This window comes from Culex quinquefasciatus, chromosome 2 (genome assembly GCF_015732765.1).
Source record: "Culex quinquefasciatus strain JHB chromosome 2, VPISU_Cqui_1.0_pri_paternal, whole genome shotgun sequence".
Lineage (NCBI taxonomy): Eukaryota > Metazoa > Arthropoda > Insecta > Diptera > Culicidae > Culex > Culex quinquefasciatus.
Genome location: NC_051862.1, coordinates 135619874 through 135728760, shown reverse-complemented (window position 1 = coordinate 135728760; position 108887 = coordinate 135619874). Strand labels below are relative to the sequence as shown.

General features: G+C 36.0%; 2 protein-coding genes across 2 annotated transcripts; one reads left to right on the top strand and one right to left on the bottom strand.

Moving 5' to 3' along the window:
• Positions 1 to 6503: 6503 nt before the first annotated feature.
• LOC6038613 (breast cancer anti-estrogen resistance protein 3 homolog) lies at positions 6504 to 105149 on the top strand. Its single transcript, XM_038251444.1, has 15 exons — positions 6504 to 6674; positions 11629 to 11907; positions 21951 to 22088; positions 33271 to 33411; positions 39911 to 40010; positions 80635 to 80698; positions 84390 to 84638; positions 93073 to 93175; positions 93256 to 93424; positions 98636 to 99624; positions 99688 to 99771; positions 99832 to 100100; positions 100166 to 100358; positions 100416 to 100626; positions 104996 to 105149. Exons 2-15 carry the CDS (start codon positions 11865 to 11867, stop codon positions 105147 to 105149), a joined length of 2907 nt encoding a protein of 968 aa, XP_038107372.1. The 5' UTR covers positions 6504 to 6674; positions 11629 to 11864.
• LOC119766592 lies at positions 32622 to 33275 on the bottom strand. Its single transcript, XM_038251449.1, has 2 exons — positions 32824 to 33275; positions 32622 to 32759 (listed from the first exon to the last, which is right to left on the bottom strand). Exons 1-2 carry the CDS (start codon positions 33145 to 33147, stop codon positions 32643 to 32645), a joined length of 441 nt encoding a protein of 146 aa, XP_038107377.1. The 5' UTR covers positions 33148 to 33275; the 3' UTR covers positions 32622 to 32642.
• Positions 105150 to 108887: the final 3738 nt, after the last annotated feature.

Genomic DNA, 108887 nt, shown 5'->3' with positions numbered 1-108887 from the left:
TTATCAGCGATTTAAAAATGTCATTTTTGTATGAAAAACATTTTTTTCATCAACTGCAGGCTCGGATATCAAAAGGTTAATCTCAGCAAATTTTGCTAAAAATTGGCACAGATAATTAAAAACCCAAAAAACTGTTTTATGCTTGAGGAGCAGGACGTCATTTTTCCTGGGCACCCTACTGCGCAGGCTCAATTCAAGGGGAAGCATACATTTCGGGGTCCCTAGAAACACGCGCACTATGAATTTTTCAAAAGACAGGGCCAAATGGTTTTTCGCCAAAGTTTGTATGGACAACTAGGGCGGTTCGTCGCTGTTGCATACAATCCAAAAAATGCATGCAATTTGTAGGAGAAGTGAACCGCACTAAGTCTCTATAAATTTTTTTTAGAAAGGCATTGTCTAAATATTTTTGTAAGAAAAATCAAATTGCACGTATTCCTGCACAGCAAAAAAAAAGGAGTTATCCTCCTGCGTGTTAAAGGCCTAGCTGTAAAATAAATATTGCATTGTAATATAAAATGTCATGTAATGTTACACCCAGAAATATGTAGTTCATCAGTATGGGAAATCTACTTGACCGAAATGTCAAGCGGCGTTCTTCCATGTTTTTTTTTAAATATTCGATTTTTTGTAAGCCAGCATCCTGATTAATCATTATCATTCTCTTCAAATCGCAAATCGGGCCCTAAATGATTCAAAATAGATTGCATTCGACTATGTTTTAACAACTGATTGAATTGCTTAAAATCAATGTGATCAAAGACACAATTATGCAACTGCAACCTGCACACCATGCAAAATTCAAATTGACGACTAACTGCATTAGTTAGCTTTTCTTCTTTCTGATCATATTCGTTTCGTGTGTGACTACGAGCGGTCAAGAAATTCAGCGATTGGACCAATCGATGGCTGCTTGTGAATCGTTTTAGCTCACGATTGCACAGTAGGGTGGTCCAAATCCGGGCTTTCTCGGGGATACCCCCTAACATCAAAGATTGACCCATCACTAGGCTAAATTCCAAATTTGATCTCATTCCGACCACGGCAACCCCTCCCTCTAATCGCTTGAAGTTTGTATGAAAAAAATCGTCAAAATGTATGGAGAAAAACAACTGTTTCAGTTTTTACCAGTGGAGGGCGCAAAAGTCGTCCAATCTTTATCACAGAGGCGACTCGTGCCCGAATGAAGTACCTGTTCAATGTTATTTTTTTTTATTCTTTATTATAGAGTTTTTCAGCCGGAGGCTGGTTCAACTCTTTTGGATGATTTGACTTCGTGCTTGAAGTCGACCCGGTTACAATGTTGTTTTTAATAAATATTGATTATAGATTGTACTAAATTTTTGAATCTTAATGTTAAAAAATGTTTTTGAAGCTTTTTTCTTTCCAATGGCTTTTATTTTTACGTTTTATTATTTTTATACTATTATGATTTTCTGTTTATGCAAATAATTAATAACACTTATGATTAAGACTTTTTTATCTCGTTAAAATGTATTTTTAAGACTTAATCATTAACGTGGCGAATGTGGAAAAATAGAGCAATCGCTCTGCCAACCTTATCGAAATTCAAGGGAAGTTATTGAATATTGTACTAAATTTCAAAACTATTCATCAGGATGTTCAGAAAAAATACCACATCCTTCACAAAGGAAAACTGTTTGTTGGGCTTTTTTAGGCCCAACTAATATTGAGCTAACTTGGTTACTATTTAAAAATTAAATTGACATTTTACTTTATACTTTTAAGAACTAGGTCGTATCCTTGTAAAATTTTTAGAGAATTGAATTTAATCACTGTTATGTCCTCATGGTTTTGGAATTCAATTTCTGAATAAAAAGAAGGGCTTCTGATGTTAAAAACAAAACTATACTGACATGAATCCGAGATAATGAAAATATTTGTTTTTAGTATCAGTGAAAAAAAAGTTTTCAGAACAAATTCATGCTACAATACATGATAATAATATATTCAACTAAAGTGAACCGGCCCAACAGTCTGAATAAACACAGTCGTTTTTAGAGCATTTAATGGCATCAAATCTGAGTAATTCTCGCTGAAAGTGGACCACTATTTACACAAGGTGCTCAAAAATCAAAAGCAATGTACTTTTCCAATAGCCCCCACCAAGTTATGAAAGAAACCATGTTTGGTTGGTTGAATTTGTCCTCACCTCGGCGCCACGAAGCTAAAACATTTTTTTTAATTGGTAATTTTTTGACTTAGGCGCGTCTACAAAATTGCTAATAACTTTGCAAAACTTCAACGAACCCTTGATGTTTAGGGGTGTTTTGGAAAGGAAATGAGCAGAGCTTTCGAATGCACTTGTCAGAAAAATACCGTTCCATACATTTTTTAGCCATAAAACACCAATGTATTTTTAAAAGTCATTTTTGAAGGCCGGCGCCCCGCTTTATCGAAAAACTGACAAATCCATTCGAAAGCTGAGACGATTTCACATAAAGGACCAATAAATCTAAGGTGTATGTTCCTCCTATCTTTTTTAATCTAATTTTGATTCTGAGAGCGCAGCGCTCCGTTCGTATTACGGGCGCCCAAAATGTTGCATTAGCTTGCCCCAATTTAAGGTTTTGTCAAAAAATATAGGTGCTCACTTTTTAAATGATAGTTTATTATCCAAGGATCAAGATCAGGGGTGCTCAAAGTTTTTGGAGGCCGGGCCAAATTTGAAGCTCAAATGAGCTTTCGGGCCAAATTTACAAAAAAAGGTTTTTGAAAAAAATTACATTATTTTAATTTAAAAGATTTGATTTGTTATTTAAAAAAATCAATTCAAAACAATAGAAAGCACAAAATAACGGTTTTCAATCGGTATCGTTGATTTTATTGTTTCAGGTATTTGAAAAAAAGTTTTTAGCTGAATGTACTTGTGTTTTCAAAAAAAAAACAATGTTTTGTTTTTATATTTCGAAAATGGTGACATTACATGTTGAACAATTCATCTAAAGGCGAAATTTTATCTATAAATTAAGTGTGGCTAATGAAAAATCGTCGAGAGCCAGAATTTCAACATTTCAATGAAAAAAATGTTAGAAAATGTTTTAAGCTTCCGTTAAACTGCAATCATTATTTAAAAAAAAAAAAGATTTGACAAAAAACATGTTAGCGAAAGAACATTTATTTATTTAATCGAAAATTCACTAAATTCATTTTTTTAAACCCAAGCATGCTCAAATGATTTTAAATGCAAAGGAATGCATATTTAATAAATTTCAGCTGGTTGCACCTAAATGTCATTTTTTTTGAAGTTTTGAAATTTTTTGAAAATATATTCTTGCTCCTGGTTTTTGAGCCAATTTTTTAATAGTGGTGGAGGGGTGGGTTGACCGACGGAAGCTTTGTAAAATATTTGCAACAAACTTGATCCTCCGATTTCCACATTTTGTCTGCCTGAATCAGTTGGTAGTCAATCAGATTCTTTATCTAACTGTAATGAGTTCGAATCCCGAAGGAAGTGCAATGTATGTTTGAGGGTCAGTTCATAAAAGTGTCATTATGACTTGCAAATTAATAAAGAAAACTAACATTTTTGCAACTATTACAGAATTCTTCCTAAGTCAAACTTGAACGTTTTTTTAATATTTCTAAAAATGTTTGATGAAAATGTTGACGATATTTACTAGTTTCACTCACATTGAAACGTGTGAAATTGTTTTAATTATAAAATATTTTGAACAAATTATTTGTATCCTAAAGTGGGGATCAAAATCTTGATAAATCAAAAGTTTTTTTTAGTATCAAAAAATAACAAAAGATTAGCATATAAAAGTTAAAAATAAACCTTAATTTTGAAAAAGTATAAAATCACTTTACAAGTGGTCAACGGGCCATTTAACATGATCATTCAAAATGGGTCCGCGGGCCACAAAATATCACCTCGCGGGCCACGTTTGGCCCGCGGGCCATACTTTGGTCACCCCTGATCAAGATGCACTATCGATAATTGACCAATATTTAAGGTTAACCTTAAATTGGGGCAAGCTAATGCAACATTTTGGGCGCCCGTAATACGAACGGAGCGCTGCGCTCTCAGAATCAAAATTAGATTAAAAAAGATAGGAGGAACATACACCTTAGATTTATTGGTCCTTTATGTGAAATCGTCTCAGCTTTCGAATGGATTTGTCAGTTTTTCGATAAAGCGGGGCGCCGGCCTTCAAAAATGACTTTTAAAAATACATTGGTGTTTTATGGCTAAAAAATGTATGGAACGGTATTTTTCTGACAAGTGCATTCGAAAGCTCTGCTCATTTCCTTTCCAAAACACCCCTAAACATCAAGGGTTCGTTGAAGTTTTGCAAAGTTATTAGCAATTTTGTAGACGCGCCTAAGTCAAAAAATTACCAATTAAAAAAAAATGTTTTAGCTTCGTGGCGCCGAGGTGAGGACAAATTCAACCAACCAAACATGGTTTCTTTCATAACTTGGTGGGGGCTATTGGAAAAGTACATTGCTTTTGATTTTTGAGCACCTTGTGTAAATAGTGGTCCACTTTCAGCGAGAATTACTCATCTTAAACATTTAAGGACTGCATCTGCTTTAAATACAACCATCCTGAAAATAAAATAACGATCATGGTTTAATCTACTGTCATAATTCTTCTCATGTGTCCCGAGTCTTGGAAAAACACAGTACTTTTTTGTTTCAATTGTTTCAATTCAATCTATCAATCACACTATCTAAACTTAACATTACATCACTTTCCAGTAGAGCAAGAATCCACTAGTAACCAAGAAGATCGAATAGGTTCAACGCGCGCAGTTGAACATTCCAGTTTTAAAACAAGCCATCACCAGCCTGATGCCTACACGGAGAAAAAGGAGTTCCCAAAATCGTGAACAAGCGTTCATGAAAATGGGAACCACGAACAAAGTGTTCAAATTTCATGGTACGTTTATCAAAATCGTACCATAGGATTTGAACACTTTGTTCGAGGTTGCTATTTTCATGAACGCTTGTTCACGATTTTGCGAACTTTTTTTTTCTCCGTGTAAAAGTGCGCCAAATATAGAGCAATATCTGTGGTGCTCTCGCGCTCTCTTATTTATTCATGCTCTCAACCTTTTGCAAGCCTCTCCCTGCAGAGCTGAGCGAGCTAAGTCAGCTGGGGCCTGTGGGTGGCATTTTGCTCTCTCCCAAAAATGCTGTCAGTTCACGCTCTCAGATTGAACCAGATTTACCAACACATCGATACCGCCGCTGCGTATGAATAGGAAGCTCTTTACATGTGTTGAATTTTTTCCGTATGGAGATTTTTTCCCCGACGTTCAGAGGGTCGAAGTGAACGCGACGAGCATTTGCGCGTGGCTCGCCAGGCTGGCTCGCTTTAGTATTGGTGGGTTGTAAAGAGAGGTAAAGAGTAAAGGGTGGCGGGCCAATGCTTTTTTGGTGCATGCAGCGCTGCTGAACATAGGGCGTCGATTTTGTTAACGTATATTAAAAAAAAATGTAATTGTATGTTGCTGGTTGAAAAAGCACCGCGGTACTTAAATAAAAAAATTATCCACTTGAAATAGGCTACCTGTTCAATGAACAGGTTGAACAGGTGGACGAGTCGCCTTAATTCTCAGATTTAGGACCTTCATTAAATTCAGAATAACTTTCCCCAAGACACCATATTTTAAAGATTTTTTGCTAAAAAGTTATTAGCTTCCGTATGTTTCCGTAGTCAAAATGAGCTCAAATTTGGAATTAAGCTAGTGATGGGTCAATCTTTGATATCAGGGGGTAGGCCCGAGAAAGCCCGGATTTGGATTATCCTATTGCACAGTAGTTCAGATCGCAAGTTTATGTGGAAAATAGATTTTCCGAAAAATTGTGCAGTTCTGGAGCTTTGGTGTCTTGAGAAGAGTTGTTGCAAATAAGAAGGGGCAATTTTTTACTTTGTTGGAAATTAGGGTGGTTCACGATTAGGGTGTTTTCGAAAATCTTTCTTTTCAGGAATATTGTTGTCTTCTAGAAAGTTGTTAGGCTTGCCAACCCAAACAACTTTGTCGAAGACACCAAGATTAAATTCGAAAGAAAAGATCTACAACAAACGCTGACAGAGGTGTTTATCTTTTAACTTGAGATATCTTCATATGAAAATGTCTAATTTTCAAGGGAAAAGTGTATAGGACCACCCTAACGAAATTTAAAAATTGTTAAACTATATGTTTTTCACTTAATTTTACATGTAATCTGCCCTCAGAATTGAGCCAAAATGTTGATTTTTGGTCATCTTTTGGGTTTCTATGTAAAATTATCAATTAGTAATTTTAAATAATCACAAATTTGCAACAGTCAACAATCTTTTCTTCGCCTAGCTACGCGGGCACTTTGTGCGCTGGTGTGTATTTTACGTTACAGAACATTCGACTGCAGCGTCGCCGACAAACACACACACAGCTAAGTCATCAACGTCGGCGTCGTCGGAAGAAGACGACGCACACGCGACTCGCGACGACGCCGCATCGCGCGCTCAGCTCAGTTCTCAACCGGCACTCGGCAAAGTCCCAACCACAAAAGTTGATTGTTTGGAAGAATTCGCGACGGCGGCGGTTCGGGTTTCGCGTGTGTGTTTAAATTCGCGTTAGAGACGTCTCGTTGAACGACGTGGTTAACAACAAAGTGGCTTCGTCAGCAGTTTATTTGATGTGGAAATAATAGAATCAGTAATTTCAATTCAATTTTCGATTTTTTACTTGAATTTGAGGATTACAAAAAATAAAAATAAAACTGATCAAAAAAATTAAACTGACTGTGTTAAATTAATACTGATTCATTGAAGTGTCTGCAAAACGCATCCTGACGTAGTGATAGCCACCAAGTGACGCCATACTAACCATAAAGCAGATTCAACATAATTTGTATGCGCAGTGCAAAATAGTTGGTGTTTACCTCTGCACAAATTAATTAATTGCTCCCTCCAGGGTGGTCTTGCGAGGTCTTGCACCACGATGTATGGAAGTACTTGGCGCCAGGCTGCAGTGTGTGATTGCACGTTGTTATTCCGGGAATGACCACCGCGAGTGTCGAATTGTGTCAACAAATTGGGAACATGGAAGCGAAAATGATCGAGGTCTGGCGAGTTGTGCGTGGGTGCTAAACAAGTGGCTTTTAGTGGTCAGTGGACGAAGAAGGAACAGGAAAATCGTTTTAGAGGAATAATTTAGCATCAGTGTATTGATTCGTCAAGCTTTGTAGGTGTTGCCATAATGGAGGATGCTATAAAAGAGACGTTTGAGTTATGATCGCCATTATGGCAATTGAGTTAGTGTTAAGATTGTAGCAGCTTCCCAAAATTCTTACACTTCCACCCAACACGATTGTATTAGGCGTCTGACGAAGGTCTGGAATCTTATCGTGGGTGACGCCATCGACCACGGCCTCTTCCAATTTACGCCCCTTACATTCCCTAAAGGCCGCTGGCGTTTGGCGCGTCACGCGGCCAATGTGTGTGGCGTTGAGGCGTGCATCGCGAAGAAAACTATAGGGGATAGCTTCGCATTTTGAATCAAAGTGTTGAAAGGGTTTTGTAGAGAAATGTAAATAGATTTATCACAAAAGAAATTTTCATAGAATGAAAATAATGAATTAGAAAATTGGTAATAATTACAACAGTATATTTAAATTGCTGACTAAGTTTAGGAAAATTGGCCATAATAGGCAATTTTCTCCTACATGTAATATCATGAGTATGCTTTACTGTTTACCTAGTCTGTTCTGCGGTTAGCTTCAAATATTTGGCGACGCGTGTTCAAACTACTGTTTCATAGCACCGTCACTGGCAATGGAATGTTGCGATATCTGATGGTGATAAGTTATCATCTACTGGGGCACATTTTTGCAGGCATGTAGATTGTGATATTTTGGATTTAAAGATAGACCAATATTTTTATTATTATCAAAAAAATATATATATATATTAATTATATATTTTTGAAAATATCGACCTTATAATGAAACATTATTTTCAAACGCAAATAATCATTTTTATCTAAAAGGCCATAATTCGTAGTGAAATTACACAGTGAAAACAATCTTGATAATATTCACCACTATTCTAGTGTTTTGCCACTTTATCAGTGTTAACTGAGGTACGCCCTACTATTCATTGCCAAAAATAACGGTTCTAAAAAGTACTTTTTGCAATTCCGTCGTGAAACTACAAACTTTTACTGTTATTTTTGTACGATGATTTGGCATACCTTTCTCTGCTAAAAATAACAGAATCGTAAAGTAATACTTGTCGAAACAAGTGCCAAAAAATCTACTTTTTATCACTGCGGTTGAACTTTTCAGCACTTGTGTCAAAAAGTGATATTAGATTTAGTTTATTTCAATATGTTGCATAAACTACTATTTCAACATTCATTAGTGTGCCGAAAAGTTCTACTTCTTACAAATGAACAACAATTAAAAGGATGTTTGCCAGAATCGCAAAAAAAAAACATTTTGCACTCGTTGCAAAATTTGATTATAAATCATATACCGAAAAAAATCATTTCGGATCTTTTTGCATTAATTGCTATTAAATTTTTCATATTTTTTATCGCTAAATGTCATGACATATTTTTCGTAAAATACGTGAAAATTTTCTTTAAAATTGGTTGAAAACACTAATGTGGGTTTTAATTAAATGTCAGCTTTGAGCTTAACATATTTTAGCACGAGATTTCAGATTTTTTTTTAAATTTGAAACTAAGACTAGCGCAAATGGACTGGTCACAAATTACGGTAACAATCATGTTTTGAAATTTTTTGATCGTTTTCAAAAATTGCAAAATTTTTTAATGTTAATCATGATTTTTTGTCCAAATTTGTCTTGGTTATTGTTCAACTGCTTTGAAATAAACCTTCTGTTACCAAGTTGTAAATGGAAAAGAAACAGTTGCAAAGAACACTAAATCTCTATTGAAGATTGGCTTGTCCAGAAAATTGAAAATTGTAATTTTGGCATTTAATATGAGTTGAATTTATGTGAATTGAATATGTTGCTCAAAATGATTTTCTTAACATGGCAGAAGAAATCCTCGAAAAGTAACACAGGGATTGATGATCACAATATGAGTACGATCAAATCATGCATATAAAACTTAAATAATATAATTCATAACTGATTTATTTTCAAACATTTGATATTTTCATAAAATTATGATTTTTTTGAAAAATCTGCAAGCACAGTAAGCAAAACTAAACTGAAAGTATTTCCCTTAATTAAGGATAAAGTCTAAAGAGAAATTTAAAAATAAAAAATAATATTGTGTTTTATTAGAGTGGCATCTCTGAGACTTCGGACAATTATTATTTTTTGTAAACAGAAACACGAATTTTCGCTCTCGTCGAATGCTATGATTGATTTGATAATATTTTTAATCGAAAGATCAGACAATTTCACGATAGTTTAACTTTTTGACAATTGAACGCATAGTTGCTGAATTATCAACACTCAAAAATTTGACGCTTTTTTGGTGATGTAGAGAAAACCTTTTTTTCTGTTTGCCTTCTTAACGTCATGATTCGAATTCCCAGATGCTTCGAAACCCGGACATCTCATCTTGTTTTATCAATTATTTGGATATAAGTTCGCATTATAAATGTCAAAAATGTTACAGAGGCTGTTTCTCAGCAACGATTGATCCAAACTTTAATGTCTTTGAAGCAATTACCCATATGAAAAATTTACTGATCTTTTTGAAAAAAATTTTTTAGTTATGGTCCAGCTTGTACAGGTAAAAACACACGTTTAAAAACAGTTTATAGTGGCTTTTAGGCCGTTGCAAATATTTTTCAAAGATTATGTCAAAATTTGTCCGAAAAATCAGGGGGCAAAAAAATATTTTTTTCAAAAAACTTCAAAATTTCCTTGAAAATAGAAGTCTCATCAACTGAAAACAATTTAAAATGCATTTTTCTGCTTTGATAATCATAATTAGCATGTTTGGCTCGATTAAACATGTTTTGGATTTTTTTTATGAAATTTCGATGTACAGCACCGCAAAAACTTTTTTTTTTCGCAAAAAAAAATCGTCAATGCATTTATATTTTAGAAACTAATAATTGTAAAACAACTGAGCTGATGTATAATGCATTTCAAAACACGTTTTTCATTCAATTGTTGAAACCATGGCTCGTTATTCCAATTTTGGTACTTTTTTTTATTTTTTTTAACCAGCCAGTCAATTCCTAAGCACAACTTTGCATTTCTTTATTGAGAGCTTATAATTTTATGAAAACTTGTAAGGACAAAGGTGTGATGCAAAATGTAATCTTTTGTTCGCAGATAGTTTCATCCAATAAAAAAATAATTAAACTTCTGATAAATTTGGTAATTTATCCATTTGTATTGCAACTCAAAAGTTATTGGTTTAATTGTATGGTCACATGATTAAACAAACAAAAATGTATCGAAATGTCAATAATCGTTTCATCAAATGTTCAGTGATTCTGGAGTTCAAAAGTGATTTCAGTTTAAGTGGAATGACTCGTGTATTTTCAATCACAATAATATGGCATGTCAGTTATTTGGATTTGAGACATACAAAGCCATTATTCGATGAGTTCATCAACCACAATCGTTTGAAAGTTTTGCAATTGCAGTCGTAGTTCTAGACTGCACCTTCCATAACCCGTATTGTGTTGCAACTTTGGCATCGTTTAAAATTCCAAGTTGAATAGGTCAGCTCACCCAGGTAGAATGACATTCCCGTCCCGCGGCAGAGGCAATCCCCCCTCTAATGTATGCCATTCATTCGCACAGGTACGACCCAAATGACATCATTTGCATCCGCGAGTTCATCGTCGTCTAGCTCAAACCGCAAACAGAAGAGTTCCTCATTAAAAATTCCAAATTCACATCTGCTGTGAGCTTTGTCTTGTTTGCGTCGCCAGAAGGAGATGCAAAACATCTAAATCCTCAAAACTACCACCACAAACGTCGTGGGTAGTGATTATATTTTTTGTTTTATTTTTTTTCCTGGTTTCTTGAATGAAACTCGGTCTCTGTCGTGACGCGGTCATCCCACAACTTTGCGTGCGAGCTTTTGTGTAAGCTCCTTTGAACGACTCCTTGCTGTCGTGGTCCATTTTGCACGCAGATGATGCTGGGTGGCATTAAATTAATCGCATTACTGGTTTTTGGCAGAGATTTAGTGTTCTGGTCAGGTTTCGTTGTACAGGTTCTCCAGGCAGAAAGATTAGAGCTGCATTTGAGAAGGAAAAAAAGAGACACTGCCAAGATTTCGTTTGTGACTTGGGCAAGAGCGGGTCCCTTCTTTGATATCAACCTCTGCTCTTAAAGTCTCTGCCAGGCGGCATGCAAGTGAAGGAATCTACCTTATCTTAATTCCTTTCCTAATGTTTAGTCTCACGATGTGTTTTATCTGGGCTGCGTGTAAAGTGGTCTCGTTCTGAGGAATAAACATGGCCAAGGTAGATAAAGTATTGTTCAACGGGGGAAAATTTATACAAATATTGCAGAATTTAATTTAAATACTGAATACAAAACCAATTTTGAAAAAAATGAGTTCACAACAAAATTCACATTGCAAAAGTTTCTTAATTTATTTCGTTGTTTTGTACATTTAGCAATACAAAAAATTTAAACTAACTCACTCCTAACTACAGTACCCCATGCAACGAACAGTATTCACCAGTTCCTTAAGTAAGTGTGTTGCTAAACTCCAGTTCCAAAGCAAACGAATTTCCTGCTGCAGAAGCAAACTGTGTGTGCAGTGTGTTTGTGTGTGTTTCAGTGTCTCAAACATTATGGCGTGAAATAGGTGTCACTGCAGTTAATTCGACCAAGTGTGAATTCCTGAACTGGACTGCGTGACCGGTGACCGGCACCGGCAAACTTCAACATGGGCAAAACTACGAGTAAATTAGATAAACGCCGATCACAAAGTAAGTAGAAATGTGCACGCTGCATTAACATACACTCAAAATCAGAAGTACCCTTCAAAAAGGGTTTTATCTACCCTTTATCTGTCATCCCAAAAAAAAAAAGGGTTACTACCGGTAAACTTGAAAAAAGGGTGGAAGTAACCCTCAAAACGGGTTTTTTTTTTCTATGGGATGACAGATAAAGGGTAGATAAAACCCTTTTTGAAGGGTACTTCTGATTTTGAGTGTATATATCGATCTACCATGAGGTTTCGAATGTGGACTTGGCGAGGCGTTGGCGAGTTGGGTCACACGGGGTAATTAGGTGCCGTTAACGCGTAAATAGTCGACACTACCGAGCTGGCTGTGGGGTTCAATCAACGTTACTTGGCTGGAATCAGTTCGAGTTAAGGTGCAGCTGCAGTTTGATCAGCAGTTTTTCTTCCCTCACGTGCACCGCCATTCGTAAGGTCGTTTGATTTTATTACTTTTTGCATTTATTTGCATATCATTTGGAGCTCAGCTGGAGGTTTTACTTAATCTCATTTTTTCACGATCCTTCAATGTTTTATTTCTCAATGAACTGAGCTAAATTGATCATTTTTTTTAATTCTACCTACTTGAAATAAGGTAGGATTCTAGTATGAACTAATCAATGATTTTTAATTATTTATTTATCAAATGTTCCGTCAGTCCAAGAGTAGGAGTCGTCTCCCTGGTATCCTGAGCAGGAATAAAGAACTTGGAAAATGCGTAGAAATACTTTTCTTTTGATAAATTATACAGTTTTGTATTTGTGAACCCGTTAAAAAAATCACGGAAGTGCGTGATCAGACAAATCTCACCGTTTTGAAAAAGATGATCATTGACGTTCATGCCCACGACAGACTCGAACGACGAAACAAAGAGAAACAAAAAAGTAACTTTTTCAAAACTATTGTTCGTAAAAACGCAATAACTCTTGAAAACAAAAATAACAGGATTTTTTAACTCTACCCACTCTGTTTTCAATAAAACTTTGTAGACTTGTTGTTTTTTGTTTTTTGTTTTTTTTATTTTTTGTTTTTTTGTTTTTTGTTTTTTGTTTTTTGTTTTTTGTTTTTTGTTTTTTGTTTTTTGTTTTTTGTTTTTTGTTTTTTGTTTTTTGTTTTTTGTTTTTTGTTTTTTGTTTTTTGTTTTTTGTTTTTGTTTTTGTTTTTTGTTTTTGTTTTTGTTTTTGTTTTGTTTTTGTTTTTTGTTTTTGTTTTTGTTTTTGTTTTTTGTTTTTTGTTTTTTGTTTTTGTTTTTGTTTTTGTTTTTTGTTTTTTGTTTTTGTTTTGTTTTTGTTTTTGTTTTTGTTTTTGTTTTTTGTTTTTGTTTTTGTTTTTGTTTTTGTTTTTGTTTTTGTTTTTGTTTTTGTTTTTTGTTTTTTGTTTTTGTTTTTTGTTTTTGTTTTTGTTTTTGTTTTTGTTTTTGTTTTTTGTTTTTGTTTTTTGTTTTTGTTTTTGTTTTTTGTTTTTTGTTTTTTGTTTTTTGTTTTTTGTTTTTTGTTTTTTGTTTTTTGTTTTTTGTTTTTTGTTTTTTGTTTTTTGTTTTTTGTTTTTTGTTTTTTGTTTTTTGTTTTTTGTTTTTTGTTTTTTTTTTGTTTTTTTTTTGTTCATAAATTCAATACATGGGTCTTTCTCCGCCAACTCGCACAGCAATTGCCCTGACTTTCTTTGATTTGCGTGAAACTTTGTCTTCTAAGTGAACTTGAGTCCTGGCTGAAATTCTTGACAAAAAATACTTTCTAAAGCACACGATTATGTTTTAAGGGTGAAAACTTCGAAAAACTGGTCAAAAATGGTCCAAATTACACGAAAAAAATATGTTATAACGTAAATGTTAAAATTTGAGCGATGACTCATTTTCCTAGGTACCGAAATTTCCGTAATTGAAAGACGCAACTTTCGGTACCCAAAAAAGTACAGGTCATCCCTGAAATTTTAAAATTATATCAGTTTCAGTGAAAAAAGTTGATTTGTTAAATTTTCCGAGAAATCCGATAACAATATTTTCAGACATAGGCTCTTTAGTCCCGAAACCTTAGAATCAGCGTTTTATATTTTCATGTTACCTTTTCAAATGTCAGGCTACATTTGAAATGGTGCAGAGTCATGATGTTTTGAAAAAAAAAAATGTTTTTGCGAAAATCAATTTTCGATTTGTTTTTTTTTGGCCCCTGGTCATTGGGGAGGTTTTACAAGAGGGTTGGTAAAACTTGAAAGTCTGTTTGCAAAGGCCTTAGTAATTTCTCAATAATTTCGCGGAAATTGTCTTTTTGTAATTAAAACTAACCCTGATAAACTTGCTTTGCACTTACTGAAACCTCTTCCATGAAAAATTTCAAATGATTTTCTTCTTAGTTGGTTCTTTGAACCTCATCGGTAATTAAAACACCACAACATTTTAGTGCATTATCAAGATTCGATTGTACTTCAATCATACACATTGTAAAACAAACAACCGTTGACGCCAGCCGACCTTGTGATATCGATAGCTTCTTGACTGTTGCTGGCAGCTCCGGTGAGTGCACCTCTGCATTCTCCCCGCCCCGTCTGCAGCCGTGTCAATGACTAATCAACGTTTGTCGTGAAATTTTATGAATGAAAAATCAGACGCGTCCGGACATTGAAGTTGAATAAATTTCTTCATTTAATGACCCTCCGCCAGTATTCACCTTCTGTGGCACAATTCACGAGCTGAGTTTTTTTCACTCTCCCATCCTCCTCCTTTTTATATTTATTTTTTGCTCATTTCAATTCGACAAACAACTCAACCAAAATGGAATTGTGAAGTCATTAATTTAAATTGATCTCTGATTAACTCTCATCAGAGAAATATACACGATGCGAACTCTCGTTGTCTCTTCGACCGGCCTCCGCTCTCTTTTTCTTCCGCCACTCGGACTTCCCCTAAATAAGCCGACCGGGTTCGATGAGATGGCGATGATTCGCGTTTGATGAGCCCTGATGTGTTATGATTGCAGTTCGTGCGCTGAAAATCGGGACCAGGCCAGAGCAGCAGAGCGCGCGGTCAGCTGGCAGTAAATTTTCCACTTTAATCGATATGCACACTGGCAATGCGTGTATGTGCGTGCACGTGGTATTCGCGTGGAAATGAATTAATAATAATCATAAAATAAATTGCTTATATATATAGCATATGGAAGTAGAATAGGGAGGATCAAAAAAGTGATGCAGAGTCAATAATGCTTAAAATATTGTATGTTTTAAATTAAAATTAAAATATCAAAAATCATTGAATTTTTAGGTACCTATAAAATTTAAAAAAAATGGAAAAAAGAAAAAAAAACTCTAAGTTTAGTCAAATCAAATGATTATTCGATTTCATGAGGCACCACCATCGTGGCATAAAATGCAACGCAAAATTGCATCATCCAAGCTGGCTGGTTCTAAAAACACGAATTTGTGTGGCTCGAGTAATGAGCTTTACTTTAAATGTATGGTTTTTAGTTGATGTGTAATGTTTTGGGAGAGGTTTGAAGTTTGAGAACGAGTCGAGTTTAACTTGAGTATGGCTATTACAAATTGTCTTCAAAGATTTGGTCCGAACTCTACTATATGTCAAATTTCAAACTTAATTTTCCAAATTTCAAAACATACATTACACCGACCAACAAAATTTCCGCAAATTTTCAATTCTTTGCACTTTCGACGTGTACTTTGAATTTTCCAAAAATATTTGGTCTGGGAGAAATGGTTTTTATCCACCATGGTCGTCATAAAATTTTGGAAAACGTCACTAAAAAAAATAATCAATTTACGTTTTACATCAGAAATCAATCAGGCCCACTGGCCAACCAATTTGTCGTTGATGATTATAATGGACAATTTTATATTTACTCTTTATTTTTTTCTAAGCCAAACCATTTTTTGCTAATCATCAAACAATTTTGCAAGGAAATTATGTTCTTAAAAGTTTAATAACATCCAAAAAAGAGTAGACATGCAGATGATTTTCAAAATAATTTATTTATTTATCATCTTAACAGACTCCAGGTCGTTTACTAAAATTTTAGTCCAAATTTGAGCGATTCATAAGTTTATCACGAGTACTAGAATCGAACTCTCGACCTTTGGATTGGAAAATCCAGTACGCTGCTAGTCAAAACCCATCCCCTACCGGTCATGATTCCCGATGAGCAGATTTACTCTTTGAAGGGACCTGGCTTTACCGAACTAGACAGCAGGGATGGAATAATCGCAAACAAATCATTTTCGCTTGCGAGCATTCTTCACCCGCGAAAGAGAGAGAAGGCATATCACGCAAAAGAAAATCGCTCCCGAACTTCTCCAAGAAAATCTATCTGTTGATGATTTTTGTGATTTTCCTTGTTAGAACCCCTTAAAATTATTTATTTCTCTTTGTTTACACACATTGTCCATCTACAAATAGTGACAGGTCATTTTTCGTCGTGTGACGTTACACTTGCAAGTGTAGTAGTGAAAAAGATGTTCCGCCTGTTCCGCTAAATAATCAAGATGAGGATTTTTTTAGACTCATTTCACCGATCTTTCGTGCGCGAGAGAGGAGAGCCATGTTCCTTTCGGATTTTTTCTCTTGATGAACGTTCAAAGATTTTCTATTGATGATGATTCTTCCATCGCTGCTAGACAGGAATTGAATCCATCACCTTCCGATTGCAAGGTGAAACCCATAACCTCTCGACCACGGTAGCTCGGCCATGTTATAAAGAGTGTCCAGATTTCGAAACAGTCTTTATAAGAGTCCGGGTTTCGAAGCACAACAAGTCATTTCAACTTTAAAATACTGATAAAAAAATGTTAGAAAATTCAAGGGGGGCACCCCCGGGAAAAAATGTTGTAGCGGTAAAATTTTACGGAAAAAAAATCATAGAAATTGGAAGCTTAACATTGCAAAACAATGCTGATAATAAAAATTATATGCTAAAGCAAAGTAAAAAGCAAAAGTAATCCACTTTAACGACCCCCGGGTCTTTTGTGGTCTCTGTTGCAAGTTTCTGCTCATTTCTAGGCGTCCGAAGATTATGTGTGGTGAGTCACCCATAACCTCTTTTACGCAAATGGACCGACGTTTTACTTCCCCATCCGATAGAAGGCGTGGTCAGGCAAATTTCGTCTCGAAAAATGCCACCGGGTCCGTCTGAGATTGAACCCAGGCCATACTGGGATTCAGAGGCTACCACGCTAACCACTAAACCACCGGACCCGGCTACGAATTTCGAATCATGACGTTATAAATTTGCGGTCGTAATCATTCAAATTTGAAGACCTCATTCTCCTAGAAACCCTTAGATATTTCTTCACGATGTCTATCACCATCGTGCGAAACTGTCACATCACACCTTCCATTAGATCACCCCGATCCAGTGACCTAATTTGATAAGCTTTCCTCAGACTTGGATCGATTAAGTCACCTACCACCAGTTCATTGACTATGCCAACGCAATGTGGGCGATCTCCGCCCGATATCTTTATAGCCCTGCTCGACCCAGTCGTAGCCGTTTCGCTACCGTTTGAAGTCCGGGGCCCCGCGTTACAGCGCATTGCACTTATCTGATCTGCACGTAAATCAACGGCTTTCGTAAGTGCACCAATTTGCATAAATACCGACCGTACGTCCGAACTATAAAGGGGTGGAGTCACCCAACTAGTTTTTTTATACCGCGTGGTTATTTTGGGAAATTATCAAAGCAAATAAAATTCTTTAAACGGTTTTGATTTTACGGGTTTTTTTCCCTTTTTTGCATAAGTTGTCCCCCCTCAGGTAATGATAAAATTACACGGTGCCCGGTAGGTGACAATCTGTTAAATGCCACCGGCCGAGGTTCCTCCGCCAGACCCGGGCGCGGTGATGGGACGCGCGTAATAACCGATGCAGTTATAAAACGTTATTATCATCGACCAGAACTGTCACGGGCGCTTATCGATATTTATGATAGGACAACAGAGGGACGAGTGTTGGGGCGGCTTTCATGTGTTTCGTAGCAGCCACAGACTGCACAATAAAAATGAGGAAAAATATGAAATATTAAAAAAAAAACATCATTATCATATCACTTTTGAAACGAGCTTCAAATATTGTTGGTTTTTTGATTAATATTAAATTTGAGAGGCAAAAACTTAGAATCAAATTTGTAAAAATCAAATTTTTAAAGGGTTTAAAGATGAAAATAAACATTTGTATGCATGTTTCTATTGTGAAATTGTCTCAGGAACGAGAATATGGTAAAATTATCACCGGAAAATTTGATCTAAGGGGTCCCCCGAGCATACATTTACAACTATCAAAATCACTATAAGAAAAAGTATCTATTTATTATGTTAAACTGCCTTACCCAAATCGTTCTCAGTCTCAGATGGTAGTCCCAGATGTCCCCTACAAGCTGCAGGTTGAATTGAGTTGATATCTGGATGGTACACTTTTTTATTTGAGTTTGAAAATTGTGCTTTTTTTTAAACTAAAATGCCAATAACTCCCTTTAGATTCAACTAATTGGGATGCTCTACCCTGCATTTTGTTGCATTTTCAAGTTCTTACAGATGCATTTTGAATTTTGAAATTAAATTGTTTTTTGCCTAAGTAACAGCATTTTTAAGATTTTTGATGTTTTTGAACATTCAAACTTTTTGTCCCGATTTGCCCCACTTCCCGTTTACCTAGAGTGCTCATATTCTGGCCAGATGCTAGTTTTATATGTACAAACAAACCCTGAAAATTTCAGGCAGATTGGTAAGGTCAATGCGAGATGAGTATGGTTTGCTCACAGAGTAATCCAGAGAGAACAGTCCGAACAGTTTTCAACTAATTTGGTGGCTCCGTTCCGACATTACCCTTTGGAAAGGTAGCGGCTTTGGGCGTTATGTTTCGAGCGTTACGGGTTTGATGAAGCAACATTTTCATCAAAGTAAACTCAGGATTTTTCAGATTTGTTTGTTTTGACAACTGTCAGGTTTTGATGACTTTGCTGTTGAAATTTTTTGCTGTTCAAGTTCTCTGATTTATTTGAATTTAAAAGGCATTGATGATGCAGTAAAACGTTCAAATTCAGTCTAATCCTGCAGTGTTCCTCAGAACCATCCAAATACTTTAATTTGGCGGTGGGGCAATATCATCTATCCTGGTCTATTCTTTCCGGGTTTTGTTTTGGTATCTCAAGTTGATAATGAATATGCAGCTGAGTCGTAATTGCCGCTCGTGGATTAGGCAAAATCTTATTGCCTAACCAGAGCAGTTTGCCCAATAGCAATGGGATCAATGAGCGCTATCTGACGAAGTTGGTCCTGTTAAGGTTTTATGAGATGCTGGCGATTGTCCACGCCCCATACAAACAAATTTGTATGTGAACTTAAGTTAACAAGGAAAAAGGGAGGGTTGGGGGGGGGGGGCGTCTGAACCTTTCAGCAGTCTCCAAAGGATTTCTCACTTACAAACACATGCCATGCATTCTTTGCAGATTCAAAAGAGGAAAATCTTACGCAGCGACATTTTTTTTTATTTAGGAAATAATACTTGAGGTTAACCGTCCTTCCTAAAACGACTAAAAATGTGTCTAGTCCCAAAAACAAGAGAAGTCTTTGCACCAAGTCAGATACCACACTGAGGAATATAAATGAAAATTAAACATAAAAACAAAATGATTCTTCTAACAACACAATTTTTTCTAGTGGTATGTTCCGTCATTGCCCAAAAACTGGTTAGAGATATTGTCTAGCCACGGAAAGTCTCTCAAACAAATTCGCACTATTTTCCATTTTAAAGAAAGTTTAGTTTTCTGAAAATTTCACTGAAATTCTTTTGATTCCTTTGGATTGCCATCAGAAAATTCACATGATTGAATTGTTGTGATTGAGAAATTTTTTGACAACTTACAACCACCTGGTTGCTGCGAAAAAAAGTAACGCCTTAAACGTCAGTTTACTTCGAGGCCAAGAAAGTTTTGCTGAAGGGGGGATGTACCACGATGTACCGCGTAACGCAACCATAAATTAAATGCCAGTGCTCCCTCTGGGTTACTCTGTGGTTTGCTCGTGGACTCGCTCTTAAGTTTTTGCGAAATATGGATTTCCTCCTGATTTCTAGAACAAAGTTTTGGAAGTTGTAAGCTGCATCAATAATTCAAAAGCGATGAAAATGCATATGGGACATTTATGCGATCAAGGTCAGTTAAGGGTGATTTGGTAAATTTGAATCCAAGATGGCGGCCAAAATGGCGATTATAAAACATTAAAAAAATATATTTAATTTGAAAATTTAAGTGGTGTGATTTATAAGCAAATTATAATTTCTTGAGTTTTTTTTAATAGGTTTTATAAACATATGAATAACAATAGTTTATAGGACTTTTTCAAAAAAAGAATTCTAGAATTGGAAATTGAAAAAAAAATAAGTTTGATCTCTTACATCACATAAAATGAAATGGAATAATAATGATTTGTCTGTATAATACTTGAAATGTTTTTCTCTATCAATTCAATAAAAAATAATTGTATACTTTTATATTGAGTTTATATTAGGGTGCCCTAAAAAATGACCCCCTGCTCTACAAGTGAAAAACTGTTTTTTGGGTTATTTTAAGCAACTGTGCCAATTTTGAGGGAAATTTGTTGAGATTAACCCATTGATACCCAAGCCTGAAGTAGGTGAAAAAAATGTTTTTCATTGAAAAATTGCATTTTTAAATCTCATATAACTTTTCAGGATCAAGTTTAACAGCTTTGTTATGTTCTACAAAGTTGTAGATCATTAAATTTACAATAAGAATCTCACTTTTGGGAATATTTGGAAGGAAGTAGCAGGTCGTGTAGATCAAACCGTAAGAAAATTGTGTTTTTCATACATTTATTCGATTTTTCCCAAACAAACTTCACCTTCGATTATCAATAGGTAAATGTCGACCAATTTTGCTCATATTTGGCCCAAAGTCCTAAAATTGCTGAAGGAAAAATATTCAGCTTGTGAAGCGAGGTCTAAAAAAAAATTCCCATATTCTGGGCCCCCTTATGTATATTCATCAATGAATAAAAAATCATGAACAAATTTAAATTGTTTTATTAAATTCAACAATCGTTTGCAACATTTAAAAAAAATCGCCTTTTTGCAAATTTTGTTAATATTTTCACAGTGTGAGTTAAGAGATACCTGAATTAATATGTTTGTATTCAAAACGACTTGAACGATCCACCCAGTAAACCAATCGAGGGTCAACGAAATCAATTAAACCCAAAACGGGCCTCCAGCTTGGCAAATGGCTCGGGTAATTGTTTTACGAGAACCACTAAAAAAAACCCCCGCCAAATGAAAGTACTATTTCTCCACACAAGTCGTGACTACTGTCCACTCTTGGTTGAAAATCGCATATCGCGAAACCTTATCACCTGTATCTTTATTTTGATAGCAGTACGCATCGTAAAAATGCTTGACGAAGCAAAACAGAAAAAAGTGGTGCAAAAACGCTTAACGCGAAAGAGAGAAGGTACGAAGCAAATGAGAGAGCGAGAGCGCCGGGAACACCTCGGAGGTACCTGCAGCAGTCAGGTCTTCGAGGTAGTGTGCCGTGGCCATTACCGTTGCTCCTCGTGATCGCAAAAGTTCGCGCCTCGCTCGGAGCTCCAAGAGTCTGCAGTGGTGGCCAGAAGTGCGCTTGTCGCCGTTTTTTTTGCTGATTATGCACTCTGGCCTGAAAGTGCCAGAAGTGCCTGAAAGGTTCGCCAGTACGAATCGGTGCGGGGTTAATTACGGATCGTGCCTTGTAGCTTCAACGCCAAGTTCTGGTGGAGTTTTTTGAGGAAGAGACCGCTTCAAAGTGACCTTCGAGCGTTATAATTAGCACTGTGTGAAAATAGCCTAAATAAGCGATAACCAAATGAATGCCATACTCAAGTGATAACAAGTTCCAAAACAAAAACGTTAAATCACCGTTTGAAAAATGACCCAACCGTCTCCAAAGCCATCACCGTCCTCGTCGAAACCATGGTCCTCGGGGGCGATATTTCGGTCCCAAAGTGTGCTCGCCTCATCGTCGCTGTCTCTCTTTGAAGGTATCTCCTGGAGTCACAAGTTTGGATCGCTGAACCGGCGCCGGAAGAATGCCGGCGGCCCTTCGATGGTCATAACATCGTGCCCCCACCTGGAGGTGCCCGGATGGCTGACTCGGCTGGATCTGGACGAGTATCAAGGTAAGAAGAATTGACATTTTTTCTGTAATTTAGAGAAAGTGTTCTTGTTTGTAGTTCGTTCCAAGAGGGATTGTATCCCAGCTCAACTACGACATTCATAAACTATACCTGATTATAAATCCGGGCCCGCTGAAACCATCAACGTGACAACCCATAGGTCTGTTTTAGGAATTTTCTCGGCCCTCACACTAAAAAAATATGATTTTTACATCAAACGGAATTCAAAACCAGACGTAAAAACTCATCATGTAATCGAAAATCAAACGTAATATTATGTTTGGTTTGATGCTGAACAACCAAATTCACCGTCACAAAATATAGAACAAAATTGTATCCGATAAAATGTAACATTAAATCATTTTTAACTGAACATTACATCTAAGATGATGCACATGACTGGAGCGTGTTTTGTCGTGTAATATTCTGTGCGATGATTTATTTTTACATTAGAATACCCCAATTATACGCTGATTTGCTGTCTTTCCACTTCACAGTGCAGCGTGGTGCTGCAAACGTCAGACATGTTTGAGATTCAAGAAAATCGGTCGAGGTCGCGAATAAGTTTTTTCGGTAGATTTTTGAGAAATGTTCAGGATTTTCATTTCGATTGAGCTGAAAAGCGTTATTAAATTAATTACTAAGGTAGGTTTAATGATTTTTTGTTTACATTTGTCCTGTCATTTTAATTCTGAATTCTTAATTTCAGTCAGAAAAAAATTCCTCCCATTTTTCCGGACGATGACGAAAAAGGAACACCTTTTTCAAGCACCGGTCCGTCTCATGTTCAAGCTGCTGGTCAAGGTTATCCAGCAAACGACCACAAGGAGACAGCTGTGCCCCAGCAACGACGCACGGTTGATAGTGCCGCGGAGGTTTGCGATTGATGCAGACGGCGGCATTTAGCCAAGGAGGCCGCTTTCCGGTACTTAACTGTTCCGGTGCGCACAACAGTTTGGCGGTCCGGGTGTGGAGCGGTGTCAAATCGACGAAGCTATCCTGAACGGCGCATCTTTAGGACAGGTGGGACAAAAACGGACGGAAGCCGTTGGCTGGGGCCTTGCTAGACAACCGCAACAAGCTGATAGACGCGTACGACGATCTGAGACGAGCTCGTTGTGCAGAACGCGATGAAAGTGTCTTCTATAGTTGGACAGTTCCTGGCACAGCCGGGCGTTCCGGTAGTGACAGAAGAAGGAAAATCGTAGGACACTTCGCTCATCGCGACCACCGTGAGTTGGATCATACTTTATCCGGAAGCCGGAAGTGCGATGAGGTTGATTATTCGTTCCGCCACGGCAAAAACACTCGTGCTTTGTTATACCCTTTTTATGATAATAAATTCAAATTAAATGTTTTTTTCAGTAATAATGTGTTTTTCTTTCTCTGCCCAAAAAAATCCAATCCAATAAAAGTAGATTCTAAAAGGAATGCTTTCCAATTCATTGCGTTGACTGTAATTTTACACGACCATACCAGTCGGTGGTTTGGTCGTGTAATTTTCAAATCAGATGTAATTTTCCGTCTTATGTGACGCTCCAGTTATGTGCATCATATAAGACAGAAAATTACAAGATTTTTTCGAAGTGTGTAGGTTACCGAAGCCTTGTGGGAGAGTACTTAAACTTATGTAGTATGGCTGATAGAAACCGAGAGTTAAACTCTGTTGTTTCGTATGAAAGACAATTTAACCACACTCATTTTTTGGAATATTGTCTAAAAAGTAAGCGTGAGTCAAAATCCACACAAATTCTTCATTCAAATATTGAAAAAAAAAACCATTCGGTCCTTTTTAAATATTTTTGAAAAAATCAAAGTGCACTTGTTTCTGAGGACCCCAAAGTTCATGTTCTTTGAATTGGAAATGGGCATAAATTTTGTAGGTCGTCGTTATTCTTCATAATTTTTAATTTGTTTCAGCGGGCAAAAAATCATCTTTTGAGCTCTAGTGTATAAATATGAAGGTGAACTTTAAAAAGCTTGGTTTAAAACCATCGATTTTAAAACTTCATTTGAAGTTGAAGCATGAGCATGAGCATGAGCATGAGAGATCACCCATGGTTGTCCTTCTCCGTTGCTGAACAGAACCGTAATATCCTTTCAGCACTACTGATCATAGGCTTCGACTATCAAGTGGTATTTCCCTTATCAACAGCATGTATGAATGCTCTGAAAAGATAAAACACCATAATTGCCAAAACAAGATCAGTTGCGAATAGGTAACAGTCATTGGCCACCAACGGCGCCCGCCATGTCAGTTTGTAGACCTCGATTTTAAGGGACGGGAATGTTAGTTAGCGCAGGTTGCTACTAGGGCAGCTGATTTACTCTGTGCTTACACCCCACAAGCGCCAGGAACCTGAAAACTTGTTAGTAGGATAGGGTGTTTGGTCAGGATTCATCATTGAAGATGATGATGCGACCCAAAATCATAGTGTTTGTTGAAAGGTATTATATATTATTTTCGAGGCATACAATCGGATGCTGCGGATGAGACATTTCCCGTTTAACTGTTGTTAAATTTTTAATGAAATGGTTTAATCTTAGACAGCCGGCTGTGGAAAGATAAAGCCAAATAATGTTTATTTATAGAATGAGGTGTTAAACGCAATGCTGCAATGATAGCGTAGTCTGATTTTTAATCATATAATCATTTAATTCATAAATTTGTTACGGAATAGACGATACGAACTCAACCATCAAGTGCCTTCCGATCTTCTTTCTGTTAACTAGATGAGGTATTGATTTTCGTTGCCTCTCGAGCTACGATGCTATGGAGAGGGCTTAACACACAAACAACCGACGTCGAGCCCTCCGAGCTACGGAGCTATGGGAAGGTCTTTTCAACACAAAAAATACTCGCGCACCACACAACGTTCTTGATGAACCAAAATATTCTTTTACGCGATAAACCTAACGAGCTCAACCGTCAAATTGCCTTCCGACCACCGATGAAGAAGAAAGGGCTTTAAGCACACCAATTAATATATATAAATTCCAAGATCGATCTTGTTTTATAGCTACAGCGCAACTCACTCCTGATTTTCACAATCGCGAATACAACACAAAAAGAACACCACAAAAATCCATCTCACAATCCTGATTTGTTTTTTTTTACACTTTGCACACAAACACAACCATCCGCTTGCACTGGTGGAACATATCTTCTCCTCGCAGCACACAATTCACGACAAAAATGCGAAACAAAAGGCACAAAAAAAAATCACTTTTCACTCCGAATATTTTTTACGACCACGCGCTCCCTTTGCCAATTATGCACTCTTTAAAACTTCATTAGAAGTTGAAGTGGTAAATACTGAAATTATAGAAAGTACAAAAATGATCGTCTGTGAGTTTATCAAAAACAATTTTAAAAACAAATAAAGGGAATAAAACTGGAATAATGGATTTCGTTTTAAAATTTAATAGATCGCGAGAAACATTACTTTTGTTTATTTCATAACTTCAAATTTCGCAAACTAATTTTAGGAAAAACGTTTTACGCAAATCGACTTTCCATTGTTTTCTTGTATTTGGATGACACGTTCTCCATTCTATTTTTTTATGTCTAAGTTAGCCATTTTGCATATAACAGATTTGATTGACTGATAAAAAGTGCTATGAAATCGTTTGAAAACCCATATGTTGAGAAAGGATTTTCTTATCGATTTTAAAAGGTTTAAAAAATACACGGTTTGCGGAAAACAATGTCCTGAATTTTTAATATCAATTTTTATCACAGAAACTTTATTTTTACAAATTTCATCAGGCCCTCGGATATTTTTTTCATTTTTGTATAGGTTTAAGTGGTCCAAAGTGCCACATTTTTATGATTAAAAAGTGATTTTTGGAAAGTTTAGAAAAAAATATATTAAACATATTTTGGGTGTTAAGTAGAATTGACAATGAGTAATTCTCTACCAACTCACACGAAATCGGGAAAAGTTGCCCCGGCCCTCTTCGATTTGCGAATCGCGAATCCGATTTTTGATATCTCGTGACGGAGGGGTGGTACGACCCCTTCCATTTTTGAACAAGTTGAAGTGTCCGAGTTTCGAAGCGTCCGGGAATTCGAATCATGACGTTATCAAGCCTCCTGTGCAGGCCCGTATCCAGGATTCATCAATGGGGGGTGTTTCCCCCCATAAGACGTTAGGGGTGTGTGTGTGTGTTATAGGAAGGGCGTATACAGTCACAGCTAAAAAAGTAGTAATCCAGCTGCATGTAAAAGGCGTGGTTGTAAAATAAATATTGCATTATTTTATGCAATTTTATGTGATTTTACACCCTGAAATATGTAGCCCATCAGTATGGGAAACCTACTTGACCGAAATGTCAAGCTCATATATGCGTTTATCCTTACAGCTTTTTATCGGTCTGATGGCCGAGTGGGCTAAGGCGCCAGTTCTTACTGTTGGTGCTGAATTTGAATCTCGTCGGTTACAACTTTTTTTTGTGTTTGCAAAAATTGTACATGCAGTGTGTAATATTAAGTGTTTATTTTAACGAAGGTGATGTGCATGCTTTTGCATGCGATTTTACCATCGGATTTTTTGCTGTGGTCAACAAATGCGTACCAAATGAAAACGTGAAATTTGCTTTATATATTGTAGCAGTAATGCTAAAAAAATATCTAAACATCAATAAGTTCATGAAAATATTGTTATTCTTGCATATATTATTGATGTGATATACACAGCAAAAAATCCGATGGTAAAATCGCATGTGAAAGCATGCACATCAACTTCGTCAAAAAAGACACTTAATATTACACACACAGCAAAAATTGTAGTAATCCAGCTGCGTGTAAAAGGCCTGGGTGTAAAATAAATGTTGCATTATTTAATGAAATTATATGTAATATTACACCCAGAAATATGTAGCCCATCAGTATGAGAAACCTACTTGACCGAAATGTCAAGCTCATATATGCGTTTATCCTTTCCATTCTTCATCGGTCTGATGGCTGAGCGGACTAAGGCGCCAGTCCGTACTGTTGGTGCTGGGTTTGAATCCCGTCGGTTGCAACTTTTTTTTCGTGTTTGCAATAATTGTACATGCAGTGTGTAATATTAAGTGTTTATTTTGACGAAGGTGATGTGCATGCTTTTGCATGCGATTTTACCATCGGATTTTTTGCTGTGCACTGCATGTACAATTTTTGTTAACTCAAGAAAAAAAGTTGCAACCGACGGGATTCAAACCCAGCACCAACAGTAAGGACTGGCGCCTTAGCCCGCTCGGCCATCAGACCGATGAAGAATGGATAGCATAAACGCATATATGAACTTGACATTTCGGTTAAGTAGGTTTCCCATACTGATGAGCTACATATTTCAGGGTGTAATATAACATAGAATTTCACAAAATATTGCAAAATTTTTTTTACACCCAGGCCTTTTACACGCAGCTGGATTACTACTTTATTTGCTGTGTATGTGATAGAAAATATTGAAATAACGTTATTGAATCCTTGATAGTTTAGATTGTTTTGTTTTCAATTAATTTTTTTCTCTTCAGTAATTTGTTTTGCCCCTAAATTTTCGGAGGCATTTTTTATCTTTACACAGCTTAAGCCAGATTGGTAACGAACTCGAGCATCTCAAGCCAAATCAATTCAAAATGGAAATCAACTCGTTTTATCTATGCGTTTTGGTTTTCGCCGTTTTTTTTTTATTCTTCAAACATATCATGCTTATAGCTTATAGTTTGTGTTTTAAGGAACAAGTTTGCCGAAGACATCAGCGAGATTTGCTTTGGCACAAACGATAATCCCTTAGTTTGATTTTAGTTTGAAAAAAAAAAAATTAAGGCGATGTGGACGTGTCTCTTCGATGTTTTCAGCAAAGTTGTTCTTTAAAACCCAAACTATAAGCTCATAAAGTTTTTGGAAAATCAAAATCAACAAAAAGTTTTCGCAACAAACTTACCAGATTTCTAGCTTTCTTTGATCGAACACAAACCACTAATTTAACAACTACTTTTGGTACTCCGATTCCTGAAAACAATATTTTGAGTTTTACTTACCAGTTTATTGGGCAGTCTTTTTCAACAGCATTTTTAAAATATTAATATCTTCTTTTGTATATCTTTTATAAATTTTACTTTTTAGACATTTCCCATCATCGAATTTTTATTTTGATATCATGTGTACGCATTTTCATGTATTTTATGGTTGATGATTCTGAAAAAATAATGGTTCATTAAAATTGTATCCATCTTAAGCACGAATGTTTTTTATGATTTAGTTTTCTAATTAAAATCACAATAGATAAATTGTTGTGTAAAAATAAACCCATACTTACTTAGATTAACCAACATTTTGTTAAATTTGCCCGTGCAAGTATTGTCGTGCAAGAGTTGGCCCGCCTCTTCCTTCCACTGCCCCTCTCTTTCCTCCAAACATTATCATAAAGTCCCCTCGCATCAGAAGTCCCCATTGCGAATGCTCTTCATAATTTATCACCTGCAAAGAAATCATCAACAAACATACTCACCAATTGCACTTCCACAGTTGCAGCAGTGTACACTTCGATTTGCCACGTCAACTTACCCAAATAGTGTGATTTTCACCTTTCACATCCTCTTACTTCACAATTAACAACACAAACTCAACAAATCGACCGCTCTCGTTCGAATCCTGAATTCAAATGACAGACGTAAACAAACCCAAGTTCATCTTTTAAATATTCAACCAATTGTTAATTATATTCAACCAATTTTTTTTTTATTTTCCTAAAACCAAAGCTAACAGTCGAGCACGTTCATTCGAGTTCGGGAAATCTGTTAGCTTTTACGAAAGTTTTACGAAATTAAAACCAACAATCTTAATTGTTAAAATTTCTGGGCACAGTCTAACCGTGTAGTTTTCAAATGGCCATGTCGTGGATACAAAAAAAGCAAAAATCGACTGCTTTTTTAAAAAAACGCTGAGTTATATGGCGTCATCAAATTGTTTATTCGAATCGAACTTTACTTGTTAGGGCAAGTTGAAATCTCTTGAGAATTTCAAATTTATAAGCTTAAAGTAGCAGAATTTACCTACATCCATCCCTGCATCATTTATTCTAATTGCTCAAAATGCTGCCATGTTTGATATTAATCAAAATGATGACGCTGAATTGAATCAGCGTCAACTTTCTTTTAAAAATTGCAGTCGAATATTCGTTGTCGAATATATCATTTTTTTCCAAAATATTTGACAATGTTTTTTTTAACTGGCGAAAATCGTAAAACTTTGGGACAGTGCCAAAAAATAGAAGATTTGTTCATGTTTCGATATGATAAACAGTTTCGCCAAATTTCGAATTTGTACTTTTTTGTTTCCAGTTGGGGAGAAATGACCCTATATAAAAAAAACTTTGGCGTACATAGTCAAAGTTGGATTTGGATCTGGCTGATAAAGATCTAGGTATTTTACTAACAAAATCAAGGAGGGCCTATCCAGTTCGTCAAAGGCTTTATAATAAAAATGAGGCCTTATTAAGCTAAACTTCAGTTTCTTTTTTTCAAGGCGTCAACGATCAAAGTTTTTATTTTTTAAATAATTCTTATGAAGGCGTACTAAGCGAGAGTTTAGTTTTTTTTTTCAAGGCGTCAGCGATCAAAGCTTTTTTTATATTTTCTTGTTGGCGTATTTAGTGAATTTTTTTTTTTGCGAGGTGTCAACGATCAAAGTTTTTTAAATTATTTTAATAAAGCCAGAGTTTAGTTTTTTTCAAGGCGTCAACGATCAAAGCTTTTTTTATATATTTTATTGAGGGCTTATTTAGTGACAATTGAATTTTTTTCAAGCCGTCAACGATCAAAGTTTTTTTTAAATATTTTCTTGGGGGCCTATTTAGTGAAAGTTTTTTTTTTCAAGGCGTCAACAATCAAAGTCAAAGAGGGCGTATTTAGTGACAGTTGAATTTTTTCAAGCCGTCAACGATCAAAGTTTTTATTTAATATTTTCTTGATGGCCTATTGAGTGAAAGTTTTTTTTTCAAGGCGTCAACAATCAAAGTTTTTTTTTAATTATTTTATGTGGGTAAATACGCCTTTATAAAATAATTAAGAGTATAGTTTTGTTTCAAGGCGTCAATGATAAAAGTTTTTTCAAAATATATTCTTGAGGGCGTATCTAGTGCAAGATGAGTTTTTTTTTTCAAGGCGTCAAAGATAAAAGATTTTTTTAAATATTTTATTGAGGGCGTATTTAGTGAAAGTTGAGTTTTTACAAGGGGTCAACGATCAAGGCTGTTTTTTTAAATTATTTTTATAAAGGCGTATTAAGCGAGACTTTTGTTTTTCTCAAGGCGTCAACGATCAAAGCTTTTTTAAATTATTTTAATGAAGGTGTATTAAGCGAGTTTAGTTTTTTTGAAGGCGTCAGCGATCAAAGCTTTTTTTATATATTTTCTTGAGGGCGTATTTAGTGAAAGTTGAATTTTTTTCAAGCCGTCAACGATCAAAGTTTTTTTTTTAATATTTTCTTGAGGGCGTATTTAGTGAAAGATTTTTTTATTATTTTATGTAGGTAAATACGCCTTTATAAAATAATTAAGAGTATAATTTTGTTTGAAGGCGTCAACGATACAAGTTTTTTCAAAGTTTATTCTTGAGGGCGTATTTAGTGCAAGTTGAATTTTTTTTCAAGGCGTCAATGATAAAAGATTTTTTTTAATTATTTTTATGAAGGCGTATTAAGCGAGACTTAAGTTTTTCTCAAGGCGTCAACGATCAAAGTTTTTTTTTAAATTTTATTGAGGGCGTATTTAGTGAAAGTTGGGTTTTTTTTGCAAATATTTTCATGAGGGCGTATTTAGTAAGAGTTTAGTTTTTCTCTTGGCGTCAACGAACATAGTTATTTTAAATATTTTTAGAAGGGCGTGTTTTGTGAAAGTGGAGTTTTTTCTTAGCGTCAAATGTTTTTATGAGGGCGTATATACTGAGAGTTGAGTATTCACTTGATGGCGTATCTAGTGAGAGTGAAGTTTTTCCCTGGTTTTCAAACTTTGATAGTCATAAAAAATGGCGGCCCTTCGGGCCGTGTTTTAGTCGGGGCGTTAGGGGTTTAAGCCATTTTTTTCCATGGGGGGTGTTGAACACCCATAACACCCCCCTTAGATACGGCCCTGCTCCTGTGATCAAAATAATATACGTAACTTTCTCCATACAATTTGCCGATGCTCCAGAATCGGTTCCAGAGTGGCCAAAGTGTCAATTAGTTAGCGTAAGAACCTTCCTTGGGCTAATACGAACCCAACGCAACAAAAAGCACCTCGATCCCACGCTCCGTTTTGAACTGATTTGCGTTCGATGGAAGGGGTCGTACCGCCCCTCCGTCACGAGATATCAAAAAACGGACCTCGGATTCGTGATCAGGGCCAAAAGTTGTCCCTAGGGGTACAAAGTTTCACGAAAATCGAATAGGGGTTGGGGCAACTTTTTCCGATTTCGTGTGAGTTGTACAATCGAATGAAAGTTCACTAATGAAAAAGATTTTTTTTAAATGGTTTCCCATTCGAGCTTTTTTTGTTCATATTTAGAAGTTTAGAGATAATTATAAATTATAAATATTTCGTTTACGTCACATTGTGAGAAAACAATATTCCTTCCCGTTTCTAAACAAAGCAGCCATTGTTTTATACTAAAAACGCTAATATACCAAGAATTTTGAAAATTCGTCACTTTTTGTTTACTAAAATGCAAATATCTCGGCTTTACGTGGACATAAATCAAATAATATAAAAAAAGAAAAATGTTCTCCGTGGAACTTTCTACAAGCTGCATGCATTAGTTTTGGTTGCAAAAATGTTTGGCTTGTTTTGTGGATTGATCATTGAAAAATTTTCACACAAAAAAAAACAATTTTACCTCTGAAACGCCCTGCTATACTATGCAAGGTTTAATAGACTATGTCTGTGAAGGAATTTGTTAAGGGAACATTAAACTATAACATGAAGCCCCAGACGATCAAATTTGAATGACTTTAGTATGTTTGTTACATGCATTTCTAAAAAAATACTCGAAAAATGCACATTTCATTCAAGCTCAGCACGCGAGCTGTAAACCATTTTTAGAAAAAAAAATTGTATGGAAACATTGTTCCTGACATCCTAATCTATCTTTCAAGGGGAGAGCCCCAAGGTTTTGATTACTTTTAATTTTTTTTGGGACGCCCTAGTGCATTCTCAATAACACAAAAAAATCTTTACAATTTCCTTTTTTATCATTGTTGATCCGTTCTTTGGTTGATGAGATTGTAGTTTCATTCAAATAAAAAAATACGAAATTAAAAATCGCGAAAAGCTTTTAGAAAAGCGAAAGAATTGCTCAGATGTAAATAATCAGTCTATCCAATGGTCGTTGGCGCTATGTGTGAGCAGGATACGCTGAACGTTCTGTTGTCCTGTTTATTTTTTTCCATATTTTTTTATCACGCTAACGCTTGCAATAAACTTAAAAAATTCTTCCATTTAAGGGATGAATGAAGCTATTGTCTTTAATAAAGCACTATAAAATAAGCACATATTAAACTGATAATAACATGTTATAAGACTTGGCTGGAGATTTTTATCCTGTAACTTCCGAATGCTCCATAATAGCAAGACCATGTGATAACTTTCGATTCTGTAATCCGACTGAGGCTCTGGACATTACTGGCTGTTCAGCACCTCCAGTAGCGTGTGTCTTGAAAATAAATAAAATAAATTTTACTTTAACTTTACATTGCAACTTCATTATATGCAACTACCTTCACCGCCACACTGATCTCCTGCAAGTGCTGCCGATTTTCATCTAACAATTTAACCACATCCAAGGCCAGCCGCAGCTGCTGCTGCTGCTCCGATTCCAGCGTAGTAATTTCGGTAAACTTTCTCCTGGCACAGTTGACCAGCACCGCCAGCAGAAGCACTCCGACGGCGGTCGCCACCACCACGAGTGCATTGGCGATGGCCCAAAACTGCTGATCGTGGGCGTAATAGTAGCTCGCCTTCCGGTAGAGATGCGTCCAAGGGGTTAACTCGGTTCCGTCCTGCACGGTTAAGTAGTTCCAGTGGAAGTCCATGATTCCCATGTCTTGGGAGAGGGGGTTGATTTCTGACAGTTGATTATTTTAAAGGGCGAAGGGTTACTGCGTTCTTGTTTAATTTCGGTGACTTTTGTTTTATTTATTGTTAATTTTTTTTTTCACTTTCAGACAAATTCAAACAGTTCAACGGCGTCGAAGACTTCCTGTATTACAGCGAGGCGGACATCAAGAAGCTGGGTATTCGCAACAATGCTCACCGAGCGCGGATCATCAGCAGCCTGGTAGCACTGCGGGAGAACCCATCAACAGGTGAGTTGCAAAAAAAAAAACGGCCCCTTTAATGCGCCACTACCATAGATGGACGCGAAACAAGGTTCGGCCCCTCCAAAACAAAGCAAAAAATGGGGGACTCGCGAATCATTGGCCACAAATAGGTTGCAAATTGGATTTACTCTCGGTGGCCAAAACCAATTTCTCCCGCGTGAATAGAGTGGATTGTGGTCGTCCATAAGCTACGCAACAAACACTACAATACAATTTGTCACGTCTTTTCCGGTCTGACCCCCCCCCCCTTCCCCATCGGGAATGAGAAGTAAAAAGTTCGCTGGCCTGTCCACTAATTTAATTGCCGGGTGTGCTCAGCACGAGTGCCATTTCTGGATGGGGCGATGTCGAAACCATGATTCCACACACCCCGGGAGAACGGACTCGGTTGTGCGAGATGAACAAGCCAGATGCGGACACGGAGCGCGCGCGTGAAGGCCCGCTGTGATAACGAGCCCCGGACGGAACCGAAATCAAGATCGGTCCGGGCTGATAGTGGAGCGGCCAGAGGAAACTCTCCCGAGTTCTCACTTCTTTTCCAATTACAAAGTTGGGATGATGATGGTCGGTAGGGGAGATTTGGGAAGGTTTATTTTTTATTTATTTCATATGGTTAAAATGCAAAAATTGAAGAAGATTGAATACAACATTTATGTTTTTAGGATTTTAACAACCCGAACAATTAAATATTGCTGATTTGCATTAATTTATATTTAATGGGGTTCCTTGGTCGAAATAATTAGACCCGTATTTTTTAGTTTGGCCATAAGAGTGACCCGCGCCGTGTTAGGGTGATCGGAAAAATCGCCATTTTCGTCGATTTTCGCAAAACCACATTTTTTCAAAAAATCATAACTGCGCACCATTTCAACCGATTTTAGCTAAACATACGAATTTAGCTAAACAAACGACACAAACGAAAGGGGTTTTAGATAGGCTTTCAAGGAAAAATAGTTGAAAGTTTCTATATCTATATCTAGCCTAACATTTGAAAAGGTCGAATGAAACTTTAACATGTTGTTTTGAAGGTCTCGGGAGCACAGAGCCTATGTCTAAAAATATTTGTATCGTATGCTTAGAAAATTTTACAAATTATATCAAAAAAAGCATATGAGTAATTCTCGCTGAAAGTGGACCACTATTTACACAAGGTGCTCAAAAATCAAAAGCAATGTACTTTTCCAATAGCCCCCACCAAGTTATGAATGAAACCATGTTTGGTTGGTTAAATTTGTCCTCACCTCGGCGCCACGAAGCTAAAACTTTTTTTTTAATTGGTAATTTTTTGACTTAGGCGCGTCTACAAAATTGCTAATAACTTTGCAAAACTTGGACGAACCCTTGATGTTTAGGGGTGTTTTGGAAAGGAAATGAGCAGAGCTTTCGAATGCACTTGTCAGAAAAATACCGTTCCATACATTTTATAGCCACAAAACACCAATGTATTTTTAAAAGTCATTTTTGAAGGCCGGCGCCCCGCTTTATCGAAAAACTGACAAATCCATTCGAAAGCTGAGACGATTTCACAAAAAGGACCAATAAATCTAAGGTGTATGTTCCTCCTATCTTTTTTAATCTAATTTTGATTCTGCGAGCGCAGCGCTCCGTTCGCATTTCGGGCGCCCAAAATGTTGCAATTTGCTTGCCCATTTTAAGGTTTTGTAAAAAAATATGGTTGCTCACTTTTTGAATGATAGTTTATTGTCCAAGGATCAAGATGCACTTTCGATAATTGACCAAAATTTATGTTTTTGGGTTCTTCCAGGCAATTTAATGTCGAAAAATTGTTTTTTTACTTTTTTTTTTGTTAAATGCTCACTTACAATCGGGTGGACGTTTTTTAGTAAAACTAATGAATTTAGCATGTAGGAAATTTCACCACGAACATTTCTCTCTAAAAGAAAACGTAATTTCGATGCACCAGTGCCAAGATATTTGAGTTTTAGTGAGAAAAAAAGTGCCAATTTTACAAATTTCTCAGAATTAACAAGCACGGCCTATTATTTACATGCGGCATATGCTTTGGAGGCCAGAATATGGTTTCTTATAGTTATTTTAGTTTATTAATGACTGTCAACTGAGACGTAAACAATCGTACCACAAAACCATATAATTTTTTTTCCTAAAAATTCTAAAGTTTTGATTTATTTTTAAATTAAAATTGAAACCAGCCAAATCAAAAAACAACATTCTGACATTCTCAAAACAATCAGAACATGAAAACAAAATTCTTCCTAAAAAATTCTGTGAGTAAAATATCAGTTAAAGGTGAGCGAAAGATGAAACATGACCGAATTCACTAGCGATTACAATTACAGCATATTACTGTAAATAACATTAGGGCGTCGCTCCAAATCTTCACTGTTTATCTGAAATTTGATTCCAGTTCCGATTTCAGCGACCAAAATAACTATAAGAAACCATATTCTGGCCTCCAAAGCATATGCCGCATGTAAATAATAGGCCGTGCTTGTTAATTCTGAGAAATTTGTAAAATTGGCACTTTTTTTCTCACTAAAACTCAAATATCTTGGCACTGCAGCATCGAAATTACGTTTTCTTTTAGAGAAAAATGTTCGTGGTGAAATTTCCTACATGCTACATTCATTAGTTTTACTAAAAAACGTCCACCCGATTGTAAGTGAGCATTTAACAAAAAAAAAAAAGTAAAAAAACAATTTTTCGACATTAAATTGCCTGGAAGAACTAAAAAACATAAATTTTGGTCAATTATCGATAGTGCATCTTGATCCTTGGACAATAAACTATCATTCAAAAAGTGAGCAACCATATTTTTTTACAAAACCTTAAAATGGGCAAGCAAATTGCAACATTTTGGGCGCCCGAAATGCGAACGGAGCGCTGCGCTCGCAGAATCAAAATTAGATTAAAAAAGATAGGAGGAACATACACCTTAGATTTATTGGTCCTTTATGTAAAATCGTCTCAGCTTTCGAATGGATTTGTCAGTTTTTCGATAAAGCGGGCGCCGGCCTTCAAAAATGACTTTTAAAAATACATTGGTGTTTTGTGGCTATAAAATGTATGGAACGGTATTTTTCTGACAAGTGCATTCGAAAGCTCTGCTCATTTCCTTTCCAAAACACCCCTAAACATCAAGGGTTCGTCCAAGTTTTGCAAAGTTATTAGCAATTTTGTAGACGCGCCTAAGTCAAAAAATTACCAATTAAAAAAAAAGTTTTAGCTTCGTGGCGCCGAGGTGAGGACAAATTTAACCAACCAAACATGGTTTCATTCATAACTTGGTGGGGGCTATTGGAAAAGTACATTGCTTTTGATTTTTGAGCACCTTGTGTAAATAGTGGTCCACTTTCAGCGAGAATTACTCAACAATCAATTTTTTATACAAAAAGCTTTGATTGGAAGCATTGATATTGGTTAAATTATAATAAAATCAGGTTAAATTATAATAAATTATAATAAAATCAGAAAATCCAATAAAATAGCAACACAAATATTATTCTTTTCCTTTTCATTGAAATTAATACAGTATTTTTGAATGAATACAATCGATATTCCACAAATATAATGAAAATTAAAAAGTTTAGTTAAATGCACTTGTCTTCTGATTATTATTTTTAATTATTTTTTTAAAATATTTTATAAGGGGTTGCACAAACTTTGTAAAAGTGCGTTATTTTATTTTTAAATAATGTGTAACTTTATACACTTTACTTTAATAATAAATCGTGTAATAAGGATTTTTTCAAAAAATATTCCTCAAATTTCAATAAAATTTCAGTAAATTTCATTCTACCCTAATCAGATGTTAGGTACTCTGATTCATAACCCACACATCTTGAGTTTAAATCGGGATTCGAAGTGCAAAATAAGTTTGAAGCAAAGATAATAAAAATCGCATTAATTATTTTGAATTATTATGTACCTGTTAAGCTTTCTTAACAGCTAAATCATATTCGAAGGTTCTATACTGCCCATATTCGCATAAATGTCCCATATGCAAAAACAGCAAGCTGAAGTTTGTCTCACACATAAGGCTACGTATTAAGTTTTCACGAAAAAACTGAACTTCCTCAAGATTTCTAGAACAAAGTGCTGGATGTTATAGGCTTTTCTGAAAGATCACACGATTTTGAACCAAACTGCATCAATAGCTCAAAGACGATGAAAATGCATATGGGACATTTATGCGATCAGGGGCAGTATATCTCATTTCCAAAAATATTTGATGAACATTTTGATTAAATTTACTCAACCACATTTAACGTGTTACCTACAGTGTTTCAGTAAGATACATTTTTCAACACAATTTTTGTTTCATATAATCGGGATCAAAATATGCAAAAAGAAAATGAAATGGATTCGGGTAAAAAAAAATCATTTCACGGGCCATACTTTGGTCACCCCTTATCAATATTTATAGAAAAAAAATAGTTTAATGAGTAGAAAAGTTAAAGCTGTATGCAGTAGATAAAAAATATAATCAATGCCAAAAAATATTTGATTAAGGATACATACAAATAACATTAATTACAACATAAGGAGCAAATGAAAAAATATTTAAAGTAGAAGAGAAACCCCATGTTGCGATGTTCCAGGTACATCCACCACACTTAGTTCAACATGCTGCGAATCAAAACAATACCTTCTACAATAAAAAAAATACTTCTAATTCCCAAATTAGTGCTCGCTTATGGCTAGAAAGCCATAACAATCTTATTGACTAGGCTCTGCAAAGAAAACGATGTTAGTTAAAACCATTTCTAAACAACTTAAATTAAAGACTAATATTTTCAATTATTTACATACCACTTTTATAAGGATGGCTACCAAATTATAACAAAGACTTCTATGGACGAACCAATGATGCAAAAAAATCACAGGTAAAAACCAGTTCCGTTTAACAGGGACACATTTAAAGGTCTCTAGCCAAAGCATTTTTATTATTTATTTCTATACTTTTAAAGAATCCAACTTTGGAACTATGTTTCTATCAGAGATTTTTCTTACTTTAAACCCATCTCAACTAAAATGAATCTCAAAGCCCGCTCTCTCCTATCGTTAAAAGAGAGAACTTTCAAATCTACGTGATGTACTATCTTGTCGTAAGTCGGTTTTTGGCGTTTCGAGAAAAACGCGTTTATTTAATGTTTGATAATAAAATAATCAAAAACTCACGTGTGACAAAACGTTCTCTGCCTAAATTCCTTTTAGCCAGTTGTCGCACTTGGGGATCTGTGAAGGTCAGGAAATTGAACCTGCAAAATGGCGTCCTTATCTCAATTTGGCCCAAAACCAACGTGCAACAAGATAGCACAATCACGACGAAAGCACGGTCACCGAGGTCGTGCGACAGCATCAGCACACCAGCTTCTCAACGACGACGAGATTTGATGTATCGTCGTCGCTTTTCGTGGGCCGTATCTTTTTCTCGGTGGTCCAATTTGCAAACTGTCATGTAAAGTGATCTATTCTGCGCTCTTTTGATGGCGGTTGCCTCGAGGCTATTTTTTCACTTTGTCAGAAACAGATGACGGTATGGAGTTCATTATCACTGTTCGGCCACAGATAAACAAACAATTATGTCGTAGATTTTAATGTTTCTCAAAACTTTAATTTTAATTCCTTCATTTCGAAATTCACAATGTGACAGATACACGCTAACAAGAAACAGCACAAAATATGACTAAACTTTGCCTCTTGGGACAACGTTTTATCCACAAAGTGATTCAAGCTTTCATATTTGTTTGTCTGTGAACCACCGTTGACTGTTAAGCACGTGCCACGAAGCTCGATGGCAAGGCAAATTGATGAGATAATGTGGATCGGACCGATATGATAACATTTGCATACGCCACCGACCCGGCATCAGGCGCAATAAACTGTTTGTTTGCTGTGAGGGTATCGAAATGAGATAACGAATGAAATAATTGTTTGGTCATGAAATGGGAGCCTTCTGTTCCGTTGAACTTATAAGTATGCATTTGAAAACTGAGCACTAAGAATAATATATGAATAGTTTCACTTATATATATTTTCAGTATTTAAATTTTATTGATTTTTGGTAACGACTCTACGATGTTAAAACAAACTATGCAGTTTATCGCTAATTCATCGGCTCATCGAAATTTAATTTAAATAATGAAACAATTCAGTTGAGCAAGGGTTATTCTAGTAAATATGTTATTTCCCATCTAATTAGTACTAATACGGCAAGCCAACCACTCATCACCACAGGCCAGTTCAATTGACCAGCTACTTCATCTTCACTCAGTCTGTTTACAACATCCAATCAGTTCTGTAGAATCGCCTCAATTGACCGCGCATCCATCAATTTACACCAGCCCTTAATCAAAAATGAAACGAAGCATCAGGAGACAACAGCAGTGCATTCTGAATGCCTTCTGCTGCATCCCTTCAGCCGGTATCTCAACGCTCTTATTGAACCTTATTTTATAGTGATTTTCTAAAGTGATTTCTATCTTCTTCGTCTCTTTCACAGGAAGTTTAAAACGCGCAGAAACGCTACGAAAAGTGGTCCGGCACAGTGTGGCGGTTGATTCCAGTCGACAAGTGGAACAGAATGAATCTCAGGATGCTGTGTGAGTACAATTTGATATAAAAGCTTTCACATGTTTATGGGTAAGCTGTTCCCAGCAAGCTTTATGCTATAACGTATGTCCTCAAGTTGTTGCATGCAAGTTGAATTGAAATTTTCAATTAGTTTCTTATTGATGACAATTACAAATTAACAATTTTCATTTATTTTGAATCACTTTTTTTAATAACGAAATAATTTTATTTTAATTACAAAAAAGCTAAAATTACAAATTCAACTGCTTGCATACAAGTCAAGTGTTTCTGAAGGGATGATTCTGCTCATGCGCAATAAGAATCCTAGTTTCAACCCGGTAAAACCTTCTATTATGATTCCGGGAGGTAGCATAAGAATCTCCCTGTCATCATGGTTCAACACATATGCAGTGCCTTTGGCTTTGAATGATTCCCGAATCGTGGTAGCTAGCAACTAATCAATTACCAAAATGAGGAGGGATTACAACATCATATGGAATGCGTAAAGCATACGCCGTTCTATATTCATGTCGTTTTTCGGGTTCTTCTGTCGGTCGGGTGGTTTGTATTGTAACCTGGCCGTGGAGTGAGGGATTAATGGTTTTGGAGTGAGGGTTTTTTTGGCGGCATCAGGATGTTCTGTTGTTTGTCGTGGGGCTTTGTTGTTGGATTTCATTTGTCGTTGATTGTATAGGTGGTTGATGAATTGGATGATAGCAAAGGAGGATCTGTGAGGATTTTATAGGTAATTGTTATGTTTTGGATGTGGGATAAATGTTTTGGAAATTTCTAGGTTATTAGCAAGTGTTATTTTTATTAGGGGTTGAACTTCTTGGTAAGAAATAAGTTTCTCTAAGTATTTATCAGTTTTGTATAAATTACTCAATATAAGTATTTGAAGCTTCCCAAAACTTTGTTAATTCAAATACTAAAAATATAAAATATCAATTTTTCCAACATGCTTAAATTTCACGTTATCACAATATTACAAATATTAATTACTATTTGAGAATATAATTTTATTCAAATAGTAATGAATATGTTTAGTATTGTGTTAACGCACTATTTAAGCATGTTTGAAAAAATTTCGCATCATATTCATAAACATGTGCAAACTAATTATCGTTTGATTGTCATTGCTGTATTGAATATAGAAAATATTGTTAAAACGGTTTTTATTTTTGCTTAATACAATAACCAGGGTTGTAAAAATATCGTACTTTTAGTTCTCAGTGACTACAATAATCATGCCCGGAATCTTATTTCCAAACTTTCACAGCCCTTCTTTCCGTCGCGAAATCATCAGCCAAAATGATGGCTTGTCTCTATCTCGTGTAAACACAATCCAGTGTGACATTCTTTTTTTCTCTCTCATTACCGCATTCACAATAATTCGCTCTGTTAAGTTCTGTTAGCCACAATAACCGACACAAGACAAAATTTGCATTTTTACGGGACGTAATGCGTGGTCGGTGCCCAATTCCCCTCTCGCGTTCTTTTATTGCGGTTTTCTGAGCAAACAAAATAATCTTCGGCGAGTGTGCGTGAGCGAGGAGAAGAGATAGAAGTGATAGAAAGAAAATGCTCTTGCTGTCAATCAAGCCATAGTGACTGTCGCTTTGCCCTCTGATATTTTAGTGCAGGAATCTTTAAATGATAGTTTTTTTTATCACTCATTTACAACACTGCAAATAACCATTTTTGTAAACATTTATAACTTGATAGTTTGATAAAAACTTCTATATGAACCCATACATAAACAAAAAAAAAACCTATTTAAAAAAATCAAAATCTGTGCAATATCTTTTTCTAATTTTAAGCCAGTAAAATTATTTGTTGATAATGAATCGTATAAATCCAATTATACTTATTTCATGTGAAATCCAATTATCATTCCTTTTGGTACAAATCGGATTTACAGATTGCATAGAAAAAAGACGTCGACATGAAATTTGCCCTCTTCAGAATCAAAACGGCACACATTTCAAGAAGGCGCGTCGTTACTGTATGCTTCTGAATGAATCAAGCCCATATTCACAGTTGAGTGTGTTCTCATGATACGATTCAAAGTGCTAGCAGGTTGATCCTTTTTATGACTTTACTAGATAAGTGTAACTTTTGATTTCTCTCTTGAGTTTTTACATGATCATTAAGCTTAAAAGAGATAATTTGATAAAAAGACCAAATATTGGATCACTTACCTTATTTCATATCCTTCCAAAATTCTTCATTCAGCAACAATAACACCATGTGTGCTGGGCCACAATGCCTCCTTCAGTACAGAAGAAAGCCATGCTGTGTTTGTGTGTTGTAACGCAAATTCTACGAAACGAGCATAAAGAGCTCGTATTTTCTGCATTTCGGACCAACCTTTCCGGCGAGCTTGACTTTTGCTCCCGACAAGCACCCCTCCTCGAAAGGACGCACCCCTGTGCATGGTTGTGCAAGACGCCACTCACTGTACACACTCAGTAATACAAGTGTAACTGCTGCTGCAGGAGCAAAGGCGGACCTACCGTGTACCGTACTCGTAGTACTACGCGGACGTGCTCATGAATCATACACAGCTACCGTGCGAAATGTGTGATAACCAGGCCGGACCAGAGTTGGAGGGATGGGGTAAAATTAAAACTTTCAAATAGATTAAAAATCGTACCGAAATTAAAAATTCTAAATCATCGAAATAGTAGTTTATGCAACAAGTTGCAAAAAGTGGATTTTTCAGCACGAGTCGAACATTTATCCAACGAGGTTCACCAAGTACTTAAGAGGGGTAATATTTGAGCTCAACGACCCAAATCAATTTTTCCGAGGACTTCGGATAATCGAATCTTGACTGTATCCTAAAAAAAACAACGTCGTCACCAGATCTTAGTCGCAAAAAATAATTTATCTATTTTAACAAATTCTCAGGATATTTCAATTTGTATTCTCTAAAACATGAAAAATTTAAAAAAGAACCTAAGAGTTTGTCAAAATCCTATTTTTAAAAGAAAAGAATAAGCTTTTTTTAAATAAGATGGACCCATTTTTATTTCGAATAAAATATTGCTTTGTAAAAATATAAGAGAAGGGAACATGTTTTTCGTTGTCTTATTTTTGATTGTCGTACTTAACTACTGTAAAGTGATTCAGATTTTTTCAATCCAAAATGGCAAGAACAAGCATTTGGTGATTCAACAGGCAGTCAACTATTCAAATATGATAAAAATTGAGGCGAACTCGAATTTGATCTTTGGTTTTTGCTTGTTTTTCAATTTCAAAAGCAACCTTTTTAGAGCGAATTCACGAACAAGGCTTTGATATAGACGTCGTTTGAAGCTCACCATCAAAAATCTGCCTTGCATATTCAGGGGTTGTTTGGACATATATCACTAGAATTTGGGCCAAATATGAGCACTCTAGGTCAAGGGAAAGTAGGGCAAATCGGGAAGTTCAAGGCCTAAACATGTAAAAAATCTTCAAACAATTGTAACTAAGGCAAAATTAAATAAAATTTCAAAAAACATGGAACATTTTTATTGGTTCAAATTAAAGTGAGCATTTAAGCATTTTAGGCATTTTAGTGAAAAATAATACTTAATCCACCTTTAGGTGGATGGCGCCTTCCTCATATTTATACTCATAGTAAATTCATCTTAAATCTCTCAATAATCTGTCTCATTTACTTTATTACTGCTCATAACTTTTGATAAGGTTGCCAGATCTTCAAATTTTCAGGCTCATCAGAAAGGTTTTTAATGGCCCATGATAGTTTTGCGTGAATTATTTTATTTTAAATCATAAAATAAGTATTTTATATCAAACCCCAACTGCCCCTAAGCCCTCCCACGCAGCAATCCTTCTTCAGCGGCACATCGTCGCGTCCTACGTCCTTCGCGTATACGTTCTTATCAGCCGGACCCTTATCAAACCGCAGTCAGCCCGCAGGCAGTCGTTGTCGTCGTCGTCACTGATGTGTAGCGTAAAAATCGCAACCACCCACCACCCCCTGTAAGGACACTCAGCACACCCCATAACTCAACTCCCACTCGTACTGGTATTGGTGAGTTCTACCATGGGCGGAACTCCTCGCAGCGAGTGCCGCCAGGACATGCTCTCTCTTGGGCAAATTGCCTCGCCAGAGCCAGTCCAGCAGTGTGTTTTCTCGCGTTCGGTTGTGTTCTGGGGTTTTCCCTCTCGGGCGGTGTGTGAAAAATTTTCCTCCTTTTTCCAGTTTTTTGGTTATGAGCCATTTTCTCCTTGTTGGAAAAACAGGCTTATTGGAAATTGATTTCGCTTCCCGATTAGAATAGTGCGTCTGAGTGAGTGAGAAATTGAAGAAAAGTTGCCGTAAAAGTGGTTCTGCAAGTTGGTAGTGATTTTCCCCAAGTGAAGGAAAAAGTGGGTGGGAAAATTTATGCAAGCATCCTGCAGAGATTAGCTCGCCCCAGAAAGGGGTCCTCTTCCGGACGGAGTGTGTTTTGGTGTTGGAAATTGTCACCACAACAGGATTCGTTCAATATTTAATGCAAAAGAAAGGCTGGTTTGGGAAAATTTCCTGTAAAGAAAAAAGTTTTCCCCGAGCAGGTGCACCTCCCTGCTTTGCCCAAGGATTAAACGCCACCCCTCGAATGCGCACACCCTCGATTCAGTTGTAGGTTGCTGCTTCATTCACACATCGACTGTCCCTGCATACAACAGAAAAAAAACACGAAAAGGATCTTTTCCACCCAGACGCCCACACAAACAGGAATCGGCAAACAACCAGCCAGCCCTAGGACTAATTAAAGTAGCGCGACCCTTTTTCGTCGGCCAGGAAAAAAAAAACAAGCAAAGTGTGTGGAACGGTTCCATGATTTAAGGTGTGTATAAATCCTTGTTCTTCAAGTTTATCTTTCCTTTTTTTTTGCTGCTGCTGCCACTCATCGTATTTGGTTTTTCTCAATGGGAGACACTCACCGGTGCAAAAAGGAAAAGAACTCAAACGGAGAGCGACACGACTCACCGAGTGCTCGTGCACCCATTCGGAGCAGAGATGCACCTCTCAAATACTACTGAAAACATTGTTTTGCGATTCTGAATGAAGAAAACGTTGTACTAGCATGCTTTTTTTTTAATAATTTCTCTTGTATTAATAATTATCAGCAACTTTTTCACAATTTCAATTTTCTTAACCTTTAAATTATTAAAAAAAAAACAAAATAAATGACTATTTGATTAATATTATATTTAACATTCAATTAGCTGTTGCACATTTTCAAAAAGACGAAAAAAAAATATTTTATGAAATAAATCAATCAGTAAATTTTTTAACTAATACATTTTGACTTGAACGGTGAATTAAAAAAAAAAACAACAAATTTCAAATCAATAAATTTCAAAATACATTGCAGACACGATTATCCTAAGGCCTCGGATGAATTTTACTAAATAATGTATTTTGTAATTTTATAGGCAATCAACAGTTCAAATTAGACTAAAATGAGGTCTATGAATCGAAGTTGCTGTCTAAAATAAGAAAATTAAAAAAAAACAAGATTTTTTATTTATGTGGTTCGATTATTTGAAGCGCGGTACAAACCTTCGGATAATCGAATCAGGACTGACTGAGTTCCTCCCAAAGATGTTTACGTGGTTTCAAAGATCGTCATCTGTGAGTTCTCTTCACTTTTTCTTAACTTTAACATAGACATTTCATAAAAAAAATATCAGAATGGAAAAAAAAATAAAATACGATTAGGTATCTATCAAATCACATGATTTATGGTCGAATATTATTATCTGAAAAACCATCCGATCAGTTAATTTTTTATTCTTAAATTTATTTGTGGTTCCTCAAATATTTGTATCCAAATAATGTTCAGTTCTGATACAATTTTCGTACATCTCTTTTGATTTGGGTTGATTGAAAAGATGAAATCTGTTTTAAATAGAAAAAAATGTAAATTATCCGGATATCCGAAAAATGCATCTCCGGTTTTGAAACCGAAAAGCCTTAGGAGATTTGTCAATTCGCGAATGGTAAACTTATTGATTTATTCGTGTTGCTTATCTCTACTCACATCTCTCAACTCTTAATTAATTTTGAAATCAGTCACCGGGAAGCACGTGATAGATATGGATGTAAATTAATTGGCCCTTTTAAAATGTAAGTTATAATTAATAATATCTGAAAATACCTTTTTTATTGATTGGCTTGAATCGAATTAATTTGCCCTTTTGAAGTGTAAGTGTTTAAAAAAAAATCTGAAAATTATGTTTATGGATGTTTGAGGAAATAACACGAGTTTCACTTTTTAACATTAAAACAATTTAAGATAACGTCATGATTTGAAATCCGGACACTTAGTAGCATAACATTTTTGTTACAGCTGGCACACATTATGTAATAAGTTGGAAATGTAGAAATATCATCAGGATGTAGTATAAACAGTTAGTTTTAAGAGTATGCATGCAAAATATGTCTTTTATAACAATTTTTCATCAGAATTAGAAAATTAAAATGACTTGTACTTCGAATTCCAGACACTCGATTTTGCTTATGAATCGCACAAATTTGGACTGAAATGTTCGTAAATGGCATTCTTTAGATCTGAAATAAGCTGTTGACATCAAAACAATCGATATTTTTTATAAAAATTTGCTTTTAGGAAATTTTAGGAAATCAAAACCTTTACTTTCTGCTTTGCCTTCCCGGTACATCGGTCGCCTATGAAATATTTCAGTGAAATGTTTCGCAGTTTTGGTAAACTTATAATTTTATTTTATTGTTTTGGCATTAACTACATTGAATGCTGACTTGAACGCAAGCTTCAAATTAAAGTTGATGTTAGAATTCATCAAATAACACAGTTTTTATATTCATAATGCAAACTTATATCCAAGGCAGTATCTCAGCAAATTGTGGTCTGATCAACGATGTCGGTAAAAGAAAGTTGTAGAGAGTTTTTCAGCTTTTCAAAAAAAAATTTTTTAAAACGTTTACCTTCCGAAAACAGTGCGGTTTGTTCAAAAAAATCACAAAAATACTTTAGTTTTCCAAATTAATTGATTTTCAGAAGGTTTTCAGGAAGATTTTGAAAAAAAATCAACGGGAGTATAATTTGTTAAAATCGAATGTGTAAATCTGTTCTCCGTCTTCCATTTTTCCCAAACACAGTCCAGACGCCAATATCCGAAGCCTCGATTATCTAATATTTCGATTTTTCGGAGCCTCGATTATCCGAAGGTTATTTTTAAATTTAATAACATTTAACATACAACTCGAATTCTTCGACCAACATTTGAATGATTGATTACCTTAAAAATTCCTAAACTCATTTATTTAAATATTTCATCTCCGCCATTTCGGCCGCCAACTTTAAATCACTTTACAGTAAATAGTTTAGGGGACAAACTTAAGCTCCACAATCAACAATAACAAAACGGAAAACCCCTAAATAACCTTCAACTTCGACAACTGATCAGAAAATCCCTTCTAAAGATAAAAATTTTCGAATATTTTCATAGAACTTTTCTATGGACAACACCCCAATTTGTATGGAGACTTATTGTTTCATCCAAATAAAAAAAACTGGAAAAAGCGAAAAGTCGATATGCAAAAACGTTACTTAATCAAATGAATGTGAGGATGTTGGCACCAACATCCTCACATTCATAAAGTCAATACATTCAGTAAAAATAGCAACATGTTTAACAAATCAACTTTATTACTCATTTCTTTTGATAGGGTTCACAGACTTTAAATATTTCTGGCTCATCGGTAAAGTCTGATAAAAAACCTATCCAACGATAGTTCGCATGGATGATTCAGGCAATATTCACAATATCTGAAATCCGGCATCCAAAAAGTGTATAAATAACACTTAAGTGCTAATAACTTTTGATAGGGTTGTCAATTCTTTGATGTTTTAGGCTCATTTGGAAGGTCTTTCCATTATCTAACTAACAGGTCGCATGAAGGACCCGGACATCATTTTCATTGAAATATCTGAGATGCGGCCTCCAAAAAGTGTATAAATAACACTTAAGTGCTAATAACTTTTGATAGGGTTGTCAGATCTTCAATGTTTTGGACTCATTGGAAAGGTCTTTTTAATACCTTCCTGAAAATGTATAACATGATAGGTTTTCTTGCAAAAACCACCCTTTTTACAATCTTCCGGACATTCGCCAAAATCGTTTTTTTGCATAACTTTTGAAGTACTTAACTAAACTTGCTGATTTTAAATAGAGACCTATGGGACCCAAAGACGGATCGAATGAGACTAATACGGTCAAAATCCGTTTATGCAGTCTCGAGATAATTGAGTGACAATTTTTTGTCCACCCACCTACACACATCCACACAGACATTTGCTCAGAACATAATTCTGGGTCGATATGTATACGTAAAGGTGGGTCTACGAGGTCAAACTAATAAGTTTATTTTTTGAGTGATTTTATAGCCTTTCCTTAGTAAGGTGAGCAAGGCAAAACGTAGAGAATTGCTCAATTGCTAAAATATATTTAAACATTCGATTTACGATGTAAAATGTTCTTATGTGTTATTTACACAATACAAAATAACAATGAAACAAGAGAGCCTTTGAAAAAGCCGCGAGAATGTTGAAAGAACTCAACAGCCCTTGTTTTGTGTTGATCGAACAACTCACACTCAGACTCTCGTTCTCTTTGTCCTCATCTCACATTTTTCACTCACTCTCGCTCTCGCTCTCGTCTCTCTTTTTCGTTCACGCTCCCCCGCTCTCTCCCGTGTCAAATTTATGTTGTGCTTGTGGAAACTCGTGGTTTGATTTCTGTTTATTTTCATGCCCCACTGGGTGGTTCGAGGGGGGAAGGGGGCAGTGGATTTTCCATACACAAGCCACCCCCAGCCCGAGCCGAGTGCAGTCACAGTCAGTGTGGTGCGGTTGGTTTCCTGTGTTGATACAAAAACAGAGGCACGGTGGAAGTCAGTGTCTTGCGAACCTTCGTGGTGAACGGACACTAGAGCTGCGGTATTTTTTACTACCTAAGCTCAGAGTTATTTCAAACAAAATTCACAGTCTTTTTAAAGACTACCTGAGTTACTTTCCAAAATTCTAAACAGTCTTTTCAAGACTAACCCCACCTGAAATTTTGTTGTATTTTACAAACGAAGCCATCTTTTAAAGAGAACTTTGCTTGCAAAATGCGTCAAAACAAAGGTAAACGCAAATCTTCTGAAGATTTGGTCGTTACGTCGGTGAAGCGTTTGAACGCTAAATCGGCTAACGGAAGCAGAAAAAGAAAACAGCCTCATCCGAGGTCTGATTCTGATTCTGAAAGTGAGGTCAATCCTCCAATTCCATTGGCAAATAGTTTCGGTGTTTTATCCGAAACTGTTGACAAGGATCCTTCTCCTCGTACTGAGCCTTCTGCCGTCGAGAAACGAGTAAAGGCTCCGCCAATTGTAGTGACTTCCGTCTCCGATTTGGCCAGCTTTCGAACGCAACTGAAGAATTGCAAGGAAACTTGCAATTTGAAGGTTTCGTTCCAGCTTGGTCGAAGAGGAGAATGTCGCTTGTTGACGGAATCTTTACAAGATCACCAAACTTTTGTTGGTTATTTGAAAAACCACAAACACAATTTCTACACGTATGAGACCAAGAATGCTCGTCCATTCAAGGCGGTCCTAAAGGTCTCTCCAACGACTTGTCGGTGGATGAGATCAAAAACGAACTTAAGGTGTTGCTTGGCTTTGCCCCATCCCAAGTAATACCAATGAAGAAAAAATCAAACGGGAATATTTCTCGCTTTGGTTTGACTTCACAATTTTATCTGATTCATTTCAACAGAAATGAAATCAACAATTTGAAACTTTTGGACAAAGTACAGTTTTTGTTCCATGTACGGGTAAAGTGGGAGCATTTTAAGAAACATGGCGGTAATGGCCAGAATCTGACCCAGTGCCGGCGTTGCCAGGCATTCGGTCACGGTACTGATCATTGCGCCATGATTCCAAAATGCATGGTTTGCGGGGATTCTTCTCACGACAAGGACAATTGTCCCGTGAAAGAAGTCACCCAATTTAAATGTGCAAATTGTGGTGGAAATCACAAATCAAATTTCTGGGATTGCCCCATCAGAAAAAAGGTTTTGGATTCTCGTGCTAAGCATCAGCCGAAAACCAAACCGAAATTTTCTCAAAGTCAGGTTGTACCTGCATCTTTAAATCAAACGTTCGTGCTGTCTCACTCGAACAATACCCCTACCATGGAAAAGTTAGGTAACACTAATGGTATTTCTTATGCCAACGTCGTTTCGGGTTCGGGTTCATCCACGAATTTTAAATCCTCTACCAATTTTCAAATTGGGCAGGTACCTCAAATTTCATTTGAAAATTTTTCTGCTGGCAACGCTTTGGGATCTTCTGATCTCGGCGATGTTACGTTTGAAAAAATGACTTTTTTGCAAAACTCACTGTTTGGTTTGATTCAAACAATGAGTAATGCTACATCCATGATGGAAGCTATCCAGATTGGATTAAAATTTGCGAATGATGTTGTTCTTACCTTGAAGTTTAATCATGGATCTAAGTAATTCCATCAATATTATGAATTTTAATGCTCGCTCTTTAAAAGCGAAAGAAAATGAATTTTTCAACTTTTTACGAGTTCATAACGTGCATGTTGCTGTTATAACCGAAACATTTTTAAAAACTGGCACTTATTTGAAAAGTGATCCAGATTATAAAGTTATAACCAATAACAGAATGAATCGAAATGGCGGTGGAGTTGCAATAGTTATCCACCGTAGTATGACTTATAGCACGTTACGTGACTTTAAGTTAAAAGTTATTGAAAGTTTGGGCATTGAACTTGAAACTTCTTTTGGGAAAATTATGATTGCAGCTGCATATTTGCCTTTCCAATGCACTGGGGAAAATAAAAATTATTTCAAAGGGGATTTGAATAAACTTACTCGGCATAGATCTCGATTTTTGATCATCGGTGATTTTAATGCCAAACACCAATCTTGGAATAATTCAAAAGTAAATTCCAATGGTAAAATTCTATTCAGAGATTGCACTTCTGGTCTTTATTCGGTTTTATACCCGAATGGGCCAACTTGCTTTTCTTCTGTTAGAAATCCATCAACAATTGATTTGGTTTTGACAAATCAAAGTCAGTATTGTGGTCCTTTAGTGACTCATGCTGATTTTGATTCTGATCATCTTCCAGTAACTTTTTCACTTTCTCATGAAGCAGTTACCAGACCCAATAGTTCTGTGTTTAATTACCACAAAGCTAATTGGGACAGGTATCAGCATCATATTGAGAATAATTTAAATCATGATTTTGTTTTAGAAACCAAAGCTGATATTGATTCAGCCTTGGAATCTTTAACTAATGCAATTTTGGATGCTAGGAATATTGCTATTCCTAAAGTCCAAGTCAAATTTGATTCTCCCATTATTGATGACGATCTTCAGCTTCTGATTCGTCTGAAAATGTTCGCCGAAGACAGTATCAACGTTCTCGTGATCCTGCACTGAAGCGAATTCAAAAGATTTGCAAAAGGTTATTGACCACAGATTCACTCTCCTGCGAAATGAAAAGTTCGCAAGAGATGTCGAACAAATTAAACCTTATTCCAAACCTTTTTGGAAACTTTCAAAGGTTCTTAAGAAACCTCAAAACCAATCCCTTCTTTAAAAGATGGTGATAATATTCTATTAACTAATGGGGAGAAAGCTCAAAAACTTGCTCAGCAGTTTGAGAGTGCTCATAATTTCAACTTAAATGTTTTGAGTCCTATTGAAAATCAAATTTCAATAGAATTTCAGAATATTGTTGAACAAGAATTTTCATCAGATGAAGTTTTTAATACGGATCTGAATGAAATAAAATCTATTATCAAAAAATTTAAAAATATGAAAGCCCCTGGTGAGGATGGCATTTTTTACATTTTAATTAAAAAATTACCTGAAGCAACTTTAAGTAGCTTGGTCAAAATTTGCAACAAATGTTTTGATTTGGCATATTTTCCCAGTAGTTGGAAAAATGCCAAAGTAGTTCCGATTTTGAAACCGGATAAAAATCCTGCCGAAGCTTCAAGCTATCGGCCCATTAGTTTGCTTTCATCTATTAGTAAATTATTCGAAAGAATAATTCTTAATAGAATGATGACGCACATTAATGAAAATTCAATTTTCGCTGATGAGCAGTTTGGATTTCGCCTTGGGCATTCAACTACTCATCAGTTGTTGAGAGTTTCAAATTTAATTCGAAGCAACAAATCTGAGGGCTATTCTACTGGCGCTGCTCTTCTAGACATAGAAAAAGCATTTGACAGTGTTTGGCATAAAGGTTTGATTGCGAAATTAAAAAGGTTTAATTTTCCGATTTATATCGTGAAAATTATTCAAAATTATTTGACGGATCGTACTCTGCAGGTATGTTATCAGAACAGCAAATCTGATCAACTACCTGTACGTGCCGGCGTCCCTCAAGGAAGCATTTTGGGTCCAATTTTATACAATATTTTTACTTCTGACTTGCCTGATTTGCCCCAGGATGTCAGAAATCACTTTTTGCTGATGATACAAGCATCTCCGCCAAAGGTAGAAGCCTTCGTGTCATCACAAGAAGATTACAAAAAAGCTTGGATATTTTCAATTCTTATTTGAAAGAATGGAAAATTACTCCAAATGCTGCAAAAACTCAACTTATTATTTTCCCTCACAAACCAAGGGCTGATTTTCTGAAACCAAAAAGTCATCACATTATAAAGATGAATGAGGTAAATTTAAAGTGGGAGGATCAAGTGAAATATCTTGGACTTGCTTTTGACAAAACCTTACTTACAAGGATCACATTGAAAGTATCCAGGTTAAATGTAACAAATATATTAAATGTTTGTATCCACTTATAAACAGGAATTCTAGACTTTGTCTCAAGAATAAACTGTTAATTTATAAACAAATTTTCAGACCTGCCATGCTTTATGCTGTGCCGATCTGGACAAGCTGTTGCTTAACCAGGAAGAAAAAACTTCAGAGGATTCAGAACAAAATTCTGAAAATGATTCTGAAACTTCCTCCCTGGTTCAGCACCAGTGAACTTCATCAATTAGCCGAAGTTGACACTTTGGATGTTATGTCCAATAAGATAATTGATGCATTTCGACAAAAATCATTGCAGTCTTCAGCTGCATTGATCCGCTCTTTATATAGTTTATAAGTTAGTTTTAAGGTATCCCTTTTCCCTTTTGTACATGTAGGACCTCCTACATTTGAAATCACTGAATAGCGAAAGCTACAATATTTCATGAATAAATGAAAGTTGCTAGTATTTAAAATTGAGGTGAAAAGTCATCGATTGTGATTGGACACTCAATAATATTTTAACTGAATGAATGTACATGGAAAAGAAAAACTGAATAAATATAAATTTAAAAAAAAAAAAAAAAAAGAGGCACGGTGGAAACTTTAAGCTTTACGACACGGACGGAAATTGAAAATCTACTGGCTGCCCTGGACGGGGGTCTTGGGGGTGAATCAAGTGGAAATGAAACTTTTGTTTGTAACTGCGGAAGGAATTCGGCACGTTTTGGTGATAAAAGTGCACCTTTTTTGGTACCTCTCAGCAGCAACAGGGGATTTTAAGTTGTAATTGTTGGCAGACTTTGTAAATTATTATGTTTGTGAAGGGACCTTATGAAATTGATTTAAAAATTGTTTACAGTATTTTCATCGTAGATCATGAAAATCTATGTCAAGATAACACGAGATTTCAATATTGTAAACAAATTTGGAACATCTAAGAATAGTTTGTTTATAAATCACTAATGAAATTCAATGTAAAATTTGAAATTGAAATACCAGGAGCAAATAAAGGAATTTTATTATAGTAACAAAATTATTCAACTCCAGGTAACTAACCTGAAATAAAAAAGAAGTACAAAATTCCTTTATTCTAGGAATTTTGCCTCCTTTCCTTATTTCGTAGAAAGAAGCTTAAAAACACTTTATGGCATGCACTTTTGCACCTGCTCATGGTCAAGTCCGTGAAAGCAAACTTTTTCTGTACTGGCTATAATCGGATTAAATAACTTTCTCTGAGCTCAAATTTGCATCATTCAAAGTTATTAGTTATACTTTTCTCGATCCATAGAACAACAAACTAAAAAAAATCGCCCATAATCCTTTTCCCGTTCTCCCAAGTGGCAATCAGTGCCCAAATCCCATTAGGTTCTACACTGCCCGGGCCAGTCTGCGATATGGTCACATCAAAATTCCAGCCATGAATGAGACCCGGCCACCATTCTACACTGTAAACAGCAATCAGTGAGAAAGTGCATCTCCTTTTTCTTTTTTCGTCTTCTGAAAAAAAAACAGCAGGATACGGAAGTGGAACTTGCGCTGAAATTTAAATTTATCTTGCATCGTGCCTTGGCTTGCACCAAGGATCAAGGATACTTTCTTTAACGAGATTCGGTGGGGTGAAGCTTCTGTAGACTGCTTTTTATGTTGCATTTCTTTATTCTATGTTGTTTCTTTTATTATTCCTCCGGATTGTCCAGTGTTTGCTACATGCTTGCATCCAAATTTACTTCTGTTTGCAATGGAAATTTATTTAGTTATGGAGAACATATTTCGCTTAACAAACTGTAACCCGAAACGTTTACGACCCTAACGTTTACCCCCGTCTGGACCATTTTATAAAAAAAAATCAACTCTCGCACTACTAAATGAGCAATTTAGCTCAAATCGTCCCTTAAGCCACCCCCACGAAACCGAATACTTATGAAACATGATTCATGCGCCCCCTCAAGTGGCCAACAATTAATTGTTTTATGAAGCCAGAAAGCCAGAAACCCCTCCGTGGAACCGGTTCCACTGGGGTCACATCGGGGGATCTGTTGTTGAACAGAATCCCTTCTGAAGCGAGAGAGAAAAAAATAAAACATTATTTCCCGGCAGGACACGGCAATAACAGAAAACGTTCCTCATCCCTCGAGAGGGTGGCGTCCCTAAACTTTACTCATATCGAACGGGGGAATGCCAGTTGAGAGAGTTTTGAAAAATAGAAAATTAAAAAAAAAAAAGAGGAAACAACTGTACAAAATGATTGCATTTCTCCCCCGGTTTTTAAAATTAATAGCTTTCTGCCCAGCGGGAGGCGAGTTCAAGCGGGGAGGTAATTTTGGTCTAGTTTTCAATGTGGAAATTCTTTTCAATTGAATTGCCTTTCTTAAAATTTGCTGCGTTGAATCAACAATTTATCAACCCGCTTATATTCAATGCTTGCTTTCCTCATATTTAGAACTTGTGAACAAAGTTGGAAATCTAGTATTCGGGTAATTCTCCGCCAACTCACACGAAGTCGGAAAAAAGTTGCATCGACAAAACTTCGATTTCCGTGAAACCTTGCTCGAAGGGGTAATTTTGGTCCCTGATAACGAATCCGAGGTCCAGGTTACTTTACTACACTGAAAAATATGATGTTATGAGCGAATTACGCTTATATCTGTAAGCCCATACAATCCAATTGAGCCCATACATCCAATTGAAATGTGGTCAAAGACAATCTTATGGGAAATTGGACGAGCTTTCCGGTAAAAATATTTACGACTGAAAAATCAAGTCTGTCATATAGAAATTGCCAAAAAACATCAAAAAACATATTTTTTCAACATTTTTATTTTTAAAACCGCTGTAACTTCACAAGGATTGGACTTAGAACAATGCACAATGGTCCAGATCGCAAAATTAAGTGGAAAATGGATTTTCCGGAAAATTGTTAAGTTTTGGAGTTTTGGTGTCTTCAGAAGACTTGTTGCATATGGAAAGGAGCAGCTTTTGGTTTGGTTGAAAATTAGGGTGGTTCACGATTAGGGGGATTTTGAAAATCTAACTTTACAGGAATATTTTTGGGAATTTTTTCGTCTTCTAGAAAGTTGATGGGCTTGCCAATCCAAGCAACTTTGTCGAAGACACCAAAATTTTATCTCGTAATCTACGCCTTCTACGACCAAATTTATAGAAAGCATCTGAGCAAACCTTAAAAAGTCAGTTTTTTTAACGTGGCAGGGGTTAGTTTTAGAGAAAAGTGGTATTCGGGGCGCTTTTAGAGCTCTAAAAAACAAACATTTTTATTATCTGACAAGTCAATTTGGACTTAAGGGTCAAAAGTTACAGCGATTTTAAGGTAAAAAAGATGCAAATTTAAAACTTAAATATCTCGAAAAGGCGCAAGCCAAATTTTAAGCACCAGGTTGCATTTGAAAGAGGATATCCAGCACTACAAACGCTGAAAAAATCTCAGGGGTGTTTTTCTTTAAACTCGAGATATCTTCATTTGAAAAAGTCTAATTTTCAAGGGAAAACCTTATGGGACCACCCTAACGAATTTCGAAAATTGTCCGATTATATGTTTTTCCATGTAATTTTGCCCACTGAATCTGAATCTGCCCTCCGAATTGACCCAAAGTGTCGAAAAATCGATTTTTGGTCATATTTTGGGTTTCTATGTAAAATTATCATTTAAACCCAAAATAACAATTTTTTGACACTTTGGGTCAATTCTGAGGGCAGATTCAGATTCAGCAGGCAAAATTACATGGAAAAACATATATTTGGACAATTTTCGAAATTCGTTAGGGTGATCCCATAAGGTTTTCCCTTGAAAATTAGACTTTTTCAAATGAAGATATCTCGAGTTTGAAGAAAAACACCCCTGAGATTTTTTCAGCGTTTGTAGTGCTGGATATCCTCTTTCAAATGCAACCTGGTGCTTAAAATTTGGCTTGCGCCTTTTCGAGATATTTAAGTTTTAAATTTGCATCTTTTTTACCTTAAAATTGCTGTAACTTTTGACCCTTAAGTCCAAATTGACTTGTCAGATAATAAAAATGTTTATTTTTAGAGCTCTAAAAGCGCCCCGAATACAATTTTTCTCTAAAACTTAACGAAAAAATTCTCAAAAATATTCCTGTGAAGTTAGATTTTCAAAATCACCCTAATCGTGATCCACCCTAATTTTCAACCAAACCAAAAGCTGCCCCTTTCCATATGCAACAACTCTTCTGAAGACACCAAAGCTCCAAAACGTAACAATATTTCGGAAAATCCATTTTCCACTTAATTTTGAGATCTGGACCACTGTGCAATGGTCAATATGGAGACTTTTATGTAAAACAAGCCTTACCCGCTAAACTTCGTCTTGTCTTTTTTTTTATTTCTCGATGTTTTTAACTTGCTTGCTTATTCAGCCTCCTGTGATCAAAATTTTATTTCACGTAACATTTCCCATACAATCTACCGATGCTCCGGAATCGTTTCCAGAGTGGCCAAAGTGTCAATTAGTTAACGTATAAACCTTCCTTGGGCTTATACGAACCCAACGCAACAAATAGCACCTCGATCCGACGCTCCGTATTGAACTGATTCGCGTTCGAACAAAACCGTCGAAATTTTTTATATATATAGATTGTCTGGAGAATCGACTCTCGTGTTCGATATTTGAAAATTTTGACGTTTAGAGCACTTTTGAAAAAAACAGTTTCAGTAAATGATTTTTGTATTTTTTTAGATGAGTTGCTCCATCCTGCATTTTTCGTGAGTCTTTTTGTAACATCTTAGGCTATTTTCACAAAAATGTTGAGCGAAAAAAAAACGTGGGCTCACCTTTAAATTTCACTTTTAAAATTAAAAATCAAAAAATCTCATAAAAGTGGAGTGTTTTTTTCTTTCAGTGTATTTTTTTCGGAAAGCCTGTCAAATTTCCTACAAGTTTGTCTTTGACCACTTTTTGATACGATGCAACGGCTTCGAGATACAGCAATATTTAAATTACGAAAAACAAAAATATTGAAAACACTTACGCCCTTCTCAAATGTCATTATCGAGTGTAACTGGCTCCATAGGATAACATGTCTACAAAGTTTCATTGAAATCTGAGAGGGTTGATAAAAAAGTACCTAAAAAATTCCTGTTTTGGGCTGGAATTGCTTTTAGACAAAAACAGAACAAACAATTAATACACTGATTTCCAAATTTGTTGTTTGAGTAGTAGTAGTAGATTTCCAAATTTGTTGCTCTAAAATCTCTTGTACCTATTCAGACTGTAGTTCCGATTTCTCCCCAGATGCCGGAAGTAACCTAAAGATAATTTGTTAAATATGTTTTATATGAAACATGAAATTCTAAATCTTTCTAAAATTTTAAATTGACTGGTACATATTATTTGTTGTCGCTTCTTTTTTCTACCAGGCATTCAAGCTTTTCAACTCATGTCATACAAATAAATAAAATAAATATATTTATAAAAGACTTATTTAATTTGAATCACATTGAATAAAAAATTGGGGTTTATTTCAAATCCAAAGAACAACAAAGAATAAAAAATAATATTTTCTTTTAAGGTTGGTACAAATATTTTAAAATGTTTTTGCAACCAAAAAAAACAAAAAATAATCACATAACTTCAAAATTTCAATGGAAGTTCACGTGCAATAGCTGTCAATTTTAAATGCATTCCCCTGCGTTTAGAATCATTTTTAGCATGTATGTAACTGTTTATTTTTTTTTATTCGCTTTTTAATTTTCGATGTACAATACCGCATAAAGCTTTTTTTTCGCTGAAATTTTTAGTTTCGTCAAATCTTACATTTTGAAAACTAATTATTTGAAAACAACTATAGCTATGGCTTGTTATTTTATTTTTTATATATTTTTATTTTTTTGACTCTTCCCCTTGATCCCGGCCAGAGCCGAAAGACAAAAACTTTTAGAAATATTTGCATCGCCCTAAGCTATCTTAAAACTGCTATCTTTGTTCAAATTGAAGTGTAGTTTATCACCAATTAACAGTATTGAGCTAATTCTATGAATTCAAGAGTTTTTGTAAATATTGCTCGGTTTGTTCTAGAGGTCGTATCGAGGTGCTCCGATTTGGATGAAACTTCCAGCGTTTGTTTGTCTATAACGTGAAATTTTCCGAGGATTCCAAATATGTCAAAATTGAGACCAAAATATACCGCTATGGAATCCTACAAGGCAAAAACTAACGTTGTAAAATGTTTGTTATAGAAAAATCAAAAAACTATGAGAAAAACTGCGATTGGCCAAAAAGTTAATACCGTGAAATTCCCTAACTTTTGACCTATAATAGTATGGGTGTTGGAGGCTGTTGCTGAAAGATATTAAGGTTTAAAAAAACAAATTTTAACGGTAATTTGTAAAAGCTATGAGAAAAAGTCAAACCAATCCTGGATGTCTATTGCTCATTTTGAAGTGCTTCAAAAGACCTTTCGAATGCATCTAAGAGTTGGAATTGATTAAGTTTTACTCAAACGCGAGCAATTTTAAGATTTTTTAGGTTTTTTGGACCTTAAACTTCAAAGCCCGTTTTACCCCACTTCCCTTTGTCGTAGAGGGCTCATATTTGGCATGAGTTCATCTCATGTATAGTCAAACAAACGGAAAATTTCCGGGATTCTAAAAATATTTTTGCCGCTTTGTAAATGAGGGCCCGATACTCTTCATGGGTTATGGGAAAAATTTACTTAACTTTACATCTAATTTTTGGGTAAAAATTGAGTTAAACGAATTTGGATCACAACAATGTCCGCGGATCATCAAATGTTTTTTTTGCGTTTATGTGATTCATTTTTCATACCTTATTTTTTCTCAAATCCACCCATTACGTTTCAGAACACTGACAAAGTGATGAACCTTTCGACCGGCACAACATAAATTTCCGCACCATTCAATGCCATAAATCCTTCCCCCGAAACCTCCATACTTCTGGAATCATCCTCCTTTTGCAACTCATCTCAACACTTGCCAGAGAGAGAGCGCCTCGGAACTGACACTGCCTCATATCATCGTCGTCGGCACCAGTTCGGCGTCTTGGCCTATCAGTTTCATTTTCATCATCGCATCTTTAAGCCCTTGCCGGGGAGGTTTTCCCTCGATATCTGCTGCCAGACACGTGCCTCTGTTGCGCCCAAGGGGCCGTTTTTGGCCCCGACACTGATGGCCGTGACTACGCTGAGACGTTCGGGATAGCGGACGCATTACGGATCAAACGGGGATTCTTTTAATGGTTTCAACCCTTGAAGATATTGGAATGAAATGATTACAAAAATATTCAAAGTGATGGGCATTCCAGGGTTAAGGACGTCCAGTGATGCACGAAAATGGGGATGCGGGGGTGAAAATCTGTGACAAACGAATAATGGGCGATATGTTTAGGGTTCGTTTGGAAGGGTTATTTCGATACTCTGCTGCGTAGGTTTCCACCCTCTTTTTGATAAGCAAATCCGTAGCAGAAGAGGAAAACTGTTAAAGTTGGATATGTTATTAGATGTATTACCACATCTGCAACATATGCTGCGTGAACTTTCAGTAAAAGGGGTTGCAAAAAGTATCAACTTGGGGACAATTTAGCAAATTTTAAAATTTACTCTTTAAATCGTCACCCTTGCTGAAAGTTAGCGTCAATCCTTAATTACCACATTTTTAAAATTCGTCATTTTTCAAAACATCCCCTCCATTAAATCCACTCGCAAAACTCTTCACAAGAATTAATTTGAACATCAAGTGCTGGCGCAAACACGCTGACGCTTTCCCCCCCATTTTGGTTCGAGTTGTTTGCACGTAGAATCCTTGCCTCATTTTCCACCCTCGCGATTTTGCGCCACAAGGATCCCTCACCTCTTCCGAAAGAACAACTCATTGTTCCGAGTCGAGAGCCGTTGTTTGCCGAGTGCGTAGCGCAATTGTTGTAGATATTCTTCCACCACCACTGCTGCTGTTGAATGCTGTTGGATTTTCATCTGATGTTTGATTTATAGCCAGCGAAAAGGTTGTCATCGTGACAACCAGACTGAAAGCCAACAGGACAAGCAAAGAGCAGGACTTTAGAGCGTGGTTTAACGGGGAAGTCCCCTTCAAAACTGGCATAAGCCAGACAATGCGATGTTGCATTTTCCACCAGTTGGATGGACGGACGATGTTGTTTGGGTTGTTTTGCTTGTAGAACTGTCTGGGAGTCAGTTGAAGTGGGTCCTTGAGTTTTTAGCTTTTTTTACTTCTAGAATAAACTAAATATATTTTTATTAAAATTTTAGCTGTTAGCTCAACTGTACAAACTTCTAGAAACTATGCACATTTTGAATGGTCCCTCTTTAAAATTGTTGTTCATTTCAACCCTTCCACGTTCGAACGAAAATTAATTCCACCCTTAACCAATGCAGTGCTAATGCCATTTCCTGGGCCATTAAAAGAGTACTTGTTCCGGATTCACAACCCAGACTAACTGTGCCCACAACAGCAGCAGCATCAGGTCTGCACCTAATATGATAAGCCACAGACAGACAATTTTATAACCGCACATATTCGCTTATACGGGAACCCCGTTCGGACAGTGCCCAAAAATTACTCCCCCACATATTTTTGGCCGGACTTCGACTTGGTAAATGTCCATTACGCCACTCGAGATAATTCCGTTCCTATTTTGGAAGCCTGCATGAGTGGTTCCTTAATGATTTCCCGCATTTTAGGAAAATCCTTTTTTTTGGAACATAAAATTGCTTTTTGTAACACAGATAGCCGTAACTGGGAAACAATATCTCGTAAATAATTGATCGTGACTTCTTCTGATAATCATAAAGCATCAAATTAGATTTCAAAAAACACTCCATCCGTTATGCACCCTCGGCTTTTTTCCGCTACCAGCACCGATTCTCTGATGTACGATTCCGATAGCGCTCTAATAAGCATGGCTGAATGTGTGTTGAAATTCATCAGAGGCTTGAATAATTCATAAACTTGGTTGGATATCTAGATCCAGCAACAACAAAGTAGGGCCGGGACTTGGGAGCTACCACACTCACACACGCGCGCGCGGAAGGGCTTTCCGAATTCATTATAAAAGTGACATCAACGACAACATTATGCGAAGCCGGCTTAAGGGGGAAGAGGAGAAGGAGTTGGTGGAACACATCATAAGACATTTAATCACCGGTAGGGCACATATGCTGAGGGGCGAAATGAGGAGCAGACAGCATCCTTGAGCCATGGAAGATATGGAATAGATTATTACACTGGCTTACAAAAAAAAAAACAATTTTCTTTGAGCGAGTTTTTTTTCTGTAAAAGATCAAATAACAGCAATTTTTCAAACAATGATTAATATTGGTCATTCTATTTCGAGTGTAATCCCTTCATGAAAAACTAACTTAATCCATCTATGTGGTGTGGACCACACAACTCTATCGAAAGGACATCAATATTACCTAACTGGTCATAACTTGAGATATGAGTCGATTTCTGGTCACTTGTTACAATTCGAATATGACACATTTTTATGCATAATTTTTAAACTACTTATTGAGACTTCAAACCATTTTTAAACACGATCTATGGAACCCAAAACCAGATCGAATGCTACCGATTTGGGTCAGCTAGTGCCGAGAAACTTGAGCTTAGCTTAGCTTGGTTGACCGTACTCTAGCCGAGCATAAAGCTCGCAAAAGATAGGTTGGTGCCGATAAAGAAAATAAATGCGCCAGGAAGCTAGTGCCGAGAAACTTGAGCTAGTCATAAAAACACACACATGCGCAAAAACAATTATTCAGTTTTCGATTCTGAGACGATATTCTTTACTTTTAAAAGAGATCACACATGTTAAAATTGACCCGGGAAATTTATTGTAAAACAAAATAATAACCGAAAAAAATCTTGAAGAAATTCAGTGAAACATTGTTTGCATACATTTGAAATACGCACAGTGCTCCCGAAGGTAAACAAAAAAATATTTAAGGCGTAAAGGATTTTTGTCGAAAGCTTCGATCCATCGTCTTTTTCAATAAATATGATTCTTAAAATATGGCATTCGTAAAATTTTGTTTTTTGAGTTTTAGTATTTTAGATTTTTTATTAAGTTTGTTTTAAATGTAACAATTGTTTAGAAAAATCCTACCATTTAAAACATGTATTTTTTTTTAATCTGCTCTGTTAGTTTAAAGGTATTCCATTTTTAATACGAGCAAAATTTTTTTGAGGTTTATATCCCAAAGTAGAGAAGGTGGGCAAAATAATAAAAAAAAAATTATAAAATTTAAATGGCAAGCAATGGTCCGATTTTAAGGGGGGCAGCATCTCAGTATTTATAGGGTGTTAAAAATTGTTTTTATTTTCAAGAATTTCAGTTTTCATAATATTGGTAATTTCTTTTAACCAATGCATTTTTAAAAGAACTTAAATTTGTTGAAAAAATTCAATAAATGAATATTTTGATATATTTTGGTATACCCCGTCTAGAATTTTTTCTCGAAGTTTTTTGTATTTTTTTTATTCAGCTCAAGTTTTGTAGGACCAAAGTATCCATTTTATGAAATTGATTCACCCATTAACGGCTCCATACAATTGTTGCAGCTGTCCATTAGAGTGACAATAAAAAATCGACCTCAGGGATACCCTCCGATTTGATTCCGGCAAAAAAGTAACAACGAAAGTTTTGAGCGAAATTAGTTAAGGTTTAAGGATCGCGATAGATCGTTAAAGTTGATGAAAAAAATCATTTCTTATAAAACGTCTTCTTTAAATCGCTAATACCTCGTTGGGTTTAATTCGGATCGTTTTGCGGTCTTAAACAAAGTTTTTTGTCATATAATTTTACATAAGAATCTCACACAAGAGAATCAGCTTTGCGATTTTCAAAAAGAAGTAATAAAGTAAACTTCTGAAAAAAATTCGAAAGGTTCAGAAAATTTCCAACCTTTAATCTCAGACAAAATCATAGCAAATTTTCTGAACCTTTCGAATAAAAAGAAAGGTTTAGAATTGGACAAATACTGGTGGAAAAATTGAAAAACTGTCAAAATCATACTTTATGTAGCCACACCTTGCAACGGTGCACTTTGTAAATTTTTTAGTATGTTCTTTTGGGTTGCCAAATTGATTTTTCATTTAAAAGTGACACGAAATATAATTTATTAAGATTTCTATTTTTCTAAAAATACAATTAAAAAAATCATAGTTTTGCGGCAAAATTGTTGACAGTATGAAAAATCATTTTTCTTTGCGAAAAAAATATTTCAAAATCGAAAAAAGCGTTTACCAATATTTTCCCAAATGGCGAAAAAAATATTTCAAAATCGAAAAAAAGCGTTTACCAATATTTTCCCAAATGGTCCTCATCGATACCTACAATTTGCCGAAGATATCAAAATATCGGAAAATTCCAAAAGATACAGATATTCGAAAATTTACGTACTATTTTATATGAACAGCTGTCAAAATGGTATGGTACCTTCTATGGACGAACCAATAACAAACAATGGCCTTTTTAGTCATAGGTAAGACCCCGAAAGTTTTAGCCAAATCAAAATATTCAAAAAAAAATAAAAATATTACATCTAGGAAGTGGTACATATTTTATGTCAGAAAAAATGTGTAATTTTACCACTATTCTGATGTAGTGTCACTTTTTTAGACTAAATTGAGGTAAAATTACATCATAAAAGAAGTAATATCCAACCTTCCAAATTTACACAATTTTTTTACTGTGTAGAGAATTGCTCCGCTAAGGGTTCGGGTCTGAGGTTTGTGACAGCTCATGTTAAAGATATAGGAAAAGTGCGTGACAGGGGGATGGAGGAGGGGGGTCTGAAATCCCCTTAAATCTCTGGACGTAATATTGGAACAAACCCTAACAAAATACCAGCGCGCTTACTAACTAAACAGGTTGAGTGGAATACCAACAGAGTGAATAGGGGAAGGTGGGGCAAGACGACCATATGGGGCAAGAGGAACAATTGCTCGTAAGGCCGTAATTTTTACAATTTTTATTATTTCCAGTATGAGGAATTGTTGCTAGCAATGCAATTAGCTGATTCTACTACCACATAACCGCCAAAACGACGTAAACGCCACGGGGCATAAGATTGAATGAAGTTTTTTTCAAAACCTTTGTTTCCTTATAATATTTGGAAAGTACAAAATAAGGCTTAGGGTTCGTTTTAAGGCTCATTTTTTCAAAATGCTATTTTTCCTAGATCAGTAGTGTCCCTACCAATGACTTGCACGTATTATAAAGTATGATTTATGTTTTGGTTATTTTTGTAGAGAGCTTTTAAAAAATCATGTTTAGGTGGGGCAAGTGTACCATATGGATTTTTAGTATGGAAAAAAATACGAATTGCTGCAGCAACATATTTTATTGTGAAAAAAATACATAAAAGTTCTTAAAAACTGATAAACAACTGTTTAAAAAATAGTCCATACACGATATAATAATATCATGAAAATTTACTATTTTATCATCTAAGTAATATTTTTTTTTCGTAAAAAAGGTAAAATTTCTAGTAAAATATTATTTTTTAATCTAAAAATGAAAGAAACGTTTCAAATACATCCTAATCTGATGTATCTAAGTGATAATAGTTCAAATGTCAGTAAATTTGTATGTTTTTTCATGCATTGTTCCTCTTGCCCCAGCGGGTTGTTCGTCTTGCCCCACTAGTTGAGTAGAACGTACGAAAAATCAAAAATTTCAAAATCAATTTTTTACATTAAAAAACAGATTTTTTTTAAAACTTGTTCTATCAAAGTCTCAGTCAAGACCTGGAATAAGATGATTTTAAAAAATCCGACAGATTTTTTAACGTTTTTAATGGGTTATAACGAGCATTTCCTTAACTTGTTACACTTGCCCCACTTTCCCCTATTCAGAATCGACAAACGGTAGAACTAAAACAATGCAGATCAGTTTTGCTTTTTTAATAATGACTTTTTGCTCAGATACATTTATTTTAGTGAACTATAAATGGCTGATTTTCGAAATTTATAAGGCGTCATCCATAAATTACGTACGCTCTTAGGGGAAGGGGGGTACCGTAGGTGTGACAAGATGTGACGAAGGGGCGAGGGGGGGGGGTGTGAAACTGTGACGTCACGCTAGGTTTTATTATGATTGCATAATATTAATTCGAAATGTACACAATTAAATTAAATTCTCTTTTCTAAAATTGTTTGCTTACCACTCTTTAGAAGTATCACATTATAATTGATTATATAGCAGCATTTTTTTTATTCAGCTTCAACTTCAACATTTTGCAAATTCTTGCTTGATAAAAATAAATGATTTATAAGCAGGGTGTTCATGAGAAAACTGCTATTAATGGTTTGATCCAATAAGTTGCTCTAATAAAAGCTTTGAAAAACAGTTTTCAAGATTTTTTAATACTTGAATGTTATACAAGGTCTTCTAGTTTTTAAAAGATACCAAACTGTATTTTCATATCGCAATGTTTATTCTAAAAAATTAATAATTTGGCAGCTAATTATTTTTTTCATATTAAAATTGGCAAAAATACCAAAATTATGCGAGTTTAAAGAAAACAAAACTATAAAAATCCCATCAAAACCAGGAGGGGTCTGGCAAAATGTGACGTACTTTTTTAAGGAGGGGATGGGGGGGGGGTCAAACTTGCGTGACAAAGTGTGACATACCCAAGTAACATTTTCCAGGAGTACTACAAGAGCTCTTCAAGATAGCTACAGCATAGCAGTTTGGACCGCGGTAGGATAAAATTCTCTTCGAAACTTCTTCAGGAGTTTGGAAGAGTACATGAAGAGAGTTTTATCCTACCGCGGTCCAAACTGCTATGTTGTAGCTTTCTTGAAGAGCTCTTGTAGAACTCCTGAAAAAAAAATTACTTGGTTAGGGGGGAGGGGGGTTAATTTTGGCCGATTTTTGCGTGACATACTTTATGGATGACGCCTAATGAAAGCCAAATTTTACAATAAGTACCAGTATTACGAAAAATTCATACCAATCACATGTGTGAACCAGTGTAACCACCAGCGGGAAGCTTTATGAAGCCATCAGCGAAGAAGCTTCCCGGTTTTCCATGTCGTGACAGATAAGCCTGGGCTCGCCCAAGTTATTGAATTTCATCTTTACCAACTGAGAGCTTCATCGCAGCAGCAGAGCAGAATTTCGCCCCGTGGTTATCGATTTACGTATATGGCGCGCGTCTCTGAAAAGTCTTTCCTGTGTATTTTTTTTAGCGCAAAGGCGAATAGTAAAGACTCGGTTGGCAACCGACATGTGTAAGTACTTTCCGGTGCTCTTCCGATTGGAGAAAGGCTTCCTCCGTCCATGGTTGAGGTTGGGACGACAGGAAGTGATGGTCTTGTCCCGGTCCCCTGTCTGCCTTATGGTCTGATTCCGATGTTGGCAAACTGCCTGTGTGAACCGCGTGTCGCATTCCAGAATGATGATAAAAATGAATTTTCTTATCGTCGGTTGCCACGCACGATGCGGGAACGGCAGAGCAGCTTTTCCATGCGGCGAGCAATCAAAATTGTAGTTTTGTAAGGATAATGGCTGCGATGAATGGGTGCTTTTATGCCACTTGTGAACATATACCGGGTTATGACACGTCTCTGCGTACTCTTGAATAGACGGTTGATGTTTGTCTGGTGTGGAATTCGCTGGAATGTTTAGATTGCACTTCGTATAAAAAGAAGAGAACAATTATGAATTGCACAAAGATTGCAACATGTGGGCTACATTTTTAAATTGGAAATGTTAGCATGCTCATTAACATAAACATTAACTTAAGTTTTTCGTGAACAGAGTATCAATTTACAAGAATAATGAAATGAATATTCTCCCCTTTGGCAGCGCCGTCGAAGCATGTGTTCACTCACACATGCTAACCAATTCAATTACCACCTTGGTTAACCTCAACCAGCGATTGTCAATCCATTATGGGGAGTTATCGGTCGCATATTCCCGTGTGCCCCGGTGTTGGTCGAGTGGCCACCACACAATATTGAATTACACTCTTAGTTGAAAGGGGTAAACTTCAACAAGTGTTGATACCCCACCGTATTGTCATGTCTGCAGTCTGGAAAACTTTTCACTTCACCTTACAACGAGGTCTTTACAATTCAAGACAGGTGTGGCAAACTTTTATTTTCCTCCAATTCCATTTCATCAACCGCACACCTTTACCTTAAAATTAATTTAAATTATTCAAACGGGTTCCGCGTGGTACTTTCGCATCCGCCATTTCCGGTGCATAATTAATGCTAAAGCTGGCTGTAGAATGTGCGAATTTCAGCGCCACTATGCGAATACCAAAACCGCGCTCAAGTCAAGACAAGGTTCCACGAACAAAACCAAAACCTCAGGTTGGTGGCTTCTCGCGAAGAACGCTCGCTGTGTGCTCAATCAGCATAGTAATGAGCCTCCCTCCAGTGCCATTTCTTATTAGTTTTACTGGATTTCCCATCACCTGAGCTTTCACTTCCCTAAGGACGCTATTTTTACGTTGCTGAGTGAAGAAACGGATCCCACTGTCATGTCAGGTGTGCAATAGAAAGGGCAAGGTTTACAGGGCTCTCTAATGGTAAGGAAAAGAATTTTTCTGTGCGCAGCACAACGGAAAAAGCATCTTTATTTTCACCTCTGGAAAGTGACTACTAATGATGGGAAAACCGCGCAGTGGGAAAATAACTCGCTGATTGAAAATTATGACCTGGCAACGTGACAGTGCGGAGTGCATTTTGTAGTTTAGTTTTCCTGGTAGGGCCAAGAGCCCGTTGAACCTCGTTACTTCAACGAAATCACCGTGATCGTGGTCAAATTAAGTCAAGGTTGAAATCGAAAACCAATCTTGACACACCCTGGCTATTACATTTGAGTTGTTGTTGCAAAAAGTAGCCATTTTGCTTAATTATTTTTTTTTCATACAATTTTGGGAGCTGGTAATAAAAAAAAGGATTTGAAAATGTATGAAATTCTGTATCTGTAATTTCTGATCGATTGGTTTCTTTGGCAAAGTTGAAGGTATGATTAGGCTGTTGCAAATTTATTTTTTCAAAAAACTTAAAAATTTTAATGTAAATAGAAGCTTTATCAACTTAAAACAATTAGGAAATGCATTATTCTGCATATATTAAACATGTTTTGTTTTTTTTTTGTGAAATTCCATTTTTTTTGCAAAAAATACAATTGAAACCTAAGATGTTTAAAAAACAAATGGCTGCAAATCAACTGGGCTGGCGCAACATGCTTTTCAAAACACTTTTTGCAAAAAAAAAAATCATTTTTTAGACCGAATAAAATTTGCAATCAAAAAGAACTTAACAATTTAAAATAATATCATTCTCAAATTACAGTCACTTTTAGGTTCTCGAATCTCGATTGTATTTATTCTTGCATTTAAAATAACTTATTAATATTCTTGGTAGTGACACTTTAGTGAAATTTTCTGATCTCTCAAAAAAAAATCCAAACATAAAAATCAAGCATAATTTTTAAAAAGGTCTACAAATATGAAAAAAATTTAATTAAATTATAAATTTTGAAATTATTTTTAATCGAAAACATAAGAAAATTTCTCAAAAGTTTCAACAAATCAAATAAATAGTTTTCGAGATATCGTCAGTTGATAATTACAGACTAATTAGGTGACACTTAGAAATACTTATTTTCATCGATTCGAATTATTTGTGAGGCTGTATCTTAGAAACTAATTGTCCCATTGTAAAAGTCTCAGAGATAAAATTGCAAGAATTTTTTTCAGCTTTTCAAAAATATGAAGTAGTTTAGAGTAACATATTTTTCGATGCCATATTTGATTAAGCTTTAACACAAATTTTGTTTTTGATTTCGATATTTTTAAATTTCAATATTTTCGAAAAAATCAAAAAAAAAAACAGTTTTTGCAATATGGGTATCAAATGATCGGGAATTTGTCACCCAAGTAGCACTCATAACTTGTTGACTGTTGAATAATAGTTAGACAATTGTTTTTGATAAACATACGAGAAAAAATCTGAACATAACTTAAATAACAGTTTGTTTCACTGCTTATATAACTGACTTATGTAACTATCGTGTTTTGTGCCACAAAAGTGTTAAAACACAGTCAAAAAAAAAACGAAGTTGACTTTATAGCTGTCCGCCACCATTGCTAGTACCAACCACTAGTGTCTTCCTTTTTATCTACAAGGACTTCGCCGCCCTGGGCTCCTAAGTGTATGAAAGTATGGCACGGAGCGACGGCGCCGAATACCCATATTTACACAAAGAATTTTAGAGCGCCCGCCGCGGGATTCGAACCGGCGACCTCTGGATTATGAGTCCAGTGCGTGGTCCGATTGATCCACACGGGCGGGACGAAAAAAACACAGTCAACTTCACTCTTTTCCAACTTTAAAACACAACATAGGGAAAATTCTCACCTATTTGGGAGGTATAGAACTCGGTCCTTACTCCATCCAATTTGCTGATTTACACTGTTTAAACAATTTATTTTGGAACACCTTCGATAGAAACTTGCTTGCTCACTTCCGTTTGAGGTATTTATCACTTGATTTCAGTCGAAAACGCTTTTTACGAGCTGTAATTAAATGTCAAAATGCTGATATGCCAAGATGCTGTTCCCTCATCTGCAATGTTTTCCTTGAAAACAGTTTGTTGAATAAGAATAATATTGCACTGTTTGTTTCACTGCTTATCTAACATTGTCATGTGACTTCATCTTCTGAAAAATGGGCGTGGAAAACCATTCTATAAATAACCTTAGGTTTTCTCGCTTTGTTACACAAATGTTATCGGAGAATAGGTTATATAACTTATAATCAACAAACATATTCAACTTGACATTGCGTGTTGTTAGGTGGTGTAAATTTGTACGTGAGGTATTTAGAGTTTCAATAATGTTTATTTTTCGAAGATTGCAATAATTTTAATTGTTGACCGATTATTTATAAACAAATCGCCGGTAAAAGCTACACAAAATATCAGCTTACGGAGTTCATGATAGAGAAAACAACAAATTAAAACCACACAAATTTTCAATGTTACTCCGTGGTACGGTAATCGATATGACAGTTGAAACGGTTTGTTATAACAAAGTTACATAATGGAGTTATAAAAGCTGACTTGAGACAAACTTATATAACTTTATTTCCAATGACAGCCTTTTCTGGAGTTAAGTTGTATAGCTAACTGCTATATAACAAAGCTGACAGCAGCCTTCTTATTGACGTTTAGGCCAGCTTGTTTACTATGAAGCCTCGTGGAGAGATGTGGAAGCGCGCCTGGACCTGCCGTGGAGATAACAACAAATCGTCGAAGTCATCGTATCGAATCTTGGGAAAGACGAAGTTCATCAAAAAAGGAAAAACTAAATGTTCGCTATGAAGAGGGTTTCACAAGAATCCACAGTTAGAGAGCGCGAAAGGATTGTTTTTTTTTTTCATACAATTTCTTTTTTTTTAATAAATCGGGCAGAAACAAGCGTACCAAAATAGTCAGTAAAACTATTCTTATTGGCTTCGTCGTTGATTGAAATTCTAATAAGAACTGTTTATTTACATGTAAGTTGGGTAACGGTTAGACAACTGTTTTCAATCTATCTTTCCTGTTCAGTGTGCGCTTTGATTTGACAGCACAGCCGTAAACCACGCCCCCTTTTTTCGTTGAATCCCTTGTTAGCTAGCACAGTGTTGTCAAATACAATTGTACAACTTACTCTGATAACTTGCATCTTATTCTGCCAAGTTATACAACAGAAAAAAGTGCGCTTTTTCCAATGCACAGGACTTGTAGAACACGTTGTGGTAACGAGGCCGATCGGTTATACAACCAGTTAGGAAATACGTTTATCTGACAAAGTGTGTTGCTTGGGCATACATTTCGATAGTTACAACATTGATTGTTAAATTCTCGGAATTTTCACAAAACTATGTAATTTTGAAAAAAACTAAAAATATGAGTTATTGACAATAAGCGTAACAAATATTCGTGATTTTGTCATGCATTTCTATAAAAATATTTTTATTTTTGAAAATCAAAAAAAAATACAAAATTACGTATTTTCGAAAAAAAAAAACTTATAATTTGGATGATCGAAAAAAATTCATAGCATTCGAAAGTTCAATACTTTTTTGAGAGTACTCAATATTTTCACAAAACTACGTATAATCGGAAAAATTACCCTTCTGGGTTATTGCAAATTCGAAACAATACATTAAATTTTTTTGATGAATAGTACGTTTTTTTTTAGTACACCTTTAAATCAAGCGTCCAATTTTACACAAAAGTCTTTTTGACACCAAATTTCTATCTCTTTCGAGCTCCAAATATCACTCAAAAACGTGTCTTAGTAAAAATCCTGAAAGATTTAGGGGTCGTACCGCTCCACCGTCACGAGGGATCGAAAAATTGACCTCGGATTCGTGATCAGGGACTAAAATTACCTCTAAGAGCAAAGTTTCACGGAAATCAAAGATTTCATGTGAGATGGCAGAGAATTTCCCACTTGTATTGCAATAACTTAAATTTTGGAGTATTAATCGTGCGCTCGCCTATAAATTTGGATTTGGATTTCAGTTTATTTTTTCCAAAAAGCTCGTCAAATTTCAAGTTTCTCAAGTTTGTCTTTGAACCACTTTTTGATATGATACAACGGCATCGAAATACAGCAATATTACGAAGTACAAAAAATATTTAAAAATTACTTATGCCTTTTGTCAAAAGTCGTTCTCGTCAAAAGTCGTAAACTTCTGCTTCTTTAAGCCTATGATAACATGACTACAAAGTTTTATTGAAACCGTAAAGAACGAGTTCAACCGATTTCTTATTTCGCATGGAATTTCTAGCATTTAACAATTGATACGTTAATGCAAATCAATCAACATCGATGTCTCTGTGCTCTCTTGTTCTAACTATATTGGAAATCCATCATGCTTAGCACAAGAGAGCACAGAGGCATTGATATATTTATATCAACTTTTGTGTATGTGTACTTTGTATATGTACTTTGTATATGTACTTTGTATATGTACTTTGTATATGTACCTTTGTGAACTTTTGAATATCCAAAAAACTTCTTCGTGATCCTTTGAAAAAACGTGAAATATTATGAACCTTACCAAAATTTTAATACTGCTATTTCAACTTTTTTATGCTAACCAACGATTTTGAACCAAAATTAAAAAAAAAAAAAAGAATGAAACATTACATTATTTTAAATGAATCGCAGGTAGGGTAGTTTTCCTAATAAATTGTACGTCCTACTAGTAAACAGTCCATCGATAATCGAGCCAATGTTGCGCAATAAATTACCCACTTTTCCACACGAGCCCCAGATCGGCAAAGCTCTTCCCGTCTAGACGTAACAAATTTTCCACCACGCCAATAAAATTACGCACCTACTGACTGGACATTGGTCCATGGTGGATTAGGTGTCTAAAGCTCACTCACCTGCCCACCAGTAATCGGTCGGATTGCCTCCGGCGGTGGTGTGTCAGCAGTGAACAATGCCCAACCACCGCGTAATTCAATTAGTCTAATTGATCCATCCCACTCGTCCCGATTAGGGGAGAGTTGGATTATTATCTTAAATTTAAAATTTAGTAGTTTTTTTTAAGTTTTGTTTAATAATTGTATCATTGAAAAACATAAAAAAAATGTTTTTCAAATCAAATTTATTCAAAAAAAATCCGAATTTTCTCTAAACATCGGAACAACCTGCCAACAAACACACACACAGTGAAGGTGGCGTCAGTCAGTCGGGAATTAACAGAAAACCCATGCTTCGTTGCCCGGGAAAGCGGGGAAAGTCCCGTTAATGTATAAACTAGTTCGTGGAAAATGAGCATTAACTGGCTGCTTGTTGCCCGCTGGGTGGAACGAGAGAAACGTCTGTCAGTCCAGGTTCATGGACAGGATGGATGGTCGACGGCTTGGTTTGGTCCACTTCCGCTCGAAGGAACCGTAATTCGGCATTATTTCACCTTCTGGAGTGGATAATCCCCCCTGAAATGCAGTACACGCTTTATTATGTTTGGCAGAAGCCACCACAAGAAGCTAATTCCACACTTTAGCACTCCATTATGGGAGGCTTTTACGAGTTTACATTTTTTATGCGTTTCTCGATAAAGAGGATGATTTTGCCTTGGGGAGTGTTGAGTAGCCAAACAATGAATTTTAAATGATGTTTGCAAGTCGTTTGATTCAGACTGAAGTTAACAAAATTAAATCAAAGACATTGATTCAGTACTTAACAACTTGGTCTTTAAAAATTAACAGAATTTAAACAAGTTAATACAACATAAACTTCATTACATTCAACAACAAAAACATTTTCAATTTCAGCGTACAATGCATTTTTCCTTCCCAGTACACAACCCAACAAACAATGACTGACTTCAACAACATTTTCATTTTCCATGCATCAATGCTGTCGTCTGCACTTTCAGCTTGCTGGCCTTTTTGGCTTGTTTTTTGCTCCATTATAAATCACCCCCCAAACTACTGCTCCCGAACGAGAAGGGGAGCCTCAGCAAAACAACAAGCCAATGTTGCCATTTTACCACCCTCCCAACAACAACAACAGCACACTTGTAGAGTCGGGGTTTACTAAAATCAACAACCGCCGCAGTTACTCATTTTTTGCCTTGTGATGGAAAACTCGACTTTCGCTCGGCAAACCACGTGATTCAACCCCCACTTTGCAGAGTGGCACTCTGGTTGGTCATGGTAGGGGCTTGCAAAAAGGACAGTTTCCAATTAGGGTTTGTTGAGTTACTTTGCAGGTTTCTTTAAATAATTTACAAAAAAAGAAGAAGTCTGTTTGAAAGTTCCCCTCATTTTTTTTAATAATAATCGGAAAATTGAATGAAAACCGAACCAAATCCTTAACCCGTCAAAAATACGTGCTTTTTCCCTTAACTTTTCCCAAAAGCGGGCAAGCATCGTGATGATGGACTGTAATAGCCACTTAACTGGAGAGAGAAAATATCGAACCGGGTCAGGACGGCCTGAGCGATATTGCATAATTTTTGCATATTCTCGCTTTAATTGGTACTGGTTTTACCGGTGATTGTTTGTTTCTCTGTCTGTTCCTGGAAAGCTTATTGCAACATTTTGAAATCATTTTTTTCCGAGCGAATGATAACTGTTTTTGAAGATAATTAAAATTTCGTGCATTTGAGATAAAAGTAGCTTTCGGATAGTTTACTTTAAATCATGTGTTCAATTCATGTTAGTTAGTTATCCGCAAATGAATATTATTACTTAAATGAATAATTGAATATATTGGACAAATGAATAATACACACCTGTACATTTATTCTAGAGTCAGTTCCATACAGCGTCAGTGTTTATTTGGTCGAAGTGTACTAATTCATTGGCAGATCTGATTCTAGTTGTAATGTACGACAAGACAAGACAAGACAAAGTTGTCCCGGGAATTCCCGAAATTAAAAAAAAAACAGATTTTGGTCTGGAAATTCAGATTTGGTGATGATCGAAAATAATTTTAAAGCATTATTATTTGTATTTGTCATATATCAGTAGCATATTTAGTGTATAGGGAAAACTGTTAAAATTTTAGTTTACCTATCGCAAAATGCCTAACGCTTTAAATATTTCCTATATGATTTTGTATATTTTTAAAATATTGAGATATCTACGTATACAGTAGGGTGCCCAGAATATGGGAGTTTTTCTCAAAACCTCGCTCCACAAGCTGAATATTGTTCTTTGAGCTATTTTAGGACTCTGGGCCAAATATGAGCAAAATTGGTCAACATTGATACTCGAAGGTGAAGTTTGTATGGGAAAATTGAAAAAATGTATGGAAAACCCAACTTTTTTACGGTTTGGTCTCCACGGTGCGCTACATTCATCCGAATATTCCCAAAAGTGAGATTCTCATTGGAAATTTAATGCTCTACAATTTTGTAGAACATACCAAAGATGTAAAACTTGATCCTCAAAAGTTATTAGCGATTTAAAAAAGTCATTTTTGTATGAAAAACATTTTTTTCACCAACTTTAGGCTCGGGTATCAATGGGTTAATCTCAACCAATTTCGCTCAAAATTAACACAGATGCTTAAAATTACCCAAAAAACCGTTTTCCGCTTGTCATTTTTTCTGGGCACCCTAGTATACAGTCATCAGGGGGGACCCATTGGGTCTGGGGGGTGAGATTGGGTCATACAAATTTCAGCATTTTTGTATGACCCAATCTCACCCCCTAGACCATATGGCAACCCTGATGACGGTATTTATGATTTAAATTTGTAAAAAGATCAAATCAAATTATTTTTCATCAAACAACTGACATGTGCGGCAAATCAGGACAAATGAAACTAGTTAAGACAGATATTTAGCCATTTTTTAGCATGAAGTTTTGAACGACTTTGGTTAAAATAGGAACAGAACAAAACAATTTCACAGAACACCGATTTTAAAATTTATTGCTCTAGAATCTCGGACTGTATTCCTGTTTTTCCTAGTTGGCGGTAGTAACTTAAAGATTATTTTAAAATAGGTTTTTGCAAAAGTTTTTTTTGCGAAAGTTGAACTTTTCAGCACTACTCTAGTAACATTTTTAAACTTACAGGTTATATAATGTATGTATGTATGTATGTATGATCCCCATACCCGCAGGCAACTTGGTCCTGAAACACATGTGAGCGCTAGGTGAACAATTCGATCATCTTTTACTCCATAATCTGTACACCCACGTGCATAAGTTTTTTTGCACGAATTTTAATGCTACAAATACCGGCGCGTAGATCAAAATGGTTTCCCGCTTCCCTCCCCAAGCGCCGGAAATTTGTAGCGGGTGTAGGGACACTTCGCATAGACGCCCTTGCTCCCATCACGTCACTGAGGGTATGGAGCGACGAGAAATTAATAAGCATGCCCCCCCAGTCGAACCTTCATTAGAGAAGCAGGCAATCCACAACTCACAGCGAACGACCGAGGGAACACCCTACCGCGTATATAATAAGATTGGCGTGGTTGTCTTCAATGAATTGTCAATATGTGTGAGGAAATGAAAGTGTTCTTTTGTATTAAAAAAGGAAAGCTCTCACCAAATTACGAATTCTTCATATCTAGATGGGCATTTCTATCTTGAAGTCCAAGTTTTTTCAAGTTCAGCTTTCAAAATCCATGAAAGCTTCATTCTTGAGTTGCTCTGCTTCTCGATCTTCTGTTCCTGGCACTGTTCCCGCCGTTTCCGTGTTGGTTTTCTCCGGCAGCTCCAAGCAGCAATGACATGTTGGACGGCTTCCGGTGCGTATCGCGAATGTAGTCATTCACGCGATTGATGATCTTGTCTCGGACACGTACGACACAGTGGCCGGAGGTTTGGGCACTTCTCAACATGGCGCGGATGAAGCTTTTTTCTCCAATTTCACCTGGTGCACATCGAGTTCCGGTTCATTCACAAACCGTCGGAATTACTTTGTCGAAAAATAAATTTTAGTTTTAACTCTAACACAAAAAAACTCCAGAAAAATGACAAGCACAGAAAAATTTGCGTCCAACCCGCCACGCAGCCTACTTCGAACATCTTAAACTTACAGGTTATATAATGGTTCTCAAAACCCTCATAAAACCTGAATAAGCATTTATGGCCTACTTAAAACCTAAAATGTTACTAAGGGTGGTATCAATAAGTAAAATTTTATTTTTTTTATTTTATACTTAACACATGGATGTTTGCAAAAACTCCATTCAATAGTCGTTTATTCTGGATTGCAAAAAATGTTGTAAGCAACTTGTTGTAAAACTTGTTTTTCCAGCACTTTTTGTATTTCTAGATTTTTTTTAAAAAAACATCCAATGCGCCAAGAGTTCCCTATGTACATAGGACATTTTGAAAAAGTTATAGAGATTTATCCGATAAATGTACGACTCCTGCTTAAAAATACTTCTTTCAGAAACTTGTTGCAAAAACTTTTATTACACAAAACATGAAATTAAAAACTTATGTAAAATTTTACATTGACTGGTATAATTTTATTTGTTTTCGCCTCTTGTTTTTTTTAGATATTTTCAAAGAAATATTCAAGCTTTTCTGATCATGTCATATAAAAAAGAAATATATTTATATAAGTTTATTTAACATAAACCACATTGTAGTTCATTTAAAATCCAAAGCACAACAAAGAACAAACAAAATAATTTTAATTTAATTGAAGCGATTTAAAAACTGTCGTCCTTGTTTAGAATAAAGTGTACATTATCACCAATTAATATAATTGAGCTAATTCTATGATTTTAAGCTTGAAAAACATAACAAATATAATGAAAACATAGATTTTATGAATGTTTCGAAAATTTCCCGGGATTCCAAAAATGTTTTTCCCGTTTTCCGGGAAATTCAAAACCCGGGAAATTTGGACGCCCTATTGGATATGTACAACTTGTGTTGAAAAATCTTCTTTTTGCAACTTGTTGCATACACTACCATTGCCGAACATACCAAATTCTTCAGAAAATACCTTCTTCTGTTACGGGCTTTCGAGCATTTTCATAACAAAGCAATCCTCTAGACATTTTTTATTCGGATGAAACTTTTCAGTTTTTATCTAACAGAGACAAAAACCACAAATAATTTCTTAAAATGGAAAACAACACCAATAGTTTCCGCGATATCGTGATTTGACAAAATGAGCTAATTAGATGACACTGAGAAAAACAGATTTTTCAGTATTTTTAGCTTTATTTAAGCAACCAGCAATCCAATCAACAAAGTCAAAAAAAGAAAACTGAAGAAAAAGTTGTTTGACAATATTTTAGGATTTTTCCAAACATCGGCAGTGGACTGATGTCATGGTGGTGAGAATTTGGTTCAGGTGGAATTCATTTTATTCCCAATTAACAAATTCTTGGCAACCTGGTCTTAGACAGAAACAGATTTTTTAAAAGTCTCTTGCATTTCGTATCACCACCCCGCAAAAAAGTATGGAGACTTGTATTTAAAAACTGATTACGAAAAATTGCTTCTTTTGAAATATGGGATGCATGGACAAAGTTGCATTCAAATACAAAAAAATACAATTAAATGTCGATAAACGAATACTTAGACAATTTTTTTTGTTTAAACTTACACAAACAACAATTTTAACTAATTTTCTAATCGATTGACTCACTTTATTCGCAAATTATCCCTCTCATAAAAGTCAAACACCCACCAATTATCCCAATGGACGATTTGGCAGCCCCGGTCCAATCGAAAAACGAATTGCATACATTTTTAAACATTTGCTCTCACCTTCGCCTCAAAATGGGCAAAAAAGGATCCCGAAAAAGTGCGCACACTTGTTAGTTAACTGCCCAAAATTCAATAACTCCCATTCGATTGGTTCAACCGCATTCCAAACAGGGTCGATTGGAAATTGAATTTTTCGTTATTTTTCCTCCTACAGTGGGAGCTTGGGTGATTGGGTCCAATGCCATTATAGTAGAAAAAAGAATAAAAAAAACTGTGAAGAGCAAACAGAAAGTGAAAGTGAAGGTCTGTTTCAAAATGGGAGGCAAAACCACGCAAGGATCAATTCTCGGTGACATATCACCGACCGCGGCCATCACATCGATTGAGCCCTGGAGCGGGGCAATGATTGTGTTTGTTGGACAACAACAAGATGGACGGATGAAGGTTCTGGAATTTGAGGATGAAATTCAATCGATTGCGGGTTGTGGCTAGCGTGAGCAGCCGGTGGGCAATCGATGACCAGGTTGTGGGATATTGAAAACTGTGAGGTGGAGTTGATTTGAAATACCTTCTGGGTCATGATTTTCGGTTCAAAGATTAGAAATCACTAACTCAGTGTTGATTTAATCGGTGCCGAATGAAACGAGTAAACAATCGTGAGCTACCACGATTCGCAAGCAGCCAGCGATTGGAACGATCCCTTCAAACAGTTGCTTGGTTTACTCCGCTTGTTGACGACACTTACACAAGAGCATGATCAAAGAGAAGTGAAAGAGAGTATTTTGTGCAATCAGGACTCTGCTTTCGAGTTTAAACTTTTTTTTTTATTTATTCCAGTGCAAATTTGATTTAAAGTTCCAGTCTCGGTTTTTATTTTCAATCTTTAAATATTCAAATTGAAATCGATGAACGGTTCTTTATAAACTCCCTCAGCCAGTGTCCGCGATGATAAAATTGAAATCGTCCTGCAACCGACCATCACAGATACCCACACCCATATCTTCTCACATTCCAACAACGAAAATAATTTTATTGTCTGCAGCTCGTCGTCGACTTCTGGCTCTCCACCCTCGTGTGGACCATTTTTCTCTGCTCACTTTTCCATCCTGGTATAGCTTTTCCTCCTTTCTAACTGTTATTATTTCCCAAACACGCGCGCGGAAAGCTTTACTTACAGCTCAGGGATGATTTTTCTTTCGCTTTTATGTCATTTCCTCCGTTGTTCGCCATAAAGCCAATATTTGTGCGACAAAACCGTCAACTGCAAGCCTGACACAGCCGGACGAGGACGACTCGCAGATTGAATTACATTCAAAAGTCGATTTTCGCTCGTCGATCGATCGTCGCTTGTGTTTACCCTAAATGGTTTCGCCGAATCGTTAAATGGACGCCGAGAATCGATGTCCACCAAGAAAGCCAAATGATATTATCCTCGTAAATGCTGTTAGGAGAACGCTTCTTGTGTCCTTTAAAGAGCGTCGTCAGTTAGATTGGGGCCATTTTTCCTAGCGAGGAAAAGTTTTTCCTGTTCGGATGAATGCTGCTGTAACCGTCGCCGCGGTGCGGTTTTAGCTTTTCACAAAAGAATGCCTAATGAGGAAGTGGATTTTTTAATTAATTTTGTCTCCTTTTTCTTGTCTCCCAACAGCTATGAGTGTCTGACGGCCAGCAACGCGAAGCAAAGTAAGAGCCTGGGCGATCTGTTAGATATGGTAAGTGCAATTTGGCGATGAATTAGTAACCTAGGGGTACTTGACAATAGATTTTTGATTCATTTCAATTACTCCAAACTAGACTACTTTTTGGTGTTAATATCTAATCTAATCTAATCTAATCTAATCAAACACAAGCGCAGCCAGTCCGAAGAAAGCATCCTGGAAGAACATGTGATTAGATTACGCCCCATGTTCTTTCTTGTCAATATTAATGAATGTAGTACATTCGAGCATCCCCGAAACGTATTACACTCATAAAAGCGGCCAGGCCTACTGCGTTGCATTAACCGCAGAGAGGATTCTGTGAACGGATCACATTTCACAGAATCTACAGGGGAGGAAGGATGCGTGGACATACCGTACCAAACGCTCCGGAAGACTACTTTTTGGTGTTAATATTAACATATGAGAATTTCTCGTTAAATAACAATAATGTTTGCTTTTTTTTTTTTGAAAAATCTTGCAACCCTTCAAAAATTCAAAGATTTTGTTAACATTTATGCCTTTTAGTAGTTTTTGAAATGTTGCAAGTAACCATCGGTTCATTCTGAAAATTCCATAAGATTTGGTAGAAATCCAAGACCGCTAATTGAATTTGAATGAGTTTGAAGAAATCGTTCAATGTCATATACTTCTCATAGTACTTTTCACATGTCCTGTATGTCTGCTCATTTAAAGAGGTAATTAAATGAGCAGAATTACCCAGAAGCTTTGAATTGTTTTGTAAACAGTTCATACAAACATGTATCCGTGACTCGACTTTAATTATAAATTAATAACCCAAATAATGTTTGACAATTTTATCTACCAAAGTCTTAAAATTCAGCTAAAAATTAAAAAAATAACACGCTGCGGAAAAATTTATCTAAAATTGGTTTCTGAGCTTTTTGTTTTTATATTACGATTAAAATGTTTAAGTTTTTTGAAAAAATATACAATTTTGAAAATACCGTCAGTGGATGTGAATTTTGGTAAAAAAAAACATTACTCGTCACATTACAATAGGTTTTTTTTTCGAAAATAACCAAGTCCGACGCACAAATTGACCTTCACCACGAAATTTAACTTCATAAATTTAAAATATTTTACAGGGATGTCAGATGATCCATCATTCGACTCACTTGAAATATTTTTCGATAACGCAATAAACGATGGGTCGCATGATTGATCTGGTTTCTATCAAAGTATCTCAGATCCGGCTTAAAAAAAAAGTATGAAAATAACACTTAAGTGCTTATAACTTTTGAAAGGGTCGACAGATCTTTAATATTATGAGCTCGTTGGAAAAGCCTTTTGATTACCCATCCAACAATGCCAGATCCGGAAAACGTTTTAATAAAAAATATGAGTTCCGGTATCTGAAAAATAAAAAAAAACGCCTAAGTGCACATAACTTTTGATAGGATTATCAGATCTTCAATTTATTAGGCTCTTTGGAAAGGTCTTTCAAATACCTTTCTATAAATAATTATAACATGATGGGTTTTCTCACAAAAACCAGCATTTTCACAATCTTTCGGACTCATTTAACTTTTGAAGTACTAAACTAAACATAATGATTTATAGATAGTGACTTATGGGACCCCAAGATGGATCGAATGAGAACAAAACGGCCAAAATCCTTTCAGCCAGTCCGGAGATAATCGAGTGACATTTTTTTGGTTAACATCCGTACACACACAAAAGCATTTGCTCAGAATGATGATTCTGAGTCGATATGTATACGTGAAGGTGGGTCTAGGACGTCATATTAAGAAGTTAATTTTTCGAGTGATTTTATAGCCTTTCCTCGGTAAGGTGAGGAAGGTAATAACGATATACCTCTCATTTGAAAATGTAAATAAAAAGTTAACAAACATTTTCACAAAAATTTTCACAGTTAACGGTGCACAACAATCAAAGCTGTTTGCACCCAGATTTTTGTTACAGACATTTTAGTACCTTCAAAACTACGGGATCTATCGATATATTTTTATTTCTATAACGATTTACAACAAAATTTGTCAATTTTTATAATCAAATTTTGTTTAGGATTAGGTCCGTAAGTTAAACAATTATAGAATAAGAAGACAACAACTTCCTTGGTTGCATCCATAAATGAAACCTGCCACAAGTGACAATCGATTCAAATTGACCCAATCATAACCCATAAAAGGTTGACTTGAGGTCAAATGAAACTTCAATATAATGCTTATGCTCCAATACAATGGACTTTTGAAAAGGGCCAAATATATTCCTAGGCCCTTTCAAATTCTAGTCATGAATTCGAAATTGTTAAATGTTCATTTTCTTCCAAAATTTAGTCAAAATCGTTTTAAGTATATTTTTTGAGAATTTAACTAAACTTTCTGATTTTGAATAGAGACTTTGGGAACCCAAGACGGATCGGAGGTGGAACTTTGGATAATTGAATCACTGACAAAACATGTTTTTTTTTCTTCATTTTCTTACTTTTAACATCAAATTCGAATTCTGCAACCCCATTTTAGTCAAATTTTAATAGTTGATAGCATTAAAACATACCAAATGGCATTTTTTCATTATTTCATCGCCGCCATTTTGGCCTCCATTTAGATTTTTTTGAATATTAAACCACTTTAGAATAGTTTTGGGGTCATAATCGTGGTTCTATTATCCGAAATGAAATTATTCTGTGGCCTTCGGATAATCGTGTCTGAACTGTTGTCCTTACAAACACCTACAACTTTGCCGAAGACACCAAATCGATCAGATATTCCTCCAAAAGTTACAGGAAAATCCAATATTTCGTACCATTTTTGTATGGACAGCTGCTCAAACTGTATGGATAATTATCTCATAACTCATACAGCAATTGCCGCGACCCCTCTTCGATTTGCGTATCTCGTGATGGATGGCCGTTACGACTAGAGACCCTTAATAGGGAGACTGGTCTAAGTTTGCTAAATCGATCTGACAACGTATGTTTTGAGCTTGGCAACACTGATAAGTTTTGCTGGACGTAACGGCAAATGCTCGTTTGGATACGTCAAACTCGTGTCTGTTTGGGTACGTCAAATTCACTTCAACCAGTCTCCCTATTTAGGATCTCTAGTTACGACCCCTTACATTATTGAACATTCAAAAAAGACGTGTTTTTCAATACTACTCAACATTCCGAAAAAAACGTATTTTTTTTGGGATATGTCATTTAATGGGAAATTCAATGTACTTTTCAAATCTGCAAAAAACCAGAAGAGTATTTTTTTTTTCATTTAGAACAAAAAAAATTATTTAAAAGTTCGTATTTATTTGTGAATTTGCAGCATTATTTTGAACAGTATAACAATGTTCTACAAAGTTGTAGAGCAGACGAAACAAAGCGAAACAAAAAAAAGTAACTTATTTAAACTTTTTTTTTCAAACTGATGCTCGGATTTCTGATCAGGGACAAAAATTACTCCTTACGACAAAGTTTCACGCAAATCTAAGAGGGATCGTGGCAACTTTTCCGATTTCGTGTGAGTTGGTGTAGAATTACCCGTATGGATCCTTCTATGGATGAACCAATGACACAAAATGATTTTTTTAGTCATAAGGAAGGCCCTAACAAAGCTTGAGCCACATTTTAAAAAATCAAATAAAATCCATTTTAAGAGTTCGGTGGAGAATTGTTCTTATTATTTTTCAATTGATTTTTTCTTTTCCTTTCAATTACCTCAAACTCCAGGAAACGACGACCCCGGACGGCGGCAACGAGTCGGTCGCCCTGAAGAAGGCCCTCGAGTGGGAGCTGTCGCTGGACTCGCGGGATCTGCGGTCGCACGCCTGGTACCATGGGCCGATTCCACGGCAGCGGGCCGAGGAGATCGTCCAGAAGGAGGGCGACTTCCTGGTGCGCGATTGCGTCTCCCAGCCGGGCAACTACGTGCTGACGTGCCGCACCAAGGGCCCCACGCTGCACTTTGTTATCAATAAGGTGAGTTTGTTTTTGGGGGGAAAAAATATCACCAACATCATTTCAAACATTTAACGTCAATAGCAAATGTATTCTTATATAATGTTCTATTCTCACCCAAAAAAAATCTGCAATCCATGCAAAACCACACGATTCGTAGCTCGTTCTCTGCCTAATACATAAAACATATTCAAATCAGACAAAACCCAATTTTTCACCCCCGAGTTGATCCCCCCGTAAAGGGGGCGGAACGTCTCTTCTATACCCTAAAACACCCAGTACGCCCCATAAATCAAACAGCTTTGCTCCGGCTCAAGTCCGACCAAGTCGGGCCAGGCGACACAGCAGCGCCCGGAAAATAGTTTTCCCCATTTAGCAGCTTCAGCAGACTGATTTTTCTTCTTCCCTTCTCACTTCCCTAGCAACTGGACAAAAAAGTTGTCCTTTTAGATACAACTCGACCGCCAGAAGGTGTCTATTTTTTAGCCTTTTAACAAGTGAATTTAGGGGCAGAGTTCAAAAGAGTCAGCTCGCTGTGAAGTTAAAATTTCTTACCTTGAGGCGATTAAGTAAAGAGTTTGTGGCATTTTGCAAAAACTTCAAAATTAAAAAAAAGATGGTGGACTCCGCAGGGTTAACCCGTGCTGCTCTCGGGATGCACCAGACCTTGCTTTTGGCGAGATGCATCACACAAACCACTTAGACTACGTGTAAAGTTTTTAATATGTGAACTTTGTGCTGTTTGCGTACCTCCAACACCACTGCCACAGCTCTTCATCACCCCGCACTATGGTTGTGCAATACAGTATTTCGCTGAAGATCTCTCTCTAAGTGGAGCATTTCTCATGGAAACCAAGCATTTTAGTTTTTGGATAAGGATTTTTAGCTAGAAAATGCAAGAATTAACCGAATTGATAAATATACCGGGTATACCATGGAGCCGGCCGCGCGAAAATGGTCAAGGCTTATACCATTTCAACAAAAAATCTTAAGCATATGATGTCTTTGAGAAAGTTTCCCAAATTTAATGAAGATCTTAGTTCCAAGAATTCGTAAGAATTGGATAGTCATTGCGTCTTCCACAAGTAAAAACTGGAACAGTTGCTTTTCTCCATACATTTTGACGTTTTTTTACCATACAAACTTCCGTGGTTTCCGTGTTCAGAATTTGCTTAAATTTGTAATTTAGCCTAGTAATGGGAAGGAATAATGAAAAAAAAAGTTAAAAGGTCTAAAAATAAACAAATGTGTCGACATTGGGAATCAAACCAGGGAACTTAATAGACTATCTCAATAAGCTACCTTCCTCGGCCACAACACGATATGGTTACTCAAGAGTGGTCAGAAGTCGATGTATAAAACTTGTTGGAGATGTATTATTTCAAATAACGAATGCACACACATCGACGCCGTCGTGCTAACTTGTCGTACGTCGCTTTTTGACTTTCCGAGAAAAACGCATTTTAATGTTTGACCTTGAATAAACAAAAACGAGAGCACGCAATGCAAACAATAACAAACAATAACTGGGGATCTGTGAAGGTCCAAAGGTGAGGCATTGCGAGCTGCATAACTCAGTTTAGCCCAAAATGCACGTGCGATAAGTTAGAACGCATGAGCTATTTGATACAGGAGGGTGCTGTTGCCTATCCCTCGCCTAGACCAGACCAAAATCCATGATAAAGCTGTCAGACCAAGACTGTCAGACCAAAGAGTAAAAAGTAAACAATCTTGATGTTTGACGCAGATGCACACAAATCAAGAAAATAAAATTAAAAAATAGTTTTATTTTCTCAATTCAGTAACTGGTTTTGGGCTGCTAAATTAAATGTACGCCAGAGAATTATTGAATAGTGCGGCGTCCTGTACGCCGACAATTAAATAAGCAGTTAAGAGCCTTATTCGTCCACTTTAGTTTTCGATCGCGTTTTCGGTTTACACCTGAACAATTTTGAAATCATTTATGCGGATTTGTGATTTCTCTCGTTCCATAATTCCCTTGATTTGATTCGAATCGATTTGCTAAACTATCCATTGCACAGTAGTCCAGAGCGCAAAATTATGCAGTGAAAAATGGTTTCCGAATAATTTTGAAGTTTTGGTGCCATTAAAAGAGTTGTTGCAAATGAGAAGGGGCAACTTTTGGCTTGGTTAAAAACGTTTCAGGAATATTTTTAACCAAGCCAAAAGTTGCCACTTCCCATTTGCAACAACTCTTTTGAAGATAATAAAGGTCTAAAACAGGGCTTTTAAATGTTCTTTTATGCCGGTTAAATTTTAAATTCTCATAAGGGTCATTCCAGGTCAACTGAGAACACTTTTGGACTCGACCTTCACCGATTTTGACCAAACTTGAAGGGAACGTTCATCTATCGATAGTTATCAGAAATCCCAAGTTTGGAGCTGTTTAAACCATTCCTCTTTTTTTGAAAATTCAGTTTTGACCAGTTCCTTATATATTTATTTTTTTATTTTATCGCCATCGTGTTCCCCGGACAATTTTACATAATAATCAATGTAAACCTCAAACTAAAATAAACTATTGGCGAGAAACAGCGATTTTACTGGAAAAAAGTACGATTTTGCGCAGCACTCTGTCCTATAAATTCAAATCCGAAATAAGTTTCTCACATTTAAAAACCTAACTATGCGGGATTCCACCTTATAAGCTTGCGGGCCAGATGGAAAAAAAATGTTTATTCAATAAAATGAAATCTGGAGTACTTTTTCGAAACAACCTATGTGCCACGGTTTTTCTTTGTTCAAATGATATTTTGAGTAAGCGAGAAATTAGGTATTTTCAATCTCTAAAACTGAAAAATACATCCATCAGTTGAAGGCATTGTTTTGACGATTTCATCATTTTGTTTTGTTTTGTTCAAAAAACTTAGAAACAAATTTATTAAAATTGACAAAACAACAAAAAATAAATTTTAAATAAAAAGAAATAGCTAAAAAATGCTAATTTCATGCCAAGACCAACATTGAAAACCTGATTTTGAAAAAAAAATGTGCCGCGGTCTGGTCAAGGTCGATGACTGATTGATAATTTCGTGGCTGACTTTTTGTCTAGAAAATTCAGATACACCCTTTGAAGAAAATAGTTTCCCTCTAAACGGCTCTTTCGTGGCGGCCATTTGAGGTTATGTTGAAAATGCTTTTCAATCACAACTTTTAAACAACTGAAAGAAATTTTACAATGTTCAATACTAAGCTGTGTGACTCGAAACTTGGACTGAGTACAGTCATCCCACCTTATTCGGAACACCCACACATTCGGAACACTTTTCTGATAATTTGTCAATAACATGCCAAATGCATCTTTTCTGTCGACCCTACTATTTTTAGGACCTTTATTTGGACATTCTCTTGCTATTTCGCTAATAAAAGGAGTACTTTTTGAACAAAAAACTTCATTTCAAGACTATTTTATCCAGAGCAGCAAATCACTGCCTCCAAATTGCCTGTTTCATAATTGTGGGATGTTATTGTGCCTCCCACAATTGTGGAACACCTGAATTTAACTGATATTTTCTCAAAAAAAAAGTTATCAGATCATTCATAAAACATAACTAAGCTTAAATTTTGTTGGTTTCAGTGTGTGAAGGCATTATTTTGTTAACATTATGTACTCAAGGAGAGAACCAAAGTTTGTTTACATCCGTAAGAAAAAAGTGTTCCGAATTTGTGGATTTCAAGGGTCAAAGTTTTTCTTCAACAACTTGATATAAAAGTTTATATTTGCAGTTGTTCGGTACAGAAAGATCGCAAGAAAAGCTTTCAAGTGAAGGTAAAAGCGAATCTTTAAGTTCAATTATAGATTTGCTATGATTTTTTGAACATTGGCCGATCTGAAATCTGTTCCGAATATGAGGGATGACTGTAGACCATATCTGGACATTTTTTTTTTTTTTCAGCCAAAGCCTACATTTTTTTTATCAACATCCCCACACATGCAAATCCATTTGCTCAGAATTTGGTTCTAAGTCGAAAGTATAAATAAAGGTGGGTCTAGGAGACCAAATCAAAAAGTTCGCGAAGAGGGTCGAAAATCCGTACGGTATACGTGAAACAGAACTCAAAATACTTGAGATAAACTGAGAAAAAAAACCATATATTATATTTCAAATACGTTTCAAGATCATAAAAAAACTATTTTCCATTCCACAGAGAAATGCTTTCAAACATCCTCTCGTGGAATTTGTCGAGTGTCTCTAAAAAGTAAAGGACGCAAAGTTTCCGAGCATTTTTCGTTTTCTGCATTCGACACTCGTACTGCTTTCGTTTTTTTTCCTCCTACTTTTTACACCTCACGATCTCAGTGAATGTGTGATGTACTGCACACTCGAGCAAGTGGAAATGAAGAACACAAAAACAGTTTAGCACTTACAACGATTTACTCCTTGTAAGGATACGTTATCTCAAGTTTCATCCCGCTCTCATACTAAACGACTTGCTTTTGCCGGCAGCTTTTTCTCCAAGAGCTTCTTGAGTTCAAGTTTACAGCCCAGCGTGGTATTGTTTATGTGGAAAATTGTCCCCCTCACTCAACAAACTTGCTTATGAATGCATATTTTCCAGTGTCCTCTCCCCTCACCACAACACCTGCCTTCTAAACCCCGGTTCGATAAATTATCACCATGGAAATAGATCACCAACGACGACCGTCCCCAGGTTTTGGCCCTTCACAGTTTCAACCCCACCCCTTCCGATTTCCTTCCCGGAGGAAGAACTTTTCTCACTGCCTGCAGGAATATCGCATTTGCCAGCATCGAAGTTCATGAATAAACAGCGCGCAAATATTAATGGTCGTCTCTGGTTCGTCGTTAATTTTGGACCGAGGTGAAATTTTGAGGTTGGGAGGAGGGAGTTTCATGATAGAATTTCCACAGTGAAAGAGAAAGGAGCATCGCTTCGATAACCTCCCCCCGCACCGTAATCAGTTCAGGTGGGGATTTCCGTCTGAGCATCGTTAGTTCAAGGGGGGTGAAAGTGATGGGCCGTTTTTGATGGTAATTTTTCGCAGAAAGTTCTCCCCCAGTAATCACTTGAGACAGTTGGTAAAAGTTTAATGTGAGTGGGCGCGCGGTTTAATTTCTCGAAAACGATAATTTGCAGTTAATGAATTGGGCAAAGTTTGAAGAGGGCAAGGAAGGGTTTTTTTGGTGATCGAGACAAATTTGAAATGGGGTTGGATGAGATGATGATATAATGAAAAGATTAAACTTTGTTTGTAATATCGTGCATCTGATTAAATTACAATTTTAGTCAGTTTGAACTTAGACACCAACTTAGGTACACCAATTAAACACAGTTTAAAATATTAAGTAAATTCATTTAATTAAAATGTTACACTTCTTTGTACAGCGTCCAATTTCCTAACTTTAATGACCAAAATGAGTGTGAGGATCAATTAATTGCTTGACTGCTTGTAAAAAATCATGCTACTCTGCGAAAATTTTTAAATTTTCTAATTTTTTCTGCTGTCTTTCAAATTGTACCAAATCAAAAAAAATATGTCTAGTATTTTTTGCTGATAAGTATTTTTGTAATCAAAATGTTTGGACAGTGAAAATCTATGCTCCACAACAATAAATTTGCTTTTAAATTTGTCTCAGTGACCATAAAGTTGAAATGAAAAAAAAATCATGCAGAAATAATGTTTTTCATGGCTAATAACTTATTCCATGAAATCACAACGCAAAGTTTCAAAATATTTGATGCGAGTTTTTGAAATATGGTAGCATTCTTTGGGTAAATTTCATATGATACGAAGTTGTATTTTGCATGATTTTTCATGGTTCCATTTATGGTATGATTTTAGTTATATGGTCATATGGCCTAATAAGTTAACTATAGTTAATCTATAGATTAAAATAATTTTCATAGTGTAAACGTGGTTGAAATTAAACGATGTTTTATTTCATATTTAACCCTCTTACGCCCTCGGTAGCTCACGTTGTTCATAAATTTATAACTTCAAACAGTAATTTCTCAAGTACTTTTAAACAAATTCTTCTCGAACAACCCTTTCAGAAAAATTTAATTATATCAATTCAATTTTCATCCAATTTGGCCAACAAAAAAATCGTTAAAATAGGTTGTCGAAAATAAAATAGTTAACATTCATTCCTCAACAGCGTAATTTTTGCTGCCCAACATTTAAGCAAACAATATTCCTAGTTGTGAATGCTTCAGAAATAAATATTATCTGAATTAAACCTTGACATGAAATTAACTCAAAAGCTGATTAGTTCAATATAAAAAGTAGATAAAAATGAATAAAATCAAATCAGGTTCTCTAATTATTATTTTTTGTATAATTTCAAAAAAAATCGTGTCAAAAAGGTAGGATTATGAATACTTCCGCTTGTATTTCGGAAATTTCCGGGAAATTTACAAATTTCCCGGGAAAAGGGAAATATTTTTTTTCGGGAAATCCCGGGCAATTTTTTCCTGGGACCGGAAATTGGACGCTCTACTTTTTTGTTTCATTGATAATTTTGTGATTTCATTGAGATCTAATTGGAAAACCTAAACTTTAAAATATGAATTTAGAATCATGGGACAATTTTTATTAAATTTGTCACAAAAAAACACCATGGTTTTCTTTTCAAAAAGAAAACCTTCAAAAACTATTTCAGAAATGCAGTCAACTGACATTGAATCGTTATTCATTCCTTAATGAAATTTTATATTCTGTTAATGGATTTTTGTAAAAAAAAAATCGATAATAATTGATATGATTGTGCCCAAGTTCCAATCTTATTTTTTTATTTGGATAAGGAGGATGCCACAACAAACGTCCAAAGGTTCATTCTTATGCAAAATTTGTTGAAATTTTCGAAAAAATACTTTCAAAAGTACACAACTTAGTTTTAGAATTTAAAACTCGGAAAAACTGGTAAAAAAATGGCAGAATCATAACTTTTTCAAAAAACTTTTTCGTAACATTCAGATAACTTATGAAGAATAGATGCAAACCCCAATTGTTTAATCGAAATTGTCTACTTTATTTTTGTTCTTAATGAAAAAAAAAAAACTCTTTCGGTTAGGCCGTTGCAAATATTTTTCAAGGTTTATGTCCCCCGTTCAAAATTGGTCTGAAAAATCAGGGGGCAAAAAAAATATTTTTCCAAAAAACTTCAAAATTTCCATGAAAATATAAATCTAATCAACTGAAAACAATCTAAAATGCATTTTACTGCATCGATAATCATATTTAGCATGCTTGGGCTTGATTAAAAATGTTTTGAATTTTTATGAAATTGTGATGTACAGTACCGAAAATATTTTATTTTTCGCAAAAAAATAAATTTTCGTCAAAACTCAGATATTTTGGAAACTGATGATGGCAAAACAACTGGACAGGTGTATAATGCATTTTGAAACACTTTTTTCATGAAAATGTTGAAACCATGGCTCGTAATTTCAATTTGTATACTTTTTTTTTTTGGGCCCCTCCCCCCCTCCCCCTCAACTTTGGTCAGAGTCGAGGGAAAAAATATTTGCAGCGGCCTTAGTTTAGATTCGAAAAACATTAAATTATCCAGAAAATTACATTTTTTATAGTAGAGTAACGGAAAATAGCAGCTATTTCAAAACTATTTTTAAACTTTTTTTTGATGAAAAATGCGTTCATCGGAATTTTACCCTTTAGAGCAAAGTTTCACGGAAATCGTGGATGGTTCGGGGCTCTTTTATCCGATTCAGAACTACCAATATTGCATGGAATCTTGGATGGACGAACAAAGCATACAAAATGAGGAAATGGAATGCCATCCAAGTTCCAGCAAAATTAAAAAAAAAACGAATTATCATTTTTGAGTAATCGGAGAATTGGTCACTTTTCTTTTAATAGAAAAAAATATCATCAAAAGACAACCACATTCAAAGATATTGCAAATTAAAAAAAAAATTGACATTGTCATAACAAAATGGGGGAAGCAGAGATTTTATAAAGAAAAATCTGCAATATTTCTTGAACTTCGTCTGGTTTTTCAATGACACAGTACAGAACACTAGCAGAAAAGAGGAAAGGTTCTTCAATTTAGCAAATGACCTGAAAAAAGGGAAACGCTTCCGTCTCGCACACTTTCTTTGAATCCTCATCATCGAATTCACTCGGTTCAGTTCACTCATTGAGTAAATTCAGAAGATTACAGTAAAGCGAATACGCCAATAATGCAATAATGCCAACCCCAGTTTTGAAATACCGATGCTGGGAACTAAAAAAAAGAATACACACAACGAATCAAGAAGAGTGTCTTCATAGTGCCAGACTTCCGTCCTCAAAAGACATCACACCCGGCCATAAATTTATCATATTTCCACAATATTCAAACCCATCTTGGCTTCCGCTGGGCCGGGGTTTTCCCATGTCAATTTTCATCCCAGGTTCTTTAACGTGTTTTTTTCTCATCTTGCTCCATTTGCTTTCTCTTCCCTTCCGCAGCTACTGATTCAGCCTGAAACCGTATACGAGAGAGTACAATATCAGTTCGAGGACGACGCCTATGACACAGTTCCTGATTTGATAACGTTTTATGTAGGCTCAGGTGAGTGTTTTTTCTTTCCTTCCTCGGAGGTCGTCAGCACTATAAAGCGTTTAACCTGAATACGACGACGGTTCTTGCAGGAAAATCCATTTCGGCAGCCTCCGGAGCACGGATCCAGTTCCCCTGTAATCGACTGTACCCGCTGTCGTTCTACGCTTCCAAGTATGGCCAGCACGGCGGCATCGGTGGCATCCGAGGGCCCAGCCCACTTAATTCGCCCTCGCCGGTGCCCTCGTCGCCTGGATTTAGGTAAGAATGGGGCGTGGGGTGGGATCATTGTAAGTTCGTTAACCTGAGTACATGTAAACCCAACTTTTAACAATTCAGCCAGGGGAACATCCGATGACTTACTCTTAATTACAAAATGTTCTGTGATTTGTTCACTGAAACGAACTTTTCAGTTTCATATGAAGCGACTAAGGGGGAATATACCAATTTTTAGTGCACTGACCTTCCCGACCAATTCCGATCACTTTTGCGGTTTCCCGCTATCCAAACTCGATTTTTAGAGAAATCCACAAATGACTGTTGCTTGCTAACTTGTATTGCTTTGAAACATCAAAAACACTTAATTTTTACACTGGTGATAGTTTCCCTACTGGAAAAATATTAAAATTTAAATTGCATCTATTTGCATTCAGATTATGAAGTTTTATGAAAAAATATGTTCACAAAGGATTAATTTTCAAAACAAAATTTAGATGTTTAAATTCGCTGCACCTTGAAAACGATAGGACTTAAGACAGTGGTCAATACAAAGTCTTAAGTAAAATTGATTGGAGAATCGATTCCATAATTATTTTTTGAAAGTTTTGACACTTTTTGAAAAACTTATGAAACGATTTTTTCTTAAGAAGAGTTGCTACATCTTGTATTTTTCGTGATGCACTTTCAAATAAGTAAGGCTCCACAAACATTTTGAACGAAAAAAAATCGTGAACTCACCTTCTTTTTTTCAACTAAAAAAATTAAAATCTCATGGAAATGGCGTTTTTATCAGCAATCCGTCAAATTCCTTACAAAAAAAATAGATTGAAAGTTGAATTACGATAAACATCCGTTTTGTACAGCTTTTGCTAAATAATTTAGATTATGTCGTATTATAGAAAAAAAAACTATTGAACAAGATTGACACATTTTTTCAATCATTACGACTTTAAATTTAAAAAAATCAATAGACAGACACAGCTTTGTCTTTTGTAGTACTGAGAGATATCATAAAATTCACAAATTTTAGAAAACATGATTGCTTTTGAAAATTATTAGAAAATTTTCTTTTGCGTTAAAAATGTTGCAACATTAAAAAGAAATTGAACTGACTGCATCTTGTATCATTTTTTTTCCTTTATTTAACTAAAGATAAGAATAAAGGAACAGCAATTAAATTTAAATCAAATATAATTTTATCATACTTTTTTTTTTATTCAAATAGTAGTGTCGGGAACTTCCTGATCCATTCTTGCCAAAATTTATTTTAAACAATCGGTTTGAAATTTTATACTAAGTTCAAATTAGATTTTCCTGATTTTATCATATCATATATACATATTTTGCCTTTCTTCTTAAAGAAAGGTATGGGTTTTACTTTATTGTACATCATTTCCATATTTTTATATTTATTTTAAATTAGATTTAGTTCAGTTCAGCTTTGTACTTTTACCTTTACTTTTTTTAAATTTACATTTCAAATAGAAGTGAAAAAATCGCCTGTTTCCTAGAAAATATAAATGATGGTTAACTTTTTTTTTATCTATGAGAATAGTTTTTCAAAACAGATTGCTCGTGATTTCAATGAATAATCGATAGCCAAAGCTTCTAACTTTGTGCATCGTTTCATCATACTTTCCCTTGACTTATTGTGATCAATTTTTTCTCTGATTTTATTAATTGATCTGAATTTATTTTTAAAATTTTGCTTTGCTGAAACAAGTTAAACAATATTGTTAATTCATTCAACTTTTGACACCCTCGTCCCAAATGTTATTCTTGAGTGCTATTGGCTCCATATACACAAAAATGGCTTATATGAGCCTAAGATAACACGTCTTCAAAGTTTCATTCATATAAGAGAAGATCGAATAAAAAAGTTACTAAAAATTTCATTCTTGAGCTGGAATTGCTCTGAACTCAAACATGAAATCTGGATTTTTTTTTATTTGTTTTTTTTTTTTGAAAAGGTATAATAAACCATTTTTTTTGCTTTTTGGGTATTTTTGATACAATGCTATTCAAATACACCTCAAACACACACAGACGTAGCAGCTAGAACAAAATAATTTGAAAATCGTGTGTAAAAACATGGCGGGTGAAAAACTAACGCCATCTCGTAGTCTATTGCCACTTGCAAGAATAAGCCTGAATGTAGACTGCAGTGCACCACAGTTTTTGCATTAGCCGTACACTGCAACCCCGATGGTTTGACACCAATTGTTGTCAAACGAACGGGGTCACTTTGTAGTTTGACACTCTTTTTACACGGAACTCACACACACTACCAAACGTTTGGTATGATAGTAAGTGTGAGTCCCGTGTAAAAAGTGACAGTTCGTCACTTTTTAGTTTGACTTTGAAAAATCAACAGGGTACACACTAAAAAGCGTCTAACGAAAAAGTGATCAGCCGCCGGGGGTTAAGTGTATTCTGATTCTCACCAACTTGATTTTGATGATGCTAAGTTTTTTTTAATGCATTTAATTTTATGCTCTGAAATTAACTAAAACTTGTTGTTTGTTTGATTTTTACTCTGGTAATGTAAAGTTTGCACCTTTTTAAATTGCTAATTCCGATGTTCATCGACGTGCATAATAATAAAGTAAAGCGATAAAATGTTGGTAATTTAAAATCCAAGAATACCTTTTTGGATAAATCATATAAACATTCGAAACATTTTATTCTATTTTAAATTTCCTGAAGACACCAAATCGATCACAAATTTCTTCCCTACAAAACAGATTTTCGAATTTTTGCATACAACTTTTGTATGGACATCTGTAGGGGAAGGTGGGGCAAGACAACCATATGGGGCAAGATGAACAATCGTTCGTACGGCCATAATTTTGCCATTTTGATTATTTCCAGTATAAGGAATTGTTGCTAGCAATGCAATTAGCTGATTCTTCTAACCCATAACCGCCAAAACGACGTAAACGCTTCGGGGCATAAGATTTAATGAAGATTTTTTCAAAACCTTTGTTTTCTTATAATATTTGAAAAGTACAAAATAAGGCTTAGGGTTTATTTTAAGGCTCATTTTATCAAAATGCTATTTTTCCTAGATATTTTCCTAGAAAGTATGGTTTAACTCTTGGTTATTTTTGTTGAGAGCTTTTAAAAAATCTTGTTCAGGTGGGGCAAGTGTACCATATGGATTTTTAGTATGGAAAAAATTACGAATTGCTGCAACAGCATATTTTAGTGGGAAATAAATACATAAAAGTACATAAAAACTGATAAACAATTGTTAAAAAAAATTGTCCATTCAAAATATAGCGATATTATGAAAATTTACTATTTATCATCTAAGTAATAATTTTTTTTCGTAAAAATGATCATTTTTTTAGTAAACTATTAGGGTAATTCTCTACCAACTCACACGAAATCGGGAAAAGTTGCCCCGACCCCTCTTCGATTTGCGTGAAACTTTGTCCTAAGGGGTAACTTTTGTCCCTGATCACGAATCCGAGGTCCGTCTTTTGATATCTCGTGACGGAGGGGCGGTACGACCCCTTCCATTTTTGAACATGCGAAAAAAGAGGTGTTTTTCAATAATTTGCAGCCTGAAACGGTGATGAGATAGAAATTTTGTGTCAAAGGGACTTTTATGTAAAATTAGACGCCCGATTTGATGGCGTACTCAGAATTCCGAAAAAACGTATTTTTCATCGAAAAAAACACTAAAAAAGTTTTAAAAATTCTCCCATTTTCCGTTACTTGACTGTAAAAATTTTGGAACATGTCATTTTATGGGAAATTTAATGTACTTTTCGAATCTACATTGTCCCAGAAGGGTCATTTTTTCATTTAGAACAAAATTTTTCATTTTAAAATTTCGTGTTTTTTCTAACTTTGCAGGGTTATTTTTTAGAGTGTAACAATGTTCTACAAAGTTGTAGAGCAGACAATTACAAAAAAAATGATATATAGACATAAGGGGTTTGCTAATAAACATCACGAGTTATCGCGATTTTACGAAAAAAAAGTTTTGAAAAAGTTACTTTTTGCGTTTCTCTTTGTTTCATCGTCCGTGTCTGTCGCGGGTGACCATGAACGGCCATGATCGATGACGACCAACTTTTTCAAAACTTTTTTTCGTAAAATCGCGATAACTCGTGATGTTTATAAGCAAACCCCTTATGTCTATACATCAAAATTTTTGTAATTGTCTGCTCTACAACTTTGTAGAACATTGTTACACTCTTAAAAATAACCCTGCAAAGTTAGAAAAAACACGAAATTTTAAAATGAAAAATTTTGTTCTAAATGAAAAAATGACCCTTCTGGGACAATGTAGATTCGAAAAGTACATTAAATTTCCCATAAAATGACATGTTCCAAATTTTTTACAGTCGAGTAACGGAAAATGGGAGAATTTTTAAAACTTTTTAGTGTTTTTTCGATGAAAAATACGTTTTTTCGGAATTCTGAGTACGCCATCAAATCGGGCGTCTAATTTTACATAAAAGTCCCTTTGACACAAAATTTCTATCTCATCACCGTTTCAGGCTGCAAATTATTGAAAAACACCTATTTTTTCGCATGCTCAAAAATGGAAGGGGTCGTACCGCCCCTCCGTCACGAGATATCAAAAAACGGACCTCGGATTCGTGATCAGGGACAAAAGTTACCCCTTGGGACAAAGTTTCACGCAAATCGAAGAGGGGTCGGGGCAACTGCTGTGTGAGTTGGCGGAGAATTACCCATTATTATTTAATCTAAAAATGAAAGAAACGTTTCAAATACATTCTAATCTGATGTATCTAAGTAATAGTTCAATAGTCAGCAAATTAACATGTTGTTTCATGCATTGTTCCTCTTGCCCCAACGGGTTGTTCGTCTTGCCCCACTAGTTGAGTAGAACGTGCGGAAAATCAAAATTTTTAAAATCAATTTTTTACATTGAAAAACAGGATTTTTTAAAAACATGTTCTATCAAAATCTTGGAATAAGATGATTATACAAAAATCCGACTGTTTTTTTAACGTTTTTATTGGGTTATAACGTGCATTTCCTCAGCTTGTTACACTTGCCCCACTTTCCCCTAAATATTGTTTGGGGACTTTTATGAATGAAACAATAAAGCTAAAATCATTCTTTGGTCATAGGGAAGCCCCCAAAAAGTTTCAACTACAAATGAAATCCATTTTCGGCATCAGCTTTTAAATTCCGATTCGCCCACGGGAAAAAAAATCTTCACTATAAATCTTGAAACCCTCAATTCATACATATTCATTTCCGTTCCAGGTACAACCCGTACACCCAGCAGCCAAACACATATCGAAGTCCGATGTCTTCGCCCCCGCGAACCAAGCGCGAAACCCCGCCCCGTCTTCCCTCGAAGAAGCAGCGGTCCCAGTCGTTGACGCCGCTGCAGGGCGGTCCCCAACCCGGCCAGCAGCGGTACTGCAGCGCCGACGGTGTGATACAACCCCAGCCCGGGCAGCAGCAGCAGCAGCACCAGTCCAACGGCGGTTCCGACAGCAAAACTCTTCCAAAGCAACCTTCCTCGCGGTTCACCACCACCGGTTCGACGGAAAAGTGCAACAGTGCCGATGGGGTTATCCATGGGACGGGTAATTCTGGCAGTTCTGGTGGGGAGGAGAAGTGCTCCAGCGCGGATGGGGTGGTCAAGACGTCGATGTCACGTTCTGGTTCGCAATCGTTGCCACGGTCGAACAGTTTGAGATCTTCCCATGGTATGATGGGTTCGCGAACGTCCAGCATCAACAAGGAGTCCAGCGAACACTCGCTCAGTCCTTGCATTGAGCAGAAGCAGTTTGCCGAGGACGAGGAGGAGGCGGACCAGGCGCCAAGTCCTCCGCCGAAGCCGATTCGGGGTGGAGGTGGTGGCAACGGAGGTGGACTTCACCGGAAAGATTCTATGAAGGAAGCAGATCCTCACGGCGCGATCCATCGGATGGGCTCGTACCATCCGAGTGGTTCCGACTCGGGCAACGGATCTGGAGATTCGGCCCAGAGTTCGGCGGCCGGTGAAGAGATCGTGCCGCAGCATCGCGGTGGAGTGATCCTGAAGAATCCGCGCTTCATCCCACACTCGATGTCCTCGATCACGCTCCGATCGTACGCCGATTTTGATCCGCTGGCCGCCGAGGAGGCCCTGTTGGCGATGAGCGCCCCAGTATTCGAGCAGGTCTCGAGATATGATTTGGAAAATTTCAACACGCTTCTGTTGCCGTTCTGTGATTACAAACCGCTCGATAGTGGAACGCTGTGTGAGTTTCAAATTACATGAAGTTCATGTAATTTTTTACTGATGTTGTTATTTTCCATTTTAGCAACGTTCCGGATGATGCTGCATGAAACTGGTTCGCGGGTCATCGCAACTCACCTCACCAGAGTGGATATTAGCTTAATTTTAGGTAAGTCTTCTTAATACATCGTCCAGCTTTCAAATCCTAACATTCCCTCCCATCTTTCAGAGAAAGACGAATCCCTGCAGGACAACCCGCTCAACTGCACCGGTCTGGAGCTGATCACGCTCGAGCAGGGCCGCCAGTTCCGGCTCGATCTGATCGAACGCACCGAGTGCATCAAGCTGCTGGTCGCGGTCACCATCCTCACCTGCCAGGACGACCTCGAGCGGGCCGAAACGCTCAACAAGTGGATCCAGGTGGCGGTTGAAACCAAAACTGCCCTCGGCAACCTGTTTGGCTTCTGTGCCATCATGCTGGGGCTGTCGATGCCACAGGTAAGATAAGCTTTTATGTCAAAATTCCATTGAAATTCATATTTATACATATGATTCTATTTCAGATTCAAAAGCTCGAGACCACGTGGCACACGCTGCGCCAAAAGTACACCGACAGTGCATTTAATTTCGAAGCCAAACTACGACCAACGCTCAACAGCATGAACGACTGCTCGAATCCGCAGGCACCGAACACGACGATACCGCACTTACTGCCATACATACTGGTTAAGGATCGCACCATCAACGACGTACTAGGTGAGCTGTTTGTTACATCAAATCCGTGTAAAATAATTTAACTCAAATCTCTTCCAGTTGACCCGTCCCAGGCGCAAAGCTCGACCCTCGTGCAGAGCTGCGTGACCACGTGGGAAACCATCAGCCAGGACTTTGGCTTCTCGATACTGTTTGCCCACCTGGACGCGGCGCGGAGTTTCGTCAACAACCTGTCGCTGTACAAGAAGAACGCGGCCGGCGTGATGCAGGACACCAGCCGGTACGATGCGCTGCTCGAGGACGCGTTCCGGTGAGTTTTGGGTTCTCCCGTTGTCAGATACAAATTAGAAACTTTTATTCAATCCACCTTCTGGTGGTTGGTGCCTTCTTCACATTCATTGAATTTATTCCAAAATGGCAATATCGGATCTTGATATGTTCTATGGTTTAAGGCCGTTGCAAATATTTTTTGAAGTTTATGTCTGACCAAATTCGAAGGGGGTTTAACGGATTTTTTTACGCGAGGAAAAAAACTTTTCGTGGGACTGTACATTGGTATTTCATGAAAATTTGAAATGTTTTCAAAGGAGTTCAAACATACTAAATATGATTATAAACGCGGGAAAATGCAATTTAACTGGTTTTCAGTTGATTAAACTATAATTTTCATTAAAATTTTGAAGTTTTTGGAAAATTTCAAATGAGCAGCAGCGGTAGCGAAAGCAAGCCAGAGAGGGTAAAGAAATGCCCCCAGAAATCGTTCCCTCTCCTTTGTTCTGCTGTTTGTAACGCTCTTTCTTGACCCCTTTTCTTGGGAGGTGCGTATTGGCCCTTCACTTGTTGATGGGTAATTCTCTGCCAACTCACACAGCAGTTGCCCCGACCCCTCTTCGATTTGCGTGAAACTTTGTCCTAAGGGGTAACTTTTGTCCCTGATCACGAATCCGAGGTCCGTTTTTTGATATCTCGTGACGGAGGGGCGGTACGACCCCTTCCATTTTTGAACATGCGAAAAAAGAGGTGTTTTTCAATCATTTGCAGCCAGAAACGGTGATGAGATAGAAATTTGGTGTCAAAGGGACTTTTATTTAAAATTAGACGCACGATTTGATGGCTTACTCAGAATCCCGAAAAAACATATTTTTCATCGAAAAAAACACTAAAATAGTTTTGAAAATTCTCCCATTTTCCGTTACTCGACTGTAAAAAATTTTGGAACATGTCATTTTATGGGAAATTTAATGTACTTTTCGAATCTACATTGTCCCAGAAGGGTCATTTTTTCATTTAGAACAAAATTTTTCATTTTAAAATTTCGTGGGGTTTTGCAGGGTTATTTTTTAGAGTGTAATAATGTTCCACAAAGTTGTAGAGCAGACAATTACATAAATTTTGATATATAGACATAAGGGGTTTGCTTATAAACATCACGAGTTATCGCGATTTTACGAAAAAAAGTTTTGAAAAAGTAACTTTTTGCGTTTCTCTTTGTTTCGTCGTCCGTGTCTCCGTCACGAGATATCAAAAAACGGACCTCGGATTCGTGATCAGGGACAAAAGTTACCCCTTAGGACAAAGTTTCACGCAAATCGAAGAGGGGTCGGGGCAACTTTTCCCGGTTTCGTGTGAGTTGGTAGAGAATTACCCTGATATGACGGTGGTCATTTTCCGATTTTGAATGTTTTTAGTGTTGTAATCTTTTTAAATATTTTCGCATTTTTTGAAAAAATATGTAGTCAGTAATTGGGTCCTAAAATGAAGTTTAAATTTGTGATATTATTGTTCACAACGATAAAGCTTATTTTTCTTAGTTAAATGACCTTTTGCACGACCACAAAGGATTCAAAATTGATTTTTGAACAAATTTGAAAAATTAGCTTCGCGGTCCTTCTTGACAGATAAGGTCCTACTTGACAGCTCGTTCCAAGGGGACCATAGTTGATCCATCGAAAAAATGTTGTTTTGTCATTTTTTTTTGTATTTAAAATAAAAAAAAAGTGATCAGAAATGGTTTTTAATCATGTTTTTAACCGTTGTACATAAAAATTAACATAGGGCTTTAGGACCCTATTCCCCAAAAAACAGCATTATTAGAAAAAAAAAGTGGTCCCATCGGGCTAAAAATTGTAATGGGGGTTACTTGACCGGAATCTAATTATTTTTTTTTGTTTACCCATTAGGGTGAACAAACGCCGTGTTAGGGTAATTTTCGCAAAAAAAAAACAAATATTTAAAAATATAGTAGCTTTACGCCATTCCAATCAAACTATTGACAATTTCAGCAAAAAATTAAACATTTTTCTGTTTATCCCAAGAAAAATTCAGTAAAAAAAGAAACCTCATGGTCAACTTTAAAAAAATCAAAAATATAGGCACTCATTACTTCGATTCAGGGAGAAATTATAAACGATCATTAATTGAAAAATAATTTACAAGCAATTTAAGGTCCATTTTAAAAATTGTCAATTCAAGATTTTAACTGGATATAAAACGTGGATGGCAAAATGTTAAAAATAACAAAATATTCAATATATATTTTTATCCTTGACTTAAATAAACTGTTTAGATAATGTTTGAATAATTAATTTTTAAAAAATAAAAATGTTTTTACCAAGATACCTTTTCAATTTTTAAATTAAATTTATTAAAGTTGTCTGAATTTTAATATATTTTTTTTTTAAATATTTAAGCAAAATGTGACAAAATAAAACAAAAAAGTAACAATCGTTGAAATTAAGCTCTACAGTCCAGACTTGTTTATCCGAAGTTTCGATTATCCGAAGTTTGATTATCCGAAGGTTTGTATGAAACTTTGAATAATCAAATCACGACCAAATATGTTTTGATTTTTTAAATTTTATTACTTTTAACATATTATTCTGCGACCCAGTTTAGGTCAAATTTGAATAGTTGATTGCCTATTAAATTACAAAAAAGCATTTTCTAAATATTTCATCAACGCCATTTTGGGATTTAAAAATTCAAAATTACTTTAGCATAGTTTAGGGGTCATACTTAAGCTCATCAATCAAAAATATGAAATTTTTTTTTCGTGATTCGATTATCCGAAGTGAATTTTTTCCGAGGCCTTCGGATAATCGAGTCTGGACTGTATTTTCGACGTTTATTGTTGTTTAAAATTTATATTGTTATATTTTTTATAAGCTTAGTAAAAAATAAATGGAAAAATCTGTTGATTCATAAACAAAATATGAAAAACTGTGTCAAATGGATGGTAAAATGAAAACTCATCAACATTCATAAGGACTTTTATTGTATTAAATAGCATTTTTTAAAGGATCTTAATTTGTAATCTTTAAGTGCTCAACACGAATTGAGTGAAACTAATTTGAAAATTGTACAAAATATCTCATTTTTTTCTAATTTTAATTATTTACATGGCTGGAATCTCAGCAACTTATCGTTCAATCAGAAAATAATCTTGATTTAAAATAAATGACCCTTTGAAACTTTGTTTGAATATAATCTTACTTTAAAATAAATTACCCTTTCAAACTTTGTCTTTGACTTTTGTGATTGCTAATTGAATATAACCCCGTCAGTGGGGGTGACTATGTCGCAAGTTCTAAATAACAAAAACAATTCAAATGATATAATGACCGATTCTTAGCGAAGCTACACCAAAATGTCACATTTTTCAATTTTCAATGTGATTTTTAATATGAAAAAAATCATTTTTATTATGATTCAATAATTGCAATGTGCTTTAAATGCGTTTTCTTACATTAAAAGCCAAGAATATTGACCAAATATGGTCTCAAGCCATTGAACGGGAGAGGAGTTTTTTCATAAATCTGCTCCTTTCGTTGTCCCGTCACGAAAAGAAATGGCTGGCAAAAACTCAAATTTCAACTAATTCGTTCAGTTCAAGGAGCAAAAGATTCGTTTTTTAATTTGTGATAATGTGTAGAAGAGCAAAAATTTTTAAAAATCAAACCCTTTTAAAAGTTAAGTTTTACGATGTTGTCCCGTCACGCTACATTTTGATTTCAGGGGATGCACAGGTACTATATGGTTCATTCTGCATGATATTTCTTTGTAGGAAAATTAATTATCTTTCCAAATATGTAATAACATTGGGGGGTTTCTTCTTTTGTTTTGCCACTACAGCCAAAACGCTGAAAAAAACTTGGGATTTTTTTTAAAAGGAGCCGAAGAATCAGTCTAATGATCTATATGAAAAACTTTTAACGTAGGATTGTTCTTAGATTGATTATCAACAATTTCCCAAAATATGGTAGAATTTGATAATTCTTTTCTTATTCCACTCGTTCGAGGAAAATGTATTGCCATACTAAAATGTTGGAAGAAGAGATTTTTTAATATTTAGGTTCTTTTCGTGCAATCCTTAAAATTGAGTTAAGATTGCATATTTTATCACACACAACGATGTGGCTTATTTTTCTTAGCACAATGACACCAAAATGATAATTTGTACAAAACCAAAAACTTTGCTATGTTGAGCAGCTAAAAATAGTCGTTTCAGCGATAATATTAAGAATAAAAGTCTAGAAAAAATCGATTATTAAAATTTGGAGCCTACCAAAAATGCCCTAGCATTTATGGGGGAGTGGGGTTAATATTTTCCAAATAAAAAAAAATCATGCATTTTTTATGTTTTGCCAACAGTCATTGAATGTTTATCTTTCCCTCCTCAGGACCGAGTTCCAGGTCAAGTTCCTGTGGGGCTGCAAGGGCTGTTTCGTGCCGGCCGAGGATCGCCACGCCAAGTTCGAGCACGTGCTCAGCGTGATGGCGGACAAATTCTGCGGAGGAGCCGCAGAACCCCACACACTCAACGCTGCCGGCTAAACATTTCCTCCCTCCCGCCCTTTTTTCACGCGTCATCATAGGAAAAAATAAACAAAAACACACTTCAAAAGTTTACCATCTGCGCAAAACTCTCATCTGATAGAACTATTAGCTCAAATATTGAAAGACCTACGGAAATGAAAATCAAACGAAACAATAATAATGAGATCGCGAAAAATCTGCCACGTGAAATGACCTAAGGTTCGTTTTTTGGAAGTTGTTTAAACCAGATTTAAAATAAAAACAAATAGTTGTAACGAATATCGAAGAATAAATGTTCGCGACTTAAGGTGTATGCTGCCTCAGCACAATGTCCGCGCGTTTGAATCGATTTTTTGAGAAACAACTAAATCAAAGCTAGTCACAAATATTGTATCGAAGTACTTAGACGTTTCCTTTTTTGTACATGAAGTGGGCGCAGAATCTTGGTGATTTTATAGTACTGTATTTATTTCACAAATACAAAACACCGTTGGTTGAGCCATTGTTTATAATCAGCGCAAGAATGGAATTACAGTTTTATAGAATATATTATACAGTTCATAAAGTACGCGGTAAGTAAGTAAACTATAAAAGAAGAACTCTTTTATACGGTGCAATAAAATCATGCAGAAAATAAATCTAACCTCATTTTGTTGATAGTCCTAGAATTTTTGAGCATCGAATCAGAAAGCACAGCCAAGAATGATTTTCCAGCAACAGGCAAACGAACCACTGAAAAATAGACTGATATTTTTTGTGTCGAATAGTTTTGAAAACTTTGACGAACCTCTTACTCACGCTCTAATATGACTCTAGTTTAGCCCTTTCCAAAGCAATACAAATCATGAAATATCAATCCGCGTTTTTGGGTTTTTGAAACCACTCAAACTTTACGATACACACACAATCTTGTTAGCAAAACAAAAAAGCATTTAATCCAACTTTCTCGACACTTTTTATATACCCTTCCGAAGCAAAAGCTACCGTAAAATGTATCGTAGTACTATGTAGTAAAATCATTGAAAACAAAAACACAAAATGCAGCAGTCATAATTAAAAACGTAGTTAATCATGAAAAAAAAAGAAATGTATGATAATAAGTAATTTCCAGTCAAGCATACATGGAACAAAACACAATTTATCACGAAAACAAACCTAAAGTTGAACTAACCTCAAGATAAAAAGTACCACATTGTTAAATTTTTCTCGAAGCATCCCAAATCAGTTGAACAGTGTTTTGTTTTTCGTAAACCAATCTCATCAAACCAATACTTCATGTACCAGAACCGCAACCGATAGAGAAAGAAGTGCTAAACCACTAAACTTACATAAATACTAAAATAAAAGAAAAACATAGTATAAAATATCTACTCCGACTCGGGCAAAGTTTGCAAAACTGTATTTATTTACTATCGACAGATAAAAGAAGCATTATATAGAATAGCTTATCTGAAGCGAACACAAAATAAAACTAAAAATACAACAGAATTTGGAATGAAACGTGGTTGAAGTTTGAACGAGGAACGCTGCTAAAAAGAACACAAGAAAATGCAACTAGAGTACTGGTAAATGAAAAGTATTACGTAAAGAAACGAGTAACGAACGCCACCTGAATTGAGGTGTGACTGTCGAAACGGGGCTAGAAAGTAAGCGATTTGTTGTACATATTTTGTGGTCAATGGAATAATGGAAACAATAAGGAAACAAAGAGAGAAAGAGCTCACACACTCTTTAACACAAACTACATAAGCGCATAAAGTAAATATAATATTTGAAGCGGGAAATGATAAGTATTAAATTATTTGAATAAAACCAAAACGATCGTTGTTTGATTCTTTCGATGACATTCGATGACGATGAGCGCCCGAGGAACAGCCTTTACAGTTGGCTTTCGCGGATGCAGTAATGTCGTTGTTGTGGATCAATCGTTTGTAGCATGCGCGAAACTGGACCGCATTTGGGTTGTTGTTGCAACCCCCCTTGACTCGGATAGCTTCAAAAAACGATTCTAAATGATCCTGGGAAAACCGGTAGGTGAAAAGATGCATAAGTACATTGTCGCACTCAACATCTGTTGGGATTGCGACGAACTCCTTGAGCAAGGTCCTGATGCTATACGCATAAGGATTATAAACCCCAGATAGCCGGTTTTTTGTTGTGTGTGCCGAATGCTGACACCTGCCGCATATCGAATACTACGAATGTAGTTTTCTGCTGCTTCAAAGGTCTCGTCGCGGAAACAGTCTTTGCTGAGCGGTCTTTTCATGCCTTCATCGTCGACGGACATTGAGTTGAAATAATCAAACAGGTCATTGAAGACTTGACACCCGTCACAACCCGCGAGCTTTTGCTGGAAACCAGCACTACTTCCAGAGCGCCGTGGACCATCGGAGAAACCTTCACCCGGATCATAGGTCGGAGGATTTCCTTGAGAATTGTTGTGCCACCGATGTTCGTCGGATGTTCTTCCAGTAAGGATTCGTTGGAAACTGGTACCACATCCACGCAACAGAAAAGGCATCATCTCTGTTTGGGACGTAAGATTCAAGTACCTAGAGTATCACGCCATTAGCATGCTATAGCAATGCACGACATCTTCAAAAATGTTGGACCGATACCACAGAACAGAGCTCTTTTCCACGTTCTCGCTGCCTTCCGCATGTCTATTTCTTCTCTAATCGTTCTCCGCCCAAAATGCACTGAACACACTTGGAAACTGCTATTTTGTTTGCTGGACTGTACAAGATGGCTGCCGTGAACACGTTTGCACAGGCAAATCTGCAGCTTTTCTCCTTTTCCAATGATTGCACGATTTTTGCACTCCAACAAATGCAAAAGACGCGTTTTCCCACGAGGGAGATTTCATTGTTATATCGTCCGCACCTTTCGCTCAAATAACCGCCAAAAATCAACAACAAACTGCCGCCCAGTTTCTAACTTCCTCGTCGCCAGTTATTCGTGACCTTTGATTTATTCATCATTTTTGGCAACTCTCCCGCTCCCAGTGCATGCAGTCAATACTTCCAATTAGACCTGGAAATCCCCGTTTTTCATTCTCTCATGGTCTCCTGATGTCGTTCTTATTCGGATATCTAAGATATTTGTTCTTCGTACAGGTTTACCACAGCTTTGCAAAATCGTTTAATTGCCGTAGATTCTCCAATTTCATGTACTCAGCAACAGCACCAGCCGATACACCGTAGGCAAGTAATCTAACGGACGCGACACATTTTTGTATTGAGGATAGTCCAATTTTTCCTGCTTCGTTGACTTTTCATTAGCCGTCTCGACTCTGACCCTCGCTGGACAAAGGTTTACGCGTCGTTTCCACAAGCCACCAGCTACGGACGTAGTGGGTGACGCTCCGTCCAGGATGTTCCTCGCTTGGTCTGCAACAAAATACCAAAGAAGTGGTAACATGGTGTCGATCCAAATCCCAAAATAAAATTCCCTGACTTTTCCCTGACCTCTCCAGACCACAAATTTTTTTTTATTTTCTATTTTTTACTTACATATTGTTTGGAGCGTTTTTATGGTTTACATTTTCCTTTTTGAATATTGGAAATTTAAGATATAACTTCAATGACTTTTTTATTTTATCTTTTTTACGATGGATTCTGCAAAAACTTAAAAACTTTTTTTTTATTTTGTCAATCATTTTTTTTCTTATCGAACATCCAAAATGAGCAACCATAAAAATGTCCTATTTTATTTTTATCTGGTGATGTCATTTTAAATGTTGCCCTTTACCAAAAA

What these genes read in the sequence shown, in the direction of transcription:
- LOC119766592 (XM_038251449.1), bottom strand. Translation starts at nt 33,147, where the DNA reads ATGGGAATCATGGACTTCCACTGGAACTACTTAACCGTGCAGGACGGA. An exon ending in AGATCAGTGTGGCGGTGAAG is followed by an intron (nt 32,760 to 32,823) that starts GTAGTTGCATAT and finishes TTTATTTTCAAG; the next exon opens with ACACACGCTACTGGAGGTGC.
- LOC6038613 (XM_038251444.1), top strand. Translation starts at nt 11,865, where the DNA reads ATGGGCAAAACTACGAGTAAATTAGATAAACGCCGATCACAAA. An exon ending in GGATCTGGACGAGTATCAAG is followed by an intron (nt 22,089 to 33,270) that starts GTAAGAAGAATT and finishes TTTCACTTTCAG; the next exon opens with ACAAATTCAAACAGTTCAAC. An exon ending in GCTCGATAGTGGAACGCTGT is followed by an intron (nt 99,625 to 99,687) that starts GTGAGTTTCAAA and finishes TTTCCATTTTAG; the next exon opens with CAACGTTCCGGATGATGCTG.